This window comes from Zingiber officinale, chromosome 2B, assembly GCF_018446385.1.
Source record: "Zingiber officinale cultivar Zhangliang chromosome 2B, Zo_v1.1, whole genome shotgun sequence".
Lineage (NCBI taxonomy): Eukaryota > Viridiplantae > Streptophyta > Magnoliopsida > Zingiberales > Zingiberaceae > Zingiber > Zingiber officinale.
This window is the reverse complement of record NC_055989.1, coordinates 135,125,961-135,246,329: the sequence shown is the minus strand read 5'-3', so window position 1 is coordinate 135,246,329 and position 120,369 is coordinate 135,125,961. Positions and strand designations below refer to the sequence as shown.

The 120,369-nt window shown below is 36.6% G+C and overlaps 4 protein-coding genes and 1 pseudogene across 6 annotated transcripts; 3 read left to right on the top strand and 2 right to left on the bottom strand.

The window, feature by feature from the left end:
- Positions 1 to 7,114: 7,114 nt before the first annotated feature.
- On the top strand, positions 7,115 to 8,546 carry LOC122047381 (zinc finger protein CONSTANS-LIKE 4-like). Its single transcript, XM_042608629.1, has 2 exons — positions 7,115 to 7,794; positions 8,081 to 8,546. The coding sequence occupies exons 1-2, from the start codon at positions 7,207 to 7,209 to the stop codon at positions 8,297 to 8,299; spliced, it is 807 nt and encodes a 268-aa protein (XP_042464563.1). The 5' UTR covers positions 7,115 to 7,206; the 3' UTR covers positions 8,300 to 8,546.
- Positions 8,547 to 29,813: 21,267 nt separating this feature from the next.
- LOC122048749 lies at positions 29,814 to 37,154 on the bottom strand (annotated as a pseudogene).
- A 4,025-nt stretch (positions 37,155 to 41,179) lies between these two features.
- LOC122047380 (diacylglycerol kinase 5-like) lies at positions 41,180 to 78,877 on the top strand. 2 transcript variants are annotated; one of them, XM_042608627.1, is made up of 15 exons: positions 41,180 to 41,499; positions 42,286 to 42,499; positions 42,587 to 42,709; positions 42,843 to 42,971; positions 48,698 to 48,731; positions 48,829 to 48,866; positions 55,242 to 55,327; positions 66,865 to 66,988; positions 68,354 to 68,402; positions 69,419 to 69,501; positions 70,928 to 70,995; positions 76,257 to 76,331; positions 76,844 to 76,931; positions 77,019 to 77,135; positions 77,396 to 78,877. In XM_042608627.1, the coding sequence occupies exons 2-15, from the start codon at positions 42,299 to 42,301 to the stop codon at positions 77,720 to 77,722; spliced, it is 1,542 nt and encodes a 513-aa protein (XP_042464561.1). In that variant the 5' UTR covers positions 41,180 to 41,499; positions 42,286 to 42,298; the 3' UTR covers positions 77,723 to 78,877. The 2 variants fall into 2 exon arrangements, with proteins under 2 accessions (XP_042464561.1, XP_042464562.1); XM_042608628.1 differs by lacking the exons at positions 48,698 to 48,731; positions 48,829 to 48,866 and having other exon boundaries at positions 41,182 to 41,499.
- Positions 78,878 to 83,790: 4,913 nt separating this feature from the next.
- On the top strand, positions 83,791 to 91,080 carry LOC122047379 (transcription factor IIIA-like). The gene is made up of 7 exons (XM_042608626.1): positions 83,791 to 83,918; positions 84,163 to 84,339; positions 84,949 to 85,092; positions 86,749 to 87,028; positions 89,555 to 89,790; positions 90,425 to 90,568; positions 90,718 to 91,080. The coding sequence occupies exons 2-7, from the start codon at positions 84,163 to 84,165 to the stop codon at positions 90,889 to 90,891; spliced, it is 1,155 nt and encodes a 384-aa protein (XP_042464560.1). The 5' UTR covers positions 83,791 to 83,918; the 3' UTR covers positions 90,892 to 91,080.
- Positions 91,081 to 91,963: 883 nt separating this feature from the next.
- LOC122047378 (beta-glucuronosyltransferase GlcAT14B-like) lies at positions 91,964 to 101,735 on the bottom strand. 2 transcript variants are annotated; one of them, XM_042608623.1, is made up of 5 exons: positions 101,616 to 101,735; positions 100,437 to 101,425; positions 94,993 to 95,068; positions 94,802 to 94,917; positions 91,964 to 93,002 (listed from the first exon to the last, which is right to left on the bottom strand). In XM_042608623.1, exons 2-5 carry the CDS (start codon positions 101,026 to 101,028, stop codon positions 92,440 to 92,442), a joined length of 1,347 nt encoding a protein of 448 aa, XP_042464557.1. In that variant the 5' UTR covers positions 101,029 to 101,425; positions 101,616 to 101,735; the 3' UTR covers positions 91,964 to 92,439. The 2 variants fall into 2 exon arrangements, with proteins under 2 accessions (XP_042464557.1, XP_042464558.1); XM_042608624.1 differs by lacking the exon at positions 101,616 to 101,735 and having other exon boundaries at positions 100,437 to 101,119; positions 101,202 to 101,425.
- Positions 101,736 to 120,369: the final 18,634 nt, after the last annotated feature.

Genomic DNA, 120,369 nt, shown 5'->3' with positions numbered 1-120,369 from the left:
AGAGGTGAGTTCGTTGGATTTGAGCTTTACGAGTGTAGTGGAGTAGGGTGGATTTCGAGTCAGAGTCCTACTATTATTGATTACTGTTATTAACTGCGTGGTTGTGACAGCCAGAGGCTGGATATCTTTATTAACTGCGTGGTGTTTGTCTTTATTTTTTTTTTTTTTTGTTATCATTCCAGCCGCCTGTGGCTGATGTATATGTGATATGTAGAAAGTTTCATATTGTCCGCCGTACAGGGGAGATGCTGCCGAAATTTCTTCGGACAGAGACTCCTCTGGGGCGTGACATCCTTGGCCCACTAAAAGCACATATCAAGGGATAGACCATTTATAATTACAGTTAGATCTTGGTCACTATTCGGTCACAATCGATTGTGATCTCTTCTTGTATTTACCGTCTCCCAAATTATAATTTGGATTGGGACAGATGACCGGAGGCCGCCCCTCACTAATTGGTGCCCAATAGCCTACCCACTTTGCCCATCGCAGGTAGTCTCCGATCATCCGTCTCGAGTCAAACTATAATTTAAGGGACAGTGAACTCAGAAAGGGATCACAATCAATTGCATCTGGAACACAATCTAATCGTAATTACAAGTGATTTATCTTCTACTCTATTTTTTTTGTGGATCAGGGATCTGGTCTCTATCTAGTGGATAAAATTTGATTGTTATTGTATTAAATTATCCATATTATCTAACTTTATTATAATTTATTTTTCTATTAAATGATTTACATTATTAGAATGAAAAGTTGGATTGAAAATAAATATATAATTTACACATTGATGCCCATTAGATAGATTTTTTTCTCTATTAAAAATTTATTTTAAAAAAATAGATCAAGAGTGAAAACATAATTTTTTTGTTTTTTGCGTTTCTGTAGTGAATGTATATTTTCTCCAAATTATTTTGCATACTCATGAAGTAACATTTACACTTTCAAATAATTAGTCGCATGAAGAAGGTGCCCAAAGACGGAAACATCAGTGACGATGAGCGAGTGCCAGCTTTCCAGCTGCAATAATGTTTGTTATAAAGTTAGCTCTCGCTTTATTTCGTGAGAAAGGTCATTATCATCTAGATAGTGGCCGTAGAGAGAACCTCTTGAGATGCAATTGTTGATCTTGACATTCTGGGACTATTAAGTCTTCTAAATAATTAATTAGATATTTAATATTTAAATTTTAGTTACACCATATCATAAAAATTATTTTTCTTTAATGAGATGATAAATTTAAAGATGACCACTTGAATGAATCTCCATGAATATCTTTGATTTATCGTAAGACTAAAATGATCACTTCTAGTGTCCTTAAATTTCTTATGTTAATAGAGAAAAAATATTTTATAATACACCATAACTAAAATTTAAATCTTAAATATCTAAATAACCGTTTGAAATATCTTACAGCAACAACATTGATACTTCAGACAAATCTACCATCCGAGAATAACATTAGCACTTGCATGTGCCCATGTAGGTTCTCTTCATGGCCGGCGTACGAGTAAGGAAGTAGGTTAAAAGAGGTACACGATAGTGGTGCTTAATTTAATCAACTGAGCCGGACTACTTGCGTCAACCGTGTCGTGTTAGGTCCATTTGGTCCATGTTCAAGCTAGGGTGAGGGTGGCTTACCTTACGAGCCCAGTTGGACACCACTGATTATATGTGATCCGAGCTAGACAAAATCCTATGTCATTTCTATTGGTTGCTACTCGGAAAATCTATAGGTTCCACTGTACAAAAATTTTGTACAAAGGTCTGAACCTTTTCCTAGCTACCATGTGTTCTTTTAAATTAAATTTTGGATCGCCTGCGGAACTTAACACGTTTGATCCAAAACTTAATCTATTTGTTCTTTTAGGTTTTGACTTGGATCTCCTGCGGAACTTAACACGTTCGACCCAAGTCTCCTTAAGTTATTAATTCCATTAAATATTAATTTCCATAAAAGGTTCCCAGTACTGACGTGGCGAGGCACATGGCCTTCTTGGATATGGGAGCAACCACCATCGACTAGACAAAACCTTTAATAGAAAGCTAATATTTAATTTCCTAAAATAACTTTAGGTTAACCAAAGAGAACAATCAAATCACAAGGAAAAGAAAGAAACAAAAGAACACAACTTCGAAAAAACATATTCGAAATTCTAGAACGTAAGCCTCTTGTATTTGGTATTATTTCCATAAATAACTAGCATGATGCGGAAATAAAATTTACTAGTTATACCTTGTAGAAAAACCTCTTGATCTTCTACCGTATTCCTCTTCTAACCTCGGACGTTGTGTGGGCAACGATCTTCCGAGACGAGAAACCACCAATCACCTTCTTCTCCTCCTAGCTAGGTTCGCCAACAAAGAGGAAGCTTCACCAAGGAAGAAAACAAAATACTAACCAAGCTCCAAGAGATGCTAGCTTTCTCTCCTTCTTCTTCTTCTTCTCCGAGTAGTATCCGCCACCACAAGAGCTCCAATAGAAGGGTAGGGTTCGCCACCACAAGAGGAAGAGAGGGAGAGGTTGGTCGCCACACCAAGGAACAAAAGAGGGAGAGGAATAATAGATGTTGTGTCTTGTGAAGGCACCCTCACCCTTCTTTTATATTCCTTGGCCTAGGCAAATTAGGAAATTTAATTACAATAAAATTTCCTTAATTTCCTTGACATGATTTAATTGAGAAAATTAAATAAAATTTCCCAATTTAATCTCTAATGGCCACTTCTAGAGGAAATAAATTAGACAAGTTTTAATCAACAAATTAAAACTTCCTAATTTGTTTCCGGAAATTTTAAAATAAAATTTCTTTAAAAATCTCTTCATGGTTGATAAAGGAAATTTCTATAATTTTAATTTTATCAACATATGGATAATTTTTAAAGAGAAAATAAAATAACTCATCAATCTACAAATAAGGAAAGAGATCTAATCTCTTTCTTTAATCTTTGTAGATCTTTTACAAGAGAGATATTTTAATTTTAATTCTCTTTAAAAATTATTTCTTCCACATAATAAAAACTAAAATTAAAATCCCTTTTTAATTTAATTTAGCCGGCCCCACTAGCTTGGGTTCAAGCTAGGGCCACAATAATATACCTAGGCCGGCCCTAGCTTGGTTCCCAAGCTAGCTTGGCCACCCTTATTAGTGGGTATAGAAGGTGGGTATAGGTGGGTATAAAACTTCTACAAATAAGAGGCTACGATAGGGACCGAGAGGAGGAATTGGTTTTGGTCTCCGATAAAATTACATCCCGTGTTCGCCTTAACACACAACTTAATTTTATCAATGATAATTCATTCCACTAGAGAATTATCATTGAACTACCGCACCAATCCCAAATTACATTTTGGGCTCCTTCTTATTATGAGTGTGTTAGTCTCCTGTGTTTAAGATATCAAATGTCCACTAATTAAGTGAGTTACCGACAACTCATTTAATTAATATCTAAGTCCAAGAGTAGTACCACTCAACCTTATTATCATGCCGGACTAAGTCCACCTGCAGGGTTTAACATGACAATCTTTATGAGCTCCTCTCGAGGACATTATCAACCTAGTATCTCTAGGACACGCTTCCTTCTATAATCAACAACACACACTATAAGTGATACCATTTCCCAACTTATCGGGTTTATTGATTCAACGAACTAAATCTCACCCATTGATAAATTAAAGAAATAAATATCAAATATATGTGCTTGTTATTACATTAGGATTAAGAGCACACACTTTCATAATAACCGAGGTCTTTGTTTCTTTATAAAGTCAGTATAAAAGAAACGACCTCAAATGGTCCTACTCAATACACTCTGAGTGTACTAGTGTAATTATATAGTCAAGATAAACTAATACCTAATTACACTACGACCTTCCAATGGTTTGTTCCTTTCCATCATGGTCGTGAGCTACTGTTTATAATTTATAAGCTACTGATAACATGATCTTCTGTGTGTGACACCACACACCATGTCATCTACAATATAAATTAATTGAACAACTACATTTATCATAAATGTAGACATTCGACCAATGTGATTCTTATTTCTAGATAAATATTTATACCAAAAGCTAGGCTTTTAGTATACACTCCAACAATTTCATGCTCGACTCATTTTTTTTAATATAAAATATAAAAAATCAAAATATAAAAATTTAAGAAAATAATTTTATTTTATATTTTTATAGATAGGTTTTATTTTTTTCTCTTTTTTTCTATATTTTTTATTTTTATTATATATTTTAAAATCTTTTTTTTTTTTAAGGAAAAGATTAGGCACAACTTTTTATTTTTCATTTTTAGAAAAGCTCAATCAACTAGGGCATGGGGCAACCAAGCTTAGGCTCAAGTGGGGCAACCAAGATTTGACTATCAAGTTTGCGATTCGTCATTTAACCGTCAACGATCTAGATTTTTCATGAAAAATATTTACTGTAAAATAAATAAATAATTATAGTAACAATAAAATTAACTTTGTATTGTCTCATGTCATGTTTAATATTATAATAAAAGATAATAATTCTCATCCCGAGTCCTTTAAAATTATCCAAATAATCAAAGACATCAAGATAAATCATAAGTATTTCACTCTAACACAGTAATTAATAAGCGGAGGCCACATGTCATGTTTAATATGGTGGCAAAAAGGATAAATACATTTATTCCTAGTGTCCTCGTCAATTCGTCCTAGGATCAATACGGAGGAGGTAAATCACGGGTGACTACTAACCTTTGAAATAATGACTAACACATAAGAAAGACATTTACCTCGACTTTATCGAAATTCGAACCCCAGATCTCATGGTGGTAACACCTCATGCGCTAGCCACTAGACCTATCCGAAGGGACCACATGTCATGTTTAACATGGTGACAAAAGACGAATACGCTCGCACTCAACGCCCCCGTCAACCCGTCTCAGGGTCAACACGGAGGAGGTAAATCACGGACGACTACTAGCCTTTGGAATAGTGACTAGCACATAAGGGAGACATTTACCTCAACTTTTACCGAGATTCAAACCCCAGATCTCATGGTGATAACACATGTCATGTTTAACATGACCCATAATTATCTTTCCAATCTAGTATAAAATTAAAATAATTAATTGAGCCTAAATTTTGGTACTACTAGCTAAAAGGTATGTCAAAATTATGTATTCTCTTCAATTTTTTTTACTTCCTTAGAACATCCATACCAATTATTTTATCCAAAATACATAATTTAAAGTAAAATTTTTACTTTTATTAAATTTAGATATCTACTTTTTAATATACTATATATCAATTTTTCTATTTCTTTTCTCTCCTCTATAATATTTAGGGAATGAAATCTATTCCTTTAATTTAGAGAAATATTGTTTATAAATACATAATTTAAAGAATGGATAGGGTGATTAATGTAAAGATTTATTAATTATTCTATCTAAAATTTAAGGTAACATTTTTAATGAGACATCTGATGTGGATACTCTTTACATTGGAGCATGTAAATTTTTTCAAATTTTATTTCAATAAAAGTTACATTGAATTAACATGGTAATCTATGTGGATCATAAAGGCAATGCACTCTGCATATGAGTATAAATGAGCTAAATCATATGAGTATAAACGAGGTAAATGGAAACGAGTTGAGTTGAAGTGTATTGAAATTTATTTCTTTACTTATTAAGCTTATTCAAGTTTATACATTAAAAATTTTATGGAGCTAAGTTTTTTATTGTGTTCAACTCATTGCATAATTATCCTGATTAAAGCGTTTATCTAATATATAAAATTTATATTATTTTTATTTTAACATGAATAACTTAAGATTATAAATTTTATATATTACTATAAATTATATATTTAATAAAAAAGTAAAAAAATAAATTTATAATTAAAATTTATATAAATTAATAAATATATTTAGTCACACATAATTATTCATAAATTTTATTTATGAACGCTAACAAATTAACATCACTTATGATTAAGTTTATTTGCTTTAATTTTTTTTACTATTAATAAAAATATTCCGTTCATTTACAACTCTATTTCTATAACATATTTTAAAAATAATCTATAAAATTTTAAAATTACGCTCTTAAAATTTTCAGTTCGTGTCACTTCATTATTGAGAAAACTAGACACCATCTGGTCACAACAGGATTGATGAAAAAAACTTGATCTTGAAAATTAAATTTTGAGATAATATAAAACGGCTAACGTGATCAAAGGGGAAACTGATACGAGTCAGAAAACTCAAGGTGTGATTTGATAATTTTAGAACTTTAGGGATCATTTAACAAATAAGGTGAATTATATAATGGAGGAAAATGAATATCATTTTTCCACTATTCCCCTCGGGCCTCGAGGACAGATTTACTGGATCACTTTTTTATGATGTAGGAGATGTGCCACTCGTATTTGCGATCAGATTATGGTCGCGATCCTGTCGCAAATGGTTATGATCCTTTTTTGGGTTCACCGATCCCATCAAGTTATAATTTTTATTCGGAGCGAGAGACCGGAGGCTGCTCGGAGGCCTCCGATGATGGATAAGTGGCCAAGTTACTGGGCCCCGAGCGAGGGTGTCTTCCGGATAGCCTTCGGTCGCCCGCTCCGAATAAAGATTATAACTTGATGGGGACGATGATCCAAGAAGGGATCACAATCATTTACGATCAGATCGCAATCACGATCCGATCGCAAATACAAATGACATATCTCATGAACCATAAAAAATGGTCCAAGAAATTCTACCTCCTCGGGCCACCCATTTTACTGTTGAAATGACAGTGGAAATTAACTGTTGATATATTACTAGGAGCATTTTCAAATGTTCTAATAAATCAATTGTGGTAAAAGATGAATACATTCGTCTCCAACGTCTCCATCAATCCGTCTCAAAATTAACACAAAAGAGATAAATTATAAACGACTACTGACCATTATAATGTTCTAATAAATCAAGGTCATCCGTCTCGTGGACTAATCGGACAAAACCTAGATACTGAGATAAAAAAAAATAAACATCTTCACTCATAGCACTCATAGGTGTCAATTCAAGGAGATAAAATGGTGAACGCCGTAAAAGTTGGAGAGCCTCCGACGGTAAGCTTACAGGAGGTGGATATATCTCCCATGTGTAATAAATTCCATTTAACAATATCTCTTGTTTTTTAAATTGTTTTATTTGGGCGAAAATTAAGACCACCTGGAGCGGAGATGACGACGAAGATCGATCGACGAATGGGGTCGAAGCAATGCGAGCTTTGCGATCGGCCGGCGATGATGCGCTGCGAGTCCGACCAAGCGAGTTTGTGCTGGGAGTGCGACGCCAAGGTGCACGGAGCCAACTTCCTGGTGGCGCGCCACTCCCGGTGCCTCCTCTGCAGGAGCTGCCAGTCACCCACGCCGTGGTGGGCGGAAGGCGCCAGGCTGGGGCACACGGTCTCCGTATGCGAACGATGCGCCGCGGAGGAGGGCGCGGAGGACTGCGATCGAGGAGGTGGAGGTGGAGGTGGCAGCGGCGCCGGGCGAGCTGGCGAGGAGGGAGAGGGGGAAGAGCTAGCAAGAGAGTTGGTAGAGGATGAAGAGGTTGTTGACGAGCGAGATGAGGGGCAAGAAGAACAAGAAGGAGACGACGACGACGACGACGGAGAGAACCAGGTGGTGCCGTGGTCGCTGACGCCCCCGCCGGCGGTGGCGAGCTCCTCGAGCGGCGGGGAGGAGGAGCAGCAGCAAAGCCCGGCGGCGAATCGCGGTGGCTCCTTGAAGCGGATGCGGGAGAATGCTGATCTCACCGTCGCACAGGTAAATCTGTCTAATTTCTTGTCGCTTCGACATGATTTGGAAACATCGATCTCCTCCAAACAATGTTAATTCCTCTTTCCTCCGCATCTTCGATCTCAAATCGGCGAGTTGATCTGAAGCATTCGGCCTCCGATTTTGCCCTTTCTTTCCCTCTTTGATTTGAATGACCAAAAAAGCAAAGATTTGTGAACTTTGACTATGGAAATCTTCAGACAAAATTTCCCCTTTCATGAATAAAGAAGAAAACAAGCTTCCTCCCTCACAATAACACTTGAATTGCCGACAGGAAGACCGCATCGTCCGCTCCTCGTCCCATCCGAGCTACCTCGCCTCCGGCCCAGCTCCGGCTTTCTCAGCCGTGGACGAGGTGGCTACCTCCTTCCCCTCTGCCCTCCTCCGCCCTCCGCGCCTCTTAGGATTGGAAGAGATTCAACCTTCTCCGGCCAGCCGCCGTCTCCGCCGCGCTGGAAGCACGTCGCACCACTCGCCTTCCTTCCGATCTTAGTAAGCTACAAAAATTCCATCTATGGAACAGCACAAGTAAATGATTGAAATTCCATGGAAAAGAAAACAAAGTCGACAGCAATCAAATTTTTCAAGCGTCAAAATTAACATCTGAATGATGTATCTGTTTTGGTTTTTTGAGGAAATCTTTTTTTTCTCAAATTGATTGAGCTAAGATCGATATTATGCTGCTGCTACTACTAATAGTAATAAAATAAAGAGTTAAAAAAAATGTAAATTAGAGGCAAAATGACCACGCCCTAATATATAAAATGGCTTATGGTTATTTATTTTATCAAAATGAATTGTTTCAGATTCGAGGAAACATTAACCTTTTACTTAGAGTATTTAAAAGTTCATGGTATTTTACAAAATTTACTTTTGAAAGGGCAAGCTGATTTATACAAATCATCTTGCACTTTGAAAGTAGACTTGACTGTACTCAAATGAATTTGAACCAACGTTGTTGATTACTTTAATTTGCTTCACGAAGATTAAAAAATGCAACAATACTCTCAAAAAACTTGAACTGACGTCAAAACCCTCTCTTGTAGGGTTGCTGTATTGCTTTTTCAACGATTATTTAGTTGAATTCCACCGTTTCACCTACTAAACGTTTCTTTTCACCTCAGCTTTGATCATAATAATTAATTAATCATTATCATCAATGGACTCATTAGCCAAATAGTCAAGTTCCGTAGTCATTTGAACATTCTATTTATCGATGTTCCCAACTCGATCTAAAATCTTTTTTTGTTGCAATATTATGTATCAGTCGATTGATCATATCCAATAATTGACTGATATGCAATAAAAACCCTTAAACTCTCAAATCTAACCTGGAATTCAGAGTTTAAGAATTATTGATTGATTGTTACTCTCTAGTAGTTCATTGAGACCTTTTATTTCATCTTCTCCGAAGTTAAATTTTTGTATTGCCTAATAATTGATTGACCTTAATTTATCAAAACTTTTTTACTTAGTATTTGATCAATATTGACCTGTCGAGACTTTCTTTGTCTAACACTCAATTAATCTTGACCTATCAAGATTTCACAGTTGCCTAGTATTAGGTCAACTTTAACCTACTAGGACTTTACCATTGTTTAGCATTTGATCAATCTTGATCTATCAAAATTTCACCACTATCAAACATTTATTTTTTTTAACCTATTGAACTTCCCTCATTACCAAGTGTCTAATCAACCTTCACCCTCTTGAACCTCATGTCTCATATCATGTGTTTGGTCCTCTATCATCTGTTGATGCTGGAATCACTAGTTAATCAAACCTGTATTTTGATATTGACAAAAGTTCAAAAGTAAACTATGTTGTGATATAACGAGTTAAACTAAGTGATATTAGACAAAGTGAAAGTCCTATTTAAGGCTATGCAAAAGGTTGAAGTCCTAGCTGAGGTTAGTCAATGAAGTCTTGGTCCGTAGGATTGGATAAAGACTTGGTAGGTAGAGGACGTCGGGCGACATCCTAAGGTCGAGGACACTAGGTGAAAGTCATGAGGGTCACAAACACCAGGCAAGAAATCCTAGGATCGAGAATGTTGGGATATACTCGATGCAGGCACGTGTTAGAAAATGTTTCATAAACATGTGTAGTGAAAAATAAAATAATAATAATTCCTAATTATTACATTACACATACCACAAGCATATAAGGATACAACATGTCAAATATGATCACATAATTAAAATTTTATGGGAAGTAAATTTACGCTAGGTATACCTTACGGATGACCTATAACGAGAAGGACATCAACAGTAGCTACGTTATCGAACATCGCCTCTATTCATATCTACGCCGAGCTCCTCAAGATAACTCCTTTAGTATAAGTCTCTCCTTCGGAAGTTATTAGTCACGAGCGAAGAAGAGGGATTAAGAGGAAGGAGAAGAGAAGCACACAAGGGAGAGTTTTTCTCCCTTGTGGTGGTCACGGCAACAAGAGGGAGCACCCTCTTGTTGGCGGTGGGAGAGAAAGAGGGGAGGGAGAGGAGGATTGAGTTTCCAAAAGTCCAATCAACCAAATAATGAAACTTGTTACTAATTCTCTGCAAATTACATCTATATATAATCTTCTTTAATGAGTTGGATTAGAAAGCTCATATCCAACTCATTATCCCTTAACAAAAAATTAGCTCATTAACTTTTGGTTTGTTTTACAATTAAACCAAGTTGGTTCATGACTAATTCATAATTAAACCAAATATGGTTCAACTCTACCATAAGAGATGTAGCTCATCCACGCTTCCATCATGACAAATATTTTTATATTTGTCTTATGTATGGTCCAACTAAATATTTTGACCGCCCATAATTAACTACTTAATTATAGAACGATCATAAGTGACACCTAATAGTACATCGTGATCCCCAATTAGCCAAAAAATCATAGTTGATCTTATAACTAATTCTAAACTCTTCAGTAAATATAGTGAGTCGTGTCTTATTCCTTTCACTCATTTTATACCCACTTAGTTCAGGACATGGTCTATGTGTCTGTCCCCACTAGACTGACTACGTCACCTAGCTCAAGTAATACTTCCTCGTTCTACGGATTCAGATTACTCGTACATGTGTACAAGAGTCTCGTACTCTTAACATGTGATGCTTTGGTCAAAGATTTTAAGTAATAATCCTAACGAGTAGTCATAGGGTATACGTCTCCTCGCAAGGAGCGGTGAATTCTCTATGGGCTATCCAAATATCTTCAGACATTTCGACTTATATTCAATCATCCCGGGTCCACACCTCAATGAGGTACTTGCCTGAGATGTCAAAGTATAAGTTTCTATGACTAAGATGACTTGTATACCTCAAGTCGAAGGAAACTTGCACTCGAGCTGCAGTAAGAGCTTCACAAGCATATCCATATATATAGATAAACATATGAAGTCTTACACGAGTTACTCCAATGAATTAGTTACCATAACTAGCATCCATGTTTAACTCTCAACATCCCAATGTCTCCAGCCAATGAGAAAACAACTACTTGGTGAACCAAGGAGTATAACTCGTGCTAGTCTTACAGAATTTTTCTGCTAAGCCTATTTTAAAATATTCAAATGAAAGAATGTAAAATGGTATGTTGGCTGCATAGCCACTTTAAGGAAATACTAAATGGTGTTCATGTAATCGGCGAACAAGTAGACAATCGTGACTTGGTCAAGTATGCACTTAAGGCATTTCCAAGGATCACATTGAGGGCATCAATAGTTGATGTGTACAAAGTATCCAAGGATCTTTCTGTCATAAAGTTAGATGAATTCTTTTGTAATTTTAAACTCTATGAATAGACTAATCTTAATCATAAGGAGGATTAAAATCTTAAGGAAAGGACTAACTTAGACTCACCAACTCAAGTTAGTCAAGTTGAAACTTTAACTCAAGTATCAAGGCTCCAGGAAGAGAACTCTAAGTTGAAAAACTAAGTTAGTGAGTTACAGTTTACATTGAGTAAGTTCATATCTGCTCAAAATACTTAGATATGATGCTTTGAACCAGATAGGTTACATATAATAGGGCTAAACTTGAATTTAACTTGAATCAAAATTATCTTTCTTACCTTATCTTAGTCAAAAGAAATGCTAGAAATAAGATTATTTGAGTTTCAAAATCATTCTTAGTTAATCAACTAGAAAATAATGCTATTGGATACCTATATATATATATATATATATATATATATATATATATATATATATATATATATATATATATATATATATATATATATGTTAATTGAAATCCATTAGAGTTCCAACTTAGGGGAAGCTATCTTTTAAAATTGTTAGACTAGGATCATTTCAAACCATGTTTTCATGTTTATTATGTTTAAATATGATTTCAAAATTATAATAAATATCTTATTTTATTCAATTCATGCATAAATGGACTTAGCCTATGTCCTACTATAGACAGCATGTACATATAGATCTAGGTAGCCAATATCTCATAAACACAATAGAAAATAACTTACTTGTGTTTGAAAAACATAAAAATGTATGAGATACTTAGAGTTACAACCTTTTATTCTAGATGCTTATAATGTATCAATATGAATTGGGACTAAAACATTTTAAATTGATCAAGTTAATTAATTTTCACATGTTAATAGCTTAATTTTTTTTCATAAAATTGAACTGGAGACTTTTACTTAACTTAGAATCATATTTTTCTTACTGTAGGATATGTGACATTAGAATCATGTTAACAACTCAAAACTCTGAATTTTCCTATAGTAGACCTATATTTGCTCTATTATGCTTTGGACTTATGGTTGACTATCATTTAACTTATGTTTGACTTTGATCATGCAGTTTACTTTATCTATTGTTTGATTAATTGGTTTATCTACTTTGACTTGAACTCTAATTACTTTATCTATTTGTAAAATAATCTATTCATCTGACAAATTTAGTTAATTTTACAATATTTCACTTGACTACATGTTTTTATTGGTTTAGAGAGCACCTGATAATTGAACCTGTATTTTGATAATGACAAAGGGGTTCAAAGTTAAGCTATCTTGTTGTATAATAAGTTGAACTAAATGTGCAAGAAAGTCTTAAATGATCTTAGACAAAGGAAAGTGCTAGTTGCGACTAAGCAAGTGGAAAGTCCTAGCTGTGATTAGACAACGAATTCCTGGTCTGGAAGACTAAGCGAAGTCTTGGCGGGTAAAGACTTTTGGGTGAAATCCTAGAGTTGATGACTCTAGGTGAAAATCCTGAGGGTTACGGATATCAGGTGGAAGATTGGACGGATTGTGAAGCAGACGTCTAGCATGAAGTCCTGAAGTCTCAGACGTTGAGCAAAAGTCCAGTCACTTTAGAGGACCAGTCTGACAAAAGATAAATTCTCCTGAGAGGAGTAGGTGAGGACGTATTCCCCGTTGAGGGAACAATAGACGTTAGTTCAACCTAGAATTTTTGAAAAATCTGAAAGTCAGAATCGGACAGTCCTAAGACTGTCAAATAATTTATTATTCATGTTTTATTGTGCTAACTTTGTTTTACATGGTATGTTTGGTATTTTGAACTAACGTATCTTGCAAGGAACGAAAAACACATAAAAGGCTCAGATGAACCGTGTTCAAGGTGCCTCTGGGATTGTTGGAGGTGCCTCGGGAGGCTTGGCTGAAAACTTGTGTGGAGAGGCGCGAAGGCACCTTCCAAGAGCCTGAAGGCGCCTTGGAGCTGGGATGGAAAACGCCTTCCATGCGCTTGAAGGCGCCTTCGAACGAATGAAGTTCGCATAAAGTAGAGCTTATCGATACTGCAGATTTGGGGATTGAAATCCGAGCTGGAGGCACCTTTAATGGGGTTGAAGATGCCTTCAACAACCCATAAAAGGAGACCATGAGTAGATGCTTCAATACAACTTCTCTTGTCGCTGCTCCAAAGACGATCTGACGAAGCTGTAATGCTGCTCCAACGACCAAAATCTCTGCTTTCAAGAATTCTAAGTTGTTAGTGTAATTTCAATTATTGTAATTAATTATTATATTTGTAATTCTCTGGATTGATAGTGAATTACCGAGAGTAAACACTCAACGAGTGTGAGCCTTGGAGTAAAAGTCATCACAGACTTTAAACCAAGTAAAACAAACTGTGTTAGCGATTGTTTTTACTTAACTTATATTCCGCTGCGTTTTATTCGATTGTTTTTAAACGAACTTGAAAGCCAAAGTGCCATTTTTATGATTAACCTATTTTGATATATAAAAAAGGGAGAGAAAGGTAAAGGTTTAAAATAAAAAATCTTTAATTAACTTCCCAAAAATAAAAATTCTTATCTGATTAAGGAGGGACAATAATTAAGGGAGAGTTATTTTTTCAATTATTATATTTATGTATGACTTTATTAATTGTTATTTGTTTCATTATTGAATATAAATTTAAGCTATTTTTTTATTATTATTTTACTAACTTTAACTTAGTTTTCATATTATCAAAAAGGAGAGATTGTTAGTACTGGGTGTACAATATTTGATCAAAAATTTTGATGCATAACTAAGATTAAAGTTAGTTTAATTGTGATTTAAGCAGTTATGTCAAGTGTACATGTGCATGTTACTTGACAAGTGTTAAAGTTCTAGTTTTATGCCAGGCGGTGACTAAGTCCTAGTGGATCTAGGCATCTGAATTTTTGATAGGAAGTCAGACATGAGTTAAGTCTTGGGTGGAGAACAAGCAAGAAATTTCTAGCTAGAGGCTAGGTGAATCAAGTTCAAGTGGTGAAGGCTTGGCTGACAATTTCTAGCTAGAGGTTAGGTGAATCAAGCCCAAGTGTGTGGATTACTTGGCACAAGTCCAAGCGTGTGGAATTAGCTAGAAGATGATTTCTTGGCAAACAAGTTCAAGTGTGTAAAATTAGTTGGAAGTTGATTACTTGGCAACCCAAACTAGATGGGTTAAAATCTAGTCAAGTAAGTGTGAGTTATTTTAAATTCTATATCCTACTTATTATGTGTAATGATTACAAGAAAACAAAGTTTGACGTTTTCAGACGACTAGAGGGAGTCTAGGATAACTAGCTGGTGATAACACTTAATGAAGGGATTTCAGATGGTCCAGGCGACTGTAGCTAGGTCGAGGTGACCATAGCATATGGGCGACAGTAGAAGCTTTCAAGCGACCAAAGATGAGATTACCAACAACCCAAACGAGTCAGGTCAAAATCAGATTTCCCTTATACATGCAACCAAAGGGATTCCAGTCAATCGGGTAGCACAGTTAACGTTATCTATCGGATAAAAGTTGAAGCCACATTAGCATGAATACTGGAGAGCCTCTAGACGACCAGGAGAGTACAATAAAAGATGTTCAAAGCAAAGTTTGCAAATAGCTAATTCACGATCATTCTTCTATGTTCTCATGCTCTAGTACTCTTGTGCTTTGATTTGCCAAATCAAATCTTGTGCTCTCGTTCTTTCTGTGTTGCGGCACACTTCAAGTATGAAGTTTTGATAGGCAACACCTAGAGTAAATTTTCATTTATGTCGTGTTGCCTTATTTTTGTTATTGTACTTATTTTTTAGATTATTTTTCTGTAAGATTTCTCCACCTGAGAGAAATTTAGAAATAAGAATCATATTTTTATTATTGCTACATTTATCTATTTTTGCCTTGATTTAGCGTGTTTAATTTATAATTCTGATTAAACTGATAAAATGTTAGATTAATATTTATTTTGGTTATGCTATTACTTTGTTTATTTGTTATTTCTTTAATTATCAATTCGTAAAATTTATAACGCTATTAACCCTCCTCTAGTGCCGAGTTCGATTCTACATATCGTGTTAGGGGGCACGACTAGGTCGTGTTCCACTTCAACAGATCGTGCCAAGGGGCACGACCAAGGCATGTTCCCCTCTGAAGTGGCTCTCAGATGATTACTTTCCTTTAGTCATGGAAGTAGAGAACATGATCATGTCAGCGGGCACAGCCAGGCTGTGTTGACTATTCGAACACTATTCGACTTCTCCTCTGATTGCCCTAAAAGACAAAATACACTTGCAATTTAGAAATATTGCTATCATCTTAGCAAGGTATTGAAATGAGACATAGAATAAACTCTTACTCATAAAACATGATATAAACATGATTTTAAGCCTACGAGATTGTTTCGGTTTGAAAATTCTCACCACGTTGACGTAGCGACAGAAATCCATCCCAACATAAAGAATGATGACATCGAGATCTTCTCCTAAATTTCTTCTCGTAACGCAACAAATTCCTATAGAGAGTAGCAAACCTCAAAAGGTTTGCAGGGGGGGTCTTGTAAGACCACTTTGATGCCTAAGTTAATGATCTTGTCCGAAAGCTGAATCAACGGACGCTGGGCACGTGGTGCTCTCCAAGTTGCTGACGTAGATCTCCGGCCGGTCGCACGGCGCTCCGACGAACCTGCAAAGAAATCGGGCCGGGAAGGGGTTCCCGGCGACGATCCTCTGACGCTCAAGTCAGGTAAGTGGGCAATAAAGAAATGGCTCCGAATATGCTAGCATGCGTACCTCAGGTGAAGGGTGAGGCCCTTTATATAGGGCTGGAAAGGGACTCACACACACAGATCGAGGCGAATACGTGTCCTCAGCCCATACCTCAATATGGGCTTGTCAGAAAAGCTTACCTGACCCCTTACTGCTACAGTCCGAGCACGTCTTTGATGGGACAGCGGACCCCTGTCATAAGATCCTGCGTATGGCCTGCTCCTCGAACATGCCCGCTGTCAGAGGATGTTTCCTTGTCCTGTTCTCTTCTTACTACATGCCGAGTGTCCGACCGGTCGGCAGTCCCCTTGCGTCCGGCCGGTCATACGTGCTGGTCCACTTAGGATATTCCCGGTAGTGTGCTCTGTGGAGACTGATCGCAGTATTGCTACCTTATGCCTTCGGCTGAGTGGGCCACCCTCTCGGCCATACAATCCTGTTCAACGAGCGTCGGAACCCTGACTCTTCGCCGGGTGCCTTTGACTCCGATGGGACCCCGTTTGACCGATCGGTCTCCTCTTCTCCTGTCGATCGTTCGGCCCTTTGACTTCCACATGGAGTTGACTTTCCTCAGAGGGGGGATCCCTGTTCTTATCGCTGGATCAGTTAATATAGAGATTTGAAAATAATCAGAAGAGCATAGAAAAATTAGCAGCATTGATAGAAAATTCCCCCTTTTACCTTCTCTTTCCATTACTTTTATAGAGAGAAAATCTTAGAGACTTTTCTCATTAAAGACTTATTAATGAACCATTCATGGATCATTAAAGGGCCATTCATGGGCTATTAAAAGATCGTTAAGGGGTCTTGTTGTAACCGCCCTACCCTTTCATTTTAGTAACCACTTCATGTCGGGAGCTCGAGAGGTGCACTGGTCGACAACCCAGATTATTTCGGAAGTTGGACCATCTCGGAAGATGGGATGTTGCAACGTAATCCCCGTATTAACCAAGTTCTAGATAATGCTACCCTAACCACTACAAGAAAATCAACATTTTGCTATGAACTTTTTTCATCACTAAACCCATTATTTCGTCGCTAACCATCATTTGCAGCGAAAACAATTGTTAGTGACGGGTTTCTCCAAAATCGTCGCTAACCATTTTTTTTAAAAATATTTATTTTCATTCATATCTTATATACAAATTCATAAACGAACTCACAAATAACTCATATTTCAACATCATCAAGTTCACAAAACATTCACAACTCTAACAACATTCACAAACAACTCAAACAACTCTAATAACAACACAACAAATAAATAACACAACTCTATCAACAAGTAACAAATTCACAATTCTAACAACAAGTAACACAACGAATAAAAATCACACCATCAAATTCACTTCCAAAGAACTTACTACGATGGAGAATTATAACATTTGAATCAATATTTCCGCCAAAAGCTTAAAACAGAACATTTCTACCTACAACACTGTCTCAACTAGGGGCAACTTCAACGAAACTCATTCAGGAATGCTCCAAGTACTACGCCACAAAGTTTCATCAGTCTGCTTGTGCTCAAAATCAGGATATTTCTCGTTTGGCTACATATTAAGGGAAAAAAGAGTAAAAAAAGATGCACTAAAATAAATATCATATTAATTGATGGTTATACCTTCGTTGATATGTAGTCCCATCAGTTCTTTGGATTATCGATTAGGTGCTTCCAATAATTTTCTGTCAGTGGAAACTTAAAGTTAAAAGTCAAGAAAATAAGCAAAAAAATACAAATTGTTTCACAAACCCAATGGTTATCAAAAGCTATGATTTGCTTCAACTGAATCTAAGTCTCTCCAATCCAAATGACGATGCTTTCTTCTTAATATAATCTGGTTAATCATTATAGAAAAATCTATTGATTATGTGAATTAATAAATAGCAAAGCAAATATTAAACTAAACCTAACGAATAACAATCCTAAAGCATTCAACAAAAACCTAATCTAATCTAACATACTTCATCTAACTTAATCACAAGAACAAACATCAACAAAACAAAAATTGCATGAAATTAAACTAGCATAATTGCAACAAATGTAGGAGCAAAAGTGGTTGGGAAATTTCATCGAACACCTAATATGCATCTACCAATTCAAGCCTAAAGCATGCAAGTTGAAACATGGAAGGTTAATGTCATTACAATTCAACAATTAACTCAACATTAATCAACCATCAACACATCAATAATCAGCACTCAACACATAAAGACATCACCTAAGCTTACGGGAGTGAACGAACACAATTGCAGATGGAGCTTCGGAAGGGGCTAATTGAAGCATGGATGAAGGTGGACCTCTTCTCTTCTAACCTGAAGAGAAGAGGGGCTGTCGGAAGATAAAGTGGATGTACACTCATCTTCTAAGCCGAAGAGGAGAGGGAAGAGGGGTTGTCATATGCGGATCGGAACGGAGGATGAATCCTCCTCTTCTAACCCAAAGAGGTGGATTGGCGGAGATGAATGGAGCGAGCGAACGGGTCTTCCTTCTTCTAACCCGAAGAGGTAGATGGACGGATGATGAAGGAGCTCCTCTTCTCTTCTAACCCGAAGAGAATAAGGGGCTGTGGATGTGAAGCCGGTGGTGGAAATGAAGCTCTCCGAAGGTGGCTGTTGGTTTTCCCTCTTTTAATCCACAAAGGGGAGGAGGTGGTCGAATGGTGGTGATGAACTGAAGAGGAGAGGTGAGGGAGAGGAGAAGAAGCAGAGGAGATTGTGTGCGCGGCGGCGTCGAGAAAAAGCCAAGGGATTTAAATTTTTATGCATGTTAGCAGCGAAATTTATAAATTCGTCGCTAATGCTAAATATTAGCGGCAAATTCGACAATTTTATCACTAATGCCAATATTAGGTTAGGGTTCTACATAAATGTTACTGGCAAATTTGATAAATTCGATGTTAAATCTTGATATTAGCGACTAATTAGACGAACTCATCGCTAATGTTTGTTTTTTTAGCAACGAATTGACAAACTCGTCGCTAATATTTGTTTTCTTAGTGATGAATTCGATAAACTTGTCACTAATGTTTGTTTTATTAGTGACAAATTTATATTTTACTATTAATAATAATATTTAGCTACGAAATGTTATTTCGTCGCTAATAATTCGTGACTATTTTACTTATTTCTTATAGTAAACTCTCTATTTATCGGGTTAAGAGTCTGTCACATGGATCCTTAACCATCCATATCAGATAGGACTAAAAATATCAAGTAGGAACATAAAATAATTTATCTAATTGATGGTTATCAATACTCTATATGCTCCACCAATTATTGAATATCCCAGAAAATACGTCAGTTGATTTAACTATAAATTTTCCTAAATAATTATTAATGTTTAATATATACACTCAACACCTACAAACTCATAAATATTTTAATAACGGAAGAATTTCTTCTTTGTTACGTTCCTTATGTTTTCTCCATTTCTATAATGTCCTTTAAATTTGCAAACACATCTGTTTGCCTCACATGCAAAATTCTTCGAGAGTAGTCAAATTATCCCTCATATATAAATATGTTGTTGTTTTCCGATTTTTGGAGGACTATAATCAGATATTAGCTATAAATATATATTTTGTCGTTTTTCGATTTTTAAAGGACTATAATCAAATATTAGCTAGGAATATATTTATGTACATAATTCATATAACTAAGACCCTCAATGAGTATGATTATTTGCTACTACTCTTTTGTGAATAAATAATAAGCACTTCAGCTACAATAGTCGTTTCTTCTAGTTTCATCATTGTAGCAATTCGATAGTATGTTGTATGCTTGACTCCAAAATTTATGTAGGTAGCAAAAAGTACTACCAACTTAGTAAATGTAATGGCTTCATTTAGCTATTTATGAATCGATTCTATCATTGTATACATTTCTCATATGGTATAAGTTCCACAACCCGTGGCTTAAGTTAGTTTTTAGAGTTGCCCTTTTTATCTCATGCGTGTTGGAAGCCTTGGTGAATTCATTCATGTTGTAGCTTACTGATAAATCCATCTCTATAGCTTCCTTAAACCATGCAGTATGTTGATGCAGTAAAGTCATCACTCAAGTTTGTACACTTTTCTAGCTATATCAAATTTTTGAATGATTTAACTTTGTTGCTCTAGATATCCGTGGAAAAAAGGATAGACTTATATTTTCATATATTTTGTTTCATTAATTTGTAGCATTTTTTTCCATGATGCTAATAAATAGTAGTCTTAAATCAGGTTTCTTTCAATTTTATTTTTGATTTTTTTTGTTGGTGTTAAAATATTATATTCATGTTTTTATCAAAATTGGTATCATATGTTTTCTTAATTAACTTCAGTTATGTTTCAGTTTATAGTATCAATCAAAAATTAGTATTACAATCAATTTTAATTTTAGTACGATGAAGTAAAAAATGAATTGAGTAAATTAGTCTACTTTTATATGAGTATCTAAGAATCATTGTGTACATTGTGATCTAAATTTTTTAATTGTATTTAGATATTTATGTATATATTTTTGAGTGAAGTTGGTTGAATATGTCTTTTGTGAATACAATTTTAGGTTGTATTTGATAAATATTTATGGTATATTTGTTCTATTTTAACGATGAAAAATATTTTAATTAATTAAAATTATGTTATAATAAAATATGATCAATTATTTCTACACTACGAATAAATGGTAGCGTAATACAATATAAAAGACTTCGAAAAATTTAAATAATAGGAAAGTTAAAGAAAACATTTACTTCGCCACAGTTTAAAATTGTGAAATCTTTCATATAAATTATTTCGTTAAATTTAATATTTTGTTACAGTAAAATATGTTCTACACTTCGAAGTATACACTAAAAAAATATTTCAATCAAGCTAAATTATACAGAAATGATGCGAATGTAGTTTATGGCATAAGAGTGATTAGAGAAGATGGGAAGGGCATTTTCGTTTTTTGGACAGGAGTAGGGTTTTAGTACTTATAAAGCATTGTTCATTGATCAAGAGAAAGGGGCGACCGCCGAGCACGAAAGAGGCTTGGGGGCTTCGGTCTTCTGCCGCCGCCGCCAAGCACAGGAAGCTTGGGAGGTCTTTCTTCCACCGCCATCTGTTCCACCGCCAGAGGAGACCCCTCACCGACGCCAACGCCGACGCCGACCGCCGGTCCCCGCCTCTTCTCCTCTCCCTCTCCTCCTCTCACGGCCACCACGGGACCGACCTCGCTGCCTCCACGAACGGAGCGCCGCCCTTGCGACGGCCAACAGCCGCACCTCCTCCTCTCCTCTTCCTCGTCTCCCTCTCCCACGGCCAGCCGGCGATTTCGATCACTATCTCCCTTCCTTCGACACTGTCGCCGCTGGACTTGCTTTGCTACCCGCGACAGGCACTCACAGCCGTCTCCTCCTCTTCGCACCGCTGCCGACGCCGCCTAGGAGGATCGCCTCCACCTCCAGCGGTCGTCATCGCTGTCGTAGACACCTCCATCGGATGCAGTCACCGCCGCCGCAGCCTCCAGCGGCCATCGCCGCTGTCGCAGCCGCCTCCATCGGCTGTTGTCGCCGCCTCCACTGACTCCAGCGTCCGATGCCACCTCCAGCCGCCGACGACGCCTCCGGCGACTACCACAACCGTCCTGATCGGGCGTCGTCGTCGCTCTCCGAGCAGCCGCCGCCCGAGGGCCGCGCTTAGTATCACTTATCTGATTCGGCCTGTGAGCCGAGGGGGTGTTCGGCCTTCGTGCCGCTATTGTATTCCGGCCTTGGTGCCCCTATTCATGTCTCTGAGGCAGTGTTGTGATTAAACCGCTCGTCGTCTTGCAGATCCATGTCACGTTCGGCTTCGAGCCACCGGAGCCGGCTACTTATCTGGTGGACATTTATCTACTCTTCAGGGTCGCGACGACTCGATCAGTATCCCGACCAGCTCACCCATCCATCCGAGGGCACCCCCCCGGGGCCAGGGTACGTTCTCGTACTCCTTATTCATGCATTTATTTCTCTATTATTATCTGACTGCTCATATGTTTACGGGACCCACCTCGAGCATCGAGGTACCAGGGATCGGGGCAACCCGGTCGCTAGTTGTAGGTGTTGTTGACCAGAAGACTTCGGACGACTTGATCAACATAGAGGACAGCTCACCATCCGGGTCATGGAGATGCGGTCAACATTCCAGACGCGTCGTTCTGGCAGGTCCGTCTTCTCAGCTTCCCGACAGGGTCAAATTGGCGTCGTCTGTGGGAACGCACCTGATCTGGAATGTGAAGATGGATGACGCCGAAAAATTCTACCATCCTCATGACCTCGGTCAATTTTTGAGTTATCTTCTCTCTTTTAGTTATATGATCTGCCCTAGTTCCTTGATGTCAAAGACCCCGTGTCGATCGACTGAGCGTATATTATCCGAGCCACGGGCTCGATGCCGAAGACCCCGCGCCGATCGACCGGGCGTATATTATCCGAGCCACGGGCTCGATGCCGAAGACCTCGTGCCGATCGGCCGAACGTATATTATCCGAGTCACGAGCTCGATGCCGAAGACCCTGCGCCGATTGGCTGGGCGTATATTATCCGAGCCACGGGCTCGATGCCGAAGACCCCGCGCCGATCGGTCGAGCGTATATTATCCGAGCCACGGGCTCGAGGCCAAAGACCCCGTGCCGATCGGTCAGGCGTATATTATCCGAGCCACGGGCTCGAGGCCGAAGACCCTGTGCCAATCGGCCGGGTGTATATTATCCGAGCCACGGGCTCGAGGCCGAAGACCCTGTGCTGATCGGCCGGGTTTGAGTTATGCTAGAAGACGGTCGAGCGGCGACCTTAAACCCTCGCATCATCGGCGGTCGAGCGGCCACCATAAACCCTTGCGTCATCGGCAGTCGAGCGGCGACCTTAAACCCTCGCGTCATCGGCGGTCAAGCGGCGACCTATAGACCCTCGCGTCATCGGGGACTAGCTTATCAGAGCATCAGATGTTACATCTCCCCCGTTCGGGGTCGAGTGGTTGTCACTGGTCTCGGGCCAGCTTCGGGTATTTTATCTCCCCCGTTCGGGGTCGAGCTATCTCCGAGGGTCGCGGACAAGAGTATCTCCACTGGTTTTGGACCAGAATGGCTCATAGGCTCTACGCCCGTTCGGCTCACGACTTTCGTTTCTGTACGCATTCGATTTCGCGTGTGATGCGTCTGCTCTGTTCACGACTTTCGCACCCATGCGCATTCGACTCACGGGCTACACTCCAGTTCAGTTCACGTGTGATGCGCCCGTTCGGCTCACAACTTACATCTCTGCGCACTCGATTTCACGGGCTATGTTTCCGCTCAGTTTTCGGGCTCTACTCCTGTCTAGCGCTGCTTCGCCTCTCGCTCGGTATTTGTCCAGGTGCTCACTCGGCGCTCGCCCGATAGTTTGTTTGGCAGTCGCTCGGCCTTATTTTTCATTTCGCGGTCGACACTTTGGTCGCCCGGTAGCATTTTACGACAATCCGATTGGCATTTTATGATCGTCTTGCTGCCATTCTCTTGGCTGCTCGTTTAGCACTCTCGAAGTCGTCTGACCGATATCACTCAGTCGTCCGTTCGGCCAGACTACTCGGTCGAACGCTCGACATTCTCGTGATGGTATGGTCTGCATCTTGTGGTCGACTGGTCGATTTTTTCTTGGTCACCATTGCGGCATCGCCCGCTCGGTCGTCAGGTTGGCATTTTATGGTCATCATGTCTGACATTTCCTGATCACACTTCATAGCCATCTGGCCAACATTTTTTGGGGGTTCGTCCTTCCGATTGCCCGGTTGGCATCTTCGCGGTCGCACGCTCGGCATCTTTGTGGTCGTGCGCTCGCCATCGCTCACCTGCTTGTTATCCTGCGTGCCGCTCGGTCGATTATCATTTTACTCATTGCTCGTTTGACGGTTTGTCGCTCGATCAACACCAGTCCATTTGTCTTGATATTATTTCTCGTAGCTCGCTCAGCACCTTCGTAGCCACTTGGTCAGTATCACTTGGCCGTTTGCTCGATCGCGCCGATCGCTTTGCTCCACATCGCTCGAGCGTTTACTCGATGTCACTCAGTCTCGCTCGGCATTTGATCGATTTCTTGACATCCGGTTCACATTATTTTTCACCGCTCGGTCGACACATGTTTTTTTCCCCACTCGACCAAGCGCGCGTCGTTCTGGCGGCACTTGCCTCATTCATTGCTTCGTCATTCACTCGGTAGCGCTACCATCTCTAGTGCGACACCGTTATGATAGCGGCCGCTCACGTGCCGTTATACAAGAGGTCCAGCGAGTTGATTCTGTTGTCGAGAGTGATTCAGCCCTTACGACAGACTATCTAGTCAGTCGGACTTGTGCCTTCTTCGACTAGACTTGAAGGGGAGGCTTGTGATGCAGATGTAGTTTATGGCATAAGAGTGATTAGAGAAGATGGGAAGGGCATTTTCATCTTTTGGGCAGGAGTAGGGTTTTAGTGCTTATAAAGCACTGTTCATTGATCGAGAGAAAGGGGCGGCCGCCGAGCACAAAAGAGGATTGGGGGCTTCGGTCTTCTGTCGCTGCCGCCAAGCACAAGAAGCTTGGGAGGTCTTTCTTCCACCGCCATCTGTTCCGCCGCCAGAGGAGACCCCTCGCCGACGCCGACGCCGACCGCCGGTCCCCGCCTCTTCTCCTCTCCCTCTCCTCCTCGCGAGGCCACCACGGGACTGACCTCGCTGCCTCCACGAATGGAGCGCCGCCCTTGCGATGGCCAGCAGCTGCACCTCCTCTTCTCCTCTTCCTCGTCTCCCTCTCCCACGGCCAGCCGGCGATTCTTGTCACTATCTCCCTTCCTTCGACACCGTCGTCGCTGGACTTGCTTTGCTACCCGCGATAGGCACTCACAGCTGTCTCCTCCTCTTCGCGCCGCTGCCGACGCCGCCTAGGATGATCGTCTCCACCTCCAGCGGCCGTCGCCGCTGTCGTAGACACCTCCATCGGATGCAGTCACAGCCGCCGCAGCCTCTAGCGGTCGTCGCCGCTGTTGCAGCCGCCTCCATCGGCTGTTGTCGCCACCTCCACTGACTCCAGCGTCTGATGCCACCTCCAGCCGTCGACGACGCCTCCGGCGACTACCATAGCCGTCCTGATCGGGCGCCGTCATCGCTCTTCGAGCAGCCGCCGCCCGAGGGCCGCGCTTAGTATCACTTATCTGATTCGGCCTACGAGCCGAGGAGGTGTTCGGCCTTCGTGCCGCTATTGTATTCCGACCTTCGTGCCCCTATTCCGATCTGTGAGCCGATGTTGTGATTAAACCGCTCGTCGTCTTGCAGATCCATGTCACGTTCGGCTTCGAGCCACCGGAGTCGGCTACTTATCTGGTGGGCATTTATCTACTCTTCAGGGTCGCGACGACTCGATCAGTATCCCGACCAGCTCACCCATCCATCCGAGGGCACCCCCGGGACCAGGGTACGTTCTCGTACTTCTTATTCATGCATTTATTTCTCTATTATTATCTGTCTGCTCATATGTTCGCGGGACCCACCTCGAGCATCGAGGTACTAGGGATCGGGGCAACCCGGTCGCTGGTTGCAGGTGCTGTTGACCAGAAGACTTCGGACGATTTGATCAACATAGAGGACAGTTCACCATCCGGATCATGGAGATGCGGTCAACATTCTAGACGTGTCATTCTGACAGGTTCATCTTCTCAGCTTCCCGATAGGATCAAGAAGGAAAATCAAATATTTACTACATCACAATATAAAAATTATAAAGTCATATAACTAATTACTTTATCAATTAATTTAATCTGTAAAATTATATATGATCAATTATTTCGATATTATTTTTACTGAACTAATTAAGTAAAAGTAATCTTTTTACTTTAAAATCGATCTGATTCTGAACTAGATAAAGACTTCGGTACTTTGTGACAATTGAACTAATAAACTGACTTTTTTATTTTATTATTCTATACTTCGATAATTATCTATTCGAATATCAAAAAATTATCAGCTAAATTCTACTGGTGAGCCAAAGATTAGATTAGAGAAAGTGAGAGGGAATAAAAAACTCATGTGAGTAAGAAGAGACGGATGTAATCTATGGGTGACTTTTTTTTTAATGGTATTTTAGTTGTTGCAACAACAATCCGATTTTGAAACATTTTTTTTGTGATTATTAAATTGGACTCAAAACGGAGGATAGATCTTCTGGTTAAAAAAAACTCAGAGCAGGAGATGGACCATTAGTTACATCATAGGTGTGATTAGATTACAATTCATTGTAATTCTTTTTTTTTGATGTTTATTGTCTTTTCAAGTTATAGTTTGAATTAGGACGGATATCTAAAGATCACTTGGAGGCTCCTCTGCTCAGCACAAGGTTGTCTGACCATTTACCCATAGCCAGAAGCCTCCGTGCGATTTTTGACCATCCGCCCTGATCTAAATTATAATTTGAGGGACAATGAATATAAAAAAGAATCGTAATTAATTATGTTCGAATCATGATTATAATCTAATTATAATTATAAGTGATCCATCTCCTGATCTATTATTTTATATGGACCGAGGATTGAGCTCCTCGTAACATGATTAGTGAATAGTCTCAGCTTATAAAATATATATATATATATATATATTCTATTCATTTTATTTTTTTAATCAACCCATAATTGACACATATTTTAAAAGGGGTCAACTGGTATAAATCACCTCATGTTAAGCCCAAGTGTCCGCTCTTTGGGGAAAAAGACCTCTCTATTTTATTTATAATAACTGAATTGAAGGATCATCAAAATTTTAAACTCTATGATATGATCCTCAAAGTGGAGGTTCAACTAATATAATGCACCTCATGTTAAGCCTAAGTGCCCACTCTTTGGGGAAAAACCCCTCTCTATTGTATTTATAATAAGTGAAGGATCATCAAATTAAGTTTAAAATTCTATATAAGAGGTAATTTTAGTTTAATTTTAATCCTATTTTCTTGATTTGAATATTTATTCTTTTAACTTTTTTGACAACTCTTATTTGTTTGTGCATATATTGTGGTAGTGATTTTTCTTTGTTGCTAAATTGTCACTTCATGAGTGAGTTGAAATCATTTTCGCTTCTATTAACGATTACCATATATGCTCTCACAAATGATGTCCATTGCTATTTGAGAAATGAATCACTCATTGAGTGAGTTGATTGTAAACATAAGAAAGAGATGCTGATAATTATGTAAAATAAAATAAAGTTGATTTGATTTTGAGTTAATTAGTTTACTAAAAATATGAGAGCATTAGCCCAATTAAGCAATAAATTAATAAGTGTACTATTTATTTTTAAAAACTTCTTTTACTCTAAATATATTTTAAAATTTAATTATATAATGATGAAAATAAATAAAAATACTTACCAAAAATATATAACGAGTAGGAAAAATAATGAGGTAGGAAAGTAAATATTTTTGTATTCACTCAATTATGAATCATTTTATTACCTATTTTTTTCATAAAATAGTTCAGATAAATAAGTTTTATTGGCTTTTTATTTCTAATAATTACTAAAATTTTAGATATAAAAAAATCAATTAACGAAGAATCACTGTAGTGCTAACTACCCATCATTTTGTTATATATATATATATATATAAAAAAGTGCTCTCCTGCGATTTGTCTCCTGCAGTTTGGTGCGGCAACAGTGAGTCGGCAAGCCACATCACCTTAGTTAAAATCAGAACTAAAAAAATTAAAAGGAAAGCAAAAAACCAAAGTCGCAGGCTAGGGTTTTTTTTCCCATCACTCGTCGCGAAGGAGGTTTCGTGCGTCGCGGCGCTCCCTCTCCGCCGAGAAGCTTGCCGCCTCCCTCTACCGTCGCTCCTCCCTCTCGCCGAGAAGCTTGCCGCCTCCCTCTATCGCCGAAGCTTGCCGTTTCGCAGTCGCTCCTCCCTCTCTTGCCGCCGCAGGAACAACTTCGCCGAGATGCACGACGAGCTCCTTCGCCGCGACGCACGATGAGCTCCTTCGCCGCGATGCACGATGTGATCCATCCTCTCTTCCCTGAGTGCCCTCTCGCCCGACGCACTCCTCTCCTCCCCACCGCTACATCCTGTGAGTTTGCCCTAAAATTTTCCAAGTTGGACGAGTTGTATGTGACGCCTTGCTTACAATAAAAATTGATGATTTCCATTTCGCAACAACTACAAACATAAACTAAAATAGCGGTTGAAGATTTTACAGAAGTTTACAACACTGCATAAAACGGTAAGCTTGATATAATTTGTTAAGTATCTATTACTACTTTGTAAATTTCAACAAATATTTGATACATCAGTCTTAGCTATATGAGTATTGTTTTGAATTTCCAAAATCTGTATTTTTTGGAAGGAGATAAATCTGTATCAAAGAATACTCATGTTTCAAAGGAAATAAATTCATGCTATGACAAAATGCTTGAGTATTTTTGTTATGACAAGATCGATGACATATTGAACAAATTTGTCACAAATTTTGTCACAGTATTTGTCATAGCAGGATCCTACATCATTGAAATAAGTTCTTGTCATAAATTTGTCATAGCAGGATCTTGATCTGTATTTTTGTCATAGCAGGGAAATAAATTTCATATCGATGCAAATATGTATTCTTGAGTATTTCATGTCACTGATAATGTCCCACTTGTCTTGCTCAGATCTTTTTTCTGCTTTATACTAGCAGGAAATTAAATTATTTTGCTTATGTTATTTTGCTTTAGAAAACTGTTAGTTTGCTTCTTTATTTTGCTTTAGAAATTACATGCTTTGTGTTGCTTTAGAAATTGCATGATTTGTTCATTATTTATTTATTTATTGTCAAATATAATGTAAGGGTGCACAGAAATGGAAGAAAATAGAGTTGATGATCAATAATTCATTCCCCAAGTTGCAGATGATTGAAAGTCAAAAATTGGAATGGAATTCCCATCACTAGAGGATGCATATTCATTCTATAACCAATATGCTCGAGAAGCCAACACTACACCAAATATGACTTTCCGCAGCGTGCAAATATGCTATCCCCAGCGCACATTGCACGCTGCATAACTGCAAGTTGTTAAAAGTCATAAAACATCGACAGCGCACATCGCGCGCTGCGGTTAAAAGCATTCGCAGCACACACTGCACGCTGCGATTAAGAACATTCGCAGCGCACACCGTGCGCTGCGGTTAACAGCATTTGCAACGCGCACCGTGCGCTGTTGTTAACAGCATTCACAGCGCGCGATGCGCACTGCAGTTAAAATATTATACAATTATCACTAATATTTATTTAAAATATATAATTTAAATTTATAATTTATAATTTATCACAATTTATCGATTACTTAAAATAGAAATAAAAAATTGCAAAATACAATAAAAATATGAATACATAATTTTTATTCATCTAATAATAATTTTACAAAGCTCACAAATTTCTTTAAATCAAGTACAAAAATCATGAATTTCTAACAATCAAAGACTTCACTGTCAACAATGTTCCAACACGGCTTCAATTAATATGCATCCAATTATTCCACTTGCCACAAGTGTTTGTGCCATTTTCAAGACTTTTATCTTAGCTTTCATCTCTCAGCTTCATATTTACAATATGATGTCGAGAAACTATGACCAACCTCAATGTCCTCATCTTTATCTTTATCTCCAGCTTTGCTACCCCCATCTCCATCATGAACTGTGCTCATTCTTTTGAGTGTTATCTTTTGAAGTATTTTTATTTTCAAGCTCCTTCATCTTTTCTAGTTCTTCTATCCTTGCCATAATTCGAGCATATTCTTCATCTTCACCAAGCTTTTGCAGATTTTCTATCTTGTAGGTGTGTAAAGAATCTGAAATAGTTTGATTGAAAATTAGAGGGAAGCACCTTGTCTTTCACCCAAACTAATAATATATCATGCCTTACAAATGTGAATATTTACAATATGTATTTACACAACAAATTAAAGTAAGTTGGAATCTCAAAAGTAGTTGCACAAAGAGAACATAGAAGTTGCCAACTATACTAAGAAAACATACATTACAGTATGTGATTCCATTTCAAATAGATCAATATGGCATCTCACAAGAACAATAAGTATATCTTGAAAAATGTTCTAAATCGAAATGTAACAACTAATTATGTGATTCCATTTCAAGCAGAGAATGCTAATGTAGCTTACTATGGATCAAAACGTAACAAGAATACTTGAACCAAAACCTAATCATCCCACGTCTAGATTCATACAACAGAAGGTTAGACCTGCAACTACCATATGCAGCTACATTAGTAAGTCCAGTAGTTATTCCTATGCCTAAGTTGTACTACAGAAGTTGCTAGAAAAGTATAATATATTTCTGGATTTGAAGAATAAGCAAAGTGACTGAACAACATGAGAGAATTCTTTTTCAGTGTAAATCACATACTACACGAAATGTTCACAAAACTTAACTTTGCTGACTAGTCACTTGATGTCGCCGACTATTGCTAATGTATCTTCATCAACAGTATGCTTCAAGCGTTCGATCGCTTTGTCCACTTGCAAACAGAGGTCATTCTCATATGTCCTATTTCATTAGGCTAAAAGAGGGAAAAAAATTCTATCACCATTTTCAGACAATGAAAATTTTGATATTTTTATATGAAAAAAGTGTTTCATGGGTGAGCAGCAGTTTGACAACTTCTCTGTTTCAGTTTGTCCTGACGATTAAAGCAATGAAAGAGATTGTTTGAACAAAGACTCCAATGATCAATCCCCACCATATTCCCTGAGCCACAGCAGCATCATAAACAATTGTTTAGTATTTTTCCTAAAGCAAAACAGATCAAAAGAGTAATTTAAATCTTAGTTTTCACTTACAGTAGTAGCTAAACTACTTGAATCTAAAAACAATGCCGATAGGAAGTCCAATCAGGTAATAAGCACCCACATTTACATAAGCCACTATGGCTTGCCACCCACTTCCAATAGCAACTCCTGCATCGTCCACCCTCATGAACACTTGAAGCAACTCCTGCATCGTCCATTAAAAAAATAATTATAGAGTTTTAGATCAATGTCGTACTAGACAGAATTGGCAACCTCCATTCAAGAAAATGGAGATGGAAAGTAGAGGAGTTAGATTAATGATTGTTGGTGTAGAGCTTGCTCAAGAGCGTGCGCAGTATGAGGACCAACACACTGATGATCAAGCTAAGGATCAAGTTGGTCGTCACCATGACAAGGCCTGCAAACTTAGCGACTCGAGGATACGCAGCCTCCAACTCATTCACTATCCTCACACTGCAACAAACAACCTCTGGTTATTAGTGAATGATTCATGGAGATTGATGCAAGTGCAGTAGTCGTCAAACCTTGCGGCATTGCTCAGGCCGAGCATGATCATGAAGTCCCAATTCCACTAATTCACACTGGAATCGATCACACTGTCAGTAAGAAATTTAGATAGGAATTGATAAGATGTGTGGTCATTGATTACCAGATAGATATGACATTGAGTGAGATCTCCGGATTTAGGAGGTAGCCTGTGATCAGCATGAAACCTTAGACGTGTCAAATCTCCAAGCTGTGATGAATGTGAGTTTGAGCGAGGGGGAAGAGGAAGAGAGGGGGAGAAAGTTGGAGGGTTGACTTACACGAGCATGATGGTTGATGAAACAGTGAGTTTGAAAAAGAGACAGATGCCGGTGAAGGCCTTGACGGAGAGGTCGGTCCAGGTGGCCCTGCAGGAAGGGCTGAGGATGATGTAGAGGCAGGTGGAGAGGACGAGCACCCACCAAGAGATGCTGAGAGTGATGGAGGCACCGAGGAGGCCGAAGTCAAGGACAAAGACGGCGAGCCAGGAGATGAGGATATGGAAGAGGAGGACGACGACGACGATGATGGCCATGGGGTTGATGATGTTCTGGGCCTTTAGGAATCGTTGCATTGGGTAATAAAGGGTGAAGGCGATGAGCTGAGGCAGGAGGCCGCGGGAGTAGATCTGGCCCACCTCAGCGATCGCGTCCGACTGGTCGTTGGCGTTGAGGAAGGAGCCGGAGAACAGTGAGTTCGATCACCCGATCCCTCTCCCTGTCCCTTCCCATGGAACCCTAATTTGACCCCGATCGCACCGGCTACCTTCTCCGCCACGGCTCCGTCAGAATCGAAAACCTCCCCATTCTTTGGCACCTCCTCCTCGTTCTCATCTTCGAGGGTAGTGTGAAGGTCGCCTCAGCGTCGAGGACGAAGGAGGCGAAGGGCAAAGAGGAAGACGAAGTCGCGCAGGGCAGTGGCGTGTAGAGGGTTTTGGGCAGAGGCAAAGTCGTGAAGGGATGGGCGGCGGCATAGGAAGGGTTTGACGGGAGCAGATCTCCTGGTCCGCAAATTGCGGACTAGGAGATGGTCCACTACATGTGGACCTTTGATTTGAATAAACCCCACTTATTTAAAGATGGGGTCCATTCAAATCAAAGGTTCAGATCAGTGGACCATCCCTTGATCCACAATTTGCGGACCAGGAGATCTCTGCTGGGGTTTGACGGATTAATTCTGGTGTGATACATTGGGTTACAAAAGCACTACATTTTTTTTTTTTTTTTAACATCGCATTTTACACACACTGTTAATATTTATATTTTTAAAAATGTGTTGTTAATATTAAATATTAACAATGTATTTTGCACGCCATAAAAAAAATCATTAACAGTATATATTTTTCTGCACGCCACCGTTTATAAAAAAATAATATTATCTACAACACAATTGAGCGTATAAAAATTATTATTAATGACATATCTTAACTATGCGTCGTTAATAACATACTATGGAAAGTCATATTTGTTATAGTGAACTATTAACAACACACTCCACACGTCATTAATATTAAGTTTTAACAACGCACGCTGCATGTCGTAGAAAAGTTTATTGACAGCGTACTTTTTCTGCACGTCGTCGTTTATATAAATATTATACTATCCGCAGCACACATAATTGTGCACGTCGTAAAAATGATTATTAACGGCACGCTTTAACCGCACGTCGTTGATGATGTGCTGCGGAAAGTCACTTTTGTTGTAGTGCAGATTTAGTTCAAGAAATAGCACGAGCAGGAAAAACAAGATGACAAATGAAGTGACATGGAAACAAATTGTATACTTTAAAGAAGGGCATACATATTTAATGCGGAACAATAAACATCCAAACCATAATCAAGTAACAAGGGAAAGAGCACGTGGCGCAATTAGAACGGGTTGTAAGTCAAATATTACATTTGCCAAGAAACAGACGGATCCTAATTGGGTTGTCTGTAACTTCATAGAAACCCATAATCATCCGCTCTCGACTCCATCAAAGGTGCATTTGCTACGCTCACATCGTAGTGTTTCGGTAGCCAAGAAAGCATTGACAAAACATTTTCCAGAAGCCAATGTACCAACTTGCCAACAAATGTGTTATTAGAGATAGAGTATGGAGGCCCTAAGTGGGTAGGTTGCACAGAAAAAGATATTAGAAACTTTGAGAGAAATCTTAGAGATGAACAAAAGGGTATTGATGCTGAAACACTGATTGAATTTTTTACATCTGAGCAAGAAAAGAATTCAGCTTTTATCCTTTGATTACGAGACTGATTCAGATAACAAATTTAGTAAGTGCTTTTTGGTTGATCATGTATCAAGAAGGGCATACAGTGTATTTGGTGATGCAGTTGTATTTGATACTACATATAACACCAATAGATATGGCTTAATTTTGGCACCATTGGTAGGAGTTAACCATCATCATCAGATGATTATTTTTTGTTGTGGATTTATTAGTGATGAGAAAACTGAGTCTTTTATTTGGTTGCTTACAAAGTTTTTAGAAGCCATGCCTAAAGGTGCACCAAACATTATCATCACTGATCAAGATCCTGCTATGACAAAAGCTATTGCACAGGTATTCCCTCAAACAGTGCATCGATATTAGTTGTGGCATATATTGAACAAATTCTCAGAAAAATTAGACCCTTTGACTTTTCGAAACCACTATCACAGCATAAAGAATGTCATTACAAATTCTACAACACCTGATGATTTTGAGAAGTCATGGGAAGAGACTATCGAATGTGCTAACCTAGAGAAAAATGATTGGTTATCCTTGATGTATGAATTGCGACACAGATGAGTTCCAGTATATTTTAGTCATGTATTTTCTGCAGGAATGTCAAGTAGTCAAAGATCTGAAGGCTCATATGCATTTTTCAAGAAATATGTCTCAAATAAGAACTCATTAATGGATTTTATCACCCGTTTTAATAGAGTACTAAGACACCAAAGACACAATGAGTTAGTTGCAGACCATATTGATATAAATGAGCATCCCAAGGTTAAGACAACCTGGCCAATGGAAACTCAAATAGTTAAGCTATACACAAAAAAGAAATGGTTGGAGTTTCAAAGTGAAATGACTAAGAGTCATAGTTATTATGTGCAACAAACATTTACAGGAGTTACATCAGCGGTTTACAATGTGATGAAATTTCAAAGTTCTTCTTCCTCAAAACCAAAAGTGCTCACGCATGACAAACAAAGAGACTACATATCGTGTAGCTGCACGAAATTTGAGTTCGAGGGTATTCCATGCAGACATATGTTAGTTTTTTTTCGTATCAACCAAGTGTTTATTTTGCCTGATACGTATATACTCAAACGATGGACACGAGATGCAAAAGTTGAAGCAATATATACTTTAGGGGAGCAACATTTCATTGATGATCCAGATTCAGAAAGGTATTTGATGTCGAGGCACTCGAGGTTATCCTATAAAGCTTCAGTATTAGTTGATGATGCATCTTTGAGTAATGAGAGGGCAACCTTCTTGGATGAACAATTTGATTATATCTACAACAAAATTCAAGAGATGTCTATTAGTACAACATGCAGTGATAGAAGTCAAAGAAAGAAATCTATTGATGAGGGCATTGGTATTATTGATCCTTCTACAGTAAGAACTAAGGGATGTGGGAAGAGATTAAAATCATCAAAGGAGAAATCAACATTAAATTCCAGGCTTTGTCGTGCATGTGGACGTCGGGGAGTATCACATGACAAACGTAACTGTCCGTATTTACAGCAAGGGTATGAATCGATTAATTTTACATTTTTATTATATTTTAATATATCTTGTATATGACAATGTGTCAATTATCAGAACAATTGAAGATAATAATTATATCAGTCTTGACGACGCATATGAACCTGATTTGGGATCTATAGCTGGTACTATCAAAGTTTTAATTTGTTAAATTATAGTGATTTATTGTTTATTGAGGAAATGAAATTAATAAATTATTTTTATTGTTGCAGGTTCTAATAACATGCGCTAGGATGTTGATTTCTGCAAGTATTTTTCATGGTCATTTATGTGAGCATCTTTATTGCACTGGTTTGTTGATTTCTGCAAGTATTTTTCATGCATTAATCCAATATATGAGTAGAACAAGATGAGTTTGCACGTTTTGTTTTCCCTATAGTTTACAATATGAGCTTGAACATTTTCAATGCCTATGGTCAGTGTGGTTCTTTCCAAATATATATTCATTAAGATTATTTGTTGTTAATTTATGATGTATTCAGATCTTAATTATAAATTGCTTCCTTTTTCTGGATTTCTATATATTTTCAGCTAGCTATTATGTGCTTCCTTTTTCTAGTAGATATGAAGCACATCTTTGGGATAACAGTTGCAAGCAAGAAGGTCAGATGAGGAAAGGGCAGCAAGGTGAGTTGAAAAATGAGATGAAGTGTTTGCTGGAAAGTAATTACTTCAGTTTCATGTGCAGTTTTTGCGTAAACCCTTCTAACTACAAATTGTAATATTGTTTGTTATGTTATTCCTTGTGCCGAATCTCGTAAATGAATACACTTTTTCTGTAGTTTATCTCGGTAAGCTTGCTTTGCACTCAAAAACTCATCTTCATTTATTCTATTTCAATATCTGTTTATCTTTGTCATTTCATCCTCTCAGGGGGTTATGATATGGAGGAAAAAGCTGGTAGGGCATATATCTTGCGGCATTGAAGTATTGGGGACTATCAACACATATTAACTTTCGAGATTGATGTCATGCTGCATCAAACTTGGGGTGACCTTCAACCGTTTTGAGATCTGAAATTTTAGTTCCTGATTTTGCTGATAATTTTGACTATGTAAACTAAAATGGTGGCACTAGAATTTGCAATACTTTATGTGCTTCTTTAATTTGCAATACTCACTATGCTTCTTTAATTTGCAATACTGAATGTGCTTCTTTAATTACCATCGTTATTCACCGCTGGTACTAGAATTCTTCTACACTTTTAGTCTTCATGTCGGTTACCTACTCTTGGACACCATCATAGATGTTCAAATTGGATGCTTTGGGACAAATTTCAGAAGTTCAATAAGATACAAAAAGATGAATCTCATGTTGTTTGTCTCTCTTCACATTATTTCTCTGATCTTGCACTTTGTTCAATGACACAATTTACAAACCCATGTATGGAAATCCTTCTAATGACCCTCCAAATATTGTTATTTCTTTCATTTGTTTTGATGAAAAACTTCTAAATTTGATCATCGTGAGGACTGGACCAGAATGAGGATTTGTACTATTATGTCGTCTCCACAATTGTTTGTCATACAATTCATAGGTAGACATGGATGCATTTGAGTATGAGTCTTGACCAAGATTTGCTGTACCTTGGATTTCTGATTCAATTTTCTAAATTTTGAAAGCTCTTTTGCCACCTCTTTTGTCGTAAGCCTTTCTTCTCCTAAAAACACTAAGATACTGCACGACTAACTTGGCAAACTCTTGAAGTTGTGCTTCTGCATCTTTTCTGACTTGATGAGCGAAAAACTCAGCAACTCTACCCTCCTTCATTGCCACTATGAAGCTCAAAGAAAGACTTCTCTCTGCTCCAGACTCTTCAAGATAGATCACTTTCTTCCCTTCCAGAAGAACCACCCAGGACTATAAACATCATCCTTGTTAGTTAGTTGACATGTTCGTAGCTATTGAGGTCTAAAAAGCCACAAATCCCATATACTAATGTAGCAAACTGAGTCTCATTCGTCGGTACTTTGTTGGAAAATTTCATATCAATGAATTATCCAAGGAGAACTGACAATTGCAATTAGGCAAGTGCTTCTGTAGACTCCATTACAATCTTCAGAGTTTCATGAATAAACTGAAATAAGCTTCCACTGGGGATGAACTCTAAGACCAGCATTGGTGTTCCACTTCCAGGCAACAGTCCAAAAGCTTTACTATGATCATAGGTCTCTTTATTTCCATAGTCCAATTATCGTTCAGGATTCCTTTGTATACCGTTCAACCACCAGCCTCAATAATTTGATTCTTGTTGAACTTGTTTGTTGCCACCACATATAAAAATGAAATTACTTCTGATGAAATGTAAACGACGATGATGACAAACTTCAGCTGTTAGAGATCAGAAGTGAGAAGATTTGGATTGCTAGAACGGAATAGTCATATATAGATATTAAGGATTGGAGTTGATCTCCATCACAATTGTAACACCAACATTATGCAACAATGTTTAATGTTTCCAACACCAACTAACAAATTAATTTTGGTCCAGAATTACAAACATTTAGCCAGTTACATTACAACATAAACATTACTTAACACTAACTAACAAGATGAACTAACAACACAATCAAGATTATGGCTAAGAGAATCAAGTTGACCATCACTGATATCCAAATGAATTTCGGTACTTGGATTATTCTTGGGTTATGTCCATGAAAAGCATTGTGTTCACTTTCAATATTACTAGATGAACTAGTATCAGACGTCAACCACTTTTGCCATCCATGTTGCCTACAGTTGTAATACTATCTTCTAGGATTCTTGGTTGATCTAGAAACACACGCCAATGTTCTTTGTCCGTAGTCCCTGCATGTTACAGGTTGAAGTCTTGTATTTTCAATGCTGCTAAAACTTGATGATGCCATGAAATAGCAAACTAATAATCAAATTTTCATTACTTAAATTAAAATAAATATTATAACATTATGTAGAAGAAATATTGAAGATAATTTGTTATGGAACTAACACTATAGATTATGTTTAGTTAAAAAGAAGACAAGTTGGAGCCCTGTGCTTAACCATACAGAAAGATGAGTAGTGTAAAACGACTTCATGGTAACTTATCATATGAGAAGACATCAAAATCAACCAACCACATGAGCCTTGTGTTTAACCATAAAGCATAACTTGATGTGAAAGTACGGACAGAAAATCTCTGAAGTAAAACCTTAAACTATTTATCTAGGTTAACTAATAACAATAATAGAAGATGCAGGAGCATAGTCAAAGGATTTTTAAAATAACAATAGGTTGTGAAGTAAAGGGTAACCTTAAACTATCAATAAGACAGTTACAAATGCGAGCAAAATGTTGGAAAAGAAATATGTTGGTGCTTGACACCGTGTTGCTAGAAATTTGTTGGTGCTTGACAAATGCGAGCAAAAATTTTAGGGCAAACTCACAGGAGCTTGTCTTGCGTCTCGGTGAAGTTGTTCCTACGGCGGCGAGAGAGGGAGGAGCGACTGCGAAACGACAAGCTTCGATGATAGAGGGAGGCAGCAAGCTTCTCGGTGAGAGAGGGAGGAGCGACGATAGAGGGAGGCGGCAAGCTTCTCGGCGAGAGAGGGAGGAGCGACGGTAGAGGGAGGCGGCAAGCTTCTCGACGGAGAGGGAGCGCCGCGACGCACGAAACCTCCTTCGCGGCGAGAGATGGGAAAAAAAACCCTAGCCTGCGACTTTGGTTTTTTGCTTTCCTTTTAATTTTTTTAGTTCTGATTTTAACTAAGGTGACGTGGCTTGCCAACTCACTGTTGCCGCACCAAACCGCAGAAGACAAACCGCAGGGGAACACTTTTATATATATATATATATATCTCCCCTATATATAAATTTCTCTTCCGCATGGACGATGATGTTAACTTTTAAAGACCAATACCAATATTATTAATTGTCTTTAAATATTAACACTAGTATTAGTTTGAAATTAGTACCACATTAGTTTGAAATCAATAACATCCAACATCATATCGGTGTTAGTCTTTAAAAATCAACACTAATATTAATTTCAAATTAGCATCCGTCAACACAATATTTATTAGTGCTAATCTTTAAAAATCAGGACTAATTTGATATTGGCTGGTGAAGACCAATACCAATATGATATCGACTGATACTAATTGATTGGGTTATATATATATATATATATATATATATATATAGAGGTTAATGGTAGCAAAAAGTGGAATCCGTCATTCCAGTAGCCCCACACAGTTGGCCATACGATCACCTATGGGGAGGTAAATTGAAAAACTATACTTCATCAATACGGAGGAGGATTTTTTTCCTCGACTTTATCGAGATTCGAATCCTTATCCTATGATAACAATTTTGCTCTGTACTATTCAACTCAATCTTATTGGTGACAAATATAAACATATATTCTCTTACTAATGAATAATATATGGGATAGATGGCTACACAAAAATAAACATATATTCTCTTACTAATGAATAATATATGGGATAGATGGCTACAGTAAAAAAAAGAGTAAACTGATAATTTTAAAATTTAGGTATAATTTAAATATTTCAAAACTTTAAATACGTGGTTTGATAATTTGCCTCTCAAATATTCTCTTCGCTTGGTTACGTGGTTCATTTTATATCTATTTATTGATATTCTTCGTCGACGCAGAACGATTAATGCTTATCCAGTATTTGATATGCTCGCATATTTAAATGAATAATTGCTAAATTGAATATACGTGACCTTTATTATTTAGTAATTTTACTATTAGATCCTATGACAACATAATGATAGTGAATGGGACTATTACATCAGTAAGTAAACCATATGACAACAGAATGATAGTGAATAGGAAATTTTGAATTTACTTTTAGAATTGTAGAACTGGATAAATGATGATGCTAAATAAAAAAAATAGATAAAAGGGTTCATTTGGGGCATTGACTAAGTAAAGTCAAACTAATGTTTTAGGTTAAATACTAAATTATTAAATCTAAGCAACGTCAAACTTAACATTTGATTCTCTCCTCTAAATACTAAATTAACTATGAAACATAAGGTAGATCCAACTCAGTACTCTTATTTTTCTATAATCTCAATTATGAGCACAAACTTAATATTCTTATGTTTCCTCTAAATATTCTTGGCAATATTCTGTATTATGCATTTTAAACTTTTAATTTACTCTAATAGATTGATGTAGTTGATATTTGTATAAATAATTATTTCATTAAAATCTTGGGATTAATTTCATATGAATATAAAATATCTTATTGAGTATCTAATCTTCCTATTATATTAGAGTAAATGTATCCATGATTTATTCCTTACTCAAAATCTTCCTATTATATTAGAGTAAATGTATTCATGATTTATTCCTTTCCAAAAAGTACGGGTCCGCATTGGAGAAAATGATAGTTTCATATTTTACTTCAATTTCAAATTTTCAATTTGCCCTATGATAACTGAGTTGATATCTAAATAATAGACTCAGATCTAACTTTCTCCATGTAGAGCTGACAATGATTCAGCAGCATTATCATCACTTTTGCATCAATTTTAAACTTTCAATTTAGTTAAGCATATAAAAAAATAAGGTCTATTTAAAAGTTTTTTAAGATGAAAAAGTAAAGTGGAATTCATAGATAGATGACATAATTCTTCTTCCACATCATGATCATCATCAATGAAGATGTGGATTAAAAATTAAGGAGTGGTTTTCTTTCACATCACGATCACCGTCATGAAGATGTAGACAATAAAATTAAATTCTAACAAATTGTATTTTTTTTTCGCGTGAAAAAAAAGTTGAATGTTTTGGTGGCACGTTTTCTTGACCACCCGAGAGATTCCACGCGCATCGATGATGTCCAGCGCCGTGACCTGGCAGCAGCCACCGGATCGACCCGCATCCGTCGAACGTGGAGCCGGCCACCGATGTTGAAGTCTCCTCCTCGTTCTTTTTGACCTCAACGTTTCTCATCGTAACTGGACCCCGTTCATTTGCGAGATTCCTTTCTTTCCCCGCAGTCCAATGGGAGTCCATTATTCCGATTCACCACCGTGTACAAATAAGGAGGCGGAGGAGGACTCCCTCCCGTCTGCCTCTCTGCCTCTTTCTGCGGTTCCTCGTGGAATCCTTCTCCCCGTAAGTCTCCCCGACTCAAATGATTCGACGTGCTTCCCCTCAATGTTCTTCGCTTTTGATCACTGCGGAAAAATCAGATTTTTTTTTAGCTCTTTTAGAAGGTCTTCTTTGGTCGTGGATAGATTCTTATCTTATTCTTGCTTCTCCAATTTAAGCGGAACCGAATAGCCTAAATTTAGCTACTGATTTGCGCTTTTTCTTTAGTAGATAAAAAAGTAAGATCCTCCTTAGTGATGTGGAGAGATATCCATTTCTAGATACCGATTCAGCTGTGATACACGGAGAATCATGTGTTTTGGCATAAAGGTTTGATTTTTCAATAATTAGTGTGTTGGTAAGTAATTGTTCTATCTTGCATCTGCTTTTTCCCCAAACCCCTGAGATCGAGGATATCTGTTACTTGATGTTGAGATTCTAAGGTAGTTTGTGGCATGAAATAAAGGAGTTCAATTGGAGCTGATTTATGTGATCTCCTTCACCTGCAATTTAGATTTTATAGGTAAAGAGTATCTTTGTCGTCAGCGTAAATGGGTTTATGCACTGCGCTGATATTTATATTCTGGATTTGGTTGAAGTCCATTCAATCAATTTCAACAATATGCATATATATAGACATACACACACGGAAAATTATAGAGCAAACTCCTCTTTTCTTGTTCATATTTATGTTTATTACCAAATAAACTTTCCCTTGCTAAATATAGATATGTTATGAAGTTTTTGAAAATTGACGCGTTAAAATGATGAATCTTGTTATTTTTGCTTATCAATTCAACGGAATTGCAGTTTCTCTTCAGGCATGGAGGATGGTAATTCCAAGATAAGTCCTTCATTGAGAGATTTCTATATCCCGGATTATATGCTAGTGCCAGAGTCAAAAAAAGTTGATGTCCTAGAAGAGCCGGCTTGTCCTGTGGTTGTTTTCATCAATTCAAGAAGTGGTGGCCAACTTGGAGGTGATCTGATAAAAACATACCGTGAGCTTCTAAATTATGCTCAGGTACTTAACTTGAAAATGACATGGGGAATACTATCCTTTATAATCAAAATGGTACAATAGGTATTTGATTTATTGATTCTTCTTCAGGTTTTTGACTTAGGAGAAGAAGCTCCTGATAAGGTGCTTCATAGACTTTATGGTAACATTGAAAAGCTTAAATCTGAGGGAGATCATCTTGCTACTCATATTGAGAAGACATTAAGATTAATTGTGAGTGAAATGCTTTAGAATGATTCCAATTAGGATTGCCAGATATTTTTTTGGTTTATTCAAGATTTGCAATTTTGTTTTCATCCAAATTTAAATATATAAATAACGCTTATCCACAAACAAGTCATCTTAGGTTGCAGGCGGTGATGGTACAGCAGGTTGGCTTCTTGGCGTAGTCTGTGATCTTAAACTTGCAAAACCACCTCCAATTGCTACAGTACCTTTGGGAACCGGAAACAATCTCCCTTATTCATTTGGCTGGGTAGGTCAAGCTTGGAATTTCTATTTTAATTCTTTGGAGTTCATTTCTGTTTTGATTCTTAGTTAAATTAACATTTAGTACTCTCTTTAATGGGAATTTGTATTGCTTCTATTTAGAGGATCAGATGATAACATGAAATTCTCCACACCACTCTTTTTAAGTTTCATTGTCATGATTTAAAGTCAACCTAGTTGGAAAGTCCATATAGTTTTCTATTCTTGATACTCCCTCACATATGTGGGTACAGGTGTCCATTATTTGGTCCAAACCAATGAACCAAACCAATGAACCAAACCATACTAAATCTATAGTGGTTAAGTTTGGTTTTTATACAAAATGGCGTCTTTCTGTTTCATTCAGAGAATTCATTAAATTTTGATTCTTGTTTAATTTTATCAACTTTTAACCGAACTGGAAAATCCTAAATTATCAGTGTTTCAGAGACAAATATTTAATTTTTTTACTTTTAATATTAGTTTCTAAAATTTGTAAATTATTCAATTTGAAACAGAGCAAAAAAGGAGGAATTTTGATTTCTAAAAAAATTTGGTTCAGTTATATTTGTTTTGAAAACTACAAGTGCAAAATTCAGTTTCATTTGACTTTGCTCAATTTTGTATGGTTTGAACCATATGAACACCCTACATGTCTGTGCGTTGGAATTTGGTGGTATAATTCCTATATAAATTGAATTTAAATCAAACACAATTTTATTCATTATTTGTCAAAGGTTAAACCAAACCTTTACATAATTAGTAGTTACTGCAGTGCTATGACTCCCTGGTGATAGATATCTATTGTCTCATGTAGATAATCTCTATTAGGATGGCTGAATCACTAGTGGCTGAGGTTGTCAGTTATTTTAACGATTTTAGCAATTGTCAACTCGTTATGTTGAGCCAGAGAATGTTCAACTCTCTTTCTTAGGGATGATATATATTGGATTTTGTCAAATCTAAGAACCTGACCTTAATTGTTTGGAGTATTAAGAAAAACTGATTCTGAGTCCAAAACCCAACATTATAAAAAAATCCGAACCTGATATTTTTATGGGTTGGGCCAGATTTGGTTTTTCTAGTTTACAATTTTCCAATTTTAGGTTAGATTGATCATCTTTGTTTTTTTTTTCATGTTTTAATATGCCTTGTAATTTAATATTTGATATATTATGTTTCTTATATATATTATATTATGATGATTATTATTATTATTTAATAATGACTAGCAAAATCAGTTTGGATTGATTTTTTAGGTTTGATACAAAATCTGACAACTTGAACCAAACTTGGACTTGAACATATGTAAAACACAAAACCTGACCACAAAGTGCAAAAAATCTCAAATTTTCGTTTAGCTTGGTATAAATTTTCAGATAAGGTTGGGTATCTTTTTTTGCCCACCCTTCTTTTTTTACCCAAAACCCATCAATATCCTTCACAACATCCATTGTAGTTGTTAGTAAGTTGCATATCATTGAGTTGATCATCAAAGATTACAATCAAATAAACATGACAACCAATGAGTAGAGAACATAAGTATGTAGTCATAAAAAGCCATTTTGATTATTAAATGTTCCCTTGAGGTAGCTACCAAGGGAACCACCTAAACATCTCTTAGGTGATGCTAGCTGCAAAGGAGTATTTCCAAACATCTTAAATACTATTGAATTGAAGAACAATCAAGGTTTAAAATTTCGATACGTGTCGGAGTTTAGTCCTGGATCAGAACGATACAGTTTCTTTCTGTACCTATCGTGCTGATACAATTTTGATACTTTTTTTTAGTTTTTAAGTATAAGTGTATATTAATTTTATTAATATTTGATTATTAAATATGCACATTATTGACATTATATTTCGAGGGTTGAGCTCATATTTCAATATTTTCTAATAAGATAATGTCTAATAAATTTTTGTAAAAATATTTTAAAAAATAATGTAATTCTTAAAATTTAGAACTAGAGCTAAAATAATAAAATTATTTGAAAAGCTTAAAGATAATTATAAAATTATTTGAAGGTCTTAGATTATTTTCTGAGTGTATTTGTAAATTTTTAATTTTTTAATTTATTTGAAATGTTTAAGAATTATATTTTAGAAAAAATATAGATTATTTTAAATTCACATTCAATTTCAATATATATTAAAAAATTTAAAATATTTTATTAATTTTTAAAAATATTTAAAAATTTAAAATAATTCTTATATTTTATAACTAGTATATATAATTAATGATTATATAATAATTAACAGTTTATTTATCCTAAAAAAAATACTTATTTAAAAAATAAAAATTTAACCTTAAAAAAAAAGTCGTGGCTGTAGTTGCATGCATCGTGATCCTGCGGAGGCCTTCGTGGAGTTGCAACACCCTCCGTGCCCCCACGGAGAGCCGCGACACCCTCCGTGCCCCCACGGAGAGCCGCGACACCCTCCACACCCTTGTGAAGGACTATCGTTGGGTCACAACACTCTACGCCACCTCGCGAGGTGGTTGCAAGGTTGCAATGACCTCGCAACTGCGATGTTGGTAGGATATCGGTGCTGGTCACGTGCCGGAATGGTAAATACTGCTTGTTTTGTCGACATTTCAAATCATGAGAATAATAGTCCAATCTTTCTAACTCTGGCCTCAAGTGACCACTATTTTCTAATAGTTTGTCAGTAACACCTCTAGCGACTTCACTTGTCCTTCAAACTCACTACTACCAGTAGATAGCCAAAGGGCTAGTGCAATCTTCATTATCACCATTGCTGACTGGGTATAGGGCTGGCTCTGTCTCTGTCTCAGTACCATCTCCACTTATAGTTATACCCATCATCCTAACATATTCACATCCCACCTAGGCCCTTCGATTATAAATGAATCAAACGTTCGTGAGCAAGCTTGATTTTTGGCTAGGTAAGAGCTTATTTATGTTCATTTAATAGACATAAGATTGATTAAATAAATAAGCTTGAACAACTCGTCAAACTAAACAAACAAGATTGAACACATATATTCAGCTCGTTAATGTTCATGAACAAATATTGTGAACTCTTGGTGAACAATATTCGCGAATAAAGTTCATATATCGTATTCATTAATAAAATTCTTATTAACATACTAAATAAACAAAGAAAGTTTCAAATGAACAATAAAAAACTTGTATTATCAAGCTTAATAACCAACTAAATAAGCATAAAATATAAAAGTTTCAAACAATCAAACAAGCTTGAATTGATAGCTCGATAACATCTAAATGAACCAAGCTCAAACTCATAAAAAGGAAACCAATCCAATCTTGAATAATCATTTCAACATCTTGGTTCATTTTAAGCTCGGCTTGACTTAACTCGTTTGCCTTATCAAACAAGCTTGAACACCACGAAGCTTGGCTGAGCTTGACTCGTTTACAACCCTACACTTAACCAATCAGATGCAACTGGATTTCAGTTGCTCTCTTGTTGATGTTGTTTACTAGCTAAAAGCTTATCTGGTGGTTAAGGGATAAACTCAGATTTTATAATATAGATCTATCTTAACACATTTTCTCATAGCCAAGATCACTTTAGTTCGCCACTTTCTTGAATTGGAGTTGTCCATTGTTGGCCCTTTTATTAGCTTCACATCTAAAACACTTCCTTTTCTTTTTGACAATCTTTCTTGAGGAGGACCATATGAAGCAACCTTTGTTATTGCTTAGGGGAAGTCTAGCCTAGTATGTAAAAGAATCAGAAGGGATGAAGCAGTTCTAGTTCAAAATGTTTGATATATAAAGTTCCAAATGTTTGATTTATAAAGTCTATCTTTGTTTATCATTGAAGGAGAGTTTTGACGCAACGGTAACGTTGTTGCTTTGTGACCTAAAGGTCACGGGTTCGAATTCTGGAAACAACCTCTTGCAAAAAGCAGGGTAAGACTGCGTACAATGGATCCTTTCCCGGGACTTGCATAGCTGGAGATTCCAACACCGGACTGTCTTTTATCTTTGTTTATCATGGGTATGGTATGACCAGTAGCATGGTAGACCACTTAGTATTTCCCCTTATTAGGTAGGAAGACATATCATTCATATTGTCTATGTAGACGACATTATCATCACCTTATCATTATTGGTCATTATTGGTAATGATTTCATTATGATCCAATGAAGGATTATCTCCATCAATATTTTCAGATTAAAGACTTTGGTGAACTCAATTACTTTTTTGGTATAGCAGTTGCTTGCTATGTACATCTCTTAATAAATGTATTTAATATGTTTAAGGAGGCTAGTATTATAGAACTAAACTAGTTGGCACTTCTATGGATCTCAATGTGAGATCAGTAATGATACAAGGGAAGACACTAACTCATCTTGAGAAGTCCATAATCGAACACTCCGGGAAACTCAAGTACCTTACACTTGCAAGACTTGATATCTACTTTGCAATTAGTGTGATCAATGAATTTCTATAGATCTATATCATAATATTAGGAAGCAATATGAGAATTCTATGATATATATGAAGAGTGCTCCAAGAAAAGGTCTCTTGTTTCGGGATGGAGGTCATCTTTAGCTTATAAATTAATTCATGCACATTAGACATGTTCTCCTATGGATAGACAATCCACATTACTATTGTACATTCTTTTGGGAGGAAACTTTATTTCTTGGAAAAGAAGAGCAAAAACTGATTGCTGTAGTTTGGTTAAGTGCAAAGGTGGACTGTAGGTTAATGGACTTGGGTCAAATAGTTGATGATAGAATTGAGATATGTTCCTTTGAAGATGAAGCTCTACTACGAAAATGAAGCCGCAATTCACATAACTTTTAATATGATATTTATGAGAGGACAAAATATATAAAGATTAAATTTTGCTTTATTAGAAAGACAGCACAGTCCAATGAAATTCTTTTCATGTTGATTAGCTAGTAGATACCAAATCCTTAAGGGGCCCTCTATTTCAAGCTAGAGTTCCTCAATATATTTGAACTAGCTTGACGGGGGAATATTATGAGACTTAAATGTAAATATTATTAATATAGAGACCTACTCATAATATTTTATATTAATCTGTAATATACATTGTCTATGGAAATTACCTAAGGTAATTAATCTTTTTCCCCATAAGATTAACATGTTACTTTCCTATCAAAAGAAGAATATCAATCTAGATTACAAATTATATTTCCTCTTCCTACTAATATATTGGTGGTGCCAAGGCGTATCAAGGTGGTCTCAGTCGACACTAATCAATAAAAGGAATTGAGGAGCGAAGAAGAAGAAATTGGGAAGGAACCTTGTGGAAGACCTCTTGAAAGATTTAGCTAACAATCTCTAGCTCATGGAAGCCTTGAGAAAGCCTCAAGCAAAACCCTAGCTTGTAGAAGACCTTTAGAAGATGTCACCTTGCGGAAGCCTTGCAGCTTGCTAAAACCTCAAAGTAGTGCTGCTTACGGAAGCCTTATGAGTCGAAGACCTTCAATATCATTTTTATTTTTGAGTTGTGTGCCAATTGACAAACAAAATGTCAATTTTCCCCTTGTTGGCTAGTACAGCATGGCTTGAAATATTAAACCACGTCAGGGACTTAATGTATTCTCAACTTCATAACGATGAACTCCCTTTGATAATTTCTATATTGGTTCAACATATAAGTTACATTCCTTTCATGGAGTTGTTTGATGATTTAGCTTCCATTATTTGAACTTCTGGTTCACTGCTCGAAGCTTTCTTACCTAGGAGTATTTTACATACCAGGTTGATCTCCAAAAAAAGGTTGTTGCTGCAACAGGTTCTTCTCACTGATACAACCTGTATTAAGCCATCCAACTGTGATAGAATCAAACTCACATTTGTTTCTCCATTGTCATACTTATGTACATGGGAAGACCTCGACATTGGCAGCTTGGGCAATGACAGTGACTACGTGAGTATGGTAGATTGTTGGAGTTGCTAATTGCAGTGATGTTAAATGTGGGAGATGGTTGTTGCGAAGTTAGCTTCACTCTCCGTGTATAAATTCCAATAATGTCATAGTAAGAATATACACAAAATGGTTGTTGCGAAGTTAGCTTCACTCTTCGTGTATAAATTCCAATAATGTCATAGTAAGAATATACACAAAATGGTTGTTGCGAAGTTAGCTTCACTCTCCGTGTATAAATTCCAATAATGTCATAGTAAGAATATACACAAATAGCTAGCTAAACTAATTAAATGCATACCTTTGAAGAAGGTCTGCCGGTACTACACATAGATCTTAAAGAATAGTAAAAAAAAATATATAGGATCGATGCGTGTCGATAGGGGGGGGGGGGGTGGTGAATATCGACTCGTCGCTTTCTTAATTTCGTTGTTTGTTCTTTCGTTCGTTCTATCAAAGTTATGCAACGGAATAATAATAAATAAAGATAGAAAGACGGTGACAGTTTTTACTTGGTTCTCAATCCCAATGTTAGTACGTCCAAGGCCTACGTACTCGAGCACTAGTCCACTAGTGGTCGCTTTCCCGGAAGCTTTTTGGAGGCGAAGAAACTCGTCTTACAGTTCATCAAGCACAAGCATAGAAGAATATAAGAAATAAGTACAACTTGTAAAATAAACACAAACAGAATGAAGCGGTCAATCCGGAAGTCCTGAGCGCAGCGCACTATTCCTTGAGCATCCCCGGTCGCAGAGCTTCGCAGCACATTCGTCTGATTGCAAAGATGAAGAGTAGGATGGTGAAATTATATCCTTGAAGGCTTTGCTTGAGGTCACCTTTATAAAGGTCTTCCAGGCGCTTGGATGTGATAGAGGCGCCTGAATCAAGGCTTTATTTAATTGAAAATCATCGCACGCCTTATCCTAACTTGATCAGTTCTGGTCCAAGGCGCCTGGACCAGTCCAGGGCGCCTGAACCAGTCCAGGGCGCTTGGAATCCATCCAAGCATGAGTTTTGTTGCCTTCCTTTTGCATTTGTTTGCTCATCTAGTCTTGCTTCTAACTCTAGGTTCCTGTAAGATAAACAAACATACACAAAACAAGTAACCTAGCCTACTCTTGTAAGTCTACCTGACCTACTAAGCTTATCTTTTGTTTGAAGGTTCCTCCTCCAAGTGTACCACTTAAGGGTCAATCCTTTAGGATCAAGCCGCACTCCTTTAAGTCTACTCGACCTACTAAGCTCATACTTGAACTGCATCCAAGATTTTACCACTACGTAGGGTTATCTCCCCCTAGGATTTTCTCTTACTTAGAGTTCACTCCTCTAAGACTTCATTACCTAGGGTTACCTCCCCTAGGGTTTTCCATTGTCTAGCTTCCCTCACTAGAATTTTCACCACTTAGCTTCACTCACTACAGCCTAGCTTCACTCACCAGGACTTCTACCACTTAGGGTAATCTCCCCTAGGATTTTCCCTTGCTTCGGAGTTCACTCCTCCAAGACTTCTCACATGCCTAACATCCAATTAGGACTTCCCTTGCTAGTCATTTGATCTGACTAGACTTCTCTCTTCCAAATATTAAGTCCTATTTGGATCAACCCTTGGTCAAACTGACCAGACTTAGGTATATTGTCAAATATCGAAATCCTGGAGGCTGATTGCACCAACAAAACACTCCAGAATAGTGAGCATAAAAACTACAAAGTGGGTATAAGAAATATGTGCATGATGTAACATATTATATCTCATAAAAGAATCCAATAAATAGTAAAGGATATCAAATTTTGTCAATCTAACCTCGTTAATCTCTTGTCACAATTCTTTTGAAATTTTCTCTTAAACAATTTTGTCAATTTTCCTATTTCTTCTTTTATACTCTGAAACGGAAAAGTTCATAAGCCATCAGAATTTTGTGTCAACTTGAAAGATTCATCTGTTGTTCTTGGGAACAAATTACAAGGCAAGCCATATATCACTATGGGTGTCTACTTTCCAACAAAAAAAAAAAACTGTGCTAAAAAATAATATTCCTACATAAAGTTATGACCATTTTGATCGAGGTCTGTTAGGCTAAAAATATTGCTCGAGAAAGATTACTTAGGAAGAGTATATTTCTCAGGCAAGACATATAGGAAAGGCATATTGCTCGGGAAAGACATATTGCTTGGGAAAGACATATTGCTCAAGAAAGATTGCTCAGGGAAGGATATATTGCTCTGGAATTGGAAAGAGTTAATCTACATTTTTGGTATTCTTGGAACTTGAAAAGGTTGATGAGCATGTAATACCTCTGCATGCTTTTCCATTATTAAACTCAGTCTTATTCTCAAGGCTTAGGAAATATAAACCTAGTTTAACGAGTCCTTAGGAAATATAAACCACATTTAACATATTTTGACTTATCTTGGGGAGTTGTTCCAAGTCTCCCCTATAAAGGGCCATCATTTGTATTGTTGGACAAGAGATTGTTTTTGAGATTAAAATATATTTGAGCTTTTAAGCTTGTTAGAAGATTTATATTCTTGGTCATTTCTCTCAACTCTTTGGTGGATTCCCTAGAGTGGTGAGGATTGAGTGCGCCTTGTGTTACCTCCTACTTCTCCTACGCTTTCCGGTGTTATACTCTTACAAGTATTTTCCATTTAATTTATCAAGGAATTAACATATATGCATATTATATAGGGGCAGTTGATCTTCACTCTTCCTAATAAAAAATGCATTGTGTATAGGGATTAATAACCTGCAACGCATCCAATACGAAGTGCATTATAAATATATATGATGAATGATCCACTTGCAATCCACCTGATAAATAAGTGTCATATATATCAATCCACCCAGAGATGCACTTCATAGACAAAGAAAAATGTGAAGGACTTGCAATCCACCTAGTGAGAAGAGATTTCATGTAAACTAGTTGAAGCCTACAAATGTGTGAAAAGACCCAAAGGCCTTTTTTGAGCATGGGGCCAATGCTCCATAATATAAGAAATTCATTTAATTTCATATTTCAACATAAGTAATCATGCAACTCCTTTAGAGCACGCTATATACTATAAATATTTCATTTATTTTTTTACTTTAGTATAAGTAGTCATGGAACTCCTTTAGAATGCAGAGTAAAAACCTTATAATACAAGTGACACATTCATTATTTTGTTAATTAAATATAAGTAATTTAGACACAACCCTTTTCACATCATGGAGCCTTTAGCTTTGTAATAAAAGTGGTTTGTTTATGGTTTTATCAATTTAGTATAAAGTAACTGTTGTGTTTATTATGCTATTAATTTAACATAAGTAATTATGCAACTGCTTTAGAGTGTGGAGTGCTCTATGGTATGAGTGTTGCATTTATTATTTTATCAATTTACTATAAGTAATCATGTAACCCTTTTTAGAGCATGAAGCCAAAATTCTATAGCATAAGTATTTTAGTCGCATAACCCTTTTCAGAGCATAGAACCGAAACTCTATAGTAAAGGTAGTTCTTTATTGTTTTATGCAAGTTACTTTAGAGCTAGGGGCTAAAGCCCTAAGGTATAAAAATTTCAAGGCAAAAATTAGGAAGGCACCCCTTATGTTTATTATCATAAAAAGGGCGCCTTATGTTAAAAAATATCAAAAGGGCACCCATCCTATTTTTTCATTTCAACGATAACTTTGTTTGTAGTAATTTTGGCTAAAGTTGCTACAATGTAGAGGAGTTTTAATTAAAATTTCATTTTGATCCAAACTGTTACAATTATGTTGGAGCAGTTTGACTAAAGCTACCATAAAAATGGAGTATTTTGGGCCAAAGATTTGGGAATAGAGAAATAGGATGAGTTTTTTAAGATAGGGAGCCTTTTTAATTTTTGCCTAAAAATTTATTTGTTATTTTATTAATTCAATAATATAGTTATACATTTAGTTTCTCGTAGTTTCTCAATGGAGCTGATACTTTTTTAAAGGATTACCATTGGTATTCATCCTCTTTATTAGTCTGTTGATAATTAACAAATGTTGAAGAAGGAATAAGGAGAGATATACCAACAATATCAACGAAGGACAAACAAGGTGAAGATAATTTTTATAAACACATATCAAGCAACAAGAGTATACATAATTATAGAAACACGCCTCTTTTTCAAATAACTTAATAATTACATCTACTTTTATAAATTTAATCATGCACAAGGTAATTACATCATCGCTAATCTGCCCCAAAACACTACTATACTCTTCCTAAGAATGCAAGATCTAAATGAGAATAGTTTTTAATTATGATTCTGCTTCATAAATCCATTATCACAACAAGGACACTTATCTTGCTCTTGCTCGACATTAAGAATTATAAAGGGCAACCCGTGGACAAAGTTCCTGCTAATGCGGGGTCAAGGGAAGGGTCAATTGTACGCAGTCTTACCTTACTTTGTAAGAGGCTGTTTCTGTGACTTGAATCCGTGACCTCTAGGTCACACGACAACAACTTTACCATTGCACCAAGGCTCCCCTTCAACATTAAGAATTATAAGATAATAATTTTGACTTATTGCACAAGTCACAAGTTCTCACACCCAAAAAGGAATTAGATATCCAGATGACACAATGAGCCAATAGATGTCCCAAGCAACATTGCTCCACTAAAAAAATTAAGGTTTTGTAATAGTTAGATTCATTGCAAGCTTCAATTAAATCAATAAATTAAGTGAAATAGAAGGTTAAGCTTATTAACCACATCAAGGAGGCCTTACGCATGGAGGGGAAGAGCAAGTTACTGATCTGCAAAACCCAACTTGTAATGCTAGTAACATTGTTAATGGAGCCGGAGGAGAGATTGTGCAGAAGATGATATAGAGCTGGAATAGATTTCTTGATGTTGCTTCCCAAATCAAGCAACAACAACAAATGATTCATGTAGAGGCAATGTACATCTACAGGGTTTAATTGATGTTGGAGGCGACAACTTATTAGTGCATGACTCCTCTACAATCAATAGAGAGGAAAGGTGTTGTGGTTACCACAACGGAGACACAAATGGACAGCGAGTGTTGAGGATGACTATCAGCCGGAGGGAGTTGATGAGATGATTTTGGCGAGCAAGCAATGATGAGGAGACCGATGATGACAACACGAAGTGCATTTAATGGTGTCGTAGCCTAGCAGGAGTGTTGTGATAGGTGCATGACATGCAAGAAAGGGAGATGGGGGACTGAGAGGAAGGTGGAGTTTGGTGTGCAGCTGACCATGAGCGACAACAACATGATTGACTTTGGCAATGGTTGCTGGGCTAAATTGTGAGAGGGGGAAGAAACAAATGATAAAGCACGAAGTGGGGGGAGTGGGATTAGGTTATTAATTCTCATTTTGCAAATAAGTCAATCAAAAGGGTAGTCTGGTGTACGAAGCTCCCGCCAATGCTCCTAGGGAAGGGTTAGATAATATTGGGTCTATTGCCAACCTTATCTTGCATTGCAAATAAATCAATTACTTTTTGAAAATTACAGTTTGGTCCTTTAAGAAAATTAGATACTATGACTTGACTAGAGGACATTGATGTCTCCATGCTGCACTCAGGAAAATGTGAGATTGATGATGGCTTCGCTATTAGCTGTGATCAGTTATGGCACTGGCATGGTCAAGCTCTTATGTGAGGTTGAGAGTAGCAAGAGACCATGCATGGGCTAGCTCATGGTTGGAGGAGATAAAGGCTCTTGGTTGGGTGTCATGTAACATGTTGAATGCCAAATGCTAGAAAAGGGTGAAGTTACAGGCTCTATAAGGTGGTAGCTAGGTGGGCTCTAATACAAAGTTTTATAGGTGTCTCAAAGGGAATTACAATTAGTGAATTTTATATGCATAGGTAAATAATCAAGGTAAAATATAAGTTTCAGTTAAAACCTATTCTTCCTGTACTTGCTTATTAAATTTATTAATTTTTACACTAATAATGAACACATACTCAGTGATTGGATGATCACTATATCATTTTTCTTATTTAAAAAAAAAAACATAAACATAGCATATAGTTGTGGAGTACACGTATAGATTTCTAGCACAAGCATTTATATAAATTGGTAGCCTTGTTTAGAATTAAGTGTGTTGTTTCCTCACTCATACTTCATGAAGATGCTGATCCCCTTAACTGATTCTAATTGGTTTATATATATATATATATATATATATATATATAGGGTCGTGTTACGTTGCACGGTAGGCGACCGTGCCTGAGGGGGAGGGCCCCACAAGGCAGGTGCCCAGGTGGGGTCCTCCCCCTCAGGTGCGCACGGCAGGCATGGACGCCTGCCATGCAGCACAACAGATCGCTATATATATATATAATATTGTTTCAGTTGATGTCATGTTTATTGTTTGTTTTTAATGTACTGCAGGGAAAGAAGAATCCTTCTACAGATCAGCAGTCAGTTCTGTCTTTCCTTCAACAAGTTAAAGAAGCAAAAGAGATGAAAATTGACAGGTATCCGGGCATCATTTCACTATTTGATATGCTCCATGACATCATTCATCCTGTGCACTTCAACCTGAAACCTCAGACTCACACAGCATGCTAGATATCTAAATTCCACAGACAGACAGAAGTATCTTTTTTTTTTTCTTGTGGAATGTGACTTATTCGTGTCTGCCCTTCTAAAATCAGAACATCACAACTTTATGGATTTAAGGTTTCTCCTTGTTCAAGTTTCCACGTTTCTACTTATCCACTAATCCTTTCAGCACTGGTGAGCACAATAGGTCGCAACTTTACCTAACTCATAGCATTTGACAACTACAACACTACTTAACACTGGTTTGTTACTTGCATTTGCTCTCCCTATTGTTTTCTTAAAAATACTTACATGAATTTAGCCCATGATCTAAAAGGAAATATTACTAAATACAAGTGATCAAGTGTTCAATTAAGACATGCAAATTTGACACCGGACATGATAGTGATTATTCTATGGGCTAACGAGAAGGAGGTCTTAGGAGAAGACAAGCAGAGAACTCGAAGAAAACAAAGAGAAACCCGCTGTTTGCCAAAAAAGGTAACCTTATTAACAAACGTAGATCTTTAAATTTTACATGTGTGAGTGCTGATAGAGTCTGATTCCGAATTTCGAGTTAAAAGTTATGACCCTTTAAAGTTGATATTCTCTTGGATCATGCATGAAAGTGTATGGACGAGTGTAAGCAATGTATATGAGTCTACCAACCAACCAACCTCTGATACATTCTTTTGTCAACAGTTGGTTCTTCCTTAGCTTCTCATATCTTGTGATTTGGATCCATTGGACTAGAAATCGACTTACACCCAATCTTCCTTGTTTCAGCTAACAGATCAGTCATATACTTCTACTGAGAAATAAAAATTCCTTTCATAAAGTATGCTACCTTAATACCAAGGAAGTTTTTCAGTTTGTCCAGTTCCTTTATTTTAAACTCCTCTATCAATTTCTGCTTTAGATCATGTTTTTTCTTTTCATCATTTCCCGCTACAATGATATCATCTACATTGACTAGGAGAGCTGTCATTTCCTGCTGTCGAGTGCTTAACAAAGAGAGTATGGTCCCCTTGGCTTTGGTTATACCCACACTTCTTCCTTACTTTCGCAAATCTTCCTAACCATGCCCTAAAAGATTATTTTAGACCACAAAGAGCCTTCCTCAGTTTACCTACTCTGTTACCCGTATCCTACAAATCTTGATGGGAGGTTCATATAAATTTCATCTAAATCTTCATGGAGAAATACATTCTTCACATCATACTGTAAGAGTTACCCGTTGAAGTGTGCAACCAAAGATAATATAACTCTGACAATATTCATTTTTGCAATTGGAGTAAAGGTCTCTTGATAATCTACCTCATAAGTACGAGTATAACCTTTTGCCACCAACCTATCCGTATATCTGTCAAGAGAGTCATCTGCTTTGTATTTAGTGTGAATGAAACGACCCTAACTCTCACTTTACTTAAATTATACTGGATTTTTTTATAATATATATGGCTGAAACCTATACTTATAAAATCAATATTTAAAAATTATTTTACTAACATTTTTGAAATAAAATCTTAACTGTATTAAAACCCAAATTTGCCAATCACACAAACATAAGTCTAAACAAACTATCTAAAACCATTCAAAACCCAATCTTCAAATAAAAATACAACATTTTAACTTTCAAGAATATTCAACTCTCTTAATTTAAAAATCCTCTCATAAAAATTCATTTAACATAGTTTTACGGGAATGCAAGGTTCTCTGGAGTGTACTGCCATGCCCGGTTCAATCAAGAGTCAGAGCCTCCTACCTCCATATTTTCATCATCCGCAACTATTCAATCCTAGTGAGTCTTATGACTCAGCACATTCAAACCCTAATAGCAAATACATAAATATACAGTCACACACACTTAAAAATACTTTTAATAAAAATATATTTAACTTTTAAATCATTTGCATTTACATTCACATAAATATTTAAAATACTTTAAGCATCATATACTTTTTCCTTATCATTAATCCTAGATATTTTAGGTGAGGTTTGATCATTGAAAGTGACTCCTCTATACTCATTGATCGATATATAAACCATTGTACCAAGTGGTGGAGTTCAACGACCCCTTCTTCATCGCATCCCTTTGGCCTATATATGAGAATCTGATATTGGGCTCCCTTTGGGGCCATTTCCCATAACCAGGCTCCCTTTGGGCCTTTTTCCCTCGCGGTATTCCCATTAATCATTTTGTAAGTTCACCAGAGTTCAGCGACCACTTCTTCGTTGCATCCTTTTAGACTATATATGAGAATCCAATACTGGGCTCCCTTTGGGGCCTTTTCTAGTAACCGGGCTCCCTCTGGGGCTTTTCCTTCACGGTATTACCATTAATTATTTTGTAAGTTCACCGGAGTTCAGCGATCACTTCTTCTTCGAATCTCTTTGGGCTATATATGAGAATCAGATACTGGGCTTCCTCTGGGTCTTTTCCCGTAACCGGGCTCTGGGGCCTTTTCCCTCGCAGTATTAATTCTTTTTTTTTTTGTAAGTTCACCACCCGCGTTTTTGACGAATTCCTCACACATCCTCTTTGTCATAGTCAGTCACCTTCCTCAAAAACATTTTTCCTTTCCTTTCCTTTCTAAAAAGAAATTACCTTTTTCATCATTTTCATAAAATAAGCATGCATCCGTACATTTCATACCATTAACACATAGCTCTGAAACTTCTAAAACTTTTCATATAACCTTTCAAGCACTTATTATGGTTACTCGGGACTTTGCCATGACTTCTAACCTTTCCTCGAGACATAACTTTACTTAGTCACATCTAAACTTGCCCGTTTTAGACTCTTACTGACTTAAACTTTAATAACTTTTTCCCCGACTCAAACCGAGACACAACTTGACCTTTACTTGCATCCTAAGACATGTTTCAGACCCTAGGAATCTAGCCCCAAGCTGCTTCAACCCACTTGGATCGAAACATCCCTTGGCCGAGCCCTAGTGTCCATGGCTCCTCTCAGTCCTTAACCCCTCTAATGGCAGCAACGTCCCATGCAATCATAAACTTCATCAAACAATCAAGAAAACTCAAGAATCTTTCAAGAAAACTCAAGAACTTCAAGAAACATAATTTTTATTTATCAAAAATGTGATTCCACATATTTTCATGCATAAACACAATAAACACACATACTATGATTGAATGGTGCAAAAAGAAGGGTTTAGAATGTGCCTTTATGTTTAAAACGCTTGAAATTCGAATACCGGCACGATGAGATGAAGAGGACGAACGAGGATTGACTTGACTTTGCTTTCTCCTCTGAAAACACATGATTTTTCCCTCTGAAATATGCAACAAGGTTCACGGCTGCTGCCTCCCTCCAAGCCCTAGATTCTCTTTTCTATTTTTTCCAAAAATATCGTCATCTAGGCTAGAGTTTAAGTCTTTTATGTTTAATGCAAGTCTAGGCCCACTAACCCATGTAAACTTAAGTTAATTAGGCCCATTTTTAATCTGATATTATGTTTAATATATATAAATTTCGAAATTATGGGTAACTAAAAAGTTAAAGTTCTCTATTTTATCAAAATTCGGCTTCTCGAACTCAAAAACTCTTTGTTTGCAAATATATATAAAATCTATAAATTTTAGAAAGTTTCAACCTTAATTAAACATATTTTCGAGCCTAAAAAAATAAATATTTTTATCTCAATCGTCCCTGATCTTCTTTCCTTGGCCAAGCATCGAATATTCACTTGAAAATCCTCAACTTTAAAATCATGCAGAGTTACACAATTAATTATATAGTCATTTTCAAATATCATCATTTATTAAAATCATTTAATTAAATCAATTTAGCATATTTAATATTTTTATGCATGTGGTTTATGGGGACTTTTAAATTTTGGGGCGTTACGAAAATCCACTTACAATCAATAATGTTCTTCCCTTTTGGCTTCTCAACAACCTCCCATGTCTTATTCTTTTCTAATGCATCCATTTCCTCCCTTATGACATCCCTCCATTCACTTTTTGACAATGCCTAAAAAATATTGGAAATAGTCATGGTATTTAGATTTACAATGAATCTTTTGTGGGCTAGTAACAGATATTTAAGAGAAACATAGTGGGATGGAGGGTAGAGACGGTGTTTAATACATTCTCTAGTACCTTTCCTAACCGTAATGGGAAGGTCAAAACTTTTGTTAGGTCAATGGATGATTCAGTAAGTTGTAATGGTGAGTCAGATCTTACCATGATCCCAGCATCAGGGTCGGAGGTTACTTGGACTTGCTTCGCTTTTGGAGCAGCCTTTCTCCTTAAATACACTTGAGGGATACTTTGAGTATCACAAGAAACGCTTGGAGGAGACTCACTAGATGGAATAGGAATAGAAGGTGATTTGGTACGAACTTGAGTAAGAGGAAGATCAAGAGCCTTAATGGGTTCAAATGTCTCACAAGTGCTATCTTTTATCATTGAAATCTCTCCCCTAGAATAGGACTTGGAAAAGAACGGAGTATGTTCAAAGAAGGTAACATATGTAAAACTTTTGAGATGAAGGGTGGTAACATTTGTGCCCCTTTTGAGTGGATGAATATCCAAGGAAGACACATTTGATGACATGAGGGTCTAGTTTACCTTGAAGTGGACCGTGGATATGGACAAAAGTAGTGCACCCAAAAATCGTTGGAGTAAGTCCATTTGTGGTTCGGAAATGAGGATAAAAAACCTTGAGGAGTTGCATAGGATTCTTGTTGTCTAAGACAAGGGAAGTCTGTTTATCATGTATGTGGCATTAAGGATAGCCTCTCCCCAATAGGATTTAGGGACATTATTGTGGAAAAGAATGACATGAGTAGTGTTGAGTAAATCTTCGTTTTTTCCTCTCTGCTATTCACAAGATGAATCATGAATAATCCCTTGGGATTGGAAATAAGAGGACAAGGTTTGGTTGAAGTAATGTCTAGTGTTATGATAACTAAAGCTTTTGATTTTCACTCTAAATTGATTTAAAATCATTGAGTAGAAATTCAGAATAATAATGCTGACAATAATTTTTTGTTTGAGGAGAAACACCCATGTAATCCGAGTGTAATCATCAATTAAGGAAACAAACCATCGAACCCCAGAAATGTTGGGAATATTAGAGGGACCCCCATTTTCATTATGAATTAAATTAAAAGAAGTAGAACTTCTTTTATTGCTAATAGGAAAGGGTGCATGAGAATGTTTTGCCAATTCGCAAACATCATACTGAAATTTAGAAACATCTAATCCTTGAAAAAGATAAGAAAACATGACCTTTAAAATTCTAAAAGAGGGATAACCAAGACGTTTATGATACAACCAAATGTTGTCTTTATTGGAAGAACTGTGAAAGGACAAAGACATTATTCTTCTTAGTGAATTCAAGGTAGTAAAGACCACTATGTTCCTTAGCAAGTCCAATGCTTCTCCCCGAGTCCTGATCCTTGAAAACACAATAAGAAGGGGAAAAAATAGCTTGATAGTGAAGTTCAATAGTTAATTTTTGAACGAAAACAAGGTTGGCAGACAATGTTGGTACACGAAGGACATTTTTAAGGATAAGGGTAGGGGTAAGGTGAACATTTCCAAAACCAGCAATAGTAGCTAAAGATTAATTGGTTACTATAATTTTAATGTTAACCTGGGCCGGGGGTTATAAGTGTGGAAAATTTGAGAATTGGGAATCATGGTTTGTGGCATCGAAGTCTATTATCCATGAGTTATCAAAAAAACTGTTTGAGGTATTCATACAAAAAGGGAGTGAGGGGATACCTAAGAGAGTCAAAGAGCACGTGCCAGTTTATCAAGAGAACCCAACAATTTCTACATGGTTGAATATGCCTAGGATTGAGTTGTCTTTAATATGGGATTGCTCGATTAGGTGTGCCTGAGGTTTATGTTGGCCCCCACAACTTCCCCATTCTCGACTTGGTGGTGTACTAAGTAGTTTCCAACATGTCTCTTTAGTGTGGCGCGGTTTCTCACCGTAATTGCGCCAAATATTGTCTTTAATCGGAGTCACACCACACTTGATAGTGAAGTTCAGTAGTTAATTTTTGAACGAAAACAAGGTTGGCAGACAATGTTGGTACACGAAGGACATTTTTAAGGATAAGGGTAGGGGTAAGGTGAACATTTCCAAAACCAGCAATAGTAGCTAAAGATCAATTGGTTACTATAATTTTAATGTTAACCTGGGCCGAGGGTTATAAGTGTGGAAAATTTGAGAATTGGGAATCATGGTTTGTGGCATCGAAGTCTATTATCCATGAGTTATCAAAAAACCTGTTTGAGGTATTCATACAAAAAGGGAGTGAGGGGATACCTAAGAGAGTCAAAGAGCATGTGCCAGTTTATCAAGAGAACCCAACAATTTCTACATGGTTGAATATGCCTAGGATTGAGTTGTCTTTAATATGGGATTGCTCGATTAGGTGTGCCTGAGGTTTATGTTGGCCCCCACAACTTCCCCATTCTCGACTTGGTAGTGTACTAAGTAGTTTCCAACATGTCTCTTTAGTGTCGCGCGATTTCTCACCATAATTGCACCAAATATTGTCTTTAATCGGAGTCACACCACACTTATCTTTTTCCTGCAAATCATTTTTGGCAGGAAGAGCTGATCTTGCCATGGGTTGGGGCTCAAACATCACACTTCATTGACTTTCCTCAGCTTGGAGTAGAGAGATCACCTTTGCTATGGACGGTATGCAGCCTTTGCCAATGGTTTGGATCCCGACATGATCAAATTTAGGATTTAAGCTGGCCAAAAAATCATATACACGCTCATTTTCAATAAAATTCTTCAAAACAACAACATCTGTAGCACATTGCATCTCAATTACTTGGTAGTAATCCAGTTCGTGCCACATTTTGTAAAATCGTGGCATATTCGGTGACTAATTTATCTCGCTGCTTAGTAACACCCGCTTTGACTTTGAGTTCATAAACTTGGACAACATTACGGGCTTTTGAATAAATGCGGGTAATGCAGTCCTAAATTTAATTAGCAGTAGAGAGAAACATACATGTATCACTAATGGATGGTTCCATAGAATCCCATAGCCAAGACATAATCATAGAGTTTTCTTCATCTCATGTCTCAAAAACTGGATCAATAATGGTAGTCCATGTCCCAAGGATATGACTAAGTTTTCCTTTGCCTTTAAGGTACGTATGAACAACCTGAGGCCATTTCAAGTAGTTCTTCCCGTTGAGTCTATTGGAAGTCCGAATATTCTGCAAATCATCAATTTTTTTGGATGGAACTATAGTCATCAGACACAATAGATTAGCTAGTATTGTTGGAAATGATTGTTTGAGAATTGGCCATGATGAAAAAATGCAGAAGCAGAAAGAAAAAAGAGAGAATTAGCAATCAAGGCTAAAGCTGTGATATTATGTGGAAAGAATTGATGTGGAAAAATTCTTTTCATATAGAATAAGAATACCTAGTATTATATACAAAATTACAATAGAAGAGAGAATATGAAACTAATTATTCCTAAAGATATCTTTGCAAAAAATTTTAGGGATTGCCTACTCTATGCTCATAGTTGTTTATTCCATTAATTAATTGTTTATTTCTGTACAAGCTATTCATAGCTGTTCGACAAGTTATATAAATTCAGTTAAGAGTTGATCCAAAAAGGTACCCTATGTAGACTCGCTTTGGTAGTTTTAATCTTGTTTGAGCATCTTGGTCAATCTTTAAAATTTTTTACCTTGGCTCTTAGGGAATGTGACAAGGAGAGCAAAGAAACTTATTTTGACTAGAATGAGGGTCATTTGGTCTAGTTTCAAGGGTATTCTAATTCGTTGGGTATTTTGATCATTTTACCATGTGCAAACTTGATGAATTCATATTTAAATAGGTTTGATTTGTGTTTTGAGTGTGTTAAGTTTGAAAACTAGTGATGTTGGTCCCGACTAGGTTAGAGGCCATTTCGTAGAATGTGTTAGTTTGCAAGGATATTTTAGTGATTTGTCATAGCCAAAGGTTAACCTAATTGGAATTGAGTAAACTTATTGTCTCTATTTTGAGTAAACTTACTTTCTGATGGAGTGGAATTCAATTTCGAACCAGGGAATGAAATCTTGAGCCATGCTGCCTGAAACAGATGGTTTTTATCGTTTCGACATCGGATCGGCAGTCATTGCATGTGTCACGTTGCGCAACAGAAGGAAGAAGGAATCAGGTGAAGACTTACCCAGAAGGAAGCAACGAAAGCTTAGGGTTTAGGGCGAGGCAACGACGAAGGCAAGGCAGTAGCGAGGCGGTGGTGGCAGCGATGGTGATGGTGACAGGTGAGGGGGAGAAGTGGCGGGGGAGAAGCATAATCGAGAGTGGCGGGGAAGACACGGAATCACGATGAGAGAAAAAGTTAGATTTTATTAAATCGTTAAATTATATATATAGTTTCTAATTAATTATTATATAAATTATAATTATATATTATATAAATTAAAAATAATTAAATAAGCTATTAATTAATATAATTATAATATATAATTTGATTATTTTTATTTAAAATATAAAAAATAAAGTAACAAATATATATAATTATATAATTTTAAATAATTTTAAAATCAAATTTAAAATTATTTTTATAAATTAAAATTATATAAAAATATTTAAAATAATTTTAAAAATTTATAAATAATTGTAAAATTTTATAAATAATTTTTAAAAATTTAATTGTTATAAATTAAAAAACATATAATTATTTCAAATAAATTTGATTTTAGAATGCAATATAATATTTAATATATATTATTTAAAATATTTATAAACTATAATTATATAAATATATATTATATAAATTAATAATTAAATTAATAAATAAATAATTTATATAATTGTTATGCATAAATTAGGATTAATTTATATAATTATTAGTTAATTTTTTTTTCTAAGAATTAATTTGATTTGAGATTTGGAACCATTAATATTAACATACTTAGCTCTCTACTTTTAGATTCTTACTTCCAAAGCATATAAAATACATATTTTTATTAGAAGTTTTATACGGTCAAGTTACACTAAATTAATATACAACTTATATATATATATATATATATATTGAAACTGTATCGATATGATACGATATCGAAACTGTATCGTTCTAGTCTAGAATCGAAATATCGACACGGGTCGTGATTTTAAATCTGGGTCTTAATATTACACTTCTGAAAATTATTAAAAGATAATTTTTACTAGACTATGTAGGTATTAATATGTCAATTTGAGATAATATCTTAAAATAATTAAACATATATAATCATCAATATTCAGTATCAAAATTTTCTTATTATTAAAACATAACATATCTACCAATCAAGGTTTAAAATTTTGACCCGTGCCGAGGTTTCGGTCTCAGACCGGAACGATACGGTTTCGGTATCGTATCGTGCCGTGCCGATATAGTTTCGGTATTTTTTATTTATCTATAGTAATTATAAGATAAATATGTTTATTATGTATATAAAACTAAGTTGTATATTGATTTATTATAAGTTCTCAATTATTGAATAATTTAATATTGTTAGAAAAAATAATTAAAAATAATTTTATTTAAATAGAATTGATATATTAATAATTCAAATTAAAATTGAAGTATCTATTATAATAATAATAATAATAATAATAATACAAGATATTACTTTATATTAATAATAATTATATAAATTAACTATTTATTAATTTAATTAATTATTAATTAAATAATATATATTTTAAATAGTAAAAAATATCAAGTAAAAAATTTTAAAAAAATAAAAAAAATCAGAATATAAATATAATTTATTAGAATTTTTTAAATTTTTTTTAAATATTTAAATGAAATTTAAAATAATAAAAAATATATTAGAATATAAATAAGAATTATTATATATTTTTTAAAATTTTTAAATGAAATTGAAAATATTATTTTTTTCAGAATATTAATTAATAAAATTTATTTAATTTATTTTAATTTAAATATATTTTTTATATATTTTATTAGGATAATTTAATTAGGGTTTATAAAAGCCTCTTCGAACTATCACACACGCATCCTTGGGAATTCTTTAAATTAATTAAATAAAATAAAAAATTATTAAAACAGAAACAAAAAAATCACGTTCTGCCGCTGCGAGATCCCGCTGCGAGATCGCGACCGATCCCCCGAGGGGCGTCCGGCGGCACCGGAAGCGTCCGGCGACCCTGCCGGACGCTTCCGGCGCCGCAGAATCCATCGCGCACGACGCCTTCAGCGCTGAAGGCGTCGCGCACGAAGCCTTCGGTGCCGAAGGCGTCCCCCGTCTCCTCCGGCGCAGCCGGGACGGGGACGCCTCCCGTGCGGGTTTCAGCCGCCCGGCGGAACGGTAAAAACCGTCCGTGCCGGGCGGCACGAAACGAGATTTCGAACACTGCTACCAATTGAACATTTTTTCTCATTTAGTTAATCCATCTTGTAGTATTATATCCAGTGATTGAAATACCATCCTGTGCTTGGCGGCACGGACGATTTTTACTGTTTTGACAACAGAGTGAAACCGGAGCCATAGACAAGATAATTTGCGTGCGTCATGCGCGCATGTTGCACGCCAAAAGGTAGGTCGGAGGCGTCGTAGGACTCCTTTGATGCCGCCAGAGGTGTCATGGGATGCCTCAGGCACTGCCTACAGCATCCCCAGAGGCACGATGCCACCGGAGGGCTTCTGTTCGCCGAAGAAAATTAAAATTAGATTTAATTAATTAAAATAATCCCCAACTTAAGTGTGATACTTAAAAGAGATTTTCATAAACCCTAATTAAATTATCTTAAAATATATAAAAATATATTTAAATTTTTTTAAAAATTAATAAATTTTATTAATTATTAATCTGATTTTTTTATTGTTTTAAATTTTATTTAAAAATTTTATTTTTTTAAAAAAATTCTAATAAATCAAATTTATATTTTATTTTATTTATTTATTTTTTACTGTTTTAATGTTTAATTGATATTTTGATATTTTTTTACTATTTTAAATATATCTTATTTAAATTAATATTTAATTAAATGATTAAATAATTAATTTATATAATTATTATATATATAATAATATCTTTGTATTTACTTTCTTTAGTTGTTTCTTTCCTTTGTAAGAGAAAATTGACTTTCATGCTGATAGGCACTCTCTATCTTGTTCTTTCAGCATTTCATGATATCTATTAGATATCTTTCACGTGGTTAGCAAATGATGACTGGGATGCAGTGAAATTCCCATGTTCTCTTGCATATTTTCTATGACATTTTAATACACAACACCAATGTATAATCCAAGGCCATATTGACTATGGTAGACATTCATTTCAACTTGTGGTTTCACTCGCATCTCCTTCATTCATTCACAAATACGTAGCTATAATGTAGCATGGGTCTTTTGTAGAAACTGGAGGCTTAACCTTTAATGCTTTTTGATGATAAAATTATTATTGCTTCTTTATCTGCTTCAGTTGGCATATTGTCATGCGAATGAAAGTTCCAAAGGAAGGTTCCTTCGATCCAATTCCTCCATTGGAGTTGCCACACTCTCTACATGCATTCCAACGGGTATCAAGTTCAGACACACTTAATGTGGTAAGGTGATTTTAAATGCCAGATTTATGCATATTCAATTAAGCATAAAATACACCTTGCAGTTTTACTCTGATCAGATGGCTTTCTAAATTTAGTAGTACTTCCTAATGTCTGCATGTGGCATGAGATATAGATAAGGTTTCACCAGTCTGTCAGCCATATTGACCCTTGTGACGTCGACTAATCTGTTGTGTGTTATTTGATGTAAATTGGCACTAAGTGGAGGTGAGGAGGTAAATATTTGCTAGTGATTCTGCAGTTATTATGGTTAAAAAAAGGAAATGATGATGCAAGGATTATTAAGGCAGCAAAAATGATTCCATATAAAATTTTTACCTCTTCACGTTTCCTTTTTATCTCCTTTGATTGCTTCATCTCTCTTTTTGATATTCCATTACTTTTGCACCTATGATTCCTCTGTATCTATGAACTAACTTGTAACTTTGCCTTGTTACAATTTGCATAGTTTTACAAGAGTGATATTCACCCCTTGTTCCAGCAGTAATAGATTATAGATTAGTCAATGAAAGCTTCTTATCTTCTCTTTATTGTATTTTTGAAAATGTTATTATTCCTGTCATACCATTTCTAGCCTGCTAGATCCCTCTAGTGACATCTGGTTGCAATGCACCTGTCAAGTAGGAAGGGAGCCATTTTACCTTAGTGGGAGTGGAGTTCCCTTTGTGTAGTCATGAGAATTGATGGTCCATAAGCTGGTTCACCGGAAATGAAGGATATCCATGATTTCCTTGGTGGATGAGAAGGTGAATATTGCATGGTATCAAATCTCATTTTAATGTTAGTCAATATGGAATGAGAAATATCTATGTGGAGATCAGTGAAGGATTGAGCAGGCATGAGAAATTCATTAATCCCTAATTAAACAAGTATTATTTAATAGGTATACAAGTATACCTATAATATATAACTTGGTTTAACTTGATTTGCCTCTAACTCAACCTATATCTAACTAAGATTGAGGCTCTACACCATATAATTCTTATTCTACCATTAGGCATCTAATTAGGACATAATTTTTATGATGGAGAGCATGAACCCCAAGTATTTATAAGAACTTCACAGTTGCTTAGTATGTGAGGCTGAGTTTGAGCAAGATAATGTGGCCTTTTGGCTTGGTTAGGTATACTAAGCAGCAACCTTGTTACACCAATGAATAGTGCAACTTGCAAGGTGAATATGTTTGTATCAATAAGGAGACAATGGCTAATATGACTGAAATTTGAAATCTTGTATATTTATACTAGTATATTATACATTTTTCTGATTTTTCATTTTCATATTTATAGATAAATTCTCATTAATATAGGTTTGGATAGTTTAACTTTGCTATGTATTTGTTCTCAGGAAGGTTATCACACTTTTCGTGGTGGCTTTTGGAACTACTTTAGCATGGGTAAGAACTTTCTTTTTTTCAAATGCTGCTATACTTTTGTGTTCTCAGCTTATGTTGTGGAAGAGATTTCTGCAATTTTATCACTATAATTCTGATGGTCTGCTTTTTCCCTTCAATGTCCATCTAAACATATTGTTCTTTGGTCACAAACAAAAATAATGGAAACTGTGATCACAAGTTAAATAATATCTCAAGTCACAAAGTATTTTTTTCTTTGTTTTTGCAACTTACATCTCTGTGGTTTTCTTCTACTAAAGTGTCTGCTGTTTTACTTTTTTAAACAAAATGATTATACAGGACATACGTGAGATCATTTTTTAAGATGCATGCCAAGTTTCATATATAATTTATTCTGAGAGGAAGCAGCATCCAGACAAAAAAATAAACCAATTAACTGATCATATTATAACCATTATGTTTTTTTTTCCTTAACGTCTTCCTAGTTTCTGTTGCAATATCAACCATAATGATACCACCAGTGCCACCCTTATTGACATGTGATACAGGTTGCCACAAGTTACACCCTTCTTGTTTTAGACCAGATCCATTCCTCTGACCCTGCCTTCGAACAAGAAATATAATAGTTTCATGTCAATTAAAATAAAATTTCATTGAAATAAGTTGAAAATTATCAAAATTTTATTTATAAAATACCTTGCTACTAGAGCCTCCCTATTACCTAATATCTTATTGCTAAGAGAGATTTAGAGATAATTAGTTATGATTAAGAGACTAAGAAACTAGATTCGTAAATTTTTGCATCATGGGCAAAGCAAGTAATTTTCTCCTGTGTTGACAAATATCGAGCTCATGATACACATCACCTGTTACCACAGATACTGAAACTTGAATCCATGCCTACAACTGAATTTAATCTCCTGAAGGAAACAGAGAGCAGTATAGTTTTTTTTTCCTTGCGCTATCTTATATTTCTTTTTTTTTCTAGTAAAGGGTGTATTGTTTCATTTTTGAAAACATATTGTATGAGACACAACATGACATAGTTTTTTTTATAGGAATGGATGCCCATGTGTCATATGCATTTCATTCTGAGAGGAAGAAGCATCCAGAAAGATTCAAGAACCAATTAACTAATCAGGTTTTGACTATGTTACAGTAACAATCTGTCTTCTCTCTCAACCTTCATGCTATTTTGTAGAAGTTCAGATATCAAGTGAACTTTTATTTTCATTAGCAGTAGCATCAATGTTTCGAAAGGTAAACATAGATTTTTATCCAGGCCCATCCACAAACTTCACCAATTAAGACTGCTTGGCAAGAATTGCAAATTAACTTCTGTGTTTGTAGTTCTGGCATAATATCTAGATAATGGATATATTACATTGATCTTACTGTGAGTATATATATATAGACACACACACACACCCCTAGTGGGATAAGGCTTGGTTGTTGTTGTTACACACACGCGCACGCGCGCGCACACACACCAATTTCTATTGACACACCAGTAGTTGATCACTTTCAGCTGTGCAGCCTAAAGGACAGTGTTTTTTCCCATTTTTTTCCTTTAATGTTTTATACTTATCTTCTTAGACATAACTTGATGTGCTTTGTCTACAAAATATTATTTAGTACTAGGTGTACTACAATTTCATTATAAAAATTTATTAATTTCTGTACAATCAGTATAAACCAAATGATGTGCTTACAAATCAAAAGTGATAGTCAATATTTTTATAATGATGATAGTCTTTATTAAACATTTTCTTAAGTAGAATGCTATTTTTTATTATTTACTCTAAATAAATTACCATACTATAAAAAGTGGCATTCAATATACTATATAAAACATCTTGATAATAATTTCTTGTTTTAGTACAAATATAATTATTTTATTATAAATATCTTTTCTTTTAAAAAAAAATTATTAACACTTTCCTATTAGAAAATAATATTTATATAATAACTCTAGTGTACATCATAATTCTATCACTGGTATTTCATTATTTAGTAAATCTTTATCTAATCATGTAAACATATAAACAGAATTAATTTATTACCTACATTTTATTTAATTTTTTATTAATTATTATATTAAAATTTTTAATATTCATGTTATGATGAATTTATACATATTATTTAGATTCTTGAATTTAAGCTCTAATAGTACAATAAATTTTAGGGAAATGAAATATCATATTGCTTCATCAGACACATTACATGGCTCTATAAGAGTCATGACAAAATCTTAAATCTAACACGTAATCTAGGGCTAAACTCTCTACATAATAATCTTGTAACTTTAATACCTCTTGGCATTCCTTCAAGCTGGAGCATGAACATCTTATTACTTAAACTAATTAAATTCTCACAAATAGACAAACATAATATTGATTAAGAGCATGATGATTATATAAATAAAAACATAACTAACCAAATTTTTGGAAATTATTAATCAGTACAAAATCAATGATTTCTTTGACTTTAATATTATTTATTAGTTGTAATATTGACTAAGGTCTTTTATTTATTGGCTACTACATGAGTGAATTTTTTTTTGACAGAGTGCGTACGCAAAAATTGGGCTTAAACAAGGATGGTTTCTTGCTTCTCTTTGTCATCCTTCATCAAGGTAATGCCTGGTTCAATTGGTTACTTAGTTTTGAAAAAAAAAATCATTTAGTTTTATGAATGAAGGAGAGTCTTGGCACAACGGTAAAGTTGCTGCCATGTGACCTGAGGTCACGCGTTCGAGTCGTAGAAATAGCCTCTTGCAAAATGTAAGATAAGATTGTGTACAATAGAGACCCAATGTGGTTGACTCTTCCTCGGGACCCGTACGGATGGGAGTTTCGTGCTCTGGATTTTCCTTTTTTTTGTTTAGTTTCATGAAGCTTGCTTTGTGACTGACCACTATAAACAGGCTTTCACAAAATAATCTTAGATCTTTGTTTGGAACAAAAAAAGGTTTTGAATTGGAATTCACATTTGGTCATTTGGATGAATTTATTTGCAATTAAAACAAATACAAGTAGTTGACACTTGGGAGTGTAAATTTGCAATTAAAACAACTACAAGTAGTTGACACTTGGGAATGCAAATTCCAATTTCTGAAGTACCTCATTTAAAAATCCATCCAACAATTAACGGGTAAATTTTAAATTAGCAGCACTTTTTGGTTCCAAAATTGAATGTTGTGGTTAACCATCAATTGAGTGTTAATACTTGAAACCCCAAGTACCTAGCGTGAACTCTGGTCTATGATTTGTTTAATTCATAAATGCAAGGAAAAGAACTAGCTGATAATGCACCAGAGTGATTCTATTGGTGGCAAAAGGTCATACGCTGACCCCGGACGCCCCCACATGACGGGTCCTATGGTCATTTTTAGAGAGGTAAATCATGGGTGACTGTCTTTGAACAGTGATCGTTGCACCAGAGTGATTCTGTAGAAGCTCCTTATGCTTGACAATAAGAGGTGAAGTATCTCTAAGGTTCGTTCTGCCTCTAATGTAGAAGAATTAAGCTAATAAAACATGGAATAAAAATCTTATCTTGAGAGAAATATTTAAGGTTTTCTAAGACATGGAATATAAATCTTATCTTGGGAGAAAATCTATTGTAGAAGAATTAAGCTAATAAAATAAAATGTGGAGGTTATAAAAATCTGTTAACTAATAATTATGTTGATGAAATAAGGGAGTACAAGTACAGTTTATTTTTGGGCAATTTCACAACCCAGTAGTTAAATTTGATTCCATATATTTCCACTTTGGAGAAATTTTTGAAACCAAAAGTTTCAAGTAAATAAGTGTTGAGCAATTAGGAAACAGTATGTTTAAAAAGTTAATATAGGAAAAATAGAATGCTAAAACAGATTTATGGAAGATAGACAAAAAAAATGAGTTTATTAGGTTGAAAGTTACTAGTCAGATTCTATAGTTAGAGTCTTAGACAAAGTGAATTAATTATAGTTGAAGTCATGGTTTTTAGTTTCCGTATCGCTATTAGTTATGGAGGTTACTAAGACATTTTAAAACCAAAAGTGGAGGTTATGAAAACCTATTAACTAATAATTACGTTGATGAAATGAGGAAGTATATTACAAGTAGAGGTTTTTTTTTGCAATTTTACAAGTACTCTTGTTATATGCCAATAGTCTAATTTGAATCCTTGTATTCCACTTTGGTGGAACTTTACAAATCAATCAAGTAGTTAAGTGTATGTTGGTGGAGAAGGGACATGACCATGATTCACTACTACCAAAGAAGTTTATGTGATTTACGTAAGCCCATCACTAAATTAGTGCCTTTTTCACCAACAAGTTATCTTTCTTCTCTCCCTTCTAACATTTTTTGACCTTTTATTCTCTTTTTGTTTGGCTATCAACGCTTTGGCTGTAGTCAAACTGAAAGAGAATAAAAGGTAAAAAAAATGATAATATAGCAATGATAAAATAGGATAAAATTTATTTAAATATAAATGATGGTATTGTAGGATTTACAACGCAGTGACAAACGGAAAGAGAATAAAAGGTCAAAAAAATGATAATATAGCAACGATACAATAAGATAAAATGTATTAAAAATAGATGATGATATAGTAGGGGATATAACTCAATGATAAAGGAAGACCTATATAGCCTACCTCACTTAATGGGATAAGATTTGGTTGTTGTTGTTATTGTTATTCTCTTTCCATTTCCTGTCATCTACTCCTTGTGATTGTATCTCTCCAAGGTTCGAGATTTTGGTGTTAGATCGGAATGATACAGTTTTGGTACCGTATCCTACCGTGCCGATATAGTTTCGGTATTTTTTAAATATAAAATATATTAATTAAAAAATAAAACATTTAACATAAATATTTAAAAAATAAACAATATAAAAAATAATTTAAAAAAATATATGAAAATTGATAAATAAATAAATAAAAATTTTATTATAATTTTTAAATTAAAATAAATAAAATATAAAATTAATTAGATAATTTTATTAGGATTTAATAAAGCTTTTTAGATTATCTCCATCATAGTTAGGAGTTGATTAAAATAATTAACCTAAGTTTAATTAAAAAAAAAAAATCTGAAATCCGACACCACTCACAAGCTCGCGTGACTTCGGCGTTGCGGTGGGATTGCACAACCCCTTAGTCATGGCCGCGGGGTTCTTGTGACTCCTTCGGCACAACTACAGTGATCGTGCGACCCCTCTGCAACGGCTGCAGGGCTGCGCGACGTTTCCGCTGCGACAGCAGAAGGGTTATGCGACCCCTCCGCTGCTATTGTGGGGTCGAGCGACCCCTCCGCTATGGCCACAGGGTCGTGCAACATGTCGCAGCTGTCATGGGTATGGTGCCGGGTTGTGCCGGTGCCGGTCACCGAGCGGAATGAGATGTTTCGCTCGTTTCGACCGTCTCGACATGACACTTTAAACCATGATCTCTTTATCCAGAAAGATTCCTGTATTGGAATCACTAGGAACAATAAGCTAAAAATGGGTCAATTTTGGTAGAAATCAGCTGATTCCTTCTAAAATTTGTACAAATACATTAATTTTTGATGAGACGCAAAGATTTCATTTATTAGTTGTTGCATTGTAGCCAACCCTAGTACATGTATCCTAGAAATTGGCAAAGATTGGATTGGCTACTGCCAATCCGGTCCTACTCGGCTAATCCATATAGGGATTGACTAGGATCTCACTCTACTTCTTACCATTTCAACTGTGAAACTGAAACTGTAAGAAGTAGAGTGACAGTTGAAACTGTGAGAAGTAGAGTGATATCCAAGAGAATTCTTGTAAATAAAAAAATAATATAAGAAATTTACATATTACTGGGGATGCAGTCTTTTTATAAAGAAAGTAATAGCAATAATGATTTTGATTGATTCCAAGCAATTGGGAATGGGATCATTACTGCTATTAGATGTCGTTAGAGACCTCTATGGAGTAATAAAATTCTTGTAGTTAGAATTCAAATAATAGGGACTAATACAGGTTGACGATGATATTAATAATGGATGGAGGCATGTCTTACAATCACTTCTATTGTGTTTTTTTTATGAACTCTATGAGAGTCCAGTTAAGAATAATTTCAGTTTATATTTGAGAGTAAACTAGAAACAGAATGTTAAATAAAGTAGAACTAGGATTAAATAGGTTACTTCCTTGAAAAAATGGTTCTGACATTACTGCCAGAAAAATTTAGTATATTTTAAATTTTATAAACAAGAAACTCTTCCTTGAAGTATAAGTATCTAGTTATGTCATTTTTTTCATAAAGTAAGGATCAACAAGGTTCACCCAATTTATTAAAAGCTAAGTCACCAAAGTCCAAAGGCATACATCATCAAAATAAACCTGGAAAATCAAAGACAAGATAAGACACTTAACCCATGAGACAACTTGGATTAACAATGAGATAATAGCTCATGCAGTTTGATGAACTTATCATGAAAATCCACTAGCCTGTGTTTGACCCTACAAGTCCAAAAAAGTAACAAAAGGAAAGCCATTGATGGAGAACATCTGTTACTCGGATTATCATCCGCTAAGTAACAAAAACTAAACACCTCTGTTTTGGTCATTCATAAGGTATTGAGCCATGCCTGTACACATGTATTAAAAGTTCGTGAGTTAAATTTTGGCAGGCTTTCGATCTTGAGAAGTTAAGATTCCAAGACAAACCATAGTGGGAGAGAAGGTTCCACCCTATCTGAGCTAAACCATAATGAAACAGGTGAGAATTTTTTCCTTCAGACAAGGGAATAAAAAACCAAGGAGATAGCAAGGATTCAAATTTGCAATTCCTTCCTGACTTCATGGCTTTTTGTGTTAAGCTTATGATGGAGAATGTTTTCCTAAGCTTGTTGGGAGCAAAGGAAGTTCAAATCAGTGGGTAATAAGCATAGAATTTTGTGAACCAACAGTGAAGTGCCAACTGCTCTTTCATCTCCATAATGATAAGGCTGAGAAGGCAGCTTTGTCATTTGTGAGGCTACAACATATATCTTCAAGAGATCCTCAGGTTTATCGGCTGACAATAGGAAAGCCCCAAGAGGGCACAATACAAGGTAAGGTCTTTTATAGTCACTAGCTTTTCGGTGCTGCAGTCATATAACTTCAAAAAACTACATTTCAAGATGAGACCAGTGTACCAACAACCATGCCAGAAAGATGTCACTGCATTTTGATATAGATTGAATGATGTGTTAGGGCACAAAAATCTTGAACTGAAACATACCTTTCTAAATATTGAATCAATCAACACCAAGTCAGATATGTAGTAATCCAACAAGCTCTATGAAAGTATAGTGTGCAGTTACAAACAAAAAAAAGTAGGTAACAGAGATATATAGTCGTTAACCAATAGGTGTAGGTTCAATTAGACACTAAAAAAAGGAAGCCCGGTGCATGAAGCTCCCGCCAATGTGGGTCCCGGGAAAGAGTCTATTGTATGCAACCTCACTCTACTTTGCAAGAGGTTGTTTCTGAGACTCGAACTCATGACCTCCAAGTTACACAGTAGTAATTTTACCGTTGCCCCAAGGCTCCCCTTCAAGCTTCAATTAAACACTAAATGAGTGAAAATGGAGAACCATAGGCAATTGTAGAGGGAGACCTAGAAACTTTATCATACCGTATAATCTATGTAACCATATCAAAAGTGCAGCTTATTTTTCATTCTTCGGATTAGAAATTCATTTGATCATAGCCATAACATGGAACTGCAATCAGAGATATTTGGAGTGTTCAGATTGCCAAGGTTATTATAAAAAAGCATCTTTTTGTTGGTAGACTATAAAACTTACAAAACAACCATCATAATATTGGACAGATAATGATTCTTAAAGTTGATCCTTTTTATATTTCCATAATACTTGAAATGCAGGAATATAGCACAGCTTGCAAACGTCAAGATCATGAAAACACCAGGCCAGTGGGTAGATCTTCATATTCCTAGCAGGTATAGAAATGGTTTTATCTGCAAATTAATTTTGGATTGCTGATTGATTTCATCCTCTTTGAAGCTGTATTTTCCTGACTGTAAGGTGTTTTTTTTCCTATGCTTTACTACTATTGTCTCTGGTTTATTGCCTAGAGAATGTGCTATGAATGAATTTTTGCTTAATCAAATCTGTATTTTATACATTTTAGTGGTAATTTATTCTGTTTTTTTTTTAAATGATGGAGCTTATCAAAATTATGTTTTTTTTTTCTCTATGGGATTTGAAAAGAGTAAAAAAAAATCTTTGGTTTAAAAGAGCTATTTATTATGTCATTTTTCCTGAGCTTTTTCCTGAAGGGATTTCTGCTGGTTTTTCACAGGTAGATTATAAATCACAATTTAATAGATGTCTGAAGTGCACTTATGTACCTGCAACTTCTATTTTTGTCTTTTTGGCCTTTTTGATTAGACTCCATGTTAGTGATATCAATGTCTTATGTCCATGTACTAAATTGTTCTTTTACTTTCAGCATTAGATCCATTGTTTGTCTCAACTTACCCAGTTTTTCTGGAGGACTTAATCCATGGGGGACTCCTAATCAGAAGAAAGCACGATATGTAAGATGATCATTGAGTATCTATTTCCCCACTATTAATGATTGTTCTATCATTGCAACACTTAAATTTCAGTTATGATGTTCTCAGAGGGATCTTACTCGGCCATTTGTTGATGATGGCTTGCTTGAGGTTGTGGGTTTCCGAGATGCATGGCATGGGCTTGTTTTGCTTGCTCCCAAGGGGCATGGGACTCGTCTTGCACAGGTAAATGACACCAAAAGAGTATCCCTTTTCCCACCCAATAGTGCTTCTTTCAACTCGAGATTTATTTGAACAGCTCCTTATTTCAGGATGCATGCTTGACCATGTTTACAAGTTGCTATTTACATTTCTTTGCTAGCATCTTACTGCATCATCGTGTGTTCATATTACCATTGCTAAACCTCTATCTTCTAGATTAACTTGGCCAAATTTATACATAAATCATATTTATGGAACATTGCTATTTACACTTTCTCATTCAGGCACGTAGAATTCGTTTCGAATTCCACAAGGGTGCAACAGATCATACATTTATGCGAATTGATGGAGAACCATGGAAGCAGCCTTTGCCTGTGGATGATGATGCAGTTGTGGTTGAGATATCTCATTTAGGTCAGGTTGATATGCTTACTACCAAAAACTGCATTTCAAGGAGTATCAGTGACCCCTCAACGCCATCAAAATGGAGCCACAACGGGGACGAGGATAGTGAGGATTCCGAGGATGAATGGGAAGGAGGGAGGAGCAAGTTTGGTGCAGCAGCAACGTTCAAGATTTCTGAGGAGATTGACATCGCTCATCTGAGCTAAGTTCTATCTCTACCTGCTTCTGTAACTACTGGTTTAAATTTGCAATTTGTAGTTGTTCGAACTTGTATTCATTATTATTGACATGTTATAATAAGCTAGTTTTGTAGATGCTTGGAAGTATATATACTACCTGAGTCCCTTTGGTATGCTTTATCATAATTTCCTTCTTAGGAAAGTCGATAGAAAAAAAAAAGAGTTTTCTTGAGGAAAAATGTAAAAAAGGATGAGAGAAAGATACAAAAAGATGTAGGAAGGGACACTCTTTGCATGGAGGGAAAGATTTAACTACAAAAGGGGAAAAAAAGGCAGGGGAAACTCGACAGTCCTAGATGCTGTCGTTCCAGTCATGTCAGATTACCCACCTTTGTAATGACTGATTTGATTTGTGTATAAGAAATGGTACAGGTTTGTGAAGAACTCTTGATTGCAGTCTAAAAATCTTCTCTAATAGAATGTGTTCAGAGAATACAATATATGATGCTGTCGTTACCACTTACTTTTGTTAATGGAGTAGCAGCAATCCACGGGTGAACAGGATCCCAGTATCATCCTCTCTCGTGTTTACACAGAGAAAACCAGACACCTGTAAGATTTCTGACATAACTGAATCCTGCTGCAAACAAAACAGAATTGGCAAAGGAAGCCTTGTCATTGGGTATAAGCTTTACTTGGGACTACATAAATCCAGAACATGACTTTGCTCAAGGACTCTTCAATTTGCTTGGCTTGCTTAATGTAACCAATGCCTCCCTTCTTCCACTTCTCGGCTGAAGAAAGCATCAGTTTGATGCAAGCAAATGATTCAAGACTGTTTCCATTGTTCTTTGCCTGCCATGAATCAACCTCAGCACATAGTTCCAATGCCAAAATCTGCTTAGTTCTTCCTTGCCTGCCTCCACCATTAGCATGCTCGTGGCCACAGCCATCTTTTGTGTCTTCTGTTTTACAAAGGTGATAATATAGCAATGCAATAAGCTTTCTTTAGTCTTCTTGAATTTTATTTGATGGAAGTAGAGAAGAATATTGCAAGGCAGTAATATTGATGGGTGACATTACTGATTTATGTGTCTCCACTCTCCATCAAAATACTATGCAAAATTTTGACTAGTTGTATCCTTATTTTGATCTTAATTCTCGAGCATACAATCAACAAAATTTCCGATCGCATATGACAAAAAAGCCCAGAAGCAATTGTAAAAGTCACTGTTACAATACTTTGGAGGAAGCATTTTACACAGATTTAACCAACATGGTTTATTTGTCTTGATGAAAGCAAGTGATAGAGAAGAATTATTAGAAGGATAAAAGATCATTACCCTTTTCCATTTGTGTTTGACGCTTAGTTATAGTCTTTCACTTGGATATTTATGCCAAAAATATCACTACGTGTTTGCAAGATTGGTCAGAGTAGGTTATCAAAATTACATTCACACTGTAAAATGGTTGCACAGTGACTTCTGAATTAGTTTGCAGTCAAATTTTGAGAAATCATTAGTTTTTTTAGTTTTTGACTTTAACATAAGTTATAATTGTTAGTGCAACGATACTTCTAACTGGTTTGGAAAGATTATTAGTGTAACAATGCGTATAAGTAACTGAGTTTGATTATGTTACCTTGAGTATGTTTGGATGTATTTAATAAAGGATTTAAGTTTAGTTTCCTGTGTTATTAATATGCATGCATCAAGTTTTCAGGCACTTTGCAACTTACACATGGAGTGACTCGAGGAAGTAAGTCCTATTTGTTTGCCTTGATGGCTGAGAGGTCCTACATGGGGTGAACTCAGAGGTGAATTGCGAAGGATGGTATGAGATACTAGAGGAACTGAATTTTTTTTTTTTAGTAAGGTGGGTTTTAGGGCAAGTAGCATGGAACTAATGAAGACTTTGGAGTCTTTGAGCAAGTGAAGACTTAGAGGTGAGACCTCTAGGCAATTGATGAGGATCTAGAGATGACGTTTTTCAACAAGTGAAGACCTAGATCATAGAGGCTTTGAGCAAGTGAAGACAAAGCTAGAGATGTAGAGGTTGAAGGCCTATAAGATATTTGTAAGAGATTACATGTACAATATAGGGCTTACACTTCTAGGTTTACAAGGGCCAAGTCCAATTGACTAGAGTGTCGAGTCGAATAACAATTCTTTGTCTAGAAACAAAATGCTCTTTCCTAGGTTTAAATTGATTGAATTTGGACTTGAGTCAATCGAATGGACTCAAGTCGATTAAAGGATTGGTCCATTCAACTAAACATTTGATTGTTGGCTTGCAATGACTAACTTGAGGATTTTAATCGAGTAGTGAACTGAATTTCAATCGATTGGCGTTGTTAAAAATTAGCCATGGGAGGTCACACTATGTAAGTGTTGGGTGTGCTTCTTTAAGTGTGTACAATTGAGTATTGAAAATTTAACAATTAAATGGCTAAAAATACATCCAAATTGGTAAAAGGTGACGGGATCAACATGGAGGAGATAAATCATGGATAACTACTAACCCTTAAAATAGTGATTGACGTATGAGGGAGATATTTATCTCAATTATGTCAAAATTCAAACCCCATATCTTAAATTGATAATATCTTATACGCTAACCACTAGACTATTTTGAAAGAATAAGACTAAAAATACATTAAGAGCTCAAGGAAGGTTAATGCTTTTAGTAACCCTTCTCTTTATTCTTATTATTATATTATGTCAGAAAAGTATATCTTTTCTGAGTTTTTTTTCACCTATTAGAGGGGGGTTTTATAGTGAATTTTGAGAGTAATTCACTTACAATAGATAGATAGATAGGTCATAAAGTAGGATTTGTAATTTGAACAAAGTAAAAATAGAGTGTTATCATTTTTTGTTTATTATTATTTTGGTTAGAACTAATATAACACTATTACATGTGTAAGAGAAATAAAAAAATTATATTTGCAAGTGAGACTATTTATCCCCTCTAGTCGTCGACAATCTATTGGGATCCTATTAGGTTTTTGTCTCTAAAAATATTAGAAATCTTGATTTTATGAATTTACCTTGGAAATAATAGAGATTAATGAATTGAGATATATTAATAATAGTTCAATAATTATAGGAAGGTAAGATGATGATTTTGAAATTTCAAAGGACATTTTAAAAAGACATCAACTATGGGGGCAAAATGATTTGCAACATCCTCGTCTAAGTGTATTGCTTCATCTCTTTCTTTGCAATTGACCTCCCCATTTTTAAGTTAAAAGGCATTCTTATAAAAAACACATGAAACATAAAAAAACAATAATAAAAAAAATGGACTTGCATCACCTTAGCTAGTAGTAAAACATGAGATCTGCTCTTACAAGTGTGGTGCAATAGTAAATTTTTTTAAAGAAATAATAAAAGAATCAGGATTTAAATTTCAAATAAGATGAATATTCTAAAGGTTAATTTCTCATCGTGCATAAATTATTTATTCGATAGATAAACTAATAGAGAAGATTATCTATCTTTAGAATTAATTAGACCAAGCTTAGACACCTACACTATCACCCAAAAAAAAAAAAAACAAACGCATGAGACCTATCGCAACTTGAGAAAAAGTCTCTTGATTGCCATGGTAGCTAACATGATTATCGTTGTTAGTGTAATGATCACAGTTTAATTCATCTATCTATTAGCTCCTCATCTGGATCAATTCCCATCAAAAAAATTATGCAACACAGAAACACAACAGTACAGTGCACACATGAGTCTGACAAGAGTAGTGCCCTACAAATCGCCTGAATAGCTAGCTCTCTTTTCCAAAGGTCCAAATGCTTGTCGAGTGACATTTTTCAGGGCATCTTTAATGCAATGCAACGTAGGAGAGGTTTATAAAATTTTAAAAATTAAATAAAAAGTCTTAAATTATTATAGAGGTAAGGTTTGAAGTTTATAGTGAAGAGTAATAGTGAAAACGTAAATCTATTTTTTGTCTTGAATTTAATACAATATGCATGAAGTCATGCAATTTATACTCATGAATAGGATCATAAAAAAACTTATTTTAGAGATTTAACTATTGGAGATATTCTATTGGAGATATTTGAATAAATTTTTATATTATTGATGTGATATATTAAAATAATAAAGAAAATCTTATTTAGAGTTCTAACTATTAAAAATGCCCATGCTATCTAACAAATATTGAATAAGGACAAAAGTATATTAAAAATATTTTCTGGGCTCATGGAGTCACTCTGATTTTTTCTAAGGCTCCGTTTAATCTGCATGATAGGATATGATTATATTTTCAAAAAAAAATTAATCAAAATCGTTTGGTAGAACTTGATTAGAGGTAGGATTGTGAATGATTATGGATAGAATTCCTAATACCTTAATCTCAAGAGAGATTATTTATCCTACTTTTAATCCTATCCTAATCAATCCAATCCTATCCTATCATGCATACTAAACCTCAGTGTTAGAATATGGATTGGTATATTGATTCCTGCGTATCTTTACCCGGGCCGGCCCTAACTTTTGGGGGCCCTTGGACGAAAAGAGAAAACTGACTTCTATAGGAAAAAAAATTTACTAACGTAAATTTGAATATAGTTTAATAGAAAATTTTAAAAATCAATATATTTCATTTAAAATATGATAAACTCCATACAAAATTTATTTCTCAAGATTATTAAAAAAATACAACACCATACAAACTATGTTTCCTAAGTTTCTCCAAAAATTGTAATACCTACAAATAAAAAAAATAAGTATGAAATAATCATTGAAAAAATCTATATCTTCCACTATTTTGAGAAGCAAAATCATCAATAAGGTCTTCAAAATCAAAATTTTCTAACACCTCATTTTCGATACATAAAATTGTCAAGTCATTTACATTCAAATCATTATCATTATTTTCTCTCAATTCTTCCTACTCATTCGTTGCATGATTATGATCATCATTCTCTCTCAATTCTTCCCGCTTGTTGATTGCATAATTATTTAATTCTTCTTTATTACTCGATTGTTGCTCATTTGTTACATGATCATCTAGTTTTTCTTGACTTTCTTCTTGCAATTCATCAACTGAATTTTCAATTGAAGAGCTAGTTTTAAAAAATTTTATGAAGAACACCTTTGTGAGTTTTAATAATATATTCCACTCTTTTTCTTTTGTTTCTTTTCTAACTCCAAGATTGATATTTTTTTAGAAACATGTTTGTATTACAAATTTCAAGTGTAAAAATAAAACACAGAAAACTAGCAACAAAGTTAACAATGAAACAAACACAAACAGTGAAAATAATAGTCAAAGAACAATAAAGTCTGGTTTATGCTTGAAGCAATCGATATAACTTATTCTATGATGATTAAAATTGGGATGATTTATTGAAACTCTTTCAAATCTGTAAGAAAATTCATAAAATATTGACTCCAATACAATATTAAAAATCAATATTGAATATTTACAATAAGAAAAAAATATAGATAAGCAGGTAGCTTAAGTTGTAAGTTTAGATATTGATGAATAATGATTTTGATGAAACTAAAATTAATAAACATTTCTAATTTAATTAGAAGAGATTCAAAGGAGAAGAAAAGAGGAAATTAACATTCAAGATTCATACTTTACTCTTTAGAGTCTTATGCCTTCTATAAACAAATTAATGAAATAAAATCTTAGAAAGAGAAAAAATGATCGTTTATTTAATTTCTTTTTTAGATTTTTTTCTTAAATTTTAATAGAAAATATATATATATATATATATATATATATATATATATTTTGGACTTTATTAAAATAATTCAACAATATATATATATATATATATTTAGACTTTTATTAAAATAATCCAATCAAATATATTTTTTAAGTTTTTGTGAAAACAATATAAATATATATAATATATATTATATATATGCATGTCAAATTTGAGGACTCCTAAAATTCGAGGGCCCTTGACCATCGTCCCCGGTGACATGCCTTAAGTTCGGCCCTGATCTTTACAACCTTCGCAAAGTTCCAATAGTTTGGATCCGATACCGATACTTCCTGATCCGAAAATATTGGATCTGGATCTCCTTGAATTCACTACATTTAACACTTGGCAGCCCAAAAAACCCTAGTAATAAACTCTTTGGTCGCTCTGATTCGCCTCGCGTCCTCTTCCGTTCTTCCCTCACCAACGCCAGCCTACGGCACCGATCCCTTGCTGAAAATTTACTAAACTATTTCTAGGAAGGTGAGCAGGCGAGACACTTGCATGTTTTTTTTTTTGGGTGCTGGCATGTTGCTTAATTTAAATAACTCCATTCTTTCGGATAGGAAGGTATAAACTTTGATTGATATAGTTACGGTTTGTTTTTTGTATTTACCTGTTTCTGTCGTGATCTCACTGAATCTGTTGCGAACATGAAAAAAAAATCATTGCTGTTGCTTTATCGGTTTGAAAGTTCCTAATGGCTAAGATGTTGGCAATATTATAGATGATGGCCGCTAAATCACATGCCTCGGTTGAAGGGACTGCAGCTGATGTCAATGAGGGGGTAGACATGAACCAGAAACCACGTTCCAGGGACATCAGGCGCTACTATTGTCAGTTTTGTGGAATTTGCAGGTCCAAGAAAAAGCTTTTGCGCTCACACATTCTAACCAACCATAAGGTAAAACCAATTTTACCTTCTCAATTACCTATGACAAGAGGCTTTTGCTTTTTGTTGCTTACTTCAGTTGGCATCCTCCAGTAAAGCTGAAAAAAAAGAGGTTCTTGCTAAAAGGGAATAATTATAAAGCTAGTTGGATAAGAGTTGGAACTTTGAGGAAAAAGGATATCTTGTCATTGCCTTAGGTTTACATAATGTTAATAAGATCTTCATTTAATGCACTGGCTGCTTCGATGCAATTTAAAAATAAATAAATCGTATGAAAAAACACAAGTTCATTTCTAGGACCTCAAAGAAATCAATGCAACTAGCCTAAATCAGGAGAGCTGTGCCAACTAGTCTTTAAATTATTTAGTACTTAGAGGATTCACTACATGGAGAGCAATGATGGATAATATCCATATAACCGAGCTCATATAGTTATACAACTTGTTATTTGTTGTTATAATATTCTACTCATAAGTCTATTCTTAAATTTATTGAGTGGACGTACTGTTAGGGCACTATATTATTTTTTAGATGTTGAATTGTCCAAATTAATCCAATCGAGTCATTTTATATCTTAAATAAGTATTAAAATTTCCTCCTTATCTCTTGAAACTCATCTAGGATGAGTTCGACAATGCACAGTTAGATGAAGTCGATCATGCAAATATGCTGGATGGCAGGGTGCAACATACTTGCAAAGAGTGTGGTGCAAGCTTCCTCAAACCATCTCATCTGAAGCAGCATATTCAAAGTCACTCTATTGAGGTTACTGCAATATCCACTATATGTTTTATTTAAATATCCTTTGTAGTTTCACTGGTTTTCTTCATCTTTTCATTGATTATCTATGACATCAATTATTTGATATCTTATATGTCAGACTTTTTCTTAAGGCATTTGATTGTTTAGTCCTTCGCTGTTTTCAATAGATAATTGGTTATATCGGGTATCATACATCTTGTTCGTTCAACTGTGTCAAATATCTATGATTGGAATAGTTATTTATTTCCCTTTTTTTTCAGCCTATTTCTTGAAATTATTTGACTAACACATACAATATGAATCAAACATAAATCACAAATTCTATATGTTAAGGAAACAATGGATTTTCATTTGGTTACTTCTGATATTATTTTGATGACAACATATTGTTAACTGCCGCCTCAGCTAAGTATTTCTTCAATATACTTATTTCTTGACTATTGATTATGACTATTTACCTGTTTAAGTGTTAATAAAAAAACTGATTATATATTAATCTTTAGTTGGGAATTCTTAGATTGACATTGAGCATTGCTACATTCGGACATTTAAACAGAATGTCATATTATTTGGTAAATGATTGTACATCTGCCAATTTTATGAAGGCTATTTGCAGGCATAAAGCATTGTGAAACAAATTTCCTTGTGGGATAATGATGTGATGCGTGAAGCATTGGATCCCATGTGTTGAACTCCAAAATGCAAAGGGGCTACAATGTTTTTTCTTGAGTGGACTAGTATCAGGATGGGAAAACCTCCTGTGAAGCTCCACAAGAAAGCCTCGATCACGCATTTTCCTTGAGGTTAGAAAACAATAGATTTTCATTTGGTCACTTGCAATACAATTTTGATGACAAGATATTGTTAATTGCTGGTTCAGCTTAGTACTTTAAAGTAGTCATTATCTTGATTGTTGATTATAATTATCTCTGTATAATTAAAAAACTGATTAGAGTTATATGTTAACCAATGAAATTTCTTGTAGATTGAGGTTGAATATGCTACTTTTGGGCATTTAAATACAATGTCATATTATTTGGTAAATGATAAACCATTTACACATTTTTATGAGGGACATTTGCAGGCATAAAGCATTTTGAAAAAAATTCCATCTTGGATAATGATATGATGCGTGAAGCATTGGATCCCATGTGACGAACTCCAAAATGCAAAGGGGCTACAATGTTTATCTTGAGCGGACTAGTATCAGGATGGGTACACCTCCTGTGAAGCTCCACAAGAAAGCCTCAATCACGCACTTTCTTTGAGGTCTGTCTTTATCTATTTTGCTTCAGCTTTCACACATCTATTTGTAAAAGGTAGTTTTGTATTTACTTGTTTGATATACTTCCGTAGTTGTCTTTCAAGTTTGTTTTGATTTAGTTTCTTTATCTGTGGTTTTTTATCGTTTTGGATCACTTTTAAAGTTAAATGATGTTACTATGAGAGTTCCTATCTAAAAGTGAGAATGGTAAAGGTTTCCTGTTTTATGAGTCATAGATAAGAAATAGGGAGTTTATTTCCAGGTTCTTATCACAGTTAACATTAACTTTAATTCATAAAGTTGTTCTCATTGTCCTTTCCAATGCATGATCTTGGTGCTGGTTGTTTTATCACCGACTGATTCTTGTGTCTCATATATCTTTGATTTCGATGCAGAGGCCTTTTACCTGTTCAGTGGATGACTGTCATGCCAGCTTTAAAAGGAAGGACCATTTAACTCGCCATTCATTGACTCACCAAGGAAAACTCTTTGCTTGCCCTGTTAGTAATTGTAACTGCAAGTTTGGATTCAAGGCCAACATAAAGAGGCATGTGAGAGAAATTCATGAAGATGAGTCTCCTTGTGAAGGTCAACAACAGTATGTTTGTGGTGAACCTGGATGTGGGAAGATATTCAAGTATCCCTCGAAATTGAAGAAGCATGAAGATTCACATGGTAAAATGCTCTCCTTTAAATCATTATAACTGTTGGCATAGTTCTGTAGGCTGTTTTCTAAAATAATCATATAAAGTGTTCTCAAGGATGTCAAAAACACCTAACCAACTCAAGCAGATCTTAGATTTTCTCAAATTTTGGTTTCCTCAATGGTTTGTTTTCATTTTCCGAGTTTCAAATTTTGGAACAAAAAAAAAACTGACCATGTTCTAAAAAAAAGAAATAATAAATGCTGCCAAATTTGGAAAACCTGACCAAAGCAGAAAATTGGTTTCAAAAGAATGAGAAATCTTGTGTAGAATCTGTATATAGAAAATGAGATGACGTTGATTGCGGGGTTCTCAACAATTGAAACAAGATGGTTATAATTTCCCATTTCCCTTGGCACATGGTAGTCTGTGAAATTTCACATATCCCTTGGAATATCCTGTGGAGCAGGAGATTTATTATTCATGCCTTGTTTAGGTGAGCGAAAGCTGTAAAGAAATCAATTTCATGTTTTTCCTAGTATGGAAATGATGTATTATGAAACATAGATAAGTATTGTCCTTTCGTCAACATAAAAGGTAGTATGTAAATTTGTTTTAAATTTCTCTTATGTTTATTTTCTCTTATGTATGGAAGTTTTATTAAGCCTAATAGGAGATTAGAGGTTAGCTAGGGTTAATTAGATGTAATTAAGGCGTAACCAGTTAGTGCTAATGTTGATTTTGAGGGATTTGGAACTAATTTGGGTTCAAAATAGGTATTAGATTGTCCATTTGAGGGTTCTATTAGGTGGATCTGCTTTGGGTGAGTTTTAAGCTCAGACCATATTCGATTTGGTTAAATTCTGGTTAAACCACAATTGAACAAATTTGGTTCACTTCAGTTGCTTGGGTTAAGTGGACAACTAAAATCCATTTCTTTTTCTTTTCCATACGTGATTGCAATCCTCTTCCATTTCCCTTGGTCCATATCTCTTTTGTCCCCTTAATCTTTGTGAAAAGGGTGCTTGATGTTGCCACAGCTCACCCCGACATCACTGCTTGTCTGTGTGTAGCCTGGTACTGTCACCAATTACACCATTGACACAGCTTGCCGCCAGCAAGCTCTGCCACTTGGCACCCTTCCTTCACCCTATGTCACCGCCGGATATGCATGACGTCGCGGTGCCTGTTTCCTCTTATTCCCTTCCAGCAGATGTTGGTGTTGTATGAGGCTATGAGATTTTTCTAGTGTGATGGTTGTATCTTGGATGTTAAGCCATGAGGTTGGGTTGGATTGGTTATAATTTAAGTGAGGTTAGGGTGGATTTGGTGTACTAATTCTTGCCATGGAATTTCAACATTATCTTATTAACTCTGCTTGTTTTGCTTCTATTATCCTATTGGCTTCTAGTAGATTCTTTATTCATACATCATATTAACTGCCATGCAAATAGATATTTATGCAGATATGTATCCGAGTTAATTTGACTTGTTTATTTGTTGAATTCATATCATGTCTCATAGTTACATCTGACAGCTTGATTATTTTGTTGTATGTCATATTGTTGTGTTATATTGCACTAGTTTTGGTACACATTAAAAACTACACATTAGAGGATCCTTTACCTCTGGTTAGGATCTGGCGGGCATAAGACAAGGTAACACTAGGCGAACTATATTGAATGTTGAGTCATTTGTTGTGGATATGTTATTTACAAATATTATTTGGTTGTTGGTGACTCATATAACATATAAGATCCTTGCCGGACCTTTACCAGCTACACACACACTCACACTTGATTTCTCTCCTCAACTATTTATTGACTGCAATGGTGAAGATGAACTCAATCTTTCTTTGGTATTCATGTGGTACATGGTACCACTCTATTGCATTTTAGGGGAGTACAGGGATACCACCCATGAGTAGTTCCAAACTATGGTCAATTGATTGCTGTACTTTAGCAAATAGTATGTGGATGACATTCATACAGAATGACATTTATTCATATTCATTTTCATGCAATGTAGTATTTTATTCATATTATACATCACAGTGCATTCTTAGTACAAATATTGTTATTTTTGCTTTACCCTACGCAGACTTTCCTGTTGACTCTCTTATCTTGCCACTTCAAGGCTTTATCTAGTTCTTTAGTGGGTTGGCATATTTTCTAAGATCGCTATAAGGGCACTGCATGCTTTTGGGACATTTTGGGGATCTTGCCCGTTTACTTGAGTTCCTCCTTCCCCCAAAAAAGAATATTTCTGAAGGAAAGAGAGCATTATTGTTGTTTGTTTCTATCCTGTCATATTTTGTTTTGAGTGCAAACATTTTTCTCACTTTGGGCATCTTATCGATCATGTTCTGGTTACTTTTTGGTTTATCCTAAAGATTTCTTTGCACTTGATGTGCATTCTTATTATTTATTATGCTGCATTATTTTTTTTAATAGTTCATATTTACCAATTTTTCTACTTCAGTATTGCTTTTTGTGATTCTTATAATTCTTTATATTCTAATTTAATCATTGCGAGCTAAACCAAGTTTTTGTTACAGTTAAATTGGAATATGTGGAAGTCGTTTGCAATGAACCTGGATGTATGAAGACATTCACAAATGCAGAATGCCTTAAAGCACATATCAAAACTTCTCACCTTTATGTTGATTGTGTGATTTGTGGAACAAAACATCTGAAGAAGAATATTAAACGACATGAGCACATGCATGAAGCAAGTGAGGTGACTGAGAGGACAAAATGTAACTTGGAAGGTTGTGAACGCACCTTTTCAAATGTAAGACATGAATTTTGTGTAGTTATCGATTTTCTGTCTCTCAGGCCGTCAAAGCTTAATTGCTATTCGGAAGCAATCTAGTAGCACTTTTTCAGTTAATAGGATGAGGTTCAAATCATGACCAAATAAAACCATAATATGTTTGCATCCCAATTGTGTGTGCCATCAGGAATTTGGTTAGGACATTGTTCGAAGCTTAACCTCTTTGCAAGAGACTAAGACATGCTGAAACTGTTATTGAGGTTGATTTTCCTGTATTAGAAGCAGTTCTTGAACTAGGAGACAATTACTGAATATGAATGGATCAAAGGTAAAGATCATGGAGATGTCTAATTTGAGCCTTTTTAACAGAAGCTTAAAACATCTAGGCAAAGACAATTATCAGATATGAATGGATCAAAGGTAATTTGAGTTTTTTTAACAGAGGCTTGAAGCGTCTAGGCAGTTAAAATAGATGTGCAAATGGCCTTTTACTACATTCATTATTAATTGCATAAATGCACACTTGTTGATAAGGACAATTTATTGGAAGATCACCCTTTTTTTCTTCTCATATGCATCACTTAATTTATTTCTGGATAAGCAATCAATCTTCTATTTAGTAATTATAAAGCATAGTTTTTGCGCCTTGCAGGTATCAAATCTCAGACAGCACATAAAAGCAGTCCATCAAAATCTTCGTCCATTTGCATGCAGATTTTCTGAATGTGGGAAGAAATTTCCCTACAAGCATGTCAGGGATAACCATGAAAAATCTGGTGTGCACAGTTATATCCAAGTAAGTGTTTAGTCTTAAGATTTATCTACTAGACTTGACATGGTGATCTGAAATGTTAGCAAATTCAATTTTGAATTTTGTTTGAATCTGAACAAATATTTAATCTAGGTTTGCATGAATTCTGAGTTGCTTTGAGCTTCTTGTTGCAGGGTGACTTCCTAGAAATCGACGAGCAGTGGCAGTCACGGCCACGAGGTGGACGGAAAAGAAAGTGTCCTTCTATCGGATCTTTCTACAGGAAGAGGATTGTTTCACCTGAGCAAGTATCAATACTTGATAATGGAGTTGAGTACTTGAGATGGCTTCTTTCTGGTGAACAGTGAACGAGATTGAGAAGATTAGTAAACTTATGCCAATACTGCATCTGCTGTATTGACATTGTGAAGGATTCGTCTCAAATAAAGTGTTGTATTGTATGTCCAAGTCAAATGAACTGGATAATGGTACCGAATGCTGAAGTCATGTATAAATTGGGTTCTTCACTTTAAATTGCTCTGCAAATTATATTTCAATTCTGGTCAGGTTAGCTTTAGGGAATTTACATAATAATTTTGATTTGTGGAATTATGTGAATGCCCATTGAAATGTTCGTTTTTACTCTCAAGTCTCCTTTCCTAAAATTGAAGGAAAAGAAGAAACGATCATGAAATATTTTTATAGAAAAAAATATAAAATATCTTTCATTTGATTATTGGAAAAAAATAGACATTTAAATTTAAAAAATTTATTTTTGAAAATATATTTGTAGAAAGATGTATAAAATGTTTTTAATCTGATTATTTCTCTTAAAAAATAAATTTTCAAAATTTTATTTATTAAAAATTTAAAACTAAAAAAATTGTAGGTATGGATTTAAATTCTATTGCATATGGAAATTAATATTCCGTATAAACAAATAAAAATAATGAAGAGAAGATTTTTTAAAAGAACATAAATATTCTAAACCCTAAAAATTTTTCTGCCAACAAAAATAGAGAAAACATACAGAGTTTTTTTATTATCATTTTATTTTTCTTCGTGATTTTGTTTTCCGTATTGAAAACATGCCCCAATTTACACTAGTAAATGCTCATGTCTTTGTGATTTTATCTAATTTACTGTAAAATCACTGAGGAATAAACTAAGATAGTCTCATGTTTTTTTTTATAATTTAGATATATAATTTTTTTCGAATTGACTAATTCTCGAGATGGCCCGTTCAACTTCATAAAAATTTTCCACTATCTACTAATATAAATTAGAAAATATTGACAGAACGATCAATATTTTTAAAGTTCTCATCCCACTGGAGGTATGTCACAACTGAGATTCGACATTTAAATATTTAATTAACCGAACCATTGTCCCGGTGACAATATAGTCTCACGGACGACGATAGAAGAAAATGTTTACTTGTTTTGGCAAAGTTAATCCAGCAATTAAGCCTACGGCAACAATAATATACAACATACTCGAAAAAAAAAATCTCTGGTTTGGGCAAGTTAATCCAACACGTGAGCAACTGTGATATAAGCTCTCTTATGAATTAGCAAATCAAGACCAATTCCCAAACGCTCAAATATGTTGAGGATGCGCCACGGGAGTGCTATCATATTTTTTTTTTTCTTTTGCTATAGTTTGGTGACTCCAGTAGTAGCCTTCAGACACTGAGTGGCATACTCAACAGTCCTTTGAAGCCATTATTATTAGATAGGCAAAGTATGTCGATCCAAATGGTTCGATAAAAGCTCCCTTTTGACTTCTATAGATAATGTCTTCCTGTCGTTGGGCCAAAAAATATCAACCATCATACATGGCATTTGCTTCTCAAGGGTATTGTATGTGCTATGGCATATAGAGCAAAGAATCAACACTCCTGGTCTCACTCATAGTCAATTTGTTCTTCTAGATGTGATCCAATCTCTCTTAGTCTGATCATACTGCAAGGAGGAGCAGCTTCCGTTGCGGAATGCTTCGGACATGAGCTTCTTCATCAGTTGTTGTAGCCTTTCGGCACCTGGTCCTGGCTGAAATTTAGAATCATCAGACCTTGAGGAGCATTGTTCTGCTCCATCTGATCTCTGATTGCACCATCCACCAGGCGTGACTTGTCCGTTGGATCGCCCCAATAGTTCCCGGTCAATTTTATCCAAAACTGGGTCCCCTTTTGCAAATTTCCTAGCGAAGGGCATACCGCTTTTTACCATTCTGTCGAAGTCTTTGGATGCAAGGAGTAGTGGGTGTTGCTTCGGAGGGTTGTCCCAATTAATAAAGTGTAGGTCATGGCTTATGGAGGTGTTTTTGAACTCATCAGAATTGCAGATGACTGTGTGGAAGTAGCCTTCAGGCGAGGAGATGAAATTTACGTAGTACATCAGAACAGTTCGAGGAAGGTTTTCCCACCCCCATATACAGTACTCAAGGAAGCTTCGAGTCAGCATCACCCATGCCGAACCTATGAATAACATGAATTAGTACAATAAAAAGACAAACCAAGTCTTGGCTCACTAAAAATTAGTTAATGTATAATGTAGTAGTCAATTGAATAAAAACAGCAGCTAGTAGAAGATAAGCAGGGTTTTCTGGGAGAATGAATAGTAAAGAAAAAAGGGTGTTGCTCAGTCTACATAACTGATTCTATTGCAGGTTCAGCATGATGGGGCTCCACTGGGTTCGAAGTCCACATTGTTGCTATCGAGGAAAAACTACTATCAATCTCAGAAGACATACCACTTCAAAACGGAAGATGACAGGTTTTCCAAATGCAAGACAGATCAGTTGTTACACGTCTAGATCAGTATGCTGTTTTTAGTACTTGTCAAAGAATATTATACAACACCATTAGTCTGATTTGCATTCAATGCCACTGCCATATTAGTAAGTGATCAAAATATGTAGGTTACAGCTGGATTTCGCTGTAGTATATGTTAAACCCCGTGGTTATTTTGATGTGATCAACCAAGCTAGTTAGGTTCTGCTTTGTGTTTGACCCCTGTGTCTGAGTGTGCAGGAGCTTAGGAGCGCAGGAAGTCGAACGGAAGACGCAGCTAGCGAGAAGGACGACACGGGAAGGGAGCCGACAGACTCGGTGCGTCTGAAGGACGAGAGAGCTGCGGAAGAATACACCGGTGGGCGAGAAGAACGTGCGCGGCGTTCGAGGGACGTTAAGCCGGGAGGAAGACTGCTCGAGGAGAAGGCCGAAAATTGAGTTCCGGTGAGCCCTATTTCGGTTGACCGGAATTATCCAAAAGAACGGGACTTCGAAAGACGAAGCAAAGAAGCAAGCAAGCTGGAAAAAGCTGCCAGCCATCTTGGAGGCGCCTTCAATGCCTGTTGGAGGCGCCTCGGACCTGGCAGAAGTGAACGTTGGGCTTTTGAATAAAGTTTTATCCACTTTCTCGATGGAGGCGCCTTAGACCCCTATTGGAGGCGCCTCGGACATCCGAGATAGGATTTCCAGCGGCTATATAAAGGCCTCTGGAACTAGGAATTAGATATCAACTGTTCCATCGACTCTGTAATCAATTCCTAGCAATAGTTCTGAGCTGTAAGAGTGTAAAAGGCTTCTCCGCCTTCAGCGCTTTTCATCGCCCTGGATTAACAACCTTCTTGGTTGCAACCAGGCTAACTCCCGGTCTTCTCTGTCCCTCTGTTTAGCTTTATTGTTTTAAGTTACTTTTATTATTGCTATTGCACTTTCGAGTTGGAAAATCCGAGGAGGGTAGTTTTAATTTGTGCAGACGATTCCCCCCCCCCTTCTCTTGCCGGCCTCCGCTACACCAACAGTATATAGGGCCTCATTATTGTGTGAGACTTCTTGCTTGAACAAAAGGAGGAAAAAACAAAACTTATCTAGTACAGAGCAGCAAAGTTCCTAAAAGTAAAGTGTAGCCAATCATCTCGCCACTCAGGAGATTTCTCATGACAGAGATGCTTTCTTACTAAATAAACACTAGATGGGTAGTAATTAGATGGTGATCTGAAAGAGCATTGCTAAAATCTATTATCAAATTACATTATGTATACTAGCTGGAGCCTGCTCAAATTACAAGAGTATTAGCTAAGATTCTGCTCTTAGATATCATTGAAAGGTCCTTTGAACGTGCCTCAAAAGTAAATTTTGGTTATTGACCAAAAAACAGAAAAGATCACCAATTGTCTCCTTATACATGTTCAATTTCATAGAGACATCAGCTTTAGTACAATGAAGATACAGATAATAGCTGAAGGAATAATAGATGTAAAATAGCTTACCAGTGTACAATTTTAAAGTAGTAGGCAATTCCCGATGTTCAGTGGTAGTGAAAACGTCAAATTTTTTGGACAAATAAAGGCCTGGATCAACAATTATTGGTCTTGCCCTCTGTGTCCTGGTGATTAATTTCATGTTAATATTGTGAATTGAGTAATAGATTAAATTCCAAAAAGAAATCATCTTGACTCACAGTTTCCAACCAGCAATGGGTGAGTGCTCAATAAAATTGAGATTTCTAGGCAGCGAAGATAAAACATTAAGTATATCTGCATGGATACCATAGAAAGGTAAGCACAAAGGATAAAAAAAAACTAGCAATGAGCATGTTCAAACATATCTTGCTATGCAAATAAATGGTAATCTAGAAATATTTATTCTCTATTTCTAAAAGGAAATAACTTGAAGCTTATATGTTCGGTATTTTAATGATGCAAGGCTAAATCTAATTTCTTCTTCAAAAGAACTGAAGTGAAAAATAGTTCCTTGTCCATAGGAAAGAGAGTTCCTTTTCCAGGCAAGCCCCAAAACAGAAACAACACAAGGAACTAAGCCGTAGTTTTCAACAGACCCAAGAAGCGGCCACCTTGCTCTGCAAGCTTTCTCTATAGCCTAACATTTGCATTGCCATTTAGAGTGTAGAGGAACAAAATTTGATCGTTTTCAACATACCCAAAAAGTGGTAATGATGCTTTTGTTTGATGTCTCTATAGCCTAACATTTGCATTCCCTGTCATTTGGAGTGTTTATAGGAATACAAGTTCCTATGTATAATCCCTACCATGGTTGATCAAAACTGACCAAGTTCAGCGAAAAGGCCTTCAAGTTGGGCAGACTTGAGCTGGAATACAATTGAAACCTTTAGTGGCAGTATTTGCTGGAGAGCACCAGGTCATGAAACGGTTTGATTTTCATCTCCAGTTCTTTTTCTGGAGAACGGGACCATGATGAACAATGGAAAACATATTTTCTGTACATGTGAAATGGCAAAATTAATAATACCTATCTGTGCCTTTCAACAAAGAAGTCATAAATTATTTTGTAGCTCATAAGTAGAATAGTTGGTCTGAAAAGGTGAATCTGGTAGATTAATGAATCTGATGGATCTTCCACTGCAATGTAAGGATTCCAGCGCAGACCACTTACAAGTTGTAGCAGTGAACTGTGGCAGTATTGTTGTTACTTGGACGGAGTTTGTTAACTATTTATTATGGCCAAGTCTGCCTTGTTTATCCTAGTCCATCTTGTGAGGCTATGTGGGGGGAATAACCCTTAGTGTGAGTTGTCCAATTAGTACTATTTCCTGATGTTTCTCCTCCTTTCCTCCCCTTGCTCTTCTAGGCCTTCATCTCCTCGAAGTACTCAAAAGATGGATTAAGAATGAGTCAAGAAAAGACATCTTCCTATTGTTGGAAAATTGATTTTGAACCAAATTGTGCAAAGGGCAGCCCAGTGCACGAAGCTCCCGCCATGCGGAGTCCCGGGGAAGGATCCATTGTACGCAGCCTTATCCTGCTTTTTGCAAGAGGTTGTTTCCAGTTTGAACCAAATAGTGTGTGAATGAGAAATCACATGGATTGGTGACATGGCTTAATTTGGATCGTCAGATTAAGATGGACAAATCATATTCATCCAAATGAGAAGGCATAAGTGCCAATGGCTCAATCTCAACCATTGATTTCAAATGGAAGGCCTCCAAATGAAGAAGCATTGTGTTCCTTGGGAAATGATGCGATCTAAATTATCCAATTCAAGTTGGATGGATGAGATCTAATTGAACCAAGAGGTTTTTCTATCCCTTCATTTGGTATAAATAAAATCTCTCATTTCTCATTTCATTCATTCCATTTAAAAGCAAAGCAAGCATTGCATTCCATACTTGCATTTGGGGAGTTCAAGAAGCTTTTTCAGTTCGGAGGTCTTACGATTTGCAGTGCTGTTATTGCAAGATAAAGTTGTATCTTGGGAGATGATTGCCATGTTCCGTGAGCACCATGTGCGGGGCAAATTCGTCTTAAAGAAATAGAGTCCAACTCTAGCCTTGACTTCGCTAAAGCAGTGTTATACTGTCATTTTGCTCATGCTCAGATTGCACCACCAGATCCAACACCTATTCCAGCGATGATATCAGCCAAGACATACCTTGTCTTGGTTGGTACAGTTGAAATTGTGTAACACAGTATTGGTTGAGAACCAGAACAATATTTTTTAGCAGTAGTGACCGACACCAACCGACACATGAAACCATGCTTTTAAAAAAAAGGTAGATCCGCTACCTTAGCGGCCCCCTAGTGTCGGCCCTCCGAATATGGAGGGAGGTACATGCAGGTACACAGGCCATAAGCACATGGTGGGGTAAACCCCAAGTCGTTAGTTCCTGAGAATCGACCCCTGGTCATTACGCCAGAGATGCCATGCGTCCACCATTTGCGCTACGTCCTGGGGGTATGAAACCATGCTTTTAAGCAATGATGGATGATACACCCCATTGAATTCATCTTTATAAGATAGTTTTTGTTTATACGAGGGATATTTCATCCTAGATCACTTGGGGGCCACTAGTCTAAAGCCATAAAAATCCTATAATCTAAAAGGATAGATTGAGAATTCAAATTAAATTGGATAAGTTGGAGTTGAACAAAATTAATTGATTTGGGTTGATTTGCATAAGTTAGGGCTGAACTGAATTAGATAATTTGGGATTTGTTCAGTTATATTTTTGGTTCACATGGATAAGAGTTTCCAAGACCAAATTAGAAGATTTGAGTTTGGTTCAATTGTATTTTTGGTTCAAATGGTTTAGGATTTCAAAGGTTAAATTAAATGCTTTGGGTTTGGTTCAATTATATTCTTGGTTCACATGGTTTGGGATTTTCAAGGGGTTTATATATTTAAGGACCGCTCCTCTCTTTTTGGTAGAAGCAATTGCTGCCCTTATTGGAAGCTCCTGGTTGAAGAAGCATTTGTGATTTCCATCTATCCTAACTTGATTCATTTCACTTCTAGGGGATAATATACTATGACTTTCAAGAATTGGGGAAATGGTTTAATTTACCTCTTCTAGAAGTGCAGTTACAAAGTAAGCCCTTTATCATGGTTCTTGTTTTTGACATTGTAAAGTTGAATCTATGCTTATATTGTTTTATAACTTGTGGATCTATTTGTTAAGAGAGCATGAAGGATCTTTGTGGGTGCTTGATGAGGATATGGATTTCTTCAATTGAGGTGGATTTTTCCAACTTGATTCTATTTGACATTTTCCTTGCGCATGATTTAAATTTACAAATTATAATTTCAAGACTAACCAAATATGTTGTTTTAAGGGAAAAAAATTTCAACAGAAGCTAATGCATAATAAAACTGAGGTTAAAGATAAATTTGTTGGACTACTGATTTGTTTTATTTTAAAAATCATTCTACACTCTTGCCTTGGATACCTATCATGTCCTTTTATGATATTCTTGCTTCTTTGCACTTATGTACCATTGTTACTAAAATAATAATAATAAATGGAAATCTTAGGAAAGTGTTTTAAAAGAACAGGAATCACTTTATAACACTGTAAATTTGAGATATAGATAAATTTTAATTGAATTAGTATAATATTGAATAAACTACTTGTAATATAGAGCTTTGGCACCACCCTCTAAAGAATTGCGTGACTACTTATAATATAGAGTTTCAACTCTGCTCTCTAAAAGAGTTGCGTGACTATTTATAGTTTAGATCTTCGGCTTCACCCTCTAAAAGAGCTGCGTGACTACTTATAATTTAGAGCTTCGACTCTATCCTCTAAAAGAACTGTGTGATTACTTGTAGTATAAAGCTTTGGATCCATTTTCCGAAAGAGCTGCGTGACTATATGTAGTGTAGAGCTTTAGCTCTGCATTCTACAGGAGTTGGGTAACTGCTTGTATTAAATTAACAAAACAAATTATTTATTTATATTATAGACATAAAGGACTCTTGAGTCTTTTTGTGCATGGGTAAGTTTCAGTCATTTTATATGAGAGGATTTTCTTATTAGGTGGATTGTATGTCGCTCATTCTATTTTTAGATGAGGTGTATATTGGGTGAATTGTGAGTCGTTCACCTTTTATGTATGTATATGTGCATACACATGATGCATTTTATTACAAGTGGATGAGCGTTCATTTATTATTATATACAATGCATCCTTACTGAGTCTTTTGCAGGTCATTCATCCTATATATTCCATATATAATTATGATGCATTTCTAGGTGGAACATAATAACCTTGATTATTTATTATTCATAGGATTATTTCATGAGATATTTTATATCATGTACTTCTTTCTTGTACCCACTTTGCATTGTTACACTCACCGCTGAAGTTTTTAACCTCCAGGTCATTGGTGGGGTTTTATGCATAATACTAGTGGAGTTTATTTAAAGGTATGCATTTAGATAATTTAGTTAGCTTTTATATATTTTGCTTTGACATTATTGCAGTTCACATGTGGCAAGCAAAGCTAGCGTCAATTAGTCACCTTAACGTTTAGAACCAATACCATTTAGCGTAAGTTAGTCGTTAGGAACTCCATAGTTGGTCTCTGCCTACCCCTTATAGCCTTTCAAATGGGTTCAAAATTTATGATTATTTATGAAGTTACTAAATTATTGGGCATTGAATTTAGCTGCTAGCTTTAACCAAAATAAGTTCTCAATTATATCATGCAAAAGAAGATCATGTAAGAATTACTAAATTAAAATCTTAATTCTAGTCCTCATCTAGGATAAAAAAATGGCTGAAGATTTCCAACTCCTATTGTTTAGAAGGATGAAATCCAACTAGTTAGAGTGCCTTCTAATAGACGCTAGTTTGTTATTCAAGTGACAAGTTCATCCAATTATATTCCTTTTGTGAAGCTCTTTTACAAAACTAATTTTCATACAAGCCTTACTTAGGGATAATGATCAATTTTCACTTGTTTGGAACCCTAAACAAATAAATGTCAACAAAACTCTTGGGAAGCCGAGGAGCAGCACTTTGCCAATAGTGATTTGTACTCTGCTCATAACAACCTAAAAGGGGGCTTGCTCGATATCCATGATGTGGTGTGCTATCTTGAGGCTTATTTACTGCAGGTCCATGCTCCACATAGATGCCATACAAATGTGGTCTAGTGGGCCTCTGAAAGGGTACATCAGCCTAACCCATACAGAGAAAATAGAAGTGCCATTAACTGTTAGGGATAGGAGTGAGATCTATCTTTGCTAAACAGTCCTTCCAAGCCCTTTCAATTACACCAGAAACAACAATTAAGGAAAAGAAGGATTAGCTTGGTACATTTTGGACTTGCTTGGCTACTAAAATATGTTAGCACAGGCAGCACCAAAAGTTTTATGATCGTTGATTCAAAGCTACTACTGACAGTATGACCCTCCCTAAAGTACAATGGCAAGATGAAGTCCAAAATAGTTGAAACTACAGCTGGTTGTTGTTGCAGTGAGATATATTATATCACTTTATTCTTTTTTTATAGGCGTAACCTAATCAATTTTCAAATATGATCATGAACAATGTTCACCAATAGTTTAATTGGACATATATATCCAAGTGATGTAAACATAAGAAATGGAACATAAAATAGCAAATTCAAAAAAGCACTGACCATCTTGTGGCATAAGAGGATAATCTGAGGCACTCAGGTTTATAAACCAGTCCCATGTTAGTTTCTCCTTCAACAGAATGGAAATTGCATGCAGGGTGCAAGCAATCATGGTTGGGCCCTTGTATGTCACCAAGTTAGCTTTTGCAATCACACGCACATTCTCAACTTCACTGAACAAGGGATCACCCTTGACATACGTAGTCAAATCTATCCTCTCCCGTGGAGGTGCCTCGAGGTCCAAGTGCAGAATATACTGATTTCGCGGATGGTATATTGCCTGCAAAGTTCTCCTCATTCTTTGACTGTCACCTTTTGTTCCAGTTATTAAATAAGCCAGCCGTGGAGCTTCTTGTTCTTCTAGAGTTACTGGCTGATTTCTATCTAGTCCTATAGAGTATCCCTCTGAATCATCATGACTAGTAAAAGTGATCACGTCCAAAGACAATGACTCCCAAGAATTCTGAGAGGAAAACAACCCAAGAACCGTTGCCATGAAAAGAGTTAATGAGACGAGCAAGCTTGCAAAGAATGGAAGAAGCCATCTTCTATCACTGAATGGTTTTGCATAATGAGACCCACCATTCTTCCTCATACTTCTACTGACCAACTAATAGTCAATAGACCAGATATACCGTTATCAATCCAAGATACTAAGCAGCCTTTGACTTCATCCAGCAAAAGTCCTACCGCAACATTAAGAAAGATTCGGAATACGAGAAGAAACTAATGAGCAAAGAAGAAGTGCGGCAGCGAAAGCAAAATTACTCCTTTTAGCAGTAGATAAGGAATTCAGCGTGAAATCGACCCGGAGAAAGCGCTGAGGTCTGGGGCTTACTCCAGTTGCTCCAAATACACTAATCATCCAGTTCGAGAATTAATCTTCACGCCACACGTAGAAACCCCTAGATACCGAAGCTTTTCCAAAACACCAGATCTGAATCTGTACCACAGAAAAGATGAACAAGTGGTGAAACTCGCCGGCAGTTCCCCTGCAGACGAGCACAAGCGGATGAGTAAGATATCTCCAACAAAAGCTCGGAATTTTGTAGCAAACAAGAAAAAAAAACAATTTTGCTCCCTATTTCTGCATTGTTTCACACCAAACGTAGACAACTACAATCAAGTTCGATTTTTTCCAATTGACTCAAAAAAGGGGCATAATCGGAGAAAGCAACTCACCGACAAAGGTCAGATTCTTCCGCAAACTAAGCCGAACTCATCCAAGACGAAGCATTTGGGAAAGACTTGGAGGAACTTTTTTATAGTGCTTATTGACTATCTGGTTCTTTTAAATTATTCAAATAAGTAAAAACTAATTAGCTAATAAATTTATGTGATATGAGATGAAATAACTTTATTTGTTTTGGATGCATTTAAATATTTCACTAATTCTTAAAAAAAACAATTCATATGTGCTTAGGAGAAGTCAACCACCATTTGCCTATTTATTTAAATCTTTTTTTCCATGTTGTTAAATATTTCATTATTCCTGGGTCGGTGCCTGAACGTCTAATAATTATATACACATCTTATATTCAATTTAATTTACTTTTGGTGCAATTTATTTTTACCTTAAGTTCTACCCACAAAGCTCCTGTCCCTGTTATTATTATTTACCATAGCAGCAACTTCTTTAGAGATAGTTGATTAAAATAATTTTTATGAAATCAAAGTAAGTTATGTTAATTAAAAAAATATGGCTCCATCATGTGTTACTTTGTATAAGTTAAATATTTTCATATATATATATATAATTAAATATTTGATGTTAATTAAAAAAATACAGCTCCATCATGTGTTACTTTGCTTATTAGTATAAGTTAAATATTTTCATTTAAATTTGGGTATATATCAAATTTGACGTTGTATGTGGGAACGTATCTACATCTGAGTTTAGAAGATGGAGGAAGTTGGACAACTTCACATAGTGACGCTCACTCCAGAGGAACTTGACATGCTCATACAGGCTCGAGCACAAAAGATAGTCGAGCAACAGCAGCAGCAAAAGGCGCTAGCCGATCATCTGGCGCAGCAAGCAACATCGGCTTCGGGAGGTCGAGGGGCACAGGAGGACCGACCGGAGCAGCTCTCCATCTGGGGGCAAAATAAAGGGCCGATCGGTACCCAGGGGGAGGCGCTGCCCGCCCCTATATCATTTCATTGGGCTCTGTTCTAGATGCCCTCAGAAATCATACAGGCAAATCAAGAGCACGGGTCTTCTTCGGACGAGGCACTCGTTCGGGATACTCGGAAAGGCAAAGCGCCGCAAAGTGATGCATCCCCCGAGCAGATCAATCATCAGTTCTCCGAAGCGATATTACAAGACTCATTGTCGAGGCACTATGCTCCGTTGACGATCGGAGAGTACAACGGATCGACCAATCCAGAAGATCATTTAGGCAAGTTTGACAATGCAGCTACACTTCACCAATACGCGGATGGGGTGAAAGTGTCAGGTCTTCCTCACCACACTTTCCGGCTCGACACAGCGTTGGTTCAGAAGGCTGTCGGACGGATCAATACAAAGCTTCAAGGATTTTCGAACGACTTTCCTACACCACTTCGCGAGCAGTAGACGCTACTAAAAACGAGAGTCAGCTTATTTTCCTTGAAGCAAGGGCCGAGAGAGACCCTCCGAGCATACATCCAACACTTCAACCAAGTAGCGATGTAAATCCTCTCGGTCTCATCCGAGACCATGATGAACGCCTTTACACAGGGGCTCGTCGAAGGAGACTTCTTCCGGTTGCTCATCAGGAAGGCGCCCTACGACTACGACCACATGCTCAAGAAAGCTAATGAGTACATAAATGTGGAGGAGGCCCAGGCCGCAAGAAAGAAGGAGGCGCTAGCCGAACCCGTGGTGTCGACCGAACGGCGAATGCCAAACAACCACCAACCGCCAAGGGGGCCTAGAGCTGAAGGCCGACCGCACCAGGAAGCAAGGATGCATGCCGTGCAACATGTGGCTTCCGAATGGTCGAAGGCACCAAAGGGCAAGGTATGAACTCCTATGTTCTGCTCCTTCCACCAGACGACGTCACACAACACACGTGATTACCGTGGTCTAACACCAATCGCCAGACCGGCCCCAAGGGACTACTGTCAATGATCTCCTTCTCCCGTTCGGCGACACGAGCATCAATCCACGGGGCGGCGGGAAGATGCCAGAAGATCACCCGAGCGACAACAACATCATCAGTGAAGGGGAAGCATTGATCCTCCCCGAGCCACGCACGAGTGAAATAGGCCATCCGCTCGGGAGGAGGGAAACAGAAGTAATGTCGCTCGGGGAGAAATAAACATCATCGCCGGTGGACCGACCAGCGGTGACTCTAATCGAGCCCGAAAGTCATACGCTCGGCAGTTGGTAATTCATGTCGTAGGCTGTAGCAGAGAGAAGGCAAACGAGCCCGAAATCAGTTTCGAGCCCCGGGACCTTGAGGGCGTGGAAGTCCCTCACGATAGCGCCCTCATCATCCGAGCGGTAATCGCTAACTATACTATCCATCGAGTTTTTATTAACACAGGGAGCTCGGTGAATATAATCTTCAAGAAGGTTTTCGGTCAGCTCCAGATTGACCGAGGCGAGCTACTGCCGATGACGACCCCATTATATGGGTTTATGGGCAACGAAGTACAGCCGATCGACCAAACTAAATTGGCAATATCGTTGGGAGAAGAGCCGCTCAGGAGGACCAGAGCCACAACCTTCATTGTGGTAGACGCCCCTTCGGCCTACAACGTCATCCTGGGTCGACCGACCCTAAATGAGTTCCGAGCAGTAGTTTCAACCTACTGGCAAAATATTAAGTTCCCGATGGATGACTGAGTTGGAGAAGTCAGGGGCGACCAACTGGCCGTTCGGAAATGCTATGTCGAGATGGTCAAGACTGAGGCCAGGTCCACTCGGAAGACCCTGCGGCTAGAGGTTAGTACTATTACGAAAAAGCCTCCTACCTTAGTCTATGAGGAAAAGGAGGAAATCGAAATCCATTCTCGCCGAGCGAAAGCAACAACTTTCATGGCATCCGATCTGGAGGTTGAACAAAAGGCGGAGCTGATCGCCTGTCTTCAGCAAAACCACGACGTGTTTGCGTGGTCGACGCACGAACTCCCCGGGATCTCCCCGAGCATCGCGCAACACGAACTTCATGTCCAATTGGACGCTCGGTCGGTAAAACAAAGGAAAAGAGACTTTAGTGCCGAATAGAATATGATCATCCAGGCAGAAATAGAGAAGCTGCTGGAGGCCGACCACATATAGAAAGTGCAGTTTCTGAGCTGGCTCACAAATGTAGTGCTGATCTCCAAGTGACAGATCCTACATTAAGTAAAAAGCGACAGCGATCTTTGGATGAAACCAATTGGGTAAAAAAAGTCTATATTTTTTGAGTTAAAGTATTGGCCAGATTTAAAGTTAAGACACAATTTAGATGTGATGCACATAGAAAAAAACATCTGCGATACTTTGGTTGGCACATTATTTAATATAGATGGAAAATCAAAGGATACATTTAAAGCAAGGTTAGATTTGCAGGATATGGGAATTAGAAGTGAATTGCATTTAAAGAAAGTTGGAGACAAATTTAGTAAACCATATGCAAGTTACACATTGACATTAGAAGAAAGACATGAATTTTGTCAATTTTTAAAATCCGTGAAGTTTCCTGATGGATATGCTGCTAATATATCTAGAAACGTGAATGCAAATGATGGAAAGTTACATGGACTAAAATCACATGATTACCATGTTTTGTTGCAAAGAATACTTCCAGTGGTCGTACGAAAATTCTTTCCAAAAGACATATGCCGCACACTAATTGAGTTATGTGATTTTTTCAAAAAGCTAACTGCAAGAACTTTACACTTAGCGGACTTATGTAAAATGGAGGAGGAAATAATCTTCATATTATGTAAGATGGAACAAATATTTCCTCCAGCATTTTTTGACATTATGGTTCATTTGGCAGTTCATTTACCTCGTGAAGCTATGTTAGCTGGACCTGTTTCTTCACGATGGATGTATCCTTTTGAACGATATTTGGGCAGACTAAAAAGGTATGTTCGTAATAAAGCAATGCCTGAAGGATCTATTGCAGAAGGGTATATTGTAAATGAGGCATTGACTTTCAGTTCCTTATATATGAGTCAAATTGAGACAAGATTTAGTAGGCCGGAACGAAACCAAGATGTTCGACCAGTAACATGCAACTTAAGTGTTTTCTCACAACAAACAAGAGTATTTGGCAATCCACATAATCTGAAATTGCCTTTGACTTTGTATAAGAAAGCACATTGGTATATTCTCAACAATTGTAAGGAAGTTAACCAATATAGGAAGTAAGTGTTTACATTATGTAATTTTATTGTTTATATTTCATTATACAATTGTAAAATAATTATTTGTTTCTACAGTGAACATCTACAACTTCTGTCATATAAAGTTCATTCAAATCAACTTCTCCAATACCATGAGCGAGATTTTCCACAACGGTTTAGGGATAGAATGATAAAATTAAAGAATTTAACAAATTCAGAAATCACAAACGAGTTATATTATTTAGCAATGAGACCTGATGTTGAAGTTCAACTGTATGATGCCTGTATTGTAAATGGTATTCGATACCATACAAGATCTCGTGATGCTCGCAGAACTACTCAGAATAGCGGGGTTAGCGTAGCATCATCCGATGATGGTGACAATTTAGATTTTTTTAGAGTGTTGAAGGATGTTGTTCAGCTATTTTACTCTTTCAGATATAAAGTACAATTATTTTGGTGTGAATGGTTCCAATATAATCCGAAACAAAAATCAATAGTTGAAGAGTTTGGTCTGTTATCTATTGACACTTCTAAAACATGGTACGTTGATGACCCATTCATTTTGGCCAACCAAGCAAACCAAGTTTATTATTTAAATGATATAAAGCGTGGAGGTCATTGGAAGGTAGTGCAAAAGATCAACACCGAGAAATATATGAAGTAACTGAAGTTGATGAAGTATCAGAAGAAATTAAATCCGGAAATAATTTCAATATTGAGACTAACCAAGATAATTCTTCTAATGAAGCAACTTTAGTAGTTGGTGAAGAATTAGAGATATCCCAACTTTGTAGATTAGATGTTGAGCATCAACATATAAATATGCCAAATGCACAAGTGGAGCTAGCTAGGGATGCTCAAAGTTTTCTTAACGATGAGGATGAAGATACTGAAATTGATAGTGACATAGATGATCAATTATCTCTTTCAGATGATAGTGGTGAATAATTTTTATGAACATGGTAAATATGTTTTCCTTTATTTTTAATTCATTACTTGTAGATATCTATATATGTTGATGCATATTTGTTGATCTATATATGATGAATATGTGACAGCCATGCCGCCTAAGAGGATTGAACATTTACCAGTTTTGGAGACACCTATAGATAATAGTTCTTCCAGTGGTTAGTTGTTTTGTATTTAATTTAGAAAAATTTTATTTAGATATTTCATCTGTTGATTGTTAACACTATTGCATTTACAGGCCGACCGCTACGTAGGGAGACACGTGGCACACATTCTGATCGGCTGCGACGCCAGATCAGTGCTCGGGGTAGATTGCCCGTTACTTTCCGTCAGAGCGATGGGCATCTCATTGGCCCTAATGCAGCTTCATTTATGACCGAGTTAGGCCTCTCGGTAAAGAAGTTTGCACCATTACAAGCTAAGAGTTGGAAACACATCCCCGCTGAGAATAAAAGGATGATATACGATCGAATATCAGTAAGTATAAGTAATTCAACATATTTATAACGACTCCTTTATTACTAACCTTTTTTCAAGCTGCTTTTGATATAAGTTTTCAGGAGGGCTCATCGTCGGTCATGAAGGAGACCGACCGATTGATGAGTGCACGATATAGAGACAATAGATCTAAAATGCATAACCATTATAAGAAGCTATCGCACCTTCCTCCCGCTGAGCGTCGACAACATATTCCTCTTGAGTTCTGTGAGACTCAAGATGATTGGGACTACATATGTGCTCTGTTTGAATCTGAAGCATTTCAGGTAACTCATTTTATAACAAATGTCTTATTTAATATAAAATTTTAATTATTTGTTCCATCACTATTGTTTTGTTTATACAAAATTTTGTATTGTAGAAACGATCTGCAATAAATGTCGAAAATCAAGGAAAACTCCCATATAACCATCGTGGAGGTTCTAAATCATTCATCCAGTATAGTTATGACGGTGTAAGTGTTAATTTTATAGTTATCTTATATTGTTTGTTGATTAAAATATTAACACATTATTTTTTTTTAGACCGATCAGTCACAAAGAAAAGATCGGATTACTGTCTTTAATGAAACTCATTATAGCTCGAAGAAATGGTGGATTGAGGACACGGCAAAAACTGCATATGTATGTTATGACCTTATTTAGTGAATTTGTTCTTAACTTGGCATAATTATTTTTTACAATTTTTTTAACATGTTTGTTTTTTCTAGGATGATATGGTGAGACTACGTGATGAGTGTATTCTATCGCAAAATCCTGAAGATGTCATCGATGTAGTCCAAATTGTAGATACAGTTTGTGATCAGGTCCGTGAGAATATTATTTAATAACCGTCGATACAATTTTCATTTTTTCAAAATATATATGACATGTTTGTTGGTGCAAAATCCCTCAGGTCAAGGTTGACCTGGTTAACCAAGCTGAGTCTTGGTTTGGGTTTAGATGTTTGACAATAAGATATTGATCGAAGAAGAGTCAAGTAGGTCAAGGTTGACCGGATACTTGACTAGGAAGTCCTAGTGAGTGAAGCTAGGTGGAAATCCTGGTGAGTGAAGCCAGGTGAAAGTCCTAGTGAGTGAAGCTAGGCAGAAGGAAGTCCTAGTGAGTGAAGCTAGGCAGAAGGAAATCCTAGTGAGTGAAGCTAGGTGAAAGTCCTGGTGAGTGAAGCCAGGTGAAAGTCCTAGTGAGTGAAGCTAGGCAGAAGGAAATCCTAGTGAGTGAAGCTAGGTGAAAGTCCTGGTGAGTGAAGCCAGGTGAAAGTCCTAGTGAGTGAAGCTAGGCAGATGGAAAACCCTAGTGAGTGAAGCTAGGTGAAAGTCCTGGTGAGTGAAGCCAGGCAAGGAAGGAAATCCAGATGGATCAAGGATGATCGGACATCTGGTGTTGGGAAGTCCAAGTAGGTCAAAGGATTGACTGGATACTTGGCAAGGAAGGAAGTCCAGATGGGTCAAGGTTGACCAGACATCTGGTGGAAGTCCAAGTAGGTCAATGGAGTGACCGGATACTTGGCACGACGAGTAAAAGTCCAAGTGGGTCAAAGGGATTGACCGGACACTTGGTGGGGAGTCCTAGCAGGTCAAGGGAGTGACCAGATGCGAGGCATGATGTACCAACAGGTCAAGGTTGACCGGATGTTGGTTAGGGAGGATTGGGACTTGGTTTTGGGCAAAAATCAAGTGCTGGATCGATCCGTGGATCGATCCAGGATGTGGATCGATCAGTGGATCGATCCAGATTCTTCCCAGCGAACAGAAAGCTTCTGGATCGATCCGTGGATCGATCCAGAGGTCCTGATCGATCAGCCGATCGATCGGGACGATGCTGCTTCGCGCGATAAGCGCTGGATCGATCCGTGGATCGATCCAGGCGCGTTTCCAGAGCACAGAGGCGCTCTGGATCGATCCGTGGATCGATCCAAAGCCTCCCCGATCGATTCAGAACTTTTGAATCGATCGGGTTCCGACCGTTGGCGTCGATTTAAGCTGCAGGCGTGCGATGGCTGCGGCATCCCTTTACCGATTCATTCCAGCTCCTCACCAGCTTCTCCACAGCTCTCTACAAGCACGTGATCGCCAGTTCTTGAAGGTTCTTGGAGGCTTTCCAAGTCAAGAGGCGGATCTATTGCAAGAGGAAGAAGTTAGGGTTAGGGTTTTTACTGCACATCTTGTAAGCTTTTGCTTAACTTGTATCTTCCTTTCTTCTTCTTGTATTGAGAGTGTTGTAGGGCTTCTCCGCCTTTGGTAGTTACCATAAAGGAGTGTTATTCATAGTGGAGGGTGTGTGCGTTGGTGTGGATCCTTGGATTAGTCACCTCTTGTGAGGTGGATATCAAGTAAAATCCTAGTGTTAGCGTTTTGTGTTTGTTTCTGTATTTTCCGCTGCGCATTCTTGAAGAAACAAGCAACGCCAAGCAACGCCAAGCAACGAAGCGCACCGAGCGAACGCGACGAGCTATTCACCCCCCCCTCTAGCTACTTTTGGTCCTAACAAGTGGTATCAGAGCAAGGTTGCTCTTCACCGGAATCATCGCCGGAAGGGTCAAGCATATCAAGAAAAGCTAGAGGGTGAAGAAGTTGGAGCAAATTCTTCAAGTTCAAGACTTTATCAAGCTCAACTTCAAGATGCAATTCCAAGATGGACTTGGATTTGACACAAGGGTGGCTCCACCATACACCTCCACGAGCTTCGATTCTTGGAAATCAAGAATCGAAAACTTTCTTATGATGGAGATAGAGCAATGGTTTGCTCTTACGGAAGGCTTCGAAGCTCCAACAAATTCCAAGGGCAAAGTTCTAAAGAAAAGCAAATGGAGCCCGGAGCTAGTCCAAAGGTGCGAGGCCAATAACAAAGTGACCAAGCTTTTGGTCAATCTATTGCCAAGCACCATCCTTTGCAAAATTGGAGAATTTGAAGATGCAAAGGATTTATGGAGCAAATTGGCCAAGCTTCATGAAGAGATCCCCTCCACTGTACCGAATCAAGAAGTATCTAAAGAGGGTGACTCTTTGGAGCAAGACCAAGAGGAGGACTCCGAGGTTGAGAGATGCTCAACCTCCGAAGAAGAGGAGGAAGAAGCTTCTACCTCCACAAGTCAAGAAAAATCAAATGGAGAAGCTTCTACATCCAAAACAAGTGCCACCCCTACAAGCAAAGGTATAAATATTTCAATTAATAATAAAAATCATATAATATGTTTTGAGTGTAGGGAACATGGGCACTACAAGAGCAAGTGCCCTAAATTAGCCAAGAAGAAGGGCCAAGTGGCAAAAAAGGGCAAGGTGAAGCCCAAGGAGACCATCCCCAACACAAAGAAGAGCAAGGAGCATATTATATGCTTCTCTTGCAATCAAAAGGGGCATTACCGGAGTCAATGCCCCAAGGGGAAGAAGAGGGTCAAGGCTCAAGGAGGCACTAGTCAAGGGGGAGCCTCCAAGGTAAAGAAGAAGGTAACATTTATTGAGCCTACTCCTTTACATTATGGTAAAAAGCATGATAGGTCTAACTTTTATCATTTTAATGCAATTTACCATAAGAATAGAAAGCATGAGGGCTTTAAGGAAAAGCATGTGGCCCTACATGCTAAGACTATCACTCCTAGGGTTAGGAATGTAGGTAAAAGTCTAGGCAATAACTCTAAGGATTTTAGATACAAGCCTAGAAACCAAAATGCTCATGGACTTAATGAAAAACCAAATTCTAAGGATTTAATGATAGAAAATCAAGTCTTGAGATCAAGACTTGATAAAATGGAAAAGACCCTAAAAAGGATGGAAAATATCCTAAAAGGGCAAAATGAGCAAAACCTAGGGCTAGGAAAGTCAAAGCCATCAAATAGCCATAGAGGTTTGGGATACAAACCAAAGGCTAAGAAGGATGTGCCTAGTTATCATAGGGTTCCATATAGTTATGGAACAAACCCTAGGTTTGGTGGTCAAGTCAAGAATACTAGGGAAGTCATCCCTAAGAGTATTTTTGCAACCAAAGTGACTAAGACTTCTAAGAAGTCTAAGAAAGTCACTAACAAGGTCACAAGGGAGGCTATCCCTAGGGTTGACCTAGAAAATGTGACCAAGGCTTCTAAGAAGCCCAACAAGGTCACTAGGAAGGTATCTAGGGAAGTTATCCCTAGTGAGTACCTAGAGCATGCAAGGAGCACCAATAGGGTTTGGGTTCCTAGGAGCATCTTCTCTACCCCATAAATGGGTTAGAGAGTGTCAACTCCAATTAGAAGGGTAGTTAACCCAACTTTGAGGAAATTGACACTCAAGGAGCATTTTCAAGGTTTTTGTTAACCTTTGAAAATGAAATGGAACTATTATTTACTCCTTGAAAGAGTAAAATGTGCCTAGTGGTGAAAATTTGATTTTAATCTTAAAAGGCACATATTGGGAAATTCATAAGAGCTACCAAGTTGGGATTTTGGTATGTTCTTAGGAAATTTAAGGCAATCCGGGCCTTAACTTTAAAGTGCTACTCTTGTGGAAAAATGAAATATGCCAACAATTGAGGAATATGCTTAATTTCAATTGGCATAAATTAATCAAGGGAATTAGAAATGCCAATTTAGGTTTTGGCATTTTCTTGAAGCACTTTAGGGCAATCTAGGTTTAAGTTGTAAGTTTAGCTAATGGTTTAAGGATACTTAGATAGTTAATCTAGGTATATTTTATTTATGCTAAATCTTGCCATGATTGTTTGCCCATCATATGCCATGACATCATGTCTATTTTTGCATTCATGACTTATTATGAAAAAGACAAAAATACCATGTCATGACATTCATACATCATGTAGCTATAGGATATCTTTCTTTTGAAAGTTATTTTATTTTGATGTATGCCATAACATTATCATGCATTAAGTTTAATTCCTTGTAATTAAGAACAAATGGCATTTAACAACACTTATTAACAAGTGACATCCTTGGTGGATGTCTAATATATATCTAAAATGCCTAGATAGATATGCATGATCCCTAGATTAGGGCAAAACCAAAATCTACATCTCACAAGACCTATAAGATGACTTGTATGTGTTTTAGTGCACATTAGATACAAGTGAGATGTTAGGATGATGAACAAAACTCAAGATGTTGATTTAGTGCATTCTTTTGAGTTTTAGGTTCATCAAAACACATAGTTATATGTTTTCCCATCATTGGGAAAGCTAATGTACAAGTCATGTGCATTAAGCCCAAGGAATATGGTGGGATATTGGTTTTGAAAATGTTTTCAAAATGATTTTGGAAAAACCTTGGTGAAGGCTATCTTTTGATAGTAATCACCATTGAATAGTTAGACACAAACTTGAAGAAAACACTAAAGTTTCTGGAAGTTTTCAAGTTTGTGTCAATCTTTGAAAATATGATGTATTTTCATAGAAAACTATTTTTCCTTGATAGTATATGCCCTAACTAATGTCTACACGAAATTTCATAATTTTTGGATTTTTGTAGAATTTTCTAGGGGTTTCTGAAGTTGACTGAAATGGAATTTCAGCAACTATCAGAGCTCCGATCGATCCATGGATCGATTGGAGTGCCTGAATCGATCCATGGATCGATTCAGAAGGCAGTTCTCGCGAGCAGTAGCTCGCTGGATCGATCAGTCGATCGATCCAGGGTAGTTTGAATCGATCAGTGGATCGATTCAGCAAGGTTCAATCGATTGGAACCCAACTCCAATCGATCCAAGTTGCTGATTTTGGCTGGGAAAGCCTGATTTCAGCACTTTGAACCTATTTTAGTCAATGTAACCTTTCCAAACCCCTAAATATACATTTGTATACATAAGGAGGGTGTTTTCATGTGAAAACAAGGATGGATTGGTTAAGGAAGGCTAAGTTGAAGTTTAGGTTGAGGTTTGTTTCAAATTTTGAACATTTGAACCTCAAAACTTCTAAATCTGGGTTTCCTAAAGGTTTAGGGATTCCAAGTCATTGTTGGTGCAATGACAGAAGTTACCACCATGTCTTTAGGGGGAGGGACTCTTTAAAGACATGAAAATTATTTTTCATAAACCTTGGAAGGTGGTTAACCTTCTGTTAAGAGAATGCTCATGGATGAGCAGTTGAACTTGAAATGGGGAGTGGATATCCTCATTATTTCAAGTGGGAACTCAAGGGGGAACTCAAGTGGTTAGAAAATGCTCAAGGTTGGGTATTTGTCTACATTGAGGGAGAAGTTAAGGATAAATGAAGGGTATGGGACCTTCATTATTGTGTTGATCACAATGAGTGAAGTTGTGATCACGATGAGCAACTCTTCAGGGGGAGAGTCTTCAACAGATGAAGTTGTTGAAGTGTGCCCAAAATTGGAGTAGGGGGTTGATGTGTGCCAATAGGGGGAGAATGAAAGGAAGTAAGTTAGGTTTTCATTACCTAGAGGGAGTTTGCCCTCTTAGGGGGAGAATGAAAAGCGTAACTTATGTGTTCATTACCTAGTGGCATGAAGAAGAAGGCTATAGGATTAGCCTAACTTACATGTGGGATTGTAAGTGTTATTGTGGTATTGTCAAACATCAAAAAGGGGGAGATTGTTGGTGCAAAATCCCTCAGGTCAAGGTTGACCTGGTTAACCAAGCTGAGTCTTGGTTTGGGTTTAGATGTTTGACAATAAGATATTGATCGAAGAAGAGTCAAGTAGGTCAAGGTTGACCGGATACTTGACTAGGAAGTCCTAGTGAGTGAAGCTAGGTGGAAATCCTGGTGAGTGAAGCCAGGTGAAAGTCCTAGTGAGTGAAGCTAGGCAGAAGGAAGTCCTAGTGAGTGAAGCTAGGCAGAAGGAAATCCTAGTGAGTGAAGCTAGGTGAAAGTCCTGGTGAGTGAAGCCAGGTGAAAGTCCTAGTGAGTGAAGCTAGGCAGAAGGAAATCCTAGTGAGTGAAGCTAGGTGAAAGTCCTGGTGAGTGAAGCCAGGTGAAAGTCCTAGTGAGTGAAGCTAGGCAGATGGAAAACCCTAGTGAGTGAAGCTAGGTGAACGTCCTGGTGAGTGAAGCCAGGCAAGGAAGGAAATCCAGATGGATCAAGGATGATCGGACATCTGGTGTTGGGAAGTCCAAGTAGGTCAAAGGATTGACTGGATACTTGGCAAGGAAGGAAGTCCAGATGGGTCAAGGTTGACCAGACATCTGGTGGAAGTCCAAGTAGGTCAATGGAGTGACCGGATACTTGCACGACGAGTAAAAGTCCAAGTGGGTCAAAGGGATTGACCGGACACTTGGTGGGGAGTCCTAGCAGGTCAAGGGAGTGACCAGATGCGAGGCATGATGTACCAACAGGTCAAGGTTGACCGGATGTTGGTTAGGGAGGATTGGGACTTGGTTTTGGGCAAAAACCAAGTTCTGGATCGATCCGTGGATCGATCCAGGCTGTGGATCGATCAGTGGATCGATCCAGATTCTTCCCAGCGAACAGAAAGCTTCTGGATCGATCCGTGGATCGATCCAGAGGTCCTGATCGATCAGCCGATCGATCGGGACGATGCTGCTTCGCGCGATAAGCGCTGGATCGATCCGTGGATCGATCCAGGCGCGTTTCCAGAGCACAGAGGCGCTCTGGATCGATCCGTGGATCGATCCAAAGCCTCCCCGATCGATTCAGAACTTTTGAATCGATCGGGTTCCGACCGTTGGCGTCGATTTAAGCTGCAGGCGTGCGATGGCTGCGGCATCCTTTTACCGATTCATTCCAGCTCCTCACCAGCTTCTCCACAGCTCTCTACAAGCACGTGATCGCCAGTTCTTGAAGGTTCTTGGAGGCTTTCCAAGTCAAGAGGCGGATCTATTGCAAGAGGAAGAAGTTAGGGTTAGGGTTTTTACTGCACATCTTGTAAGCTTTTGCTTAACTTGTATCTTCCTTTCTTCTTCTTGTATTGAGAGTGTTGTAGGGCTTCTCCGCCTTTGGTAGTTACCATAAAGGAGTGTTATTCATAGTGGAGGGTGTGTGCGTTGGTGTGGATCCTTGGATTAGTCACCTCTTGTGAGGTGGATACCAAGTAAAATCCTAGTGTTAGCGTTTTGTGTTTGTTTCTGTATTTTCCGCTGCGCATTCTTGAAGAAACAAGCAACGCCAAGCAACGAAGCGCACCGAGCGAACGCGACGAGCTATTCCCCCCCCCCCCCCCCCCCTCTAGCTACTTTTGGTCCTAACAATGTTGTCTTGATATTTTTATATGAAATGTTGCCCATCTTCTTTCAATACTTCTTGCAAAACATACTTGTAACAAACCCACCCCCTTCTTTTAAGCTCCCACTGATGGTAGTGCTCTATTTAAAGTATTTCATATAAAATAGTGATTAGCCTCAGTTTATTCACTCAAGTCACTTTGACTTGCAGGAAAGCTTTTGAAGCTCTTTTGAATTCATGCTTTTCTTATATTGATTGTTTTTAGATTAGTAATGCTCAGCTACGAGCAAATGTGGTATTGTGGTAGCTTCATGTTGCACGATAGATCTCTTTCTTTAATCAGCATCAGTTTTTACTCTTTTTTTCAAGCATTTACTGTTCTTGTTTTACTTGAGAATTCTCCAACTAACTCCGTTGGTGTACATTACAATCTCTCGATTTTTCTGTGGCCTGTAAAACTTAAAACATAGATTGTTATGCTTTTAGGATATTAATCGTTTGAAGTGACAGATATGTAGTATATCTTTGCTAGAGGAAAATACTGGAAGTAAAATAGTTAGGAAGTATTTATGATCTTCAGAGTAGTATCTTCATCCGGTTGCTTAGGAGGTTTCTTGATTGAAACCTTTGCATCGGTGCTTGCAAGCTTTGATAAAGTGGGTGTTGTCTGGGTTGAGGGGTTGGCGTTCTTGTTGGCTTTCAAGGCCGGCTTAACTTGAGACTGAGCAGAAGGCCTTGTCTCCCATGCCTGTGCTGCAATCCACTTGTCCACCCAACTCCATCCCAGTTACCTTTTGCTAGCTCATACACAAATGGCCCTTGGTTGATCCCTGAGCTTGCCCTCCACTGCATCAGGTGGAAGACAATTCCAAGCGGTCAAATTAATGATAAGTTTTCATCACACCTTAGCAAGTTGTTCAACAGCAGACCTGATGGGAGAATGCATAAGCCATTGCTCGTTCGCGCTTAACTGCAGCTCGTTCGCGCTTAACTGCAGCTCGTTCCCTTTGTTGTATCCTAGCAATTATTTCCTCCTTAGTTTCGGTGCCTCCATTTCATTCTACCTGTTGAGAACTCAAGATAAAACTTTTACCACCAGTGACAATTTGTAGTTCCTTTATTTTGATCTAACAAAGCTAAGTTACAAAACAGAAATTAGAAATAATGAACAATGTTAAATTTGATTCATGTTTATCAATGCAGATTACCTACAAATCCTGAAGCTTTGCCTCGAGCTTCAACTGGTTCTCATGTCTCATTTAAATTCACTTTTGCTCCCGCTTATTTTTTAGTATATCATATCATATCATATGTTTTATTATCATCATATCATATCATATGTTTTATTATCTTCAAAATTTTCTATTAGGTCCTCGGTACTCGGTCTGGATACATCAGAGGACTTGGAAGTGGGCCGAAGCCAGTTAGGTCCACTTCTTCAGATGTCACATCCTCATCCAGATCAACTAATACTGTATTGCGTGAAAGACTTCAATCGACCCAAGATGAGTTAGCGAACACCAAAATTCAACTAGCAAACACCCAAGATGAGTTAGCATCAATTAAATCAAGACAAGATTTGTTTGAACAAATACTTAACCGATTGACACCTGGAGCATTAGATTCTCTTATTCATGATTCATCTTCAGCTCCACCTCCTCCTATATCTTTGGCTTTGATGTTGTGGACTTTTGGATAGAAACATGACGTTCTGGACTTGTTTTGAACTAGTTTGGATTTTTGGTTGTCAACTTGGTTGAATTGTTGGTTGTGAATATGTTTTGAACTTGGTTTGTGAATGTTGCAGTTATATTTGTGTTGAAGTATAAGTTAATTGTTAAAGTATTTGTGAATTTGTTGTTATAGTTGTGATGGTTTGTATGTTTATAAACTTGTAAACAGAAAATATAAGAATTTTAAAAAAAAAAAAACTAGTGGTTAGCGACGAAATTTGTTTAATTCCGTCGCTAACCATTAATATTAGCGACGAAAGTTGTAAAAATTGTTGCTAACCATTAATGGTTAGCGACGATTTTGGCATACTTCGTCGCTAACCTGTCTGCAAATAACTCCATCACACCTGTTGCGGCGAACTTCGATTTATTAGAAACGTAATAAATCGACTAATTCGTAGCAAAGCAAGTAATATGTTAGCGACGAAATTAAGAAACTCGTCGTTAACTTAAATTATAGCAACGATACTATTTAAATCGTCGTTAAATATTTTACGGCGAAGTAATTTTATTTAGCGACGAATAATGCAACGTCGCTAAAATATTAGAGACGAAATAATTAATTTCGTTGTTAATATAAGTTTACGACAAGCTTATTACGACGATTTTAGCGACGAAATATTATCGTCTCAAATATTTTTTAACGATGAAAAAATTGTTTTAGCGACGATAAATATCGTCGCAAAATATCTATTTTCTTGTAGTGAGGGAAGGCCTTCAAGGGAGCTGTCTCTGTTACTTTTCCTCATTTATCATGTGTGGATAATCAAGTGTTTATTGACAGTCTGCATACTTAATCATATTGTCTAGTTGACTTTATTACACATATTGTCTCGTCGGCCTTAATAAGCATATTCCCATGCTAACCTTATTAAGAACATTGTCCTACTGGCTTTAAGAAGACCATTGCCCTGCCGACCTTATTAAGAATAGAGCAATGATATGCACAAGGAAAAAAACTCAATAAAAACCTCAAGGATAGACACATAAAGTCATGGCCCACCATTTCACTTTTTGTGGGCCCCATCACTTTATGTGTCTATCATTGAGGTTTTCATTGAGTTTTTTTCTTTGTGCATATCATTTTTCTTAAGAATATTACCCTACTAGTCTTATTAAGAATATTGTCCTACTGACTTTAAGGAGATCATTGCTCTATCGACCTTATTAAGAACATTACCCTAATGGCTTTAAGAAGATTGCCTTGTTGCTGACTTTAATTAAGAACATTGTCCTGCTGACCTTACTAAGTATATTGTCCTGTTGACCTTAATAAGAGCATTGCTCTATCAGCTTTAAGGAGATCATTGCCTTACCGACCTTATTAAGAATATTGCTCTGTTGACACTAATAAGAACATTGCCTTGCTACCTTTAAGGAGATCATTTCCCTACCAGCCTTAATAAGCATATTATCCTGCTAGCCTTATTAAGAACATTGTCCTGCTGGCTTTAAGGAAATCATTGTTCTGCCGGGAGATCATTTCCCTACCAGCCTTAATAAGCATATTATCCTGCTAGCCTTATTAAGAACATTGTCCTGCTGGCTTTAAGGAAATCATTGTTCTGCCGATCTTATTAAGAATATTACCCTGCTGGCCTTCGACACCCCTCGAGATCAATCCGGTTACCATCAAATATTATAATATGATGTAACATGATTAATTGCTCCAATGTTAATATATCATTTAGTAATTAAAAATTGTAGAGGTTTATCATAAGTAGACACAGATGAGGGGACTTTAGAATAAACTTGTGAAACAGTTGATTGTCTTAAAGTTACAGAATCACTAATAAAATTTGAGTTAAATCAACTAAAACATTGAATATCAATATGTGAGATAAATTTTATATTTTCTCTAAATATATGATTAATCAAATCTTAATATTAATTACCAATATGACCAAATGATATGATAGATTTGACATTACTTTAAATTTTGCCATTGCCATAATGTCGTTGATTATCTGACATTGTAAATAGAATAAAAAAATGAACAAAGGGAAGGAGCATTGTTAGCGTTAGAATGGGATGATTTTGAAGTGAGATTGAAAAGGGATGAATCTAGTCGATGATAGAATAAATTGATTTTAGATTGCGAACCTTCAAAGATAAAAGCAAAAAGAATAAACAATGGCATTTGGTTTGCTTGCTGGAAAAGAGAAAAAAGAATGAAAAAAAAAGGTTTTTTTTCCTTTTGAAATAGAGAGGTCTATTGCAATAAGGTGTCTTGCCGATGCGACAGAGGAGAAATAAAAGAAAAGATTGGCACGAGAAATGGGGAAGAAAAATTAAAATTGAGAAAAAGTTCAGAGGGGAGCAGAATGAGAACCAAGGTTCAGATTCATCAACCGCGGAGAGATCCGACGAGGAGTAAGACAGCCGAGGAAGCAAAAATAGAGACAACTAGTGGCGGAGAGAGCGCGCCAGCATGATCAGATGCTTGCCTTGAGAGGATCTCGACAGCAAGTTTGCCTATGGCAGCATGTGGCTCTCAAGCAAATGCGAACGACGCCACAAAAGTCGGATGGCGTTCCTTCAGGAGACCACAAGTAGCAGCGGAAGGAGCTTATTCGAGGATCGACGTCGCAAATGGTCTTGACGGCGGCGCGATTATACCAGAAATCTCAACAGCAATAGTGAATAAGTTGAGGAAAGAAGCGAGTTGCAAAGGAAAAAAAAAGTCTATCGTTGTGCCTGAGGGAGAGGACTGCGGTCGGGGAAAAAAAACAGAAAAGGAGTGGAAGAAAATAATGGTTCTCATATCATGTTAAGTTAACATGTACTGAAATAAAATTTTTAATTAATAATTTGTAGGTATACAGTTTATAAAGATATTAGGGTGCCCAATTGACAGATTAATAAAGAAAAAGATCTAATTTAATAATTAATTTGTCTTAATACAATTTTGATTCGATAATAATTCTCTTTTACATCCGTCCGAGAGACGGTCGGCAATTAATCATAAAATTTGATTAAATTTAAAATAGAAAATATATTAGCAATTAAATAGATCAGCCTATATTAGAGAGCTAAAGAAATGAAAATTTATATACAGAAAGTAAGTGAAAATAAATTTTTCTGACACAAAAATTGAATTTGCATATAAAAATTTTAGGATAATTTACCCAAATAAATTCAGCAGCAGTACTTGTCGCAATACACGTACACATCAAACTTCGTCCAGCTCGATCGTTCTATATCAACGCCATAAAAGCTCACTTTGTGGTCTCAATTGTCAATCTCATTCAGAGATGTCTAATGGCTTGAAGTACTTGCCGTCTAAA

Bases quoted from the DNA above. Each gene is read 5' to 3' on its own strand.
- LOC122047381 (XM_042608629.1), top strand. From the start codon at position 7,207: ATGACGACGAAGATCGATCGACGAATGGGGTCGAAGCAATGCGAGCTT. The intron at 7,795-8,080 runs GTAAATCTGTCT...AATTGCCGACAG, and splicing joins CTGATCTCACCGTCGCACAG to GAAGACCGCATCGTCCGCTC.
- LOC122047380 (XM_042608627.1), top strand. From the start codon at position 42,299: ATGGAGGATGGTAATTCCAAGATAAGTCCTTCATTGAGAGATTTCTAT. The intron at 48,732-48,828 runs GTTCTTCTCACT...GTACATGGGAAG, and splicing joins AAAGGTTGTTGCTGCAACAG to ACCTCGACATTGGCAGCTTG. The intron at 48,867-55,241 runs GTGAGTATGGTA...AATGTACTGCAG, and splicing joins TGGGCAATGACAGTGACTAC to GGAAAGAAGAATCCTTCTAC.
- LOC122047379 (XM_042608626.1), top strand. From the start codon at position 84,163: ATGATGGCCGCTAAATCACATGCCTCGGTTGAAGGGACTGCAGCTGAT. The intron at 84,340-84,948 runs GTAAAACCAATT...AAACTCATCTAG, and splicing joins ACATTCTAACCAACCATAAG to GATGAGTTCGACAATGCACA. The intron at 85,093-86,748 runs GTTACTGCAATA...ATTTCGATGCAG, and splicing joins TTCAAAGTCACTCTATTGAG to AGGCCTTTTACCTGTTCAGT.
- LOC122047378 (XM_042608623.1), bottom strand. From the start codon at position 101,028: ATGAGGAAGAATGGTGGGTCTCATTATGCAAAACCATTCAGTGATAGA. The intron at 94,918-94,992 runs GTGAGTCAAGAT...ATTAATCACCAG, and splicing joins CCCATTGCTGGTTGGAAACT to GACACAGAGGGCAAGACCAA. The intron at 93,003-94,801 runs GTAAGCTATTTT...TGTTATTCATAG, and splicing joins TACTTTAAAATTGTACACTG to GTTCGGCATGGGTGATGCTG.